Raw genomic sequence first — 144,179 nt, forward strand, 5'->3', positions numbered from 1 at the left:
CCTTGCCTGAAATCAGATCTCTGTGTTTACTCAGCCATGAGATGGAATCACATTACTCCTCTTGCTGATGACTCACAGGAAACACAGAATGATTTTTTAAGGCAAAAAATAAGAATAGCATTCTTTTTCTGAGAATTCCTAAAGATAGGGAGATAAAAGAAGGATGGAAAAGGTCTCCACAGTCTCCACTCAATAATCCTCATCAAGTGTCAAGCTCTAAAATTCTAAGGAGCACAATGCTAACATCTTCCTTTGGTCTATGCAAATAATTTTATTGGGAGGTTGTTTCCAATGGTAATTACAGGGTGTGTATGCATGATGATGTGTGTGTGTGTTTGTGTGTGTGTGAGAGAGAGTGAGTAACAGAGACAGAGATACAGAGAGACAGAATCAGAGAGACAGAGACAGATAGATTGGTTGCTTCACCCAGTCTCTTACAGTTAGCTCCAGTAACTATTTATTTTATTCCCAACCAGAATTCTAAAATTTGGGCATCTTGAAAATTTGGGACTATATAATCCCATGTTAACCTCCCAGGATACTTCTACCAAAATACTCCACACTTTAAATCTAAATTGATCTTATGATTGGCAATTTTCTTTATCTTACCCTTTTTGGGTAACAATTACTGTTATGCTGATTGTTCCTCTTCTGAGACTATAAATAATTAATGTTTTTATTAAATTTGGTTCTTTAACAATAGTACAATATTATTGTTTCCTGCTTGTATTGCCATACTGTGCCCACTGCCAGAGAAGCAAAAGGTCTCCACCAGTAAACCTAGGTCCTCTGTGGCCATGCCTTCACATCACAGTTCATTAACCATATTTCAAGGTCATTCCTATTAGAGATTATATAATCTCTTGTTATGTCTCTTTATACTTCAAAATGTGTTGTCGGTGTTTGTCTTTTTCTTCCTGACACACTTCATTTAACATGGAACCATCCAATCCCTACAGTACAGCAAACTGCAAGATTTCATTTTTTCTCATAGCTAAATAATAATGTGTAATAGATGTTACAGATATTACAGATCCATTGATCTGTTTGGGGCCCACTTGAGTTGTTTTTCAGATCTTAGCTATTGAAATAATGCTGCAATTAACATAGGTGTATTAATATTTTTGTGTTCTTTGGGTAGATGCCTAACAGTAGAATTACAAAGTTAAATAAACATTGTTTTCATCCACATTTTTATTTTTATGTTTTGTTTGTGTTTAGTTACTGGTTTTCATTTGAGGGACAGCAGATTGTGCTGAATACTTGCTTGCTCCTGGATCTGTGTTCACGGATTACTCTTATTGGAGCTGAGATGCCAGAGATCAAATCCAGTTTGGGTACATGTAAGCTTGAACAGAAGTGCCTTATCTCAGGCCCCTAATTGGTGTCTTTTAATATGATTCTTCTTTCACTTCCTGGAAGCAATTTGTCACACAAAAATTTCTTCTTAAAAATCAGTGCTTCTTCTGAAAATATCTCTCATATTCACTCTGTCTGCTCCTCTTGTGGAAAGTCTGGAGATATAGGGTTTTAGGAGCTAAGTCAAGATAGGCATGAGAATTGATAGGGGGTGGCTATGTCTGTGTGATCAGAATACTGAACAATTGGGGATCATTCCCATGAATCAATGAAAGGTGAAAATAGTAAGTCCTAGGAAGAAGATTGAGAATAAAAATTGGAAATGGTGGGAAATATTTTGTGGCATAGAACCTATGAGATGGAATAAACAACTTTGAGAGGCAAGGTCTACACAGAACTGTAGAAACAAACAGATGTGGGCAAAGGAATCGTTATAAACTGTCAATTTAGGGGCATAAAGTGAGCTGATAGGATTACAGAGTCTATAACAAGAATGGCCTTTTTCTTATCCCTGACACAGTACCCACAAGTTGCGGGATGTCTGGACTCCAGTCCATAAGGGCCATGAAATCATGTGGTCTGACCTGGTAGATAACAGGACAGACATGTTTGCCTCTTGTCAGCTGCATGCAGCCTGTCTGTCCATATTGTATGGCCAGTGAATAATGTTACAAATATTCAAATGATCCTTGGCAGTGTATTCCTCACTCCTGAGAGCCCTTTAACTATTTTAATTGTATTGTTTCAGTGTTGTCTTACCTTATCTTTAATATAATAAAGGAAACTCTCAGTGCTTAGATTCTTCACCTATTAAAGTTTTCAGACTTATCTCATAGAGACATATAAGGATTAAATATGTTACTATCTAGGGAGCACTTAGAATAAAGTCTAGCACATTATAAGTGCTGTATAAGCATTAGTTATTGTTATTGTGGTGTCACATTGGTATTATTTCCACAACAATTTTTTTAAACTATTCTACCTTTTCTCAGACTCTATCCTCTCCTTTCACACTTTAATTTTGTAATTTTGTAGTCATTTTTTTCATGAAACTCTCTTTGGACTTCAGTGACTCCAGAATTACCTAATCTGCAAACCTCATATCCCATCTTTGATGATCATTTCCAGTCAAGCCTCACTCATTCTACTTGTCTTCTAGTAAATATTTCAAATAATACCAAGCTGAATTCTTGATACGTAGTATTTGGTAAACTTTTTGTCTTTGTGTTCTTTTTGTCTTGTATTACTCATTATCACTTATCTTATGGTCATGCTATAACATATAGGTATATGTGAATGCATAACTAAAAATTAGTTTATGAATATGTTTTGTATCAGTTTAGAAACTATTCAGCTGTATATTATTGTAAACATTACTAGTTTATACCCTAAGGATAGTTGTCGTGTGCATTCTAGGTTTTATCAACAACTCAAAAAATGTCTTTCAGTCCTTTGGTTTCACCATTCTCAGTCTGCTATTTTATTCAAGTACTACAAGTGGTTCCAGCAGATAAATATGGCAAGTATGCATGTCATCCCTAACTTAGGATTAGGAAAAGAAGGACCTGGGAAAGAAGAAAAGACATATTATTATTGGCCTAAATAATTTGTTACTTGAGGAAGTTGCAAATTACAGCAAATCAAATTTAGAATTATATTGGGGAAAATCTAAATGACCATTTAGGTTTTGGTTGGCATCTGCCCATTTCTTGACACTTTTGCGCCATCTCTTTGAAGGAATAAATAATATGTTTATTCCCTGGAATGTACAGAAAAGTCTTGAAAACATAGCAGTTACTCAGTATTTGTCTGATTGTTGAATTCAAAATGGGTATCCAAAGAATTTTTTATGTCATCACCTTAGTTTTTTTGTTTTTGATGCCTTCCAGAGCCATAAAAAGCTACCTGTTTTGAAAGTAGACTAGTTCAATAAGTACACTGTGAGTTAAGAGACAAATACATTTAAAATGTTTTTTGTAAAAGATTTATATAGAAGCTCAGAAGCCAAACACAAATTTTGAGGAGTTTTTGTTACTATCTGCTTGATGTAAACATAATGTGCTTAGCTAAACTAAGAGTCTTTAATTATCTTTTCAAGAAGCCTTGCTGAGAGTATAAGATCCTAAAGCTTTTACCAACTAGAGCTGCCTTCTGACAACCCATTCTCTAAAACAGGAGTCAACTACAAACAATGGCTCCTTTCTTCACACTTGATAATATTTATCTGAACACAAAACAATCAACATCTCTCTCAAGTAAAATCTCTGCATCATGTGGTCTCAGTGACTTTCAGGTCACTCACCCAACTGGTTGCATTACTTTTGCCATTTGTCAGCATGTGGGGTTGTGTGTGTGGTGAGAGGGTATGGCTGGGGGATGATTGCGGGGGGGGGGGGAGTAGAGAACTGTTGGGTGTTTGGAGTCACACGTTACCACATGTGCATGATCGAGTGTAACATGTACCCAGCCACTTCATCCCTCTGCTCAAGTCAGAAAGGAACAGCTTCTTCTGATCACATGATTCTTGGATTTAAATTCATTCCTTCCTTGTTCAATGCCTCTGAATAGCACCTCAGTGTGGAACAGATAAATGTTTTATATGAAATTGTGTGAAAAGCTATAGCCTAGCAGTTCTGTAGCAATTAAAATAAAATTCTACATTCCAGGAAAATAAAGGTAGTTCTAGATAAAATCAGCAATGAGATTTTTTAGTCATTGTAGATAAACACACACATGCCATACAAGTTCATTCTACATTCATTTTTATATTCAAAATTATAAATATATGGACTAATGTTTTGGATCCAAAGTCTTAAATTTTATTCTAGTTTCACTGAAAGAACATAAATGTAATACACAAATTCGTATAGCTGAAATAACTGACTCAAATTTATATAGAAATATTTAGTTTTCAGGAAATAATAAACCTAAGAAGAAATTGCCTAACCCTGAAACAACCTAAAGGCATGAAGATCACATCACTTTGAATTGCAAATACTGCGCTGTTTGGGAATGGAGAAAAGGATACCCCAACCAGAAGTAGAAACCAAAGCATCATCCACGAAGGGACCCCTTCAGAAAAAGAGAAGCTACAGAATCTACAGGTCACAATAAGAATGTGAAAGCACCTTCCAGAATCCAAGGATTTTCCTGTGACAACACCTAGATTAATTTTCATGCATGCAAAGAACTCTGGACCAAGATAATTTGGATGAACTTTATCATCTTCTCCCAAAAGTCATTCATTATCTGTTTGTTCTACTTTGGAGAAACCCATGGTCTCTCCTGAACACACACCTCTCTCTTGAGCATCTATTTCTCTCTCTCTTTTTATTCCCTCACATTTCTCTAAGCAAATTTTTCTGCATAAAATATTTGTTTTCAAAAAAAAATAAAAGAAACACTCAAGGTGGCATCTTGAACTGTCCAAAATGTATGCTTTTACTTAAATAATCATAGCATAAATACTGATATCATAACCATGTTGCTATAACTCATGAAAAATACCAGAGATACATTGAAACAAAATAAAGAATATTAAGTAGGCTGTTAACTATTCATGTATGCTATACATAAGAGCTGCACTTACCTAATAAAATGGTTAGTTTTATACATTTTCAGTATGTTCTTTAGTTTTGTTTTCCACAAAGGAAAAAGATTAACCCAAACTGAAACAACCACTTTATATGCTATCTTCATAGTGTCTACAGGATCTTTTGATGTTGACAATTATTCGCACCTTTCAGGCTCAGGTGGGATGTGTGGAATGAGTTGGGAGGGACAACAATGGAAATGATTAAAATGGTTTTACAACAGCTAGTGCTTATGACTGCTTTTTTGTAGGCTTTGATTAATTTTCTTAGATTTGTGCAGCCCATGCTGATATTCTCCTCAGGAGTGTTGGAGAGCATTAGAATCATCATGTGGTTGTTTGAGAAAACATTCTAGGTAAATTACAATCTAGCTTCACTAGGCTATGACCTTAACCTTTCTATTTATTTCCTTTTCTATGTAAATTGGTGATCACATCAGTAACTAGCCCATATGATTATTAAATTGAAGGCACATTAAATGAAAGTACTATAAGTTATGTAGCTTGTGGTAAGCACTTACAGTGTTAACTGTAATTATTTCTGTGATAGTGGTGAAAAAGAATGGGCTGTAGGAATGGGACTTTTTAAAGTATATTACAAACATCATCCATTCACTCATTTCTTCCACTTAAAAGCAAGACCTTGATTGTTATACTGCGCTCTCACAACATTGGGATAGGCAAAATGACCTTGGGCACAACACAAGATCTTAAAAATTCCCAACTATCTAAACTTTATTTCTGATATTTCTGACCATTTTCTGCATTCTCCAGAGCAATGTTTCCCCCACAGCACCTGTGGTTCAGAGCCACTCACTAAGCATACCTTTACGGGTAAAACCTTCACCTTAACAGTCTCCCACCAAGTTTTCCCTGTAACATGCCACTTCCTAAAATGATTTTTTGTTGGTGACTGGCTTTATCTGTGTCCAGCTGTTCAATTTTCCACTGTCTTGGTGCATTGTATTAATATTTCAAATAATAAGCTTTCATTTTATTTATTTTAGTTTGTTTTTTAGGTCACACCCAGCAATGATCAGGTGATACTCCTGACTCTGCACTCATGGATCACTCCTGGTGGTGCTCAGGGGACCACATAGGATGCCGGAGATAGAACTCAGGTTGACTGAGATTGAGGTAAGCACTTTACTCACTGTACTGTTGCTCTGGCCTATAAGCTTTCATTTTAACAGAAGACAGGGAAACACACCATGCTGTGCACAAAGGACTTGTCATTCTGGAATTTCAGAGCTCAAAGTGAACCCACAGGCTAAAGATGTCAGGAAAAATAAGATGTTTGGCACTTTTCAAGACAATCTGTGTAGAAATTTCTATCATTATATAAGGATTACTTTTTTTTTTTTTTTGCTTTTTGGGTCACATCTGGTGATGCACAGGGGTTACTCCTGGCTCTGCACTCAGGAATTACTCCTGGCGGTGCTCAGGGCACCATATGGGATGCTGGGAATCGAACCCGGGTCAGTCGCATGCAAGGCAAATGCCCTACCCACTGTGCTATCACTCCAGTCCCTATAAGGATTACTTTTTTAAAAAATTATTTATTTTTTTAAATTGAATCACCGTGAGCTACAATTATAAAACTTTAATGTTTGAGTTTCAGTCATACAAAGATCAAACACCTGTTCCTCCACCAGTATACATTTCCACCACCAGTGTTCACAGTATCCCTTCCCAACCATCCCACTCTTCCCCCTAGCTCTATGGTATACAATTTCCCTCTTACTCTCTACTTATGAGTATTATTATTTATAATACAGATAGTGAGAAGCCATCATGTTTGGTCCTTTATCTACTTTTGGCACACATCTTCTACCCTGAGCAATCCCTCCAACTATCATTGACTTAGTGATCCTTGGCAAGAACAGTCAATTCTTACTATTGAATCTACAAGTATTTTATAGTTTAGTACACTGAGGCTTAATAAGTAGGAATAGGTGAAGTGTACAAGGTCTTAAAAGAATTAGCTTCAAACCAAATTTCACACTCTGTATAGGAGGAATAAACTTGAAAAGTGTGTCTGGAAGAGTTCTTAGAAATAAATAAATAAATGGGAGAATATTTGAACTTCCTAAGTTGCGAAATTTTTTCAAGATCAGTGCAGTTTATGACCAAGTAAACTCCGACATGTAGTAAAGGCATGTTGGAGACAATGCACCTGTTAAAGAGGCCAGCGATGTTGGATGAGCCCTGCATATATAGATAGAGTCACTTTAATGAGACACTCGAGGCATTGATCTTTTATAAAGGAGGCTTTGGGGAACCCCAGTAGGTCAATAAAAGATTTTGTTTCCATTAAAAAAAAATTTCAAAGTAGCTTATTATAATTGAGCTGGATCTAATTTCTCTCATAAAATGTCATTTCATTTGATTAACTAGAACACTGCAGTCAAAGATAACAGATGAAGTTACACTTATGTTACCTAATAGGAACAAACTCAGGTGGTGTTTCAGTATTTCAGATCATTCAGGACATTCAAAAGCTTTGGAATAGTGCAGGTAAACAACACACAGAAGCCTGTAGCCAGTACTCTCCAAACCCACAGACTGACCAACTTGGAGACCCCCAGAAAAGTGTCTATGCAATAATATCCACTACACAATTCCATGTTGGTGTTTCCATTATAGATGTGTCACAGGTTTCCCATTTGGTATTAATACTGTACCTGATAAAACTTTAAATTAACCCTCCCCTCTTTTTTTGTTTTTGGGTTTGGGGCCACACCCTTCGTGATGATCAGGGGTTATTCTTGGCTCTGCATTTAGGAAATCACTCCTGATAGGCTCAGGGGACCATACGGGATGCCAGGGATAGAACCGGGTCAGTGAAGTGCAAGGCAATCACCTTACCTGCTGTGCTATCATTCCAGCCCCTTTACATACCTCTTGATTGACTACACTGTCTCCTCTTAGATTATTCTACTATTGATGACTCACTGCCACTGTATCGCTGTCATCCCATTGGTCATTGATTTGCTCAAGTAATGTCTCCATTAGTCCTAGCCCTGAGATTTTAGCAAACTCTCTTTACTCATTCTTCCCAGGGGTGCCACATTGGAGGCTCTTTCAGGGTTAGAAATTAAAATTATGTGTTAAAATAAATAGAGCGTCTACAATGTCCCTTTGACAGGTTTTTTAAAAAGAGGGGGTGAGGGTGGCGCATATACTGCCCAAGACTGTGTGTTGATTGTGTCCACTTGGTCAAGCACATGTGGTCCCCGAGCACATGTGGTGCCCGACCTCCCCTTTTGAAATGTGTACTGGGGCTCTCTCTGACTTTGGAGAAGCCTCATGCTCTCTTGAGTACATAACTTTTTCTCCTTCTTCTCCCTCTTTCCCTTTCCTCAAATAGCCTCCAAACAAAATCTCTTCTTACTTCAATAAGTAAATAAATTAATAGAAGGAGGCTGGAAGTTACAAGGAGACTGAACTAGACCAGGAGAAAATCTTAACTCAAATATCAATGAATTTTTTTACTTTGTCGATGGTAATAAAGTGGAATTTACAGGACAAGACATTATAAATCACAAACAAAGAGAATCAAATGCATACTAGTTGGAACAAAAATTTAATGTCAGTAACTTAAAGTATCCTGACATGCCTCACTAGCAGGATAAAACTGACAGCTAGTTCTATGTGGGAACGCTGTATTACCCCAGGTATTTGTGTGAGTAACATTTGCCTGTCACATACCGCCTGAGCCATGTGGAGTGTTCATTAGCACAAACAGAAAGATCTCCAACCAACACCAGAAACTTTCTGTTTACTTTAAAGGAAGTGCAAAATATAAATGTTTACCAAATCTGGACTAGACTGCATAGTCTCCAAAGAGTTTGGTTGTGGTTTAATTATTTTCTTAAGTGTGTTTTGATAAGAACAGAGAAATCTGGGACAGAAAGTGATAAATTTACTTCATATTCTATATCCTACGAGTCAGGTCTCCTAAGAAGGGAGGAAATTGACAGGAATTTTCTTATCAAAGACGAGAATTCAGTAATCTCATAGATTATTAAGCATACAGTTCAGTTTGAAGGAATTTAAAAAAAGTTTTGAGGTAAGTGATTTCCAGAAATATTTTCCCCCCAAATTGTCTCATCTTAGAAAACAAACAAAACACACACAAAAACCTCCTTTTGGCAAAAGTAACATTTATGTAAAGATGAGGCACTAATGGAAACAACTGGGAAGCATTTGCTGGTGCCAGGTCTGATATCTGGAGCATTTGTTTCCCAGAGAGTGTGGGGAGATTAAGTGAGCTCTTTTATCCTGGGGATCCAAAATACAGATGCCTTATGATCCTGTTTCAGTAAAGAACTTAATCAGAAATAGAACCTAACAATGAAAATAGAGATTCTTTATAACAGAATATAGAAAGAAAACATCTTTTTACCATAAAAATTCCTTGTCTTTTTATGTAAATATTTTAAATATATTTTATATTAATGCATAACTTACATTATATAATTATATACACATATGTGTATATATATGTACATATATATATGACTGGCCATACTTAGCAAGATCAACCAGCTGAATCTATTTGACCTCCAAAGTTTTTATAAAAATACTTTATACCTTTTAAAATATTGATATGCATCTTTAATTATCTAATTACAAATTTTTAAAAATTCTATAAGAAAGGTTATGAAAATTGCAGGTAGGCATTGGGTTTTTAATTCTTGTCTTATTTAAAACACATTTTTTCTAAGATTAGTATCATGCCAACATGTCCAATGGTTGGTTTGGTTTCCAGCCAAAAAAACCTTTTTACTCATTATTTTTCTCTTTTACTTTTGATATCATTTTAGTTTAACTATACTGTTTTCTTATTTATAGTTGGAAAATATTAATGTTCTGAAGAAACAGAAAATGTAGAAAATTAATTTGTATCACTTGCCATCCCGTTGATCTTCGATTTGCTTGAGCGGGCGCCAGTAACGTCTCCATTAGTCCCTGTCACGTGCTAGTGTACCCCAATGGTATCTGTTCTCTCCAGGAATACGAAGAGCTTCAAACCATTCATTCAGGGTTTTGACAAAGAGTCTGACCATCTCGTAGGTGGGTGGCCATGGAGTCTTTTGACGTCCTGTGAATCCAGTCGGTAATAGCTCTAGTCCAGCAGTGGTCTCTAAGTCACATTACATGTCCGGCCCATCTGTTTTTTGACACCTGGGCAAATGAGACAGTGTCGGAGGTCAGAACTCCAGATTCCTTCTCTCACTTGAGCGAAACATGATACTCCAAGCATAGTTCTTTCAATTCCTCATTGGGATGCACAGATAGCATTCTCATCCTGTGTTCGTAGGGCCCAGGTCTCTGAGGCGTATGTTAGTGCAGGAAGAACGGTGGAGTTGAAAAGATGTGCCTGGAGCTGGAGGTTCTTTGTCCTCTTAACCACTTCTTCAACACTCTTGAAGACATTCCACGCTGCACTCTTCCTCCTGCACAGTTCTGGCACCAAGTCATTCCTCATGTTGAATTCTTGATCCAGGTATACAGAGCTGCTGCATTTGGAGATGTTCGTTCCATTTAGAGCAAATGAAACGTCAGGGACTAGTTCATTTTTCATGAAGATTGTCTTGGTGAAATTCAGTTGCAGTCCGACCTTTCCACATTTGCGGTAGAAGTTGGGCAGTATTTGTGCCACTTGACTAATGTTTGGTGTTATTAGAAGGATGTCATCAGCAAAGCAGAGGTGGTGTAGTTGCCGACCATCTTTCTTCACTCCCATTCTCCAGTTGTCACATGACGTTCTCGAGGGTGGCACTGAAGAGTTTCGGTGAAATGGTATCACCCTGCTGAACTCCTCTCTTTACATCGATGATCACTTCCTTGTAGAATGGTGAATCCAAAATACAGCTTGTAGAGGATCTTGATGTACTGAGTTTGAACGCCCTGTTTGGCTAGGACTTCAATGACCGCTTCAGTCTCAGCAGAATCAAAGGCCTTCTTTAATCGAATGTTAGACAGGGCGGAATCTTGAACTCTCGAGAAACTTCAATGAGCTTGGTCACTATGTGGATATGGCCAATGGTGCTGAATCCTTTTTGGAACCCAGCTTGTTCACATGGTTGTCTTTGTCCAGTGTTCTGTCTATTCTATTCAGGATGACTCGAGTGAACAACTTGTAGATGACGGACAACAGGCAGATTGGGCAATAGTTGCCGATGTCATGGATATCTCCCTTCTTGTACAATAGAACAGTACTGCTGGTTTTCCACTGGGACAGAACCTTGCATTCAGACAGGTAGTGTGTGAAGAGCCGAGTCAGTGTATTGATGAGTACAGTCAGCAGATTCTTCAGGTGTTAGGGTCTTACCTTGTCCGGACCGAGTGCTGTACGCGTCTTTACCTACAAAATGGTGTGTCGGGTTTTGGAACGGAGGACATTGGGAATGATATATCCATCGTGCAGAATTTGGTATGTGGGCAGGTAGATGTGGCTGTCGAAGAGATCCAAGTAGAAGTCATGAATAATCCTCTACATTGCCTTTCTGGAAGATGTGATAGATCCATCAGGATGTCAGAGGGCAGTCATTTTGGTCTTGTAGTTGGCAAAGACAGGCAAGCATTGTGAATACTTTTCCCAGCTTCTGCCACATCAGCCAACACTGCTGCTCCTTTATTTTTGAGGTCTTCCTTTATTCCTTCACTGCACAGCTTTGCAAGCCTGGATGTTAGTCTGTGATTGCCTTAGGCTCATGCCAAACCACGTTGGCAAATGAGCTCGACAGTTTCCAAAGACAGGCGGCTGTTTGTGGCTTTCCCACTCTCGGCATTCCTCGCGCAGTCATGGAAGTTTTGAACCAGTCCTTCACATTCCTTGTCAATATTGTCAATGCCAGCATTTTCCCATGTTGCTGCAATAGCACCAAAGAGCTCCCAGCTGGTGGATCATTCTGGGTGTTCTCTTCTTAAACTTAAACTTTGCAGACCTTTCTCCCTGCTCTGTGAAGTAGAACTTTGCATGGAGGAGACAGTGGTCCGATCCCATTTGAAATTTGGGGACAACAGTGACATCGGTCAGGCAAAACCTTCGATTGAATATGATGTGGTCAATTTTGTTGTGGAACTGTCCACCAGGAGACTCCCATGTCCAACGTTTAGATTCAGCCTTCTGGAACTGTGAGTCACCATGGATCATCTAGGTCAACATGATGAACTCAGACAGTCTCTCTCCCTGTTTGCTCCATTCTAGGTCATGGTTCCCAATGTGGAGTTTTTCAGGTGAACTGTTTGTTCCTATATTGGCATTAAAATCACCAACAATGATCTTGTAGAAAGTGTGGTCTTCTTTATAGAACTTCTCCAGCTCCACGTAGAACTTCTCAATTTCTTCTTCATTGTAGTTGGATGTTGGTGCATAGATGATGAAAATAGATACTGCCAGCAGTGAGCCACATCTATTCAAGTGTAATTTTCCAATTTGGGTTGTTAGGCATTTGAATGAATCAATGCTCATGGCCAAGTTCGTGTTGACAAGGACATAAACAGCGCCAATGCCTCTGTTGTTGCATGTTTCGAGGAACAGTTCTTCTCCAGTGTCAAAATTGGCGCGATGTGATTGATGCCTTCTCATTTCGGTCAGACAAATGATCTTGTACTTGATCTTCTGTGCTTGCACCATCAGTTCCTTGATGGATGCTTCCGATGCCAACGTACATGCATTGCATTGAGAATACAGACAGTCATTTTAATCCTTCGTCATTTTTGGCAGTCTAGTTCGTCCCTGAGATTTTATCAGCCTCTTCTTGCTCATTCTTCTTAACGCTGCTGTATTGGGGGCTCCTTTGGTGTCAGGCAAACGAGGCCCATTGTTGTTACTGTTTTTGGCATATTGAATACATGATGGGTAGCTTGCCAGGCTCTCCTCTGCGGGCGGGATACTCTTGGTAGCTTGCCGGGCTCTCTGAGAGGGATGGAGCCTTTTAGGGCGGGCTCCAATCACCCTTACAGGTGTTCCCATGGTTCGCACCATATTTGAAACCCATCAAATATGGTGTGGAAATTATGGAAAATGGCTATTAAGTATCTTATTCTGCTGCACGATCTAGAAAGTGTCCTGGAGTGTGGCAGTGGCTGGGTAATGGAGGTAGTGGAGGTTGGCCAGTGATGTATTTATCTGGCGCCGGTAGGGTTGTACCTATCCTGAATAAATTGTAACTCCTGTAACTCTACGCTAATCTGTTTAGCCAACTACTGTATTCAACATCCAGTGTATGTAAGGTGAAGTAGAAACACACTTCTAAGTAGAATCCAGTTGGCTAAAGAAATGAGTTTTTATGAATTTTTCTAAAAGTGATATGAAGGAAATCAGTCTTCAAATTTCGACATTAACAACTTTCCAGTAGTAATTTTAACAGAACAAGAGTAAACATTTCAGGTTATGTTAATCTAGAAAGGATTCTTTGTCCTGCTTCACTCTAATCTATCCAAATTAATTGGAGACATCTGGAAATTTTGATTACAAACACATCTTTGCCCTATTTGTTTGCGAAATCCTTTTTACAAATGATGGTAAAGGAACAAAGAGGTTTACTTGCTCAAGGGCAAAGAGAAGAGGAGTAAAATGAAGGACCAGAAACTGACTCATCAGTCTGAAGAAAGCTGACACCTAAACCAGCAGTGGGAGAAGGCAACAAGCATAACAAGCTGACTCACGCTGCAGAATCCTGCAGCACCTCAAGCAGCAGAGGTTTAAATTTTTACAGATGAGAATGTGGGGTGATTCTGAAAAACAGAAGAATTACTTGAAAGTCTGTGTGTGTGTAGTGATTAAACTCTCTTCCCACAGCAGACACATCAAGCAAACACTCCTCTCCCACCCCAGCTGAAGATTTAGAAAGGTCAGCCCTGACAAGATGTGGAGTTTGGGGACAACAGGCACAGCTGAGCTGTGGGTGATGCACTGTGCTAAGGTGGCAAATGGATTAAATGTATTTATTATTAGAAAATTATTTTCTCTAAAACTTGCAAATCATCCATTATCATATGAGTTCTACATTTTTTAACATTAACATGCCATTTGAGTATAACCTCTATTAATGCTCAACTACAAATATAACTTCAAGCGAGAGCTGCCTTGTTCTTGGTAATCCTTCCTAGGAAGAAAATGAATCCATGACCATGAACCGCCAACCAGAAAGAAAAATGTATTCCCCACATAACAGTTTTTCCAGTGTTACTCTCTAGTTATTGAATTGCTTGGGTTCAAGCAATTTTAACTGTTTTAGTCATTTACCTGCTAAGCAATTTTGGGCAAATTACTGAATTTCCTAAAAGATTTAGATTATCTAAACTAAAAGAATAATGCTTCCAAATATTTGATAGTTATCATGTACCTGGGAGTTATCTTGAAGTTCTACTTTAAAAACTCATTAAAATTAAATCATATTTCAAAACAGAATTTCATATTTTTAAATTTATTATTTTTTAATTAATGAATCACTATGAGGGTACAGTTACAGATTTACATATTTTTGTGCTTGTGTTTCAGTCATATAATGCTTGAGTACCCTTCACTCCACCAGTGGCCATTCTTCTCCACCGATGACCCCAGTATCCCTCCTACCGCCCCATCTCATCTCCCCCCACCCCACCCTACCTCTGTGACAGGGCATTCCCTTTGTTCTTTCTCTCCTTTTGGGTGTTGTGGTTTGCAATGGAGGTATTGGGTGGCCATCGTGTTCAATCTATAGTCTACTTTCAGCACTCCTCTCCCATCCCAAGAAGGTCATCCAACAACACTTTAGTTTGTGTTCCCTTCTCTATCTGAGTTGCCTTTTACCCCAGAATGTGAGGCTGGCTTCCAAGCCATGGAACAAACCTCCTGGTACTTATTTCTTCTATTCGTGGATGTTAGTCTCCCATTCTGTTGCAAAACAGAACCATCTTATAAGGGAGTGAATGTATCTCCTTCAAATTCATATGTCCAAAATATTAGTTTAAATGTAATGTTGTTGGGCGGCCAGCCTTTGGGCCATATTTAGAGTTTGACGATGGGACTTCTATTAGTGGGGACTGCTGTCCTTAGAAATGAGAGCTCAGGGACTCTAGCCCTTTCTCCTCTATATAGATATGAAAATAAGGTCCTCTGGAACCTAGGAGCAGGTCTTCACCAGAAACCTGGTATGCTAACACCTGATTGCAGACTTCCAACCTTGTGAAGAATGAATTTCTGTTATTGATAAACCTATCAGCCTAGAGTCATTTGTTATAGAAGTCTGAACAGACTTACATTACTAACACTTCTTTTGCTAAACCATAAATTTTTAAAATTCTTTTTCATGCCACATTGATTATCAAACTGAATTTTGAGTAATAGTATTTTGTATTTTGCTAACCAAGATAATTTTTTCCAAATTCTAACAAATGCATGTAAAAAGGATAATGAAAGTAGAAAGTCATTATTTTGTTTTTTTATATTTTATTTTATTTTTTAAATTAATTTATTCTTTTATTGAATCACCATGTGGAAAGTTACAAAGCTTTCAGGTTTAAGTCTCAGTTATACAATGCTCAAACACCCATCCCTTCACCAGTGCACATATTCCACCACCAAAAATCACAGTATACCTCTCCCCTCCCCCACCTCCCCAGTCCCCCATCCCACATGTGTAACTGGTAAATGAAAGTTATCATTTTGAAACTATCATCACAGCTATTGCTTTTAGCAATGTTCATCATTAAATGCCAAAACTAATGATAAATATTTGTTGTGAAATATCATTTGCATAGCCTCAAAGTATTCCCAGTATCTTCTCGTTAATTACAAAGGGTAAAGTGCATTATAGATATAAACCTGGCAGACACTGTCTAAAGCAATTCAGTAAACTAAATTTAACCACCAAGAATAGGACAAAGCTACATCATATACCCTGATTGGGAAACACTGGAAAAGGTACAACTGCACTGCTGAGTTACTCCCTCCAAATTTTTGTAAGCCAAATTAATCATCATAAGCATTAGATAAGTTCAATTTGTGGGAATTTCTACAGTGTAATTAGTCAATTCTCTTAAATTAAGATGATGGGAGGCAAAGAAAACTGACTAGCAGTCACAATTAAAAAGGGCTAAAGAAACATATAAATGTAATAATGTGTAGTAGACCTGGACTGAGAAACGGTGGTGGAGGTTCAGTGACTTTGTCACCAGAAGCATTGGCATTAACACTACTATAACTACTGTTGCTTGATAACAATATAATGTTTAAAAGATACCAATTGTATTAGATAATAATTATTAAGTTAATGTATAATGTCTCTGTTGGGGATATAAAATAAATTACCTTGGATTTTAGAATACTCTTACTAACGTGCTTAAAGGGAATGTCATAATTCACTCTCAAAGAATTAAGAAAATGCGGTTAAATAAACATGAACAGAGAACAATAAAACAAGGAGGAATGTTTAACAATTGATGAAACTGTGTAAAGGACATAGAAGTGTTCTTGCAACCTTTTCAAAAGTCTTAAATGACCTAATATTAAAACTTAGAAAACTAAACATATTATGTCTCTAAGATGTGCTCTTCTACACACTCTCTTCAGGTACATTAGATAATAAATGTGAACTCGGGATGCTATTTTAACTTCTCATCTACCTTTTTCAAGCTTATAAAAATGTTTCAAACCATACCCATTGCTAAGATCAAATGAAAGATAGAGAAAAAATTCCTTAAACCCATTTATTATGCATGTATTAAAACGGATTCAATTATTTTTTATTCTTATAAAATTTCTTGTAGGCAGTTTTTCAGTCGAATCTGCAATAACAATACAACCAGATATAAAACAGAAATTACTAACTGCCATGCAAGTATTAATTTAGTCGTACTAATTTGTTAAAAATCCTGACTTTTAAGTAACCATAGCATGCACACAATAAAGGTTATTTTCACAGATCCCCTAGAAGTGAGTTGTATACAGAAATAAGAGTTATATAACAAAGTACTTCCTTAAACAACACCTACTTAGCGCTCTCAATCACAAGTCCTTTTAGTCTCATTTCTTTCAACATAATACTACCTAGAGTCTAAATACCACAATTGACTCTCTAGGATTTATCCTAAGCAGCAAAAGCACAGTCCATATCCAAGGGACATTATGAGAGATAGTCATAAAGGAACTAGGTGAGAGTTTTTTTTTTTAAAGAGATCTCTGTGATTGAAGACCTGACTGATAAAGAAGCTATTTTATGAAAATTTTCAGCTTGGGTCTAGAGTGGGAGATTGTCAGTAGTTTCAGTTCAGAGTACAAAGTTTCTGGGTAAAGAGCTACCTCACTTGGGGCTTTGTACACTATTTATTGCCTGAGCCCTAAAAATTTCTGAGTGCAGAGCCAGGTGTAGCTCCCAAAACACAAACAAAAGGCATTTAAAAAAAAAAAAAACCAAAGAGACACCTTATCTGATTTGTTAAAAAGTGACTAACTTTCCTGTGTTTAGAATAATTTTTAAACCAATCAAATGAATAAAACCCATATCTCACTTGAGATGAAATGTTAAATAAAGAAAAATTAAAAGTTGGTTCTTATTCATCATATTAATAAAAGAAATGATAAAAAACCATATGATCATATCAATAGATGCAGACAAAGCATTTGACAAGATTCAGCATCCGTTTATGATGAAAACTCTCAGCAGAATAAGCATCGAAGGAACTTTCCTCAATATAGTCAAAGCCATCTACCAAAAGCCCATGGCAAGTATCATTCTCAATGCGGAAAAACTGAAAGCCTTCCCTCTAAGATTGGGTACAAAGCAAGGTTGCCTGCTTTCTCCACTCCTATTAAATATATTACTGGAAGTCCTGGCCATAGCAGTTAGACAAGAAAAAGATATCAAGGGCATACAGATAGGAAAGGAAGAGATCAAGTTATCACTATTTGCAAATGATATGATACTATACTTGGAAAACCCTAAAGACTCTACAGAAAAGCTCCTAGAAACAATAAGTCAATATAGTAAAGTGGCAGACTACAAAATCAACACCCAAAAGTCCATGGCTTTCTTATATACAGATAATGAAAGAGAAGAAAGAGACATTAAAAAAAAATCCCATTCACAATTGTACCTCAGAAAATCAAGTACCTTGGAATCAGCTTAACCAAAGAGGTGAAGGACCTATACAAGGAAAATTACAAAACACTACTTCAAGAAATAAAAGAGGACACTAGGAAGTGGAGACACATCCCCGGCTCATGGATAGGGAGAATTAACATTATTAAAATGGCAATACTGCCCAAAGCACTATACAAATTTAATGCAGTCCTTATCAGGATACCCATGACATTTTTCAAAGAAATAGACAAAACACTCCAGAAATTTATATGGAACAATAAACCCCCATGAATAGCGAAAGCAATGCTTGGAAAAAAGAAGATGGGTTGCGTCACCTTCCCCAACTTTAAACTCTATTACAAAGCAGTAGTAATTAAAACAGCATGGTATTGGGATAAAAACAGACCTGCAGACCAATGGAACAGAGTTGAATATCCTGTCACAGACCCCCAAATATATGGCCACTTAATCTTTGACAAAGGAGCAAGAAATGCAAAGTGGAACAAGGAAAGCCTCTTCAACAGTGGTGCTGGGAAAACTGGATAGCTACCTGCAAAAAAACGAACTTTGACCTCGTCTAATGCCAGGCACAAAAGTCAGATCAAAGTGGATTAAAGACCTCAATATCAGATATGAATCTATAAGGTTCACAGAAGAAAATGTAGGCAGAACTCTCCATGGCATTGAAGCTAAAAGCATCTTTAAGGATGAAACAACACTGACCATGCAAGTGGAACCAAACACAAACAAATGGGACTACATCAAACTATGAAGCTTCTGCACTTCAAAAGAAACAGTGATCAAAATACAGAAAGAGCTCACAGAATGGAAAATAATATTTTCCCAATACCCATATGATAAGGGACTAATATCCAGGATATACAAGATACTTGTAGAACTGTATAAGAAAAAAACCTCCAACCCCATCAAAAAATGGGGAGAAGAAATGGACAGAAGTTTCCTCAAAAAAGAAATACAAATGGCCAAAAGACACATGAAAAAATGCTCCACATCACTAGTCATAAGGGAGATGCAAATCAAAACAACAATGAGATATCATCTCACACCACAGAGACTGGCACACATTCAAAAGAACAAAAGCAACCAATGCTGGCGTGGATGTGGGGAAAAAGGGACGCTTCTTCACTGCTGGTAGGAATTCCAACTGGTCCAGCCTTTCTGGAAAACAATATGGACAGTCCTTCAAAAACTAGAAATTGAGCTTCCATATGACCCCGAAATACCACTTCTGGGAATATATCCTGAGGATGCAAAAGAGCACAGTAGAAATGACTTCTGTACCTATATATTCATTGCAGCACTGTTGACAATAGCCAAAATACGGAAACAACCTGAGTGCCCTAAAACAGATGACTGGCTAAAGAAACTTTGGTACATCTACACAATGGAATACTATGCAACTGTTAGGAGAGAGGAAGTCATGAAATTTTCTTATAAATGGATAAACATGGAGAGTATCATGTTAAGTGAAATGAGTCAGAAAGAGAGGGACAGACATAGAGGGACTGCACTCATTTGTGGAGTGTGGGGTAGCATCACATGAGGCTGACACCCAACAACGGTAGATACAATGGCCAGGGGGATTTCCCCATAGCTGGAAGACGGCTTCATGAGCGGAGGGGAGAAGACAGATGGAATAGAGAAGGGATCACTAAGAAAATGATGGCTGGAGGAACCAGTTGGGATGGGAGATGCATGCCAAAAGTAGATAATAGACCAAATATGATTACTTCTCAGTGTCTGTGTTGCAAGCTATAATGCCCAAAAGTAGAGAGAGAGTATGGGGAATATTGTCTGCCTTAGAGGCAGGGGGAGGGTGGAAAGGGGGTAGTATACCGGGGATATTGGTGGTGGGGAATGTGCACTGATGGAGGGATGGGTGTTTGATCATTGTGAGATTGTAACCCAAACATGAAAACTTGTAACTATCTCATGATGATTCAGTAAAATTTAAAAAAATTTAAAAAATGTTGGTTCTTGACTAGAAAAAGCTGTTATCCCAACCCTAGAATAAGTCCATTCTAGGACTTATATTATATTTTCTAGGTATATAATTTTATATATGAGGGAAAATAAACTTATGTATCAAGTGGCTAATTTGAGTTTGCTTATGTATTATTAAACAAATGGTACTAATTTTTTTAAATGAGGGACTGAATTTCACTTAACTCATTTTCTCTATGAGGTTCTGGGAAAATTATCTTCTCCATAAGGATGCAGTCCATCAGTATGTCTCTCAAGTCAAGCAGTCTTTAGTTGCAATTGATGAATTGATGAATGTTTTAGGATGAATGGAGATTCTTAGACTAACAAGTCCAAAGTTTTTTCTATCATGCACTGCACTGTAGCACTGTTGTCCAGTTGTTCATCGATTTGCTCAAGCAGGCACCAGTAAAGTCTTCACTGAGACCTGTTGTTACTGTGTTTCGCATATCAAATATGCCATGGGTAGCTTGCCAGGCTCTGCCATGCGGGCGGGATACTCTTGGTAGCTTGCCAGGATCTCCAAGAGGGATGGAGGAATGGAACCCAGGTCTGCTGTGTGCAGAGCAAATGCCCTACCCGCTATTATATTAAAGATAAATTTTGAAGATAAAACTTAAAGATAAAATTTAAAGATAAAAGAGATAAAACTAATTTGACATTATCTTATGATTCTAATTTGCTTTAAATGTCACAGTACTTGTATTTCTTTCCCAATATATCTTACATAGTTAGTCTTCCACCTTATTCTAACTACAGAGAATTCTTTTTATGAGTTTAATTCAATGCATTATTCCCTAATATATTATAAAACAAAGTGAATCAGCTAGAACAAGCTAAATTGTGGCATAGGAACAAACAATTCCTACATCTCTTGAATAGAGACAAAGGTTAACTTCTGATTGTCAGGGTACTGCTGTTTTCATTTTTCACTCTGACTATTGGGATCTCCTCTATCCAGAGAAGACAGAAAGGAACATGTCAGATTTCCCATTTGTTTTTAAGACTTTCATTTAGAAATGAGACCTATCATTTCCATTAACATATGATTGCTAAGGAAGTCATATGGTCATTTCTGACTTCAGGGCAGACAGGAAGTCCACTCTGATATACCCTGAGGCAATAATTAAAGAACTCTACTAATTGCTGAGTATTTGACTATGACTGCTTAATGATGGAAACCAAAGCAAGTATTTTCAGTCTTGTTGGTAGTCTAGTTTAGTTATCTTATCTTGAATCCTGGCTCACTAAGTGTGAAGGACTCCTGGAGATTTTCTAGAATTCAGTTATGAGGACCTACAAAATACCTCCTTCTTTCCCAAATGTTTCTGAGATCTGATTTTCTTTATTCACTTCAATCAAGACAACATAATGCAAGAAAGGGGAGACAGAATGAATAGACAAAAAACATCCTTGTAATATTTTAATTCAATCATTATTGTCAAATATTAAAGAGATTTTCAAAGAACTTATGTTTAAGAAACAGCTTCTTTCATGCAAATCCATATTTTATGTTAATATGTTGATTGTTACTTTTAAAGGAATTAATAAATATAATCAAAATTTTCTGTCTTCATTTGTAGATTATAAAATAACATCACATGAGGCTGACACCCAAGGACAGTAGATACAAGGGCCAGGGGGATTTCCCCATAGCTAGAAGACTGTTTCATGAGTGGAGGGGAGAAGACAGATGGAATAGAGAAGGGATCACTAAGAAAATGAGGGCTGGAGGAACTATTTGGTATGGGAGATGCATGCCGAAAGTAGATCATGGAACAAACATAATGACCTCTCAGTGTCTGTGTTGCAAGCTATAATTCCCAAAAGGAGAGAGAGAGTATAGGGAACATTGTCTGCCTTAGAGGCACGGGGAGGGTGGGAAAGCGGGGGTTTACCAGGGATATTGGTGGTGGGGAATGTGCACTGGTGGAGGGATGGGTGTTTGATCATTGTGAGATTGTAACTCAAACATGAAAGCTTGTAACTATCTCATGGTGATTCAATAAAATTAAAATTTAAAAAAAAATTTCTGTCTTACATTTTATATAGTGCATATTTCTTCAATTGAATCACAGCAAGATGCACAGTTACAAAGTAGTTCATGATTGGGTTTCAGTCATATAATATTCCAACATCCATCCCTTCACCAGTGTCCATTTCCTACCATCAACGTCCCCAGTTTCCTTCCTACCACCTGTCTCTATCGCTGATGCTCTCTCTCTCTTTCTCTTTATTTCAATCTCTCTCTGTATGTCTCTCTGTCTCTCTGTCTCTGTATCTGTCCCTTTGTCTTTCTCTTTTCTTTTGGGTATTATGGTACTTGCAGTACAGATACTGAAAAGTTATCATAAGAGTGATCATTTCTAACTGATCCCGTCTCTATCCTAACTTCCTTTTGCCCCACACATACTTGTGGCAAACTTCCAACCATTGACCAGTTTTCCAGGCCCCTATTTTTCTTGGTTTTGGTTATTAGTCTCATGCTATTTTTTATATATCCCACAAATGAGTGCAGTCATTCTAATCTTTCCTTATCCTTCTGACTCATTTCACTCAGCATGATATTCTTCATGTCTGTCCGTTTGCGAGCAAATTTCATGACTTCATTTTTCCTGACAGCTGCATAGTATTCCATTGCATGGTTGTGCCACTGTTTCTTTATCCATTCGTCTGTTCTTGGGCACTCAGGTTGTTTTCAGATTCTGGCTATTGTGAATAGTGCTTCAATAAACACTGAAGTGAAGATGACTTTTCAGTTGTGTGCTTTTGGGCCCCCAGGGTATATTTCCCTGAAGTGGTATATTTCTGGGTCAAATGGGAGCTCAATTTCTTGGTTTTTGTGGAATGTCCATATTGCTAGACACAATCTATAGAAACATTTTGAACTTTTGGGGACCTTAACCATTTACAAATTTGTTGAAGTAATTAAAAAGTTTTTTGGGGGCTGGAGAGATAGCACAGCGGGTAGGGCGTTTGCCTTGCACGCGGCCGACCCGGGTTCGAATCCCAGCATCCCATATGGTCCCCCTGAGCATCGCCAGGGGTAATTCCTGAGTGCATGAGCCAGGAATGACTCCTGTGCATTGCCGGGTGTGACCCAAAAAGCAAAAAAAAAAAAAAAAAAAAAAGTTTTTTGTTGTTTGGTGCTGGGGTCTCACACTTTTTGTGCCAGGTCTTGCACTCAGTGATAAGGGGCCATGGTAGGGATCAAACTCAGGACTTCTTTCATGGAGAAAATACAATCCATCACTGACCATATCTCTTAGCTCTATGCTCCATAATTTTTATAAGTTTAAAGGAATCCTCTGACAATAAGGTTTGGGAACCACCCTTCTTGGTAAATTGTAATTTATTCTTTCAAATAACTACTAAATAACTTTTCTCTACAGAGAAGGATTTATGAATCTAGTATTAAATAGATGTGTATTCGTGGCAACTTTGAAATATACAACACAGTTTATTAATTATCGTCAATAGGCTATACTTAAGCTTTAAGACTTATATATATTTTTTTCATCTGGACTTTATTGATCTAATAAAATTACATTAAGAATTGAAATGAATTATACATTACTGTGCTCATGTTTCCCCCATACAAAGTTCGAGAACCCATCCCTTCACCAGTGCCCATCCTCTACCACCAGTAAACCCAGCATCTCTCCCACCCTCCCCAGTCCCGTCTCCCCACCCACCCCACACTGCCACTATGGCAGGGTATTCCCTTTTGATCTCTCTGATTAGGTGTTGTGGTTTGCAATAAAGGTGTTGAGTGGCCATTGTGTTCAGTCTCTAGTCTACATTCGGCATGCATCACCCTTCCCCCGCATGACTTCCGACCACATTTTACTTGGTGTTCCCTTCTCTGAGTTGCTTAGAATGAGAGACCAGCCTCCAAGCCATAGAGTCAACCTCCTGGTACTTATTTCTACTATTCTTGGGTTTTAGTCTCCTGGTCTACTATTCTATATTCCACAGATGAAGACTTATATATTTTATAACTGGAAGTTAGTGCCTTTTGTCCTTCGCCATTTTACATAAACTAACTCATATCTACTCACTCTGGCAGCCACAGATTAACATTTCCACAAAATGTTCATGGATTCCCCTCCTCGGCATCTTTGTCAGGATTGCCTTTGCTGTTCAATAGTAGTCACTCTTGGGGCTGGAGCACAGCGGGCAGGGTGTTTGCCTTGCATGCGGCCGACCCAGGTTCGATTCCCAGCACCCATATGGTCCCCTGAGCAATGCCAGGAGTAATTCCTGAGTGCAGAGCCAGGAGTAACCCCTGTGCATCACCAGGTATGACCCAAAAAGCAAAAAAAAAAAAAGTAGTCACTCATTTCATTGTGGTTTTATTCATATTTTACTGACAAACAAGTCTCACAATGGAGATGTTACTGGTGCCCACTCGAGCAAATTGATGAACAATGGGACGACAGTCCTACAGTGCTACTGACAATTAGTGATGTTGTTCACAAACTCTACTTAAATGTTCAACTCATTTTTTAATTGAAGCGAGGTTTTTTGCTCTCAAGTTGTATACATTCTTTATTTCAATGTTAACCTCTATCAGATATATAGTGTGTAAATATTTACTTGCATTCATCGCATTCAATGAATTCAATGAATTCATTGCATTCATTCAAGTAAGTTGCCTTTTCACTTTCTTTCCTTTGCTTTGAAGAAGCTTTTTAGTTGACACTCCATTTATTTTTGCTTTTGTTTAAATTTTATTTTAAATATAAATCAACTCCATGCTTGATATCAAAGAATTATGACCTAATTTTTCTTCTACTGGTTTTATAGTTTCAGACCTTATTTTCAAGAATTTAATTCTTTTTTTTTTGAGTTTATTTTGATATATGGTATAAGGTAGGGGCTCAGTTTTATTATTTTTTATGTGACTATTAACTTTCCATATGTAATTTATTGAAAGAACTTCTTTCAATATTGAAAGAACCTACTGCTTTTTAAAATAAGTTATTTGATTATGCAGGTGCAGGCTTATTTCTGAGCTTTCTATTCTGTTTCACAGATATTTGTGCCTGCTTTTTATTCCATTATCATGCTCTCTTGATTATAATAGCCTTGTAACATAGCTGAAACCTGGAAGCAGGATACTTCCAGTTTTCTTCATTTTTTTCCTCAAGCTTGATTTGGCTAATCATGGTATTTTGTGGCTTTATATGCACAAATTTAAAGATTATTTACTCTAGTCTGGACTTTTATTTTGGGAGAAGTTTTTAATTATATATTCAATTTCTTGCAAATATTTGGTCTGTTTCAATATTCTGTTTCTTCATCATTCACTCTCAATAGGTTCCTATGAACTAATCCATTTCTAAAAATACATAATTTATGTAAGATATCAACACAGTTTCTATAACACATCAGTTGGTAGCAAAAAAAATATTATCTATTAGGATTTTGTTTTTATCCCTGCACCACTTTATGGCCTGCTGAGCACTGTATAGGGAGCTCTATGAGCATAGAGCCAGAGGTAAGCCCTACCCACCACTGGGTATAAATCCCAAACTAATATATATATATGTATATATATATATATAAACTGTTACTTTTAAATTTATTTTGCATTTTATGATGCTATATTTTAAATTATTTAACAGGCATTTATCGGACATTTATTGGACACCTATTATGTTTCAGACATTGTTATAGGAATTTGGGAAATATTTAAAGAACACAAAAATTCCTATTTTCATGTAAATTAAATTCTAATAGATATCTAAGACATAAGCTTCCATATTTTTCCCTTTTATTTCTCTATTGATTTTTGTCACACCCACAGTGGTTGGCAGAGCATGAGACTATGTGGTGCTAGGTTGAACCCAAGGACTCCTGCATTTAAAGCATGCAGCATTCCATTGAACAATCTTACTGGCCTCTCTCACCTTTCAATTTTTTTTGTGTGTGTGGGGAAACCACACTAGGGCAGTTTTCAGGGCTTATTCCTGGCTTTGTGCTCAGAGATCACTTTTGGCAGAGCTCAGGGGGACCATATGGGGTACTGGGTATTGAACCTGGGTTGACTATGAGCAAGGCAAGTACCCTACCTGCTGTGCTCTCCCGAGCTCCCACTGCCCAACTTTTATATTTTACTTAAAGAAAGAAAGCATTATAAATTTCCCTTACACTTGATTCTTGGCTATTTAACATGCTCCCAACACTTCACCCCTTCCTTAGTCTTTGGATTTATGTGCTACTACAAGACAAAAGCAAGAATGAATAAAAACACCAATACCACACAAAAGCAATGGGAATCTATTTCTGGAGTATCCAGGAAATAATAATCAACAGAAAAAAGACTGCTTGAACAAGGTTTCCACTTTGAATATGACCTTATGTCGCCCTCCTCTTTTCATTGGACAGGGTGACCTCACCTAGGGTATGACTTATTCTCTACTTAGAGACCAAGGCGAGAAGCAGAAGTGTGAAGGAATGAAGAGAATATAATGACTCAGCTGCTTCTGCCATCACATCCCTCCTGGATAATGATAGTTTTGCTTATACAAAAGTATTATAAGTTTCAGTTCATACTCAAGGCTTTTTTTCATGATTTTGTGAATATTGTTTAAGGAATACTGCCTATCTGTTTAACTGGCTAGCTTGTTTTTTTTAAAAAAAACTATGCACATGTATACTTATACAAAAATATGTATGTTATTTATTTACAAATAGAATTATTTATTTGTTTCCGAATGATGTCAGAATCAAATGCTTTAGACACTTTTTCGGTTTTCAGACAGAAAAGGTGTAAGCAATGGAATATAGAATCCTAAATATAATATTTACAAGGGATCTATTTGGAGAAATTGGCTGTTCTAAAATCGGTAGCGATGATTATATAATTCTTCTATTTACTAAATTACCTTAATATGAACAGTTAAAATGGTTGAATTATGTGGCATGAAAGTATATCTTAATAGAAAAACTTTAACATGATCTTAGAAGATTAATTCTAATCATGTCTTGGCCAGAAAAACTATAAGCCCAGTCAAAATCAAGCCAACTTTAAATGTTTCTTAGCTTGAGGTTTTTAAAAACTCGTACCCTTGATAGAAAAGATACTTCTTATAGAATTTGATTTAAAGTGTACATTCTATTTTTACTGGCCTCTGATACTTTCAAGGCAACACAGTTTCTCTGAGACTCTGTTGGAGGGTGAGAGAGCAAATTCTTTGGGAAAGACTGTTAGATCTGCAGTAAGAAGCCAGGCTTCCTGCCTGTAAAGCAACTGTCAGATTTTACCCAGTAAATCCCCCACTACCACTGATTTGTCAGAATTCAGGACTTCATACTAAAGCTATTTATCAAAGTAGCTTCATATCATTTTGACTTGGGACTTAATTAAAGAGAAAGCAAAGTGCTCACGTGACTAGAAATTTTATTTTGCATTTTTTGAAAGATAAACACACAAATGTAACTAAAACTCCCTAGTAAGTTAGGACACAAATTTTTTTTCTTATGATAGTACTAAATGTTTGTGGTCAACATTTTATGCCTATTTTATTTCATTTGAGATGTTAATATAATGTAAATCTTTTTTTAACCTAAAAACATCCAAGTTTCAGAAATTCAATTGTTCGTGAAAGGTGGCATTTCTATGCTTCACACATTTGAGAATCTTCCCAGGTTTAAGATAAAGATAACAGTTGTGGTAAAAACTGACTTAGACCGAAGCAGGGTGAGCTCATGTTGTTTTAAACTAAGAAGGTGCTCACAGATGGCTCAGAGAGAGATTTAGCAAGTTTGTGCTAATCACACTCATACATGGGAATACCTCTCCTGAAAACAGCCAGACTTCATTGTATCCCTCGTCACTCTCTTACTTTTTTTAATGATCACAATAAAGTATAAGTAAAATATTTCACTTTAAAATATCATTATACTTGGATTCATACTATTAAAGTAAAATATTTAAATTAAAAATATTTTCATGCTAGCTTTGTGCAAAAAATAGTTATTTCTTAAAGGTTTCACATTTAGACATCTTTAAAGGTTTGTGATATCCCTAGTAGGTTAATTTCCTATACATAATAAGTTATATAAAATAAAATTTTATTTTATAGAGAATGGAAATATAATAATATACTTAATATAAAAGACTAATCTTTTCCCTTATGAAACTGTTTTTACCACTTTTATATCTGACTTTTATGTTATTCACTAAATAATTTTAACATACTGTCTCCGGAACCCAGCCACAGCCATGCTCAAGGCCCCTCTCTCTTCACACGTTCAGACAAGCCTCACGCATGAAGCAACCGGCAGAGGAACCCAGGTGTTCGGAATACAGGGCTGAGATCTCCAAGCCTGCTCGGATCGGGACTGAGCCTCCTCTGCCCAGATTCCCCATTTTCCAGTAGTAGGCCATATCCAGAAACTGCCCCGCAGTGTAATCCCATCAACGGCCGACATCCAGAGACATAAACCAAGCTCCCGGAAGCATCTTATAGCCTAGTTCTCGCTCTTGGAGAACCTGGCAATCTATCGAGAGTTTTCTTCACCCCCCCACGCCCCCCCACCAGGCAAGTTCCCCGTGGCCTATTCATATGCCAAATACAGTAACAATGTTGCATCTCATTCTCCTGACTGGGTGATAGTGATAGTGATAGTATTATCCAATAAGCAGGTATCCTTGTATCAGTCACTAAGTACAAGGCAACACATGTGTATCATCTGAGAGTACAATGTAGAATAATATTCTATAAAACATATTATTTAGTTTTCATAGTATATGCATTCTATTTGGAGCCTAGAAAATACCAAATGCATGAAGAAAAGAATTGCAGAATTGCTAAGCTGCTATATAAAGAGTTAGAAGAGAATCAAATATAAAGTAATTGAAAGTGGTCTCCTTTAAACAGAACGACTAGGAAAACATCTACAGAGAAAACAGTGAAACAAGGAGTTAAGAAAAAATTGTTGAGAACTATTTTCAAAGGATCTATAAATCATTCCTACTACAGTCAATATATGCAAAATCATACCAGAAAACATCTATCTGAGCTGGCTGGTTCATAATATCAGTGGGAGTTCAGACAGCTGGTATAGTGGCTGTTCCAGGGAAGGACAAACATATTTAATAGCATTTTTCTTTACTTGTTTGTGACTTGTATTAATTACTTACTTAAACAAAATAATAATTTTTGTTGAAAATAAAATTTATATTATTTAAATATGCATACTCTGCCCCTCTCGGAGAGCCCGGCAAGCTACCAACCGAGAGTATCTCGTCCACCCAGGCAGAGCCTGGCAAGCTACCTGTGGCATATTCATATGCCAAAAACAGTAACAAGCCTCACAATGGAGATGTTACTGGTGCCCGCTCAAGCAAATCGATGAGCAATGGGATGACAGTGATACAGTGAAATATGTATACATACTAATTTAATGGGAAGCCAAATTTTATGTAAGTATTAAATTTAAAAGGTGATGCACAACAGTTTAAATGAGGTTTAAAAATTGTAGTTGTATAAAATTTGATTGGCTATTATTTTTTATGAAAATATATGGAAATATGAAAATATATGAAAAATATAGGGCTGGAGCAATAGCACAGTGGTAGGGCGTTTGCCTTTCACGAGACTGACCCATGTTCGATTCCTCTGCCCCTCTCAGAGAGCCTGGCAAACTACTGAGAGTATCTCGCCCGCACGGTAGAGCCTGACAAGCTACCCGTGCCATATTTGATATGCCAAAAACAGTAACAATGAGCCTCACAATGGAGATGTTACTGGTGCCCGCTTGAGAAAATTGATGAGCAATGGATGATAGTGATACAGTGATGGAAATTTATAGAAGACAGCAATTTAAAAATAAACTATTAATAAGTCTGCATAGCTAACGCTGTCACCAATTCACTTGGAACCTAAGTGAATTGGGTTCTCAAGACCTATTAATTAACTGAAAAAAAGTACAAACAAGTACAAACTTTATAAAACTCTAAATTTTATTCATCATTTTGTGTTTTGTTGTTTTTGCTTTTGGGGGGTCACACCTGGAGGTGCTCAGGGCTTTGTCCTGGCTCTGCACTCAGGGAGCATTCCTGGTAGAACTAGGGGGACCGTATGTGGTGCTGGAAGTTGAACCTGAGTCTGCTGTGTACAAGGCAAACACCTTATATGCTGGATCATTGTTCTGGTCCCAATGTTCATTATTTTTTTAAGCCTTGAGTACTACAATATAACATTTCCGCTTTCATGACTCTCTGAGAATCTACTTTTTGGCCTACTACCCACTTCTCTGTTTTTGCTGAAACAGTCCCAATTTTGTGCAGATAGCAAAACTTGAACTGCTTTTGGAAAAACTAAATTCTCTGTATTCCAAATAAGTTATATTGGCGCCGGCCACAGTAGGCGTCAGCTTCAACATTTGTATAAATAAGAGATTTAAGTGGAATGTATGCATAAAGGGGAGATTTGGGCTCTCATGTTTTAATATTTCTAATACTTCATATTTATATTTTTTATTTTAGCTAAATCTGATTCAACACAAATATTGCTAGATATTTATTGGTTTCCATTTTTCCCATTTTTCTAGTAATATATTCCCTTTTCACATGTTTAAGACAGTATTTTATGGATTTATGTCACATCTTCACATTATAACTCTCCTTCACCAACAGCAGAACTAGGGAACTTGATGAAATGTATTTCTTCAATGTTCTCATACTTGGATTATTATCATCACTGATATATATTTTCCAAGCACACCAGAATCCTCCCCAGGGTTACTGATCTCATTTATTCCTTCCTCCCAGGGGACCTCAAGCCTCATCTCATCCCTTCTCTCTAAAGGCCTGTTGTCTCCTGACTTAGAAACATCTTAGAAACATCCTTCTGTTTTTGCATCCTAAAAGCAAAACCTCTTGATTTCATAGCTGGCTCATTTCTCTCCCTTTTTTCCTGGAAAAGGAAAGACTCAGATCATTGTCTTCATTTCTGAACTGTTTTCAGTTAGTCTTAGTGAAAATGGTTGCACCCATTAAAGTCATCTATAACCCCTTGTTTCTCAAAGTCAGTTAACCCATGACCTCTTATTTGTTGCATTGGACTTTCCATCCAAATTGGAATTCTTCCTTCCCATGTTTACACCACATACAGATGTCTCAGATGACTACCACCAGACTTTTGTCACCTTCACCATTTTTCCCCTTCACACTCTTACTTTACAATAAAATAGAGCTCTTCAGGGCTCTGTCCTTGGTCCTGTTTTCAATGCTACATTTCTCTGGGAAAATAAACCAACTCCAAGTACCTTAATCGTGGCTTGTTTTTTCTTTTTTCTTTTTTAATGATTTCTACATTTCAAGATTTAACTCTAAGCTCTCTGGATAGAGTAAAACCTCAGATGTTTTATTGCTGGATGTCCCCTGGATATCTTCTCCATCTATGTATTTCCAAGTCTTGTAAAATTTATTAAGTATACTTCCTTCCCCTATTATGAATACTGGCAATGCTCCAGAGCAAAGAACTTATGACCTTAAGTGAAGATGATATATAACATCTTCCACCCATCAAATTGGATATGTGGCATGTGAGAGAAACAAGCCTTTTATTTCAAGCTTATGATATTTTAGTTATTTATAAAACTATACTATACAGCCAGATTGGGCTTCCTAGAGATCCAAAACTAAATTCTCTGATTTTGAATCGATTTTTTGGTCAATAGTCCCTGTGCACTATTAACACAGTGCACATTTTATTTTTATTAACAGGAAAATAAAAAAACTTCTCACCTGTTCTTCCTGTTTTTGTTTTCTGTGTTGTTGATCCATCACTTTCTACCCATTTAAACAGGCGAGAAACCTGGGCACATGTATAGAATCCACTTCTGAGTTTGACGCAAGTGAGGCAGAAGCAGTGGCGGCAGGTCTCTGTTCGTTTGTGATTCCCAGTTTCTTCAATATTTTCAAGAATGAAAATATTGAGTATTAAAGATGCTCAGACCCAGAGTTGGAAAATAGAAAAGTTTATTGGAAAGCAGAAGAGAAAATAAAAGGAGCTCTACAACTGTGAAAGAACTTAGTACAGGACCAAGTTAAAAGTAAGTTTTGTATAGACCCTTATAAAGGCCCTTTGCACCAATCAACAAGTATCACAGAGAACGAACAAACGAACGTGTGGGGAATCTATACAGTAGTCAGGCTGGCTTATCTTTCTGGTCACCTGCCTCCAATGTTGTTTATTGTCTTAGTTTCCCTGTGAACCTAAGCTCTGGGGCAGACTTTTGTGGTGAACAGTGGTTAACTCCCTGTTTATGAGAAAAGCCCAGGAATTTGCAGAAAGTCAAAAATACAGGATGGGCCAGCCAAATGTGGGACTGCTCACAGCAGCTGGGAAGGGTAAACTGAGGCTCCTCTTTCAAATTCACCCACATTTTGTGATTGAGGCAGTTTTGTATATTCTATTTCTCAAGTACTCAATAAACTCTCATTTATATCTTGCATGTACATTATATTATTTCTTGACTAAACTAGTATCTGCTTGTCTCAGATACCAATCTTCTCTAACTCTGTATCTTACATGACTGTCACAATGATATTTTGATAGCAAGTGTTGACCATTCTACACTCCTTTTAAAAATCTTTCCCCAGTTCTTACAAAATAAAACAAAAATGACCTTTATCATGGCATATAAGGCTTTTAAATAATCGAAGCCCTTTTTATCTCCTTAGCCAAATCCAGCAATCCTAACCCTAGGAGCACTATTCCCTTCCTTACACCCTAACGTTAAGCACTTGGATATAGTTTCCTGGCTGATTCTTCTAGCTATCCCTGAGCGCTTCTGCCCGCCCCCACCCCAACACACACACACACACACACACACACACACACACACATTTAGTTGTTAAGCTCAAAGAGTTGTAGTGCATACTTGACTTCCTGCCCCTCCAGGTTCAATTCTTTGGCACTACAAGGTCTCCCAGCAGTACTGGGGATGACACCCTAGCACTGAGCTGAAAGTAGTTCTGGAGCACTGCTAAATGTAGCCCCAAGACAAACAGACAAGGTTTTCCTGCTAGCTCCCAGTAGACTTATTAATGCCCCTCCCTGTTCCATTTACCTGTTTAAAACATGTTTTTGTTATTGAAAATGGCACTTTAAAAAGCTTTGTGGCGGGTAGGGCGTTTGCCTTGCACGCGGCCGACCCGGGTTCAAATCCCAGCATCCCATATGGTCCCCTGAGCACCGCCAGGAGTAATTCCTGAGTGCAGAGCCAGGAGTAACCCCTGTGTATCGCCAGGTGTGACCCAAAAAGCAAAAATAAATAAATAAATAAATAAAAATAAAAAGCTTTGTGATGGTCACTGACTGTAATATTCCAGAGGCTAGGAGTAATTAAGAATTATTTCTGGACAGCACAGTACTTGGCACTTTACAGACACCAAAAATACTTGTGAGAAATGCTTGTGTAAGGGTAAGCCCTTTTAGCTGATAATAAAGGCTAATTTTTTTTCAATAGCTTAAAATTTGTTGCAAGTTTACTATGCACCAGGCATTAAAGCAACCATCCTACAACATAACCCTTTATTTCTTGTTACTAGTGTTAGCCCAACAATATTTCTAGGGCATTGAGCCCTGACCACTGCCAGGTGTGGCTGCAGAACCAAAAAAAAGGAAAGCTAAAAGGGTAACTCGTATATTTAAAAAAAAAAAATCCCTCAATAATCCATGTTGTTAATCCATGTTTAATTTTCCCCAAACAAGGTCATTCTGTTCCACCAGCATCTCAGCTTTGAGAATACGGGATCTTTGCCAAAGACCAAACAAGTCGTGAGATTCATTCAGGGTAGTGTGCAGTGGCTGGGGGTCTTGTTTTGTTTGGCCAGCAATTAACAAAGCCACTTGGCTCGCCCAGAAATACACAAAACATGCAGGACCCCTTCGATTTCCTCACCTCCTCGCCTCTTCCTTGGGAAATCGGGCTGCTCCAGGCAAAAGCTGTCCCCCCGCCTCCCCACCCGGCAAGCCATGTGTCGCAGAAGCCTCAACACTTGCGGCACGAATTCCCTCCCCGGGCCATTTGGGGGCTGCACGCGCTCTCGCCGGCCCCGCGGCGCCTTCACGCGCAGCCGTTTTGTTTATGCGGCGGGGCCGGGAGTGGGGAGGGGCGCGGGCCGGTATAATAGGGGCGCCCGGGGCGGCGGGGCGGCGCGGCCAGGCGGGGCCCGAGTGAGTGAGCAGCCGGAGCGGCCGTGCCATGGACACCGCGCCGCGGCCGGAGCGCCGGGCGGCCGCGCGCTGTCGCCCCCTGCTGCCCGCCGCACGCTCGGGGTACGGCGCCTCCCTCCCAGCTCCCCGCGCTCCGCCCCTGCTTCCTGCGTCCCGGACGCGCCCCCGGGCCGCGCTCGTCTGACCGTCCCCTGCTTCTCCCCCTCCCCAGCAGGTCGGCGGGCTTCTGGAGGCCCTGGCTGGACAGCCCCGGGGACCCCCGAGGACGCGCTCAGCCCCTCGTCCCACCGGAAGTGAGTGCGGGGCGTCCCGCGAGTGGCACCTCTCGGGGACGCTGAGCTGGGGCCGGACCGAGAAGCCGACGAGCGCCCGGGAGATCGCGCCCGCCGTGGGTGCGGCGTGTGCACCCGGGAACGTGGGGGCGGACGCCGCGGACCCCCCCCCCCACCTTCTCCCCGGGAGGTTGCGGAGAAAGAACCCCCGGGACTGTTCCGAGCAGCGCGTGTGCAGTTTCTGCACGAACGTGAGTGCTAACCCCGACCACTCTCCTTTCCCGCAGATGCCCGGCGGCCCCGGGAGCAGCGGAGCCTCCGGAAAGCTTTCGCAGTACAGACACCCCGTCAGGTGAGTGAGAGTCACCCCTAGGCCCTCTGACCCCCACCCCACAGCCCAGTTCCGGAGCGAACGCTGCAGTTGTTCTCTTGGGAGGAGAGAAAAAAAAAATCCATGTTCAAGGTTATTTTATCCTCCCTATCCCAGAACGTGTGAACTCTCGTTCAAGAATGTACCATGATGAGGAACTGCAGATGTGTAGTAGAATGATGCTCACGAGGCAGTTTTAAAAATAGAAACTCTATTTAAAATGCTAAAGGGACCGAGTGAAATTGATTTCACTCGAGGCACTGTGGCTTATTCCCTTGTAACCCGTTAGGAAGAAGTCGTGCGGTGCGGCAAATGAAGCTTTGCAGATTAGAGAAAAATAATATTTAATGAGAAGCGGAAAGAGGACTTAGAGATCAGAAGAGATTTGATACAGTGTGTGAGGATCGCGTTTTCTGTTGTAAGCCACGGGAGGAAAGCCTTTCTTTAAGCTCCTTGTAACTTTTTATTCACGTGCAAGGTTAATTCTACAGTTTGTTTGCTTCGGAAGCCGTTAGGTGAAAAGCCAAATGATGTTTGTAAGGTATATGCATGTATGTTTAAATAGTATGTAGCTGTCATTAATTTTCTCTCACGTTTTGACTCATAAGGGACAGGGAAAACAATGAGGGCCCTGCGACAAGTATGTGATGAGGTTTACATTCCTCAGTTTATAAGTACTACAGAACTATGAGGCATCTAAATCTGCCAGGGGGACATCCAGAGTTTATCCTGGGTTTCCTGGGATGGGGTGATGAGTATTGAGATTAGTTAGGATGGATGGTAGCACAGAGAAGGGGAGAGAGAAATGGCACAAAAGAGATGCAGGATGTTTTAGGTAGAATTTTGTGCTCATCCAGTATTTGGCATTGACACCCATGGACTTTATTTTATACAGGATGTAGGGAGGGTAGAGGGAAGGTTAAAGAATTTTAACTAGCCAAGTGGTGTAAGCAGATGTGTGTTTCAGGAAAATCACTGAAGAGATATACAGGCTTGGTTTGAACGTGAAAGTAAAATTAGAAATTATTTTTGTGGTACAGGCAAGAATGTTAAGGAGGCCCGCCAAGACATTGAAAGTAGAGGCGGTTGCAAGTGGGGAATAAGTTTACTGACAATACACTAGGCTTATCATGTATTGAATATGAAGAGGACAAGACAGTGGCCCCAAGTTTGTGACTGAAAAAAGTGAATGCTATACTATGGAAAAGAAATGAGGACTTGAAACAGATCTGATGGCAATACAGCCATCTAGTTTTCTTTTTTCATTCTTAATGGGATTCGGAGGTGTCCAAACAGCTGCATAGGTCACGGGCTCAGCAGGAAGATCCCAGTAGAAAATACAGCTTTGGGTAAGTGAATAGTTGGGGAAATTATGGCAGTTGGTCAGAGAAAGAGAGAGAGAGGAGAGAGAGAATGTTGAAACACTTGACAAGAAACACTCAGAACAGGAAAGTGTGGAGTTCTGGGGGGGGGGGGGGCGGGAATGACCAATTAAAATTTTGGGTCAAATGAGACAATAATAATGACAATAAACAACAGTCTTTGAGTTTTGGCAGTTCCAATGGGACATAAAAAATGAGTTGTTTGTATATTAGCGATTTTTCTCTTTTTCTCTGGGCTACTGTAGTAGTTTTATTTCTACTACATTTTTGTTGTTATTGTTATTGTTTTGGGGTTTTGGGTCACACGTGGTGGTGCTCAGGGGTTACTCCTGGCTCTGCACTTGGGAATGAATTCAAAGCAGTGCTTGGGGGACTATATAGGATACCCAGAGGATTGAACCTGAATCGCCGCCGTGTAAGGCAAGCATTCTACTTGCTGTACTGCTGTTTCAGCACTATATTTCCCACTCTTAAATTTATTTTGTTTATTTTTATTTTCTAACCTGTAATACTGCGTGCTTCAGTTCTTTTCATTTAGCTATCAGCTTCTTGAGGCCAGAAAACATGATTTCTTCATCATTGAATTATCAAATATTCCTGGCACAACAGATCATTACAATATATATTAATTAACTGAAATATTGATGGCTACTTATCTAGCCTCAAATCACAAACATTTCTTTTTACTAATTTTGCTAGAAACATTTATAAACTACATTAAACATGAAAATTTGTAAGTGTAGTGATTCAAAATAAATTAAAACAAAATAAATTAAAAAAACAAGAAAAAGCACATATTTTAAATGTATAGTGTATTGAACATATAACCTTTGCTTTGTTAGAATTATTTATATACTCTAAATTATTATATATTTTTTACATTGGGTGCTATTTATAGAAAAGTGACTACATCATAGTCAGGGATTCAACCCTAAATCTCATTTTTTCTTTACTGTAGATAAAAAATGAAAGACTAGATACATATTTGTTAGAAAATTTTAATTTGGGGATAATTGTGCTATTGTACAGAATTATTGTAGAAAGTCAGTATCATTCTCATAATTTCAATGTGGTGTTCCTAAAGTTACATGGACTGGGAAAGGGGAGAGAGATGAAATTAAGTTGGAATTAAAGGTGGTCATTCTATACCTCAAATTGGGAGCACACAGACAAGCTATATGTTAAATTATCCTCATGAAGAATTTAGTGGGGTTTTTTAAAGAATTTTTTTTGCTTTATCCTTTAGTTTGAATAAAGAAATAAAACCAATTATTTATACTTTGTCAAGAATACTTCATGAAAGCTGATATATAATTTTCATTCTCTTGAAAGGCTATATTTATTCAAATGGATAAACCAATTGTTAAATATATCATGCTCTTGAAATTTGAACATTCCATGAGTATAAGGATTTTTGACCCAAGGAAGTAAAATAAATTGTGTTGTATGCTTCTTTCAGACTATTTTGGCCAAAATCAAAATGTTATGATTACTTATATCAAGAAGCAGAAACTCTACTGAAAAACTTTCCAATTCAAGCCACAATTTCTTTTTATGAAGATTCTGATAGTGAAGATGAAATTGAGGAGCTGATCTGTGAGAATGAATCTGATTAGTTACTGTTTATGACATTCAAAGCTTGTAAGACTTAAATTTAGTGTATAAATGTATCATAATACTTTAAATAACTTATTTGTACATAATTTATTAATAAAATAAAATATTTTATAATTGCTACAGTAGTTTGAACTTCTTTATCCATACACTATAACTCAATGATATAATTTATAGTCACCATTTACAAATATTTTGGCTATATTTTCACCACTTAGGGTTTATAAAATATAGTTTTGATCTTTTTGTTTTGGTCTCTAGTTTTGATCAAATTATAACTGTATCTTTAATTTATATATTTAGTTTTAGTGTATGAAAATACTTAATTTTAGTGCTTCTAACATTGGCATTTCTTACTCATTTCCTTTTTAGATAATAAAGTATATCTGATATTAAGCAGTTTCTGAATTGTTACATATTTGCCAGCAGATATATGTCAGTTGAAAAATACCTTAACTCCTTGAAAATAGAAATAATCTTTAGGGATATTAAATTTTAGGAACCGTGAATGAATGATGAGTCAAGTAATTTTCACTTAAACAGTTCTCTGCTGTGCTAAATGTAATAGAAAAAAAATAATGTGAATGCTCACTCTTGATGACTCTACACTGAGAGAATTCCAGATTAAAACACAGTGTCTTTTTTTAAAATTTTATTGAATCACTGTGAGATGATTACAAGCTTTCATGTTTGGGTTACAATCTCACAATGATCAAACACCCATCCCTCCACCAGTGCACATTCTGCACCACCAATATCCCCGGTATGTCCCCCCTTTCCCATTCTCCCCCTGCCTCCACGGCAGACAGTATTCCCCATACTCTCTCTCTACTTTTGGGCATTATGCTCGAAACAAAAACACTGAGAGGTCATCATGTTTGGTCCATTATCTACTTTCGGTATGCATCTCCCATCCCGACTGATTTCTCCAGCCATCATTTTCTTTTTTTTTTAAATTTATTTATTAGTGAGTCACAGTGAGGGTACAGTTACAGATTTATACATTTTTGTGCTCATGTTTCCCTCATACAAAGTTTGAGAACCCATCCCTTCACGAGTGCCCATTCTCCACCACCAATAAACCCAGCATCCCTCCCCCCTCCCCCAATCCTCCCCCCCACACTGTGGCAGGGTCTTCCCTTTTGTTCTCTCTCTCTAATTAGGTATTGGGATTTGCAATAAAGGTGTTGAGTGGCCATTGTATTCAGTCTCTAGTCTACATTCAGCACACTTCACCCTTCTCCTGCGTGGCCTCCAACCACATTTTACTTGGTGTTCCCTTCTCTATCTGAGCTGCCCTTTTCCCAGAATGTGAGGCCAGCTTCCAAGCCATGGAGTCAACCTCCTGGTACTTATTTCTACTATTCTTGGGTGTTAGTCTCCTACACTGTTATTCTATATTCCACAGATGAGTGCAATCTTTCTATGTCTGTCTCTCTCTTTCTGACTCATTTCACTTAGCATGATACTTTCCATGCTGATCCACTTATATGCAAACGTCATGACCTCATTTTTTCTAACAGCTGCATAGTATTCCATTGTATAGATGTACCAAAGTTTCTTCAATCAGTCATCTGTTCTAGGGCACTCGGGTTTTTTCCAGATTATGGCTATTGTAAATAATGCTGCGATGAACATATGAGTGCAGATGTCATTTCCAGCCATCATTTTCTTAGTGATCCCTTTTCTATTCCATCTGCCTTCCCCTCTCTGCTCATGAAACAGTCTTCCAGCTATGGGGCAATCCTCCTGGCCCTTGTATCTACTGTCCTTATGTGTCAGCCTCATGTGATGCTATTCTATACTCCACAAATGAGTGCAGTCCTATGTCTGTCCCTCCCTTAAAACACAGTGTTTAAATGGCATGATTTAAATTGTGTCCAAAAAAAGGGAACCATTAAAAAACAGTATTTGATAGTATTTTTCCATTTTTGTCTCAGTGGGAGTTACTAAGGCATTTGCCAATCTACCTACTTTAGCCAAATCTTAAATTTAAGACATTTACTGATTTCTCTGTGTTATTAATCTTCGTAAAACCAGACTGTTTGTTTTGTTCTTCCCTTCGGTTACTGGGGGGGAAATGGGAAAGTGAAAGTGCTGATATCCGTAATGAAACATAGAACTCTCAGATTGCTTTTTCAAAAGAAAAATCAGAGAGAGCTCAGGAGTTAAGACAGTTGCCTTGCGTGTGACTTACCCGGGTTTGATCCCAGCACATGATGGTTTCTTGAACACCTCCAGCAGTCACTCATGCATCAACAGTCACTTGTGCACTAAGCACATCCCACTGTAGCCCCACAACCAAAGTCACTGTCACTGTCACTGTCATCCCGTTGCTCATCGATTTGCTTGAGTGGGCACCAGTAACGTCACCATTGTGAGACTTGTTGCTGTTGTTTTTGGCATATTGAATACACCGCGGGGAGATTGCCAGGCTCTGCCATGTGGGCGAGATACTCTTGGTAGCTTGCTGGGCTCTCAGAGAGGGGCAGAAGAATTGAATCCGGGTTGGCTGCGTGCAAGGCAAAGGCTCTACCCACTGTGCTATAAATCTTTTTAATCCCTTTTTATTTTTTATTTGAGGGGCTGGAGAGATAATACTAAGGATAGGGCACTTGTTTGTGCATGCTGACCTGGATTGATCTTTGGCATTTCATATGGTCCCAGGTGTAATTCCTGAGTGCAGAGCCATGAATAAGCCCCAAACACAGCTAGGTGTGATCCTACCCTCAAAAAGGAAAATTAAAATCTCTATGCATGTATCACTCAGCTTCAAACTTACCTGTGTGTCCATACATATTATCATATAAAACAGCTTAATATGTCATTTCAACTGTAAATAGTTTTGTTTCTTAAAAGTAGAAGTGTTTTTTAGAAATGATTACCTAGGGGACAGGGGCAATAGCTACCATAGAGCACCTGATTGGCATGTATGAGACCTTGTACTTGATCAGTGACATCAAAAATTTTTTTTCTAGTTATGAAGTACTTTTTGTACTGGAGCTGTAGCACAGTGGGTAGGGCATTTGCCTCACATGCAGATGACCCAGATTCGATTCCTCTGTCCCATTCAGAGAGCCTGGCAAGCTACTTGGAGTATCCTGCCCGCACAGCAGATCCGGGCAAGCTACCTGTGGTGTATTCAATATGCCAAAGACAATAACAAGAAATCTCACAAATGGAGACGTTACTGGTGCCTGCTCGAGCAAATTGATGAACAATGGGAGGACAGTGCTACAGTGCATGAAGTACTTTTTACTTGAAAAGTTTGAACACACATTTCCTTCTAATTATGAATATACTATGGAATTTTAAAGTATAGAGCCAAATTTAAGCCACATTTGTAGTTGGGGAAAGTTAGTAATGGAAGGAGTGTGGGTGGGGGTGAAATTTAGATATTATTTGTTTAAATTCTGTACCACTGGATTCCACTCTTAGGATGTGTGTCTCCTTCAAGGAGCATACAAAAACCCTACCAGGTTACCCATGTGAATCTCAAGAATGAGGGATTGATGATTGGCACAGTATGAGCATTTTTCTCAAAAATATGCAATTATGAAAACTAACATTGATCTCTCAAAAAGTTAAAGAGCACCTGCCATTGAATTCGAACTTTTAATTAGAGTCAGTAATTAAAAGACATGTAATTTAATTCCTATTAAATAAAACTTAAACTCATTATATAGATGGAGGAAACGAGATATTTAAAGTAATGTACATAAGATTGCTGAGTTTCTTTTTTGTTTTGATTTTGCGCCACACCTGGTGGTGCTCAAGGCGCTCAAGACAGTGACTCTACACTCAGGAATTACTCCTGATGTGCTCCAGGATCACATGGGATGAAGGGAACCTGGGTCAGCCACGGGCAAGGCACATGTCTAACTCGCTGTACCATCGCTCTGGCCCTAGATTGCTGAGTTATTTAATGAAGAGTGTCTTCTATACCAACCTGACTCGTTTTTGGTTTCCTTCTAAGAAACATTTTCTCAAAGTCTAACTCTTAAACATAGCTGTTCAACACTACAATTGGGGGCGTTTTCATTTTGACTTTCAGGGAAATTAGAATGAGGAGAAAGGAAATGGGAAATTAGACGAGGAGAAAGAACTTAACTGTCACTGCAGGAGTAGAAGACAATTCCATAACGATTTTTTGGTTTGTTTTGCTTTGGTTTGATTTTGTGGCCACATCCAGCATTACTCAACGCTTACTCCTGGTTGTACATTCAGAAATCACTCTTGAAGTTGCTCGGGGGACAGTATGTGGTGTCAGGGATCAAACCCGGGTAGGTAAAGTGCAAGACAGCCGCCTTACCCGCTGTACTGTATCACTCATCCCACTAAGATTTCTTAGGATGAAGTTTTCTCTTTTTAGCCCACAGGAGTGACTGCATTTGGTACCTTAGTTCTGTAGAGGCTCTTTGCAGGATAGCCTCGTCCTCTTAAAGTAGTTTCGGAAAAATCAGCATGTCTTGGCAGCAGCTCCGCATTTCAATAGTAGCATCATAGTGTTTGATGGACAGATACTTGTAAGTTAACAGGATTCTGCAAAGCGTTTACTAGCAGTTTCGGTCAGCACCGAGGCGGAGGGACAGCTTCACCTTTTCCAGCTCACCCAAGAGCTGTCACTCCTGCAGTGCTGAAGCTAGGCGAGCAGGGAGCGCGGAAGCCGCGCGCTTTCTAGTCCCGCCCCGGCCGGCGCGCGGCTCCTCCCATTGGCTCCGCCCTCCGCGTCCTCGACGTCCCAACGTGCTGCGTCACGGCGCGCCTGACCCCGGCTGACCCCGGAAGTGGGCCGGGGGCTTGGCCTCTGCCCGGCCTGGGTGCCGGAGTGGCCGCTGCTGCCTGCGGTGGGTCCAGTCCGCCAGCGCTCGTGCTAGGCGGTGGACCCCGGCAGGGTCCGGGCCCAGGGTCCAGAATGCTGAACGTCCCTTCGCAGTCCTTCCCGGCCCCCAGTTCGCAGCAGCGAGCCCCCTCCGCGGGACGGAGCAAGGTAAGCGGGCCGGAGGCGGGGGGATCCCGGGACCCTGGCGAGCGTGTTCTCTCCTGCCCCTCTCGGACCAGCTGTCCGGAGCCTCCGCAGCCCTCGCGCTCCCCTGTCCTTGCCGGCGATCTCTCCCTGGTCGCGCATCTCCCAGCTCCGTGGACTGCCGCGTCTCCCTCCCGCCCACCTGCTGGTCCTGTATCTTCCCCATCCCTTATCCCGGGCTCTTTGCCTTTGCCCAGGACTCTCCCAGCGGAGTCGGACGTGCTGGGCCAGGCCAGTGCCCGATTCTAAGTCAGGATAGTGCCTTCCCGCCTTCTGTGCTTCACCCAGTGAAGAAGCACTTGGGGACCAGAAAGGCTTCTTCACTGATCTGTAGGAAAAGTTGGCCCCGCGGCCACCATGATCTTGGATGGAACCATCCCTCCAAGTGTGGCGGGCCTTGGGGAAGGATGGGAAATGGGACAAAAGGCTGCAAACTTCGGGTTAGGTTGAAGAACGCATTTCTAAGTAATAAGAAGTATTTTCATCCTCTGACACCTGCTGGCTTTTATCACTGGCTTTCCCCCTGTTTACCTGCCGATCTTGAAGCTAAGGTAACAAACACACTCTGGAAGTTTGTTAGACTGGTTACTATTAGCAACAGGTGGATGCAAATATATTTTTATACTCGCAACATATAATAAGGTTTCCTTATTTTCGTTGCAGCATATTTGTTAATTTCTTGTTCTGTAACCACAACTTCTGTTTTGTTTTCGAATATTTTGCCGACTTGGGCTAGTGTTTTCTTCATTCAGGGCTCTTAGGTCTTTTCATTTTAGACAGTTTCCTTTTAGACCAGTTCAGCAAGCTTCTTGTTTTTTCTTCACATAGACTTGGAGATTGAGTCTTGATCATAATTCTAGGTTCTGACATCTGTAGCTTTCTTTAGCTTTTCAGAAGTCTGTAAGCCCACATATCCTGATAATGTGGCTGAGGTTTATTCAGTGCTTAGTGGAAACACATAAGGTCTAATTGTTCTAGATGCTGTGCAGGTATTGATGAGATATTTATAGTGATTCTACAAAGGGGCTGCTTTGTTATCTCTGTTTCACAGAAAAAGAAACTGGTTAAGAAACATGGCCTTAGACGCTTGACGCCAGCTGTAAAATTTAATTTTTGCTTTATATGGTATCTAAATATGTTGTCTCCTCTTTGATAGTTGAATTGTTTCCCAAGCTAAATATGTAGCTGAATAGCATAAGCCTTTGGAGAGAATCTTTGAATTAGAATATGTATTGCCACTTCTTTTCTATTAAAATGATCAGTTGTGCCCTCAGCATCCACCTAAAGTAGAAAGTTTAAATGCAAAGATATGATGTTTCTTAGTATTCCTGATTAGGATGATAGTGACAATCTCCCTTGAAGTTCCATAGAGCTGTGATCTCTGTCTTCAATGACTTCAATTAGCCCAACATACAGTATAGACTAGTAAATAGGCTGTTATAAATGCCACTCGACATGAAAACAGTGTTACTGTAATGAGGAAGGTTCTAGAAATGTTACTGCTCCTTAGGGCTACCTTAGAAACAAGATAGTAGTGGAGCAGTTCCATTGGCATATTTCCTGAAGCATGTAAGATAGTTGGACTCATCTCCATTTGTCTTTATGTTCACAAGGAGTGAGCTTTAGTTTTATTTATTTATTTTTTGGGGGCCACACCCAACTGTGCTCAGGGCTTACTCCTAGCTCCACTCTCAGAGATCACCCCTGGCAGAAGCAGAAGACAATTTAGGGTACCAGAGATAATGCAAGACAAGTGCCTTACCCACTGTACTATTGCTCCAACACCTGGAAGTGATTTTTATAGGGAATAAAGCTATATAGCAAGGGTGGGTTGCAGAAGGATGGGCCTAAAAGTGATTAAGCTTTCAACCTAATTTTATCTTGGGCATTAGAGGAAGGACTAGATGAGGACAAATACTGCTCTGAGGAACTAGCTAATTTCTAATTTTTAATTCTGTTCTAAATTTCTTTAGGGCTGTTCTCATGTTATTATAATGTCCACAAAGGGGTTGAAGTCAAGGCCTCTGGAGAAAATAATACTGGTGAGGGGTAGAGGGCGTTGAGGGGAGAAGGTTGATCCTAGCAGAAGTTTTGTGGTCATTGGGTTGTATCTGGGAAGAGCAGGACTTGGAAAACAAGTCAGATCTCTGCTGTTATCTCGAGATCCAGAAAAAGAATTTCCGGAGTGCATATATATATACATATATTTATATATATATGCACTCCGGAAATTCTTCTATATATATATTAAATCATCATCAACCCATTGATCATTAGTTTTCTTGAGCAGTCTCAGTACTGTCTCCATTTGTCCTAGCCCTGAGATTTTAGAAGCCTCTTTTTACTCATCCTTCTCAATGGTGCTGCATGGAAGCTCGTTCAGGGTCAGGGAATGAGACCCATCATTGTTACTGGTTTTGGCATATGAATACAACATGGGGAGCTTGCCAGGCTCTCCCATGTATGTAGGAAACTCTTGGTAGCTTGCCAGGTTCTCCAAGAGGGAGAACTAGGATGTAAGATGTTGCTTCCGGGAGCTCTGTCTTATAGTCTCTGAATGTTGGCCATTGGTAGGATTACACGGCAACGGGGGCAGTTTCTGGGTGCAACTGCCTAGCTACTGGAAAATGGGGGATCTGGGCGGAAGAGGCCCAATCCCAATCTGAGCAGGCTTGGAGATCTCGGCCCTGGGTCCCACACACCTGGGTTCCTCTGCCGGTTCCTTCATGCATGAGGCTCATCCGAACATGTTGAGAGGGGCCTTGAGCATGGCTGTGGCTGGGTTCCGGAGGTCCTTGGCCTTGAGGGCTCTGCTCAGGGCTGGGGAAGGAAACTCAACCGACTCCCTCCGAGGGGACCCGGTAAAGATAGCCAGGCGCTGGGGCAAGAGATTCTGTGTCGCTCTCTTCCGGGAGCTTGGTCTTATAGTCTCTGGATGTTGGCCATTGATGGAATTACATGGTGCCGGGGCAGTTTCTGGGTGTGACCACCTAGCTACTGGAAAATGGGGGATCTGTGCGGAAGAGGCCCAGTCCTGATCCAAGCAGGCTTGGAGATCTCAGCCCTGGGTCCCACATATATAGTTTCCACTATATAGAGAAATATATGTATGTATAGGTTCCACTGTATATTAAATAGTGAACTTAAATATTGCAGGGGGAAATATGAGAAAAGAGAACCCCACAAAATCAGAAAAAACGAATACACATCCCAAGTAGGGATGTGGGTGATTCCAAAGTGAATGTTCCACAACTTGCCATTGTAATTGCAGTGTTGGGTTCAGAGTATTTTTCCAAATAGGCCCAGGGACTATGTAGATGAGACTTCCTTGCTGGGACTGGTCAAAGAGAAAGGATTTTAAGCCTTTTAAAGTTATCTGCTTTTAAGCCTTACCAAGCCTTTGATCCTGCTGTGTTGTCTCCTGACACTGTTCTGAGTGTCAGCTTGGGTCCTGAATCATTTTAAAGTGGCTGGTTTTAAATCTGAACTGGGTTATTTTACTCTTGAGCCTGAGACAGGGGCATGGCAAAAAAAATAAATAAATAAAAAAACCCAAGTCCCAAAATCCTTTTCAGAACACATCTTTATTTGATTCCTTGTGAACTCATTGCCAGGATCCCTCTGCCTGCTTGCCTCAGTTTCATGTCAGGCAGGAAATCAGTTCCAGCTTAGCAGAAATATTTCAGGGAGGGAACAAACTTCAAATATTGATCTAGTGTAGCAAATTATGACCATATCATGAAAGACCTGGTAAACCACTCTGGGGAATTTAGAAATATCATAGGTATATGGGTTTTTGTTTGGTGGAAGGGATGAAAGCTCTCTCTAAGGCCTCTTTTATAAAGATCCTAATCCCAGGGGTTTAATCACCTATTATAAACCCTATTTCTGTTACTGTCGCTTTGAGTATTAGGATTCCAGTTATGTATGAATCTGTGGGGGAACATTCAGCCAGTAACAATACATTTCCTTGAATGTGCTTGCTGTTAGATACTACTCCTGTAGATACTATGTTGCAAAGCTAGATACCATGTAGATACTAAGTTGCATTCCTATAGATAAAACTATGTTGCAAACTGGTTGTACCTGTTAGACGCCAAATCCTATAGAAAGATCTTGAAAATGCTCTATAAGGTTGTAGAAATTGGTGAAAATATTTGTAGTACTTTTCATCTAAAAGCCTTAAAATTGTATTTTGTAAATTAGGAAACAAAAAATGCACAAAAATCTTCCAGGCAAGGTAGGTATTTTTTTTTTTCTACAAAAGGCCAGGTAATATTTCAGATTTTGAGACCCACATAAGACTTCAGTCTCTTCACCACCACCACCATGTCTGTTAATTTCCACCAGCTGTTTATATTTTCCTTTTCAGGTATTTAATTTTGTTTTTTGAAAAAAGTACTTGATCCATATTTAGTGAGATGCTCAGACCTGACCCCGCTTAGGGGGGGTGGTCTCTGTAGTGCTGGGGGCCGTGTAATGCCACCTGCATGCAAAACATGTTCTCAGTCTCTTATATGGGAGTGGGCGGGAGGAGCATCAAATAAGCTGATAATCTAAGGTTCAGTTAATCAGTCATTTTAATCTCACTGCTTGAAATGCTCTGCAATCAAAACTGGATAATGGGATAGCTGGGGGTGGGAGATATTAACAGAAACCCCCAGCAAGACTGAAGAGACTCTCCTCTCTATTCTCTTTCCCATTTCCCTCTCCCCCTCTTTTTCTACTCCTTCTTCATCACCCTCTCTCCTCTCTCCCTTCACTCCTCTTTCTTCTCTCTCTCCTCTCTCCCACTCCTCTTGCGCCTATGTCCAGACAGACAGGGATCTCACACAAGTGTCCAACCTTGGCCAGAGACTAAGGAAAACAAAGACATCAAGATACATGCAGTCTTTGAGAGTCTGCTGGGCTACAGTCCCTGAGAGGCCCCGTGACGGGTTACAGAGGACAGGTTATACTATTCCCTCTCTGTCAGGCAGGTTTTGGATCAAGAGCACATACACTGGAATCAGGAATGGTGTAGGGACAAAACTAGGTTACACAACACTAGAGATTAAGTCATCTGGACCTGGCAGGGAGAGAGGCGGTATGAGAGATACACAGGAGGGACCCAGACCCATGTTCTTAAACTGTGCAATAACCTTTAACTTTTTAAGCATCTTGAGTTTTGTATTCAGATGCTTTCATACAAATACCACGAACTCACTAACTCAGGAATAAACCCACTTTTGCTTTGAGCTATCTCTCTTGGTCTCTCTTTTTATTTGTTTGTTTGTTTTTTGGTGGGGGGCCATACCCAGAGGTGCTTAGGGTATTACTCTGGCAGACTCAGGGGACCAAATGGGATGCTGTACCTGTGTCAGCTGCATGCAAGGCGAGTGTGCTACCTACTGCACTGTTTCTTTAGCCCTGCTTTCTACATTTTTGAGATGAAGTTTTGGCCCAAGTTTATAAGTGAGTAACATTTTAGAGGCAGAGCCAGGACTAAAATATGTTTTGACTTCAGATTCAGTACTCTTTTTGCTGTACTATGATGTGATTCGGATTCACATTATGTGACAGGTTTTTCAATCCTTGCCTCATAGACCAGGTATTTTATATAATGTTCAATTTATAAATATGCTACAGCAAAGGTGATTTTTACAACCTCGAAAGCTGTCAGGAGATTTGTATAAATGCTAATAAGAATAATGAAGAGCCTGAAGATAAGAAGCAGGGAGTGGGGGACAAGAAGGCAAGTAATTGGAAGAGGTCCCACTAAATTCCTCCCTTTTCCTCTATAGGTACCTCTGAAACAAGGCAGAAGTCTTATGGATTGGATTAGATTAACCAAAAGTGGAAAGGATCTAACAGGATTAAAGGGAAGGTTAATTGAAGTCAGTGAAGAAGAACTTAAAAAACACAACACAAAAGATGATTGTTGGATATGCATACGAGGTAGGTACTGTGTGTTATGTTCCAAATAATCTTATGACTGAGCTTTCCAGTTTTAATGCTATACAGTTTAATGGTTCCATTATATGGTAATATGATTCACAGTTAGATATATAATAAGATAAGCTTTATAATAGACAATAAATTGATTCTGAATTTGAACAGTATTTGTAGTTAATTTTCAACACATAGCTAAATTTCAACATATTCCTATAGTGCATTCCCTTTGAAAGAAAACAAGCTTTTATCAGGCAATTTAACACCTAATTTAATTTAATTTACAATTTAATTCTCCTAATAAGTGGTGTGCCATTCAGTAATGCCTTGTTTATACAGAATAATGTTTCTCCTTTGTCCTTTATAATTGGAACCAAGAGAAACAATATCTCAGCACCAGAGCAATAATAAACAATGGGTAGGGCACTTTCCTTGTATGCTGCTGACCTGGGTTTGATCCCTGGCATCCCAAATGGTTCCCTCAAGCACTTCCAGGATTATGACCCAAATAGAAAAAAAATGAACAAACAAAAACTCCAACAACAAAATATGAGAACTCTTCAGTTTTCACTTAACTTTTATTAATTTATTTTTCTCAAAAATGTTACATACCTGATTTTCAGTCTATAGCAATTATGAAACTCCAGTTTAGAAGTGGTATATGGAGAGGAGTGAGCAGAGAGTTAATGGGGTAGATAAAGGAGACCACATGGTAGCCATAATGGTCTTTGTGGCAGTTTCCTTGGGTCATTCATACATGGTTAAATATGTCTACTGCCCTCATTTGGAAGTGTCTTTTGTTGCTCTTCGAATAATCATAATTACCATTGGATGATTGTGGTTTGTTGAAAGCTACACTGTATTTACATCACTCTTACTACCTACACTGTTCTTAGTATCTGGCACATAGAAGACATTACTGTGTTGAATGAAAGCAACCCTTACCATTTTTGAAGTTTGGATACTTTAAGAAGCTGTATAGTTGTCACAATAGTTTTTTGTTATGATTCTTCAAAGACACCAGTAAGACACCCTTTTGCTTTGCTAGAGATGCAAAATACCCTAAACCGAGTGACTTAACAACAGGAATTTTTTGTTTCACAGTTCTGAAGGCTGTAAAGAATCTGATGTCTCTCCTACTTCCAATGGTTTGCTGCCAGTTTCAGGGAGCTGCTTGTTGAGAAAGCATTGTCACCATCTCTGCTGTCTTCACAGGGCATTCTTCCCCTATTTGTCTGTGTCCAGATTTTACTGGCTTTATAAGAACACCAGTTCTTATGTTCAAGTAGGGATTTACCCTAGTCCAAAATGGTATTATCTAATTATGTCTATAATGACCATATCCAAGTAAGCTCATGTTCTGATAGTTCTTCAGCATGTGAATTTTGGGAGTACACACGTCAACCTATAAACAGACAAAGTGAAATAATTTTAGATGGCAAAGGGAATGGAATCTTTTAGCACGTGGTGACATAACTTGTTTCAGACTGAACAATTCCTGAGCTTCATAGAGTTTCTCAGGGAACTACAACAATGAATAGTACCAACAGCTTGGATGAGGTTTCTGTGAAAACTCTTTTTTGCTATTTTATAGGAGTTTTAATATCCAACATTAATACACTCCATGCTGCTTTTTACCAGGTGCTCATGATTGGTCAGTAACTCAGATATAACCTACCAGTACCAGATACTCTCCCTACTCTGCCCAGTTGTCTTTGCTAGACCTGCTAGCGTGGAGGTCAACTTCCCAGCAGCATTTGTTTGGTCCTTGGTCCAGGCATTTCTAAGCTAAGTTTCTGTCCTAGGAAGTCTGGAAACTCTTGTGAATCCCTCATATGTTGGTGAAATTAGGTAATTGTGGCATTATTGGTAATATAGTCACACCTTATTCCTTTTTTTATTAACAAAGGCACCCATTTGCTGTGTTTGAAGGGTAGTACACACTGTTCACTTATTTCTTGTTATGTTTTAAATGCATCGCACTTCAAATATTTCAAGTTTTTTTTTTGAAAAATGGAAAATTTCTTTTGAAAATGCTCTACTGTATGCATAATAAAGCAAAAGTACAAGCATTTTAAAATTTTAAAAGTTTTTCAAGAAATACTCATTTACAATGTGTCTCAATCTTGTTCTGTTTGGATTTCTTGTATTCTTTAAACTTCCTGGTACAAGTCTCCCTCAGATTGGGGAAGTTCTCAGCTATCATCACCTCTTTCACCAACCTTTTTCCCCTATCTCTGTCACATTTGGAGCTTGTTCCTCTTCCTGTTGTCAGTTTTAATATTTCAGATTTTATTTAGTTTTCTTCAGTCTCCTTTCTATTACCTTCTCTTTGTTGATGATGATATTTTGTGGTTATCCTTAAGGTCACTGGTTTAATTTCTACTTCGTCTGCTGCTGAATTCTCCTACTTTTTTCTTTAGCTCCTTCAGTTTTGTCTCATTTAATTCTTTAATTTCTTTCCATCATTTTTTTTCTTCAAATTTATTGAAATTCTCTTCCAGGAATTTCCTCAGTTCAGTGATCAAGAGCATAGTTGTTCTGAATCCATCTTCTGGAAGCATTGGAAGTTCTGATGCCCTTTAGGTCTTTTCTGGGCTTCTGTTCCCATCTATTGATGAAGCCACCGTCCTCTGCTTTTTCATTATTCCTGATGCCTCATGGGACGCAGGGGTGGAACTTGTAGTCCCAGGTGTTTTGAGCAGCAATACAGTGCTTCCATTTGCAATATTAGGTAGCGCCTAGGACTCTTCATTTCTGATAGCCACAATGCTTTGTGAAGTTTTCTTAAATGTTTGCAGTGCTTTAAGTGTTAAATTAACAAACAAACAAAAAATCACCACAATCAGCTCTGAATTTAATAAACTTATAGGTGCTGAATTATTTAAGGATGAAGAGGTAAAAAACATTTTTTCAGAACAATAAAAATTGAGGGTTTAGTACCAGCAGACTTAGATTACAAGAAGTTCTAGAGGAAACCCATCAGGCTGAAGAATAATGATATCAGATGGACATTGATGTCTTTATGAAATGATAAATATATTATTGTTCCTTTTTTTTTTTTTTAAGTAACAGGTTTTATTTTAGAGGGTTTTAGGGAAGGAGGAAGGGATAAGTGGAAAAGAATAAAACAGCAGGAGTAACACACTCAAGAAAGAGCGAGGGCTCCTCCGAGGTTGGAGAGAGCTCTACACACATCCTACCACTGGACACAAAAGCACGAAAGTACACATCACGGGGGGGGGCAGGGGGAGATGCGGGCGACACATGTGCTCGGGCACGTGGGCACAAGCAGCACATGGCTCAGGCAGCATATGCACGCGCTTCCTTTGTTCATGGTGTCTTTTATAGGGTCTCTTCAACCTACCCCCACATGGGGCTTCTTCCCAGGTAAAAGTCCGTTGCTAAGGAGCTTACCAGGGAGGCTGGGTCTTCTTTAGGCCAGATGACATTTTAATCAGATTAAGGGAGAGGTCCATAGAATTGAGGAACTTCATGGGGAGGGGTCCAACCTCCTCAGGGTCTGCTGAAGGTCTTATCAGGTCTGTTTTCTGTACACACAAGGTGGGTCAGTCTCAGGATTCTCCTTCCCGGAGACTTTATTAATCAAAGTTTCATTGTCAAGGGCCTTTCCCTGTCTACCTGCCTACATCAGGAGGAAGGGATAAGTGGGAGAGAGAATAGTAAGAGTAACGCGCTCAAGAGAGAATGTAGGCTTCTCCAAGGGTGGAGGAAGTTCTACACACATCCTAGCACTGGACACGAAAGCATGAAAGTACACATCTCAAGGGGGGAGATGTAGGCGACACATGTGCTTGGGTACCACATGTGCTCGGCCTACGTGGGCACAAGCAGCACATGGGCTCAGGCAGCATATGCACTATTGTTCCTTCTTAATTTTAAAAATTGCAGGATTACTTAAAGCATATGTTTTATTATAAAATTACATATAGTAGAGGGGATAAAGAGTGGTCAGTAAAAGGGCCCCGAGTGACAGCGATTAGGGCATTTGCCTTGCACATGGCTGACCTGGCTTTGATCCCTGGCATCCCACATGGACCCTCATGCACCACCAGGAGTAATTCCTGAGTGCAGAACAAGGAGTAACCCTTGAACATCACTGGGTGTGGTCCCAAAAGGCAAATAAATAAATAAATAAATAAGAATAATACTAAATAGTAAGGGTAATACAGTTGTTCTATATTCATACGCGATAAGAAATACTACCAGACAAATGCAAAGATTACTAGAGAGAATACAGTTTGCAGTGTTTAGTGGGACAGATTATGACTGATCACAAATCTTTGAAATGCATGAAGCAAAAAGGTACGAAAGATAAAATGAAAATCCACAGTAGTTGTTTTATATTTTGGCACACTCTGTCCTCAATTGTTACAACTCAAATAAAATTGATACAATGAAATAACAAAATAGGGGCTGGAGATAGTACTAGAGGGACTGCATCTTACCTCCTATACTATTTCTTTGTCCTCTTAAGTGCTCTTTTTAATAAATACTGTTTTCGGTACAGAAATTATTTGTCTTGGGGCTAGAGAGACAGCACAGCAGATAGGGCATTTACCTTGCACACAGCCAACCTGATTTCAATTCCCAGCATCCCATATGGTCCCCCACACACCTCCAGGAGTAATTCCTGAGTGAAGAGCCAGAAGTAACCCTTGTGCATCACTGGATACAACCCAAAAAGCAAAACAAACAAACAAAAATTATTTGTTGTGGCTTGTAACTCTGCAGAATATCTTCATAGTGGTTGAGGTGGGAATCTCATGGACACCTTTTAGAATTCTACATACTGGAACCAGAGAGATAGTATAGGAGTTAAGATGTTCTTCTTGCACACAGCCACCGCTGATTCATTTCCAGCTACTAGGTATGGTCTTCCTAGCATCTCCAGGAATTGACTTTCCAGCAGAGAGTCAGGAGTAAGTCCTGAGTACTGTTGGATGTGGGCCCAAAACAAAAATAATAATAGTGAATAAAGTGTGCAATGTCTCTGTTGAACACAAGATGGCACAGTATTTGCAAAAATGGCCTTTTTTTTTCAATATAGTGATGCTACGATGCTATTATAAGTCCAATATTTTCCCCCTTATTTATTTTAAAGTTAGCAAAATTATATACAATCAACAAAAATTCATTTAATGCTTATCACTATGTGCCAAGTATTTGCTCTGGGTTTCAGTATTTATAGTTAGTTTACTGTTTATCATTGCTAGGTGTATTTAATGTGGGAATTTGGAGTTAAAGTTAATTTTAAATCTTATTGCAGAAATAATCACTTTTGCATATCACACTCATTCTCAGACTTTTTGGTTTTAAGATCTCTTTTCAAAATTTTTAAGGACCAGGCCAGAGCAATAATATAGTGAGTAGGGCGTTTGCCTTGCACACAGCTGACCCGGGTTTGGTCTTCGGCATCCCATATGATCCCCCAAGCACCACCAGGAGTAATTCCTGAGAGCAGAGCCAGAAGTAACCCCTGAGCATCACCGGGTGTGACCCATAAAGCGCGCAGGCACACACACACACACACACACACACACACATCATGTTTTTTAAGGACCTTGGATCTTAAAGAGCTTTTTTTTGTATACACTCCTCCCCTGGTTCTCTCCTTGGTACACTTAGTTCTGTAAAACCAGTTCTAGGTTCTGTTTCCCTTGAGCCTTTGGTATACCCACTATAGTAAGTGATTTTATTTGCATTCCTCGTTTTTGTTTATTTGAAAGTGGATGAGAAATGGTCTTTGGGTCAATAGTGATTGGTCTGTCAAAAAAAAGTAAGAGATAGCAGAGGATCGAGTTGAGGCATTTCAGAGATTTCTATGCTCATCCCAGATAACATCAGCTACCTGCTCAGTGTTTCTGTTTGTTGCTAAAGGAAGCAATGACATTTCAGCACATTAGAAAATTGTGTTTTAGATTCCATGTTCCTGTGAAACTCTAGAACTCTAGTGAAAGCCTGATTGCAGAGGAAGCTAGGAACTACTGTATTTACAGGATATTTTGAATGTCCTAAAAAAAAACTTTGTAAATTTTGGAACATTAAATAGGATATTGCCTTCTAAATTTGGTGATATGAGGTTTATGGCAAAAGGAAATGAGGAAACCCATCAGTATTATGTTGTTGTTGTTCTTACTAGACTTATTTGCGTGGATGCCGAAACTTACAATGTTTACTACCATTTGTGCCTGTCTTCAGGCAGTTTTATAAAGAAATCTGGAATTAACTGATAGGAAAACTATTTTTCTTAAGTCTAAAGTTCAATCTCTTCTTCCCTTCCAGTGTTATTGTATAGGATGAACACTTTAAGTAACTATAGAGATTTAAATTCCTGGTAGTAATCAGATAATGAATAGTCCTCTATATAAGGAAATTTGTTGTGCTCAGTGCACTCAAATCTTTAGAGCTAAATTACTGTACCATATGGTTTTGATTTTATTTTTTAGTTTTTAGTTTTGGAGCTACTGGGCTCCTGCTCTGTGCTCAGGGATCACTTCTGGCTGAATTTGGGGGAATCATATGTACTGCTTGGGATTGGCAGTGTGCAAGGCAATACCTAACCCTTTATACTATCTCTCCAGACTCTAGTTTTTTTTAAGTAAAGGATTATGTTTTGTTTTGGTGCCACATCCTGAGGTTCTCAGGGCTTACTCCTGACTTTGCACTCAGTAATTACTCCTGGCTGTGCTTGGGGACTATATGGGATGCTGGGGATTGAAACCAGGGTTGGCAACATGTAAGGCAAGTGCCCTTCCCGCTGTATTATCACTCTGGCCCCAAGGATTTTTAAAACTGATTAAAAATACACTTCCTTGTAAAGGCTAATCATCAAATTTTTTTTTTCTGTGTTGGTCCCTATTCCTATTTTTTAAGAAGTGCAGTTAGTTACATGAACAAGTGAAATAAATATTTTTAAAAGATAAAATGAGTATTGAGATATAAGCAGTAATCCTTTTCCCTAGGGTTGCTGCTGACAGCCATTAGCTTGCTTTCATGAAATAGGCCCCAGTGGCTCAGTCACCATTGTTCAGTCTTTACTGAGACAGCAGACATGAATGCTTCTCCCCTACCCTCATCCAGTTCTCTCTGAGAGCAGAGACAGGTCATAGAGTGGAAATATTACTATATTGTATTCATGAATATGTTCTACAAAAGTTACTACAAGTGTTCCATTCTTCCCTTCTGCTTAGAGGACATTCACTATGGGTCTTCTGTATTTCTGCACATCTTGTGAGCAGAGACAGTCTTTGTACTAGATAGTCTTTTTAGGGTTGTTTGCATAACCTGTAGCTCCAACAATAGACAAGATAGCATCTCCTTTTAGAAGAAAAAACTAATCTAAATGAGTATAATAAAAATAACATGTTCTCCCAGAAAGAAGGACAGGCATACTTTCTGCCCGTTATAAAAGATTCCGGTTTCCTAAGTTCTCTCCTGACACGTGGCTCATTGAGTATATAGGGGTCATCTTGTCTGCTTTATATATCTCTGTGAGAATGGGGTTTCCCGGAAGCATATGCAAATGCTGACATTCTGGGCACGATTTTTGTTTGTTTTTGTTTTGGGCTACACCCAACAGTTCTCTGGTCTTCCTACTAAAGGAAGTAAAGAGTAAAGAGTATAGTTCTGTACTCAGGGATCACTCTGGTAATGCTTGGAGGACCATGTGGTTTTCCAGAGATTGTTCCTGGGTCACTCACATACAAGACAAACTTCTTACTGGCATGTTATAGCTCTGGTTCTCTGGTCACCACTTTTAGTATGGTGTCCTACTGCCTTTTGCTTCTGAAGTAGGAGCTCAGGTTATCTGCCAGGACTCAAAAAACAGGCAGACCATGATTAGCTTGTAAGGGAGATGATATCTCAGATACTTTTTATTCTTGATAGTTTGAAAAAAATCATGATTTGCTCTATAAAATTATTCGTAAAGGTGTAATTAAATACTTGTTTCTAGTTTGCTTATTTTTAAAGTTCCTTTAGGATATTGTTTCTCCTTGCTTTGCCATAGGGTTTGTTTATAATGTCAGTCCATATATGGAGTATCACCCTGGTGGAGAAGATGAACTGATGAAAGCAGCAGGAGCAGATGGTACTGAACTTTTTGATCAGGTAAGAGGTTGAAAGTGAGTATAGCCATTACAAAGAAGAAGCTATGGTCCTTAGATGTAGCAGTGTGACATGTGTAAAAAATATATGTAATTGCATAAATTGCAGTTAGCATGAATTTTTGGAATTCTGGAAAATGCTTACAAATAACAGGTATTTCATTTGCCTTTGAATTTTATAAATTCAAAGGTGATTTTTTAAAATTTTTTTAAAATTTTATTGAATCGCTGTGAGATAGTTACAAGCTTTCATGTTTGGGTTACAATCTCACAATGATCAAACATCCATCCCTCCACCAGTGCACATTCCCCACCACCAATATCCCGGTATATTCCCACCCTTCTTACCCTCCCCCTGCCTCTGTAGCAGACAGTATTCCCCATACTCTCTCTCTACTTTTGGGCATTATAGCTTGCAACACAGACACTGAGAAGTCATCATGTTTGGCCCATTATCTACTTTCGGCATGCATCTCCCATCCCAACTGGTTCCTTCAGCCATCATTTTCTTAGTGATCCCTTCTCTATTCCATCTGCCTTCTCCCCTCCGCTCATGAAGCAGTCTTCCAGCTATGGGGCAGTCCCCCTGGCCCTAATTCAAAGGCGATTTAAGCTGAGTAGGACAGTGCTTTTAAGTGCTTGAAGCCACCTTTTATTTATTTATTTATTTTTGCTTTTTGAGTCACACCCGGAGATGCACAGGCGTTACTCCTGGCTCATGCACTCAGAAATTACTCCTGGAGGTGCTCAGGGGATCATATGGGATGCTGGGAATGGAACCCGGTTTGACCACATGCATGGCAAACGTCCTGCCTGCTGTGCTATCGCTCCAGCCCCGCTTGAAGCCACCTCTTGTGGCAGGTGTTTATTTCATTTTAGTTGATTATGGTAATAATTATGATTGGGTTATAGGAGGCAGGGGTGATTAGAGGAAAGAACAAATTATGTACCTTTTATGTGCTTTTTCTTTTCTCATTTGTGGGTTGTTATATATTTTTCCGCTCACTTATATTGAATCTGCATATTATGTAGGAAGTTAGTAGATGAGGTTACTAGATGAATAAATAATATAAATTTTCTAAGGTAGCAGCAGAGAGTCTATATTTATGTGTGGCTGTCTTAACTAATATGTAAAGTACTTATTTCCCTTTATATTTACTAAAAAGAATTAGTTTAAAAGTTACATCATATATATTGCCATCAACTGCTGAATTGTCAGTTTGAAAAAACTTCAGAAGAATAGACTGAATAGCCTTGCATTTGCCTCTCACATACTTTGTTTTGTACTTTTCTGGTAGTTAACTATGTTGCCATACTGAGTTTATATCTTTTGAGGCACCTGAATAAGATTAGGTTATATTCATAGTTATTATCTCATCAAAAAGAAACTTGGTACCTATTCCTCTAGTTTCTCATACATTTTAGGATTTATTTTTTGACCAAGTTGCCAGAAATAGAGTTTGTTTTATATTTAAGTGCATGCATATATGTACTTAGATGCATTTGCTAAGAATCGCTGCATCCCATTGATTGTTAATGTCTTACTGGATTATTGATGTTATGTTTGCCCATTGACCATAATGCTTGGGAGGTTATTGGGGAATTTCCTTTGTCATTTGATACTGGTTGATCCTAGAAGTGTACGCCAAATAAAGATTTGAGAGCATTTGCTTGGAAAGCTTACTGCTATACTTTTCTCTTTCCTTTTTTCTGTACCCTCTTTATGCAGAATATACTCTTGATACTTTATCTTTGATTGAAAATGTTTTGATATTCATTTACCACAGAAGTAAATACCTTGATGTCCTAGAAACTGGTGAAGCTTCTCATCTTTCAGTATTTGAAAATTTAATCATTTCTATGGTACTTGAGTTATACACACAATATTAAGTAATCTCTGCGTTATCAGATTTCCTTCTCTAATTTTGCCCCGAAGCTTGTGTTTCCAAATGTCTAATGGGCAGGGCCAGGGCTATGGAGGCCCAAGTAGTAGAGAGTGTGTTTATTACATGCTCCCACCTCATCTGTCCTGTTGTCCCCAACATTGCCTCTGTCTGAGGACACAGCTGGGTGTGGCCTTCACAACAACAACAGAATCCTCTGCTTAAGGAATACAACCTGTTGAAATGTCAGCTCATTGTATTCTCTATAATCACACTCATCTTCCTTTTTCTCCATTTCATGTTTCTGGTGACCTGGACATGAAGACAATAAGCATCTGCCTTCACTCACTATACCCCAACATTCAGTCACTGGAAAAATGCTGTGGTGCTGTCTTTAAACTTTATTTATTTGTAAACTTTATCCTTTGGTATCTAATCACAGCCTTAGATCAAACCAGAATGATCTTCTGTAGCCCAGCTTTTCTAATACTGCCCTGATATCTTTGGTACTAACTAAGGCAATATATCAGCTCGATTAGCTTTCCTAAAGATGCATTTTTAGCACCTTGTTCTATAACTGTTAGGGACTTAGTTTAACTGTGAAATATGATTAAAATAGTTCATCTGGCATTTGAAACCCTCCCAAATACTCTATCAAGGTAAATATTTTCTATATGTAATTTGCTCTGAGCAAACTGAAATACTTGCCATTTTCCCACCAGTTTTATGAACCAAAGTCTGGTTTTGTGATTGAGAAATTCCATAACTTTGCCTTTTTGTTTTTTTTTTTGGGGGGGGTCATACCTAGGGGTTACTCCTGGCTTTGCACTCAGGAATTACTTCTGGTGGTGCTTGGGGGACCATATGGGATGCCGGGGATCGAACCCGGGTCGGCCACGTGCAAGGCAAACGCCCTACCCGCTGTGCTATTGCTCCGGCCCCAACTTTGCCTTTTTGATTTCCTTCATTTCTTTATTAAAATTTTAACAAATCTCATACATAGTTCCTGAGATAGTGTGCTGTATACATTAGTGAATGATTTCAATTAGTAAATAAGTATCTGTTTATACTTATAAATATTTTTTACATATTTGCTGTACTACTATACATTTATTTACTCCAGAGCATATGACTATGACTCTGATAGAGTATATCGATTACCTTAGTGATTTTGTTGTGCTTTGTTGAGTAATATATTATCATATTCCTTTACTGATCTTTTATAGTTGGCATTTAGATTGTGTGTAATATTTTCTAAAATAAACAGCACTGTGATGAGGATTTGGTACACACATATTTGTGTGCAAATATTTTTTGAGGTAAAAATAGGTAAATTCCTATTTATCTGTTAATTCGGGTAAATTCCCAAATTACATAGTTAAAAAAGCAGCTATTTTAAGTTAATGCATATTGAAAAGTTGCCCTTCAGAAAAAAAATTTTTAATTTAATTTCCACTGGTAACTTTTTCAACAAATGCTGTCGGTTATTTTCTTAGAAGTGACGATCTCGTTTTTCATTTTCAAGAAAATGTCTGTCAGATATCCCTGTCTGAGTAACCTGTTTGTTTATGGGTCGCTAGGCCATTATTTTAAGTGGGTTTTAAAGAAAACTGTCCAGTTGAATTTGTAAATCAAACATTTACCAAAGTGTTTTTCCTCTGAACTCTCATTTTACTTTGAAAAAGTATTTTTTGAAAACTCACCATTTTTTTCAAACGAAGGTTAAAAATGATACAGTAAAAAGGCTGTAACAAGGCCTGAAATTTTTCTTACTTTTTTTTGAGGGGGTCCACACCCGCCGATGCACAGGAGTCAATCCTGGCTCTTCACTCAGAAATTACCCCTGGCGGTGCTCAGGGGACCATATGGGATGCTGGGAATTGAACAGGGGTCGACTGCGTGCAAGGCAAATGCCCTACCTGCTGTGCTATTGCTCCAGCCCCAAGGCCTGAGATTTTTGTTATTTATTTATGTTTAGTGAAGCACGGTGGTTATTTTATTGAATAAAACTTGCTTAGAAAGATGTGGGAGGTGAGAAAGAGGGGAAATAATGTTTTCAAGAGGGCACATAGGCTTTTCCAGAGTGGAAATAAGTGAGCAAAGAAACATCAAGACAAGCTAGCAAGACACATATGCAAGGGAGAACAGGGACTTTAGGGTTAAGCCAAGCGTTGAGATTATTTTTTTTATTTAATTAGTTATTTTCCCCTATATCACAAAGAGTATTCTTTAATGAAACCCCTACATCTTTGCGTCCTCCGATGATAAAGATATGATTTTAGTACATTTTGGTTAATGCTAAGATTCCCACAGTTTAATTGTTGACAGTGCAAATGTCAGCTCTGTGGAAAAAGACATAAAAGACACAGAAAGACATAATCCTAATATTACCAAAGTCTTAGGCCCCATGGATATCTGAAAGAGTGTCCTGAATCTCTGGAAAGCTCTAGATAGTACTCAGTATGTGGTTTACCAGAGATTTCCAAACTCATTGACCTACCTTCCCTGTTTTTCAGAAACAATTACCTAATCCCTTGAAACTCTACCTTCTCTAAGGGAACTAACAGAATGTGGCCTGACATGCTGGATCATTTTAGTATCCCCTGTCACTCCACCCATGTGCGTGCGTGCGAGCATGTGTGCCAGTGTATGTGTGTGTTTTCACTGACTTTGGAAACACTGATTGAGCAATCCCTGCCCATTTTGCCTTTCTGTCCATTCTTTTTGGCTAATTCAATCTGATGCTTATCTTTTCAAATGTACATATAGTTAGTTATGATGTTGTCATTTATTTTCTGTATCAGGTTCATCGATGGGTCAATTATGAGTCCATGCTGAAAGAATGTCTGGTTGGCAGAATGGCAGTCAAACCTGCAATTTGTAAAGGTGAGTGGTGCCGGTCTTAAGCTGGCATTGTGTGCCCGGATCTCTCCACCATTATCCCATAGTCTTGTCCTCCTGCACACCTCCCCCACACCCTTAGATTATACTTCTCTTGAATATATCTCAGACTTGTTTCCACTGGACATAATCTAATCCCTTGCTTTGTTTCTTTATACTCTTAAATGAGTGCAATTATCTAGTATTTGTCTTTTTCTTCTCAGTTCATTCACCATGATTTCCTGTAGTTTCATCCAACTTGCAGCAAGCCGCAAGAGTTATCTTTTCATATAGCTGAATAGTATTCCATTATGTGTGTGTGTGTAGCACTGCACTGTAGCACTGTGGTCCCGTTGTTCATCCATTTGCTCGAATGGTCACCAATAATGTCTCCATTGTGAGATTTGTTGTTACTGTTTTTGGCATATCAAATATGCCATGGATAGCTTGCCAGGCTCTGCTGTGCAGACAGGATACTCTTGGTCACTTGCTGGGGTCTCTTAGAGGGACAGAGGAATTGAACCTGGGTCCGCCGTGTGCAAGGCAAACTTCCTACCCACTGTGCTATCGCTCCAGTCCGCATGAAAGAACAGGCAGAGGAACCCAGGTATGCAGGACCAAGGGCTGAGATGTCCAAGCCTGCTTGGATCGGGACTGGCCCTCCTCCACCCAGATCCCCCTTTTTCCAGTAGCTTGGCAGCCACACCCACAAACTGCCCCCCGGCTCTGTGTAATCTCATCAGCGGCCAAAATCCAGAGACTGTAAAACAACACTCCCTCTTATAGCCTAGTTCTCCCTCTCAGAGAACCTGGCAAGATACCAAGAGCATCCTGCCCGCATGGCAGAGCCTGGCAAACTTTCCATGGCATATTTGATATGCCAGATACAGTAACAATGATGGGTCTCATTCCCCTTACCCTGAAAGAGCCTCCAATGAAGCACTGCTCGGAAGAACGAGTAAAAAGAGGCTGCTAAAATCTCAGGGTTAGGATGTATCGGAGACATTACTGGTGCCTGCTTGAGAAAATTGATGATCAACGGGATGACAGTGACACAGTGATAGTGATATATATATATATATATATATGTATGTGTGTGTGTGTGTGTGTGTGTGTGTATGTGTGTGTATACATATATATACACATCACATAAATTTCTTTTAGCAGGAACTAAAAAGTTTCATTTATTTTTTCCTCCTTTTTAAATTGAATCTCCATGAAATACACAGTTGCAAAATTGTTCATGACTGGGTTTCAACCACACAAACACCACACTTTCTTTATCCACTCATCTGTTGTTGGGAACTTGGGTTGTTTCTGGTTCTTATAAATATTATAAATAATGCTGCATTGAATAAAGGTATGCCTATGTCCTTTTTGATTAATATTTTGTATTCTTGATTTAGATAATGCCAGTAGTAAAATTAATTACAGGGTCAAATTATTCTTAATGTTTTGAAGGTTCTATATCATTTTCCTTGGTAAAAACAGTTCCTCCAGGAGTGAATTAGCATCCTTCATTTGTCACAACTCCACCAACTTTTAACCATTTCTGGGCTTTTTAGTATAGTGTCACTGATGTCATTCTGATTTGCATTTCCTTGATGATCAGTAGTAATGTTTTTTTCCTCAAACCTGTTGACTGTCTCTTTATATCAATTTAAAGCCCGGAATTTATTTGTGATAAAGGGCTAGGTGTATGAAGTGGAGCAAGGAGAACCCCTTCAACAAATGGGAAAAACCCAATCACAAAAATGAAATTAGACTTCATATCATATAGAAAGGTTGATTCAAAATGGATTAAAGACTTTGATATGACCTTTTTAAATAAGCTATATTGAGGAAAACATACACAGAATTCTCCAAGATTTTTTTTTATGAATTCAGAAAAGATTTTATGGAAAGGATAGAAGGAAGGGGAGATGAGCAGAGAAGAGTTCTTCAGAGCAGAATTCCCTGGCCAAGATGTTAACCTCAGGTGTGATCTTCACTGTGACCTACTGATTGAAGAAAATAGAAGTGGAAATCAACAGTGGCACTGCGTCAAACTTAAAAGCTCTTGCATGGCAAAATAAATGAGGCTCAGAATTAAAGACCACACTCATTAAATGAGGCTCCAAATTAAAGCCCCTACTCTATGAATATTGAGGGTGAATATTTATCCTCAATGTAATATTCACATATTATACATCAAAGGACTGATTATCCAGGATATATCAAGCACTCTCAATAGTAGCAAACAGCCCCATCCTAAAATTGGGAGAAAGGATGTAAAGATAGTTTCTCAAAGATACCATAAACATGGACTTTGACAATTTTAGACATTTGATAGTAGTAGTTTGTTGAGTCCTTGACGTGGAAGAAAGGAGCCCTAGTTATATCTTTGAATAACTCCTTGGACATACCAATTAGGAAAAATTAGTTTGTTCAACCATACTTCTATTTATGTAATATGCTGACTTTTGGAATTCAAGGTGTATTGCCAGAGGCCTTCGTCAGCAGTATGGAAGCAAGAGGTTCATCTAGATTAGCAAGACAGGATTCCAAAGTTTCTTGGCTTTGCTATCTCTAGGCTAGTTTCTATCTTGGGGCCTCAGTTTTTAATCTTGACAATGACTCAGCGGGCTAAGAATTAGAGAGTAAAAAGCTTCTTACACTGGATATGATACTTAAAAGGAATTACTATCTTTTACTCTTCAAAAAAAAGAGGGAGTGGGTAGACTTTGCCTTTCGCCCCAATCAGTTGTTCAGACCAGTTAAACAACTTTCCTAACACATGGTTTTTCACAGCCTAACTAGTCTAACACTGAATTTCCCCCAGGAGTGAGAGGGAAATTCCTCCTGCTTTCCTGTTAAATAATTTCCTGCTGCAGTAATGATCAACAATCCCATCTTAGTGGGGCCTGCGCTGTTCCTCTGCCCTACATATGCACTTCTGGTAGTACTGTGTACCAGTCTTTGAAATCATGTGTAGCAAACGCCAGTTAGATGTGCATAGACAAACAGGCCACGGGCCATTCCTAGAACATGTTTGGCACCAGACAGGGAAGTTTCCAGAATTGGATTTGTGTTTGTTGTGGATTCTGCTTGTGAAGGTGAGGTCCTTGGTGAGACTCCCTTTGTGGAGGCAACCATAACTCTTGTGGCAGGGCAGAACCCTGTCCCTCATCCTTCCACAGGCCCCTTCGCCTTTCTTTCGGGGGGAAGAAAACTCTAACCTCTTCTAAATTTCTGTTTCTTGAGTGTGAAGGAACCTGAGTGTCCACAGCAGTGTTGCTACAAAACCAGTAAGCAATGCGTGTGTACTGCAAAGGCAAACAAGTGTCAACTTTTTGGCTGATTGGATCTGCTTTCTAGTTTTTCAGGGAATGTTCAGATATGAACTCGCTGAAAGAACGTTTGGTTTTGCTCAGAATAAATTTAGGCTGTCTCTTATAATCAGAGTCATTTTGCTGGAAATTTTTTCAAACCAGTTTATTTTTGTAAACCAATCCCTTTTCCTCTTAATTGATTCCTAAGTTCATTGATTCGCTGCCAGTAAAAGATAGTATCTTAACTAAAATTTCTAAATTTCTAAATTTCCCTCATCCTGAATGTTATGTATCTTATTTACACAATCTGTACTAAAGGTCATACATTCTTTGGTGATACCATTCCGAGTAATCAGAAAGTATGCCAGGTTCCTTAGGCTTCTGTTTCATAGGAAACATGAAATTAGTCAAAGGACTTTGCTCATTTTCTTCCTTCCTCCCTGGAAATGAAAAACAGATAAATCCTCAAAATGCTTGACTAAATTCAAAAACACCATTTAATATGAGCATATTAGTTCACAGGGAAATCTCCTGGTACCAAAAAATCTGAAAAAAAAAAAAAAGTTAGGTGGACACAGCAGTCTGTAGTGACAGGCTAGCTTTGAGTTCTCTCTTTCTCTGGGTACTAGGACATGAGAGTTACACAACAATTTTATTGTTTTCGTATAGTAATACCAAAATAAAAAACACACCTGGCAGTGCTTTAGGGCATACTTGGTTCTGCACTCTGGCGGTGTGAGGGGTGTCATGTGAGGGCTGGCCATTGAACACGGGTCAGCTGCATGCAAAGGACGGCATGCATCTTCCCTGCTGTACTATCCCTGAAACTTTCACAGTAAATTTAATGGTTAGCTGATAAAAAGTTAGGTTTGGATCAGTAAAGGCAAATGTCTGAACTCTGAGAATGCTGCATGTGGCTTGAACTCTTTATGTTTTGGGGCTGAATCAATATGCATTTGGGGACTGTTCTTGGAAGTGTTAGGGACTTGCAGGCTGGGGATTGAGCCAGGGCCTCCTGCTTGCAGAGCGTGTGCTCTGGTTCCTTGAACCATCAAGAGTTTTAGCTCGGTGGCTTGAACTCCTGAAGCTCTGTATGATGAGTGATGGTAAGTGTCTTGTCTGCATTTACCTTGTTTCTGAGGGATGATAGGGGAGAGCAAAGAGAAATTTTCTCAGAATTTGTAACTGCAGTCCTGTCCATTGAAAGTTAGGAATTCAAGTAGACTATTTAAATGGTCACAGAAACTAAATCAGTAAATTAAATGGTGTCTCATGACTTGTTTTCAGGTATGTATACAAAATTTTAATGGTGGAACACATTTTAATTCTAAAACCCTCAGAATTCCCACAAGTGTAGATCAGAAAAGTTTTAATGCATAATAAAAAATAAGATAAAACCTAGAAACAATAACAAAATGTAACTCCCAGAAGTTCATTATTCACATATAGGATTAAGATGATATGGTTAATATGTTTGGAAAAACAAGAACACTTATGATGCTTATGTCACATTTTTATTTGTGATAGGATAAGTAGAAAAAGAAAGAAAAACTACAAAAAATAGCCACATAGAACCAAATAGCAGTTCTAGAAATCAAAAGGAGCTGGTGTGAGTCAGAGTTTAGGCATAGAAGTAGTATTCACTGAACTCAGAAATGGCACAGAAAAGAATTGAGAGAAAAATGATAGAGTAATACAATCTAACATGTAAATGTTTCCAGAATAAAGTAATAACGATAGCAAACCAGAGGCAATGTGTGAAGGGATAATGGCAGATTTTTTCAGAATCATTAAACCACAAATCCTTAAAGTCAGCAAGTTCAAAATGCAAACAAGATATACAAAAGAAATTCCCATATAGATAGTTTGTATTTAAACTGCAGAACAGGAAAGACAACAGAAAGAGAAGATATGAGAAACAGCCAGAGAGACACAGAGTTTGAAAGCAAAGCAAGTGCTCTCTGCTGCTGAGTTATGTCTCCAGCCCTACACTCGTATTTTGAGAGTGCTGAGAAAAATCTAAACAACTTTACATTCTATATGAAAATGAAGCAAAGATACTTAAGTCTAAGGGGGTAAAAACCCATCACAAAAACCAAAACCAAAAACAAAACAAACTGAAGAGAATATGCATGGGGAAAATTTCAAACTAAACCCTAATCACAATGAATTTAATTATTATTAAAACCTGGTTCAGAGGAATACGAACACAGTTCTAATCCAGAGTGAAAGATGAACTCTGAGTTACTGTGAGTCCACAATGGTGGTGCTCAGGGCTTACTCTTGACTCTGCACCTAGGGATCACTTTTTGTGGGGCTCATGGGACTATATGGGCTATCAGGACAAAAACCCAGGTTGACTGCATGCAAGGCAAGCACTCTGCCCTCTGTACTCTGTGCTTCAAAACTTTTTTTTTTTTAACATTTCTTTTTAGCCCTGATACTGATTCAATTAATCAATCACAATATCCTGTTAATCACCGATTTCTCGGGCGGGCTCAGTAACATCTCATTTTGTTCTTTCCCTGAGATCTTAGAAGTCTATCTCGACTTGGCCCTCCTAAAGATGTTGCACTGGGGGCTCTTCAGGGTCAGGGGAATGAGATCCAGCTTGTTACTGGATTTTGCATGTGAATACACCTTGGGAAGCTTGCAAGGCTGTCCCATGTGGGCAGGAAACCCTCAGAAGATTGCCAGTTTCTCCTAGAGGGAGAAGTAGGCTAAAGATATCACTTCTGGGAGCTTGCTTTTAAGTCTCTCTCTGGATGTTGGCCGTTGATGGGATTACACACACCTGGGTTCCTCTGCCGGTATCTTCATGCATGAGGCCTGTCTGAACGTGTAGAGAGGAGCCTCTAGCATGGCTGTAGCTAGGTTCCAGTGGTCTTCGGCTGCCGGGAGCTCTGCTCGGGGTGGGGAGGGAAGCTGGAGTCCATCCCCTCTGAGGGGCCTCGGGGAAGACAGCCAGGCATGTGGGCAAGAGCCTCTCTGCATCACTCTTCTGAGAGCTTGCTTTTAAGTCTCTCTCTGGATGTTGGCCGTTGATGGGATTACACACACCTGGGTTCCTCTGCCCGTACCTTCATTCATGAAGCCTCTCTACACGATACTGATTACTATGCAGAGTATTTTGCTGAAAGAAAACACCTTCCATAGACTTACTTGAGTTCAAATCTCATTTCTACTCATAAGCCCTTTAGCTTTTAGGTGTCAGTTAAGAGATTGGAACGTTGTTCAACCTCTGCAGAAAATGGGACTTAAGAATAAAACATCTTAATATTATTATGGGAAATTTTGCAGATTACCCAGTGCATAAGAAGTAACAGATGGTGCTAGTAGTATAGTGGTGGTACTACTCTGGATCCTTTGACTCTCTATTGCTACAGTGCTGAGGTTTCTTATATTTCTGCTCCTTTTTGTCTTTCTAGAATAATCAGATTTATACCAACCTGTTTTGGTGTCTGTGCCATGAAAAGATGGTTGTTTCTTGAAGTATCTTATATTTATCGTATCGACAGGGCATGTGATAATGGGGATATAAATTATCTATCACTAAAAACTCTATTTGGATTGTAAAGTTTTGCTGTATTTAGGTCAGCAGCAGTGGGAAGTGAAGGAATGAAGTCAGTGAATATACTGAACTTTATACTTTGGCCTTTTTTCGTTTCATAATCCCTGACTCGACCTTTTTTGGGGTGACCTGGAACAGAGACTTGGAATAGAGACTTGGAATAGAGAGGTCCAATATTGGTATTTTGTTGTCATTCTCACAGTAGGGTAGTTCCCAAAAGATAATTCATAGCTTTTCTGGTGTTTTCTAGCATGGCGTGTATGTCTGGAAAGAAAAGGAAAAACAATATAATACTAGTGAGTCCGGAGAATAGCTTTGTTTTTATAATCTTGTTTAAAACAGTACTATGGTTTGTTCTATACTCAAAAGGTATCAATAATGAGTAAAAGGAGAAAATTTGAAAAGGGAGGCTGTAGTTACTGATTATTTATGTGGGACACTTTATTGTGTAAAAAAAGATGAAGCAATTTTTACCCTTTACCCTTATTCTTACTGCTTGCAGTCATTATTGTAGCCCACTAGCTACACCTGGTTATTTCACACTAGAAATATTACTAAAATAAGATGCACAGCAAGTGTGAAATGGATACTGAATTCCAGGGCTTAGCATGAAGCAAAGAATAAAATATGTCAAGGTTTTTATGTTGATTACATGTGAAAATTATAATATTCTGAATGTTTTGTTAAATTTGTTAGAAATAAAATTTTTTTAGTGACAGATGAGTGAGGTAGAGACAATTTTAAATCTAATTGAAGTCAGGAAATTAAAAAATTGAATCCGTTAGTGGGGATGTAACTGGAGAACACATGGCTTTGCATAGATGAAGTTCCAAGTTCAGTTCCTGGCACCAGGTGCCACCTCTCCAACCAACTCCCCCCCAGAGTGGAAAGCTTTGGTGTACTTTAATTACCTTTAACTACTTTAATACTTTAATTACCTTTCAGTCTACTACTTGGATATTATATTAGCTTGTCATTTTTTAAGTTTTTGACTTCAATTAAAGAGAAAGTAAAATATTTTAGATTTTTAAGGTGTTTGTTTAATTTGTATAGCATAAATTAATAAATTCTGTTAATTTTGAGTAATTTCATATATGATGACCTGCATAAAACATACAGTTCAAGGGAAAAGTACCAAAGGAGTAAGGAAGGAAAAAAAAAACCCCAAAACATGTAATGATGTAATGATAGGTAAACACCTGAAAAAAGGTCAAGCAGTCTTTAGACATGAAACTTACATGGAACATCAGCTATTTGTTAGCTTTATGTGTCTCCTCAGATTTTAGAAGAAAGATGTTGAATAAAGAAAAAGTCTTGATTTTAAATTAATTCAACTTATTCTCTGACATTTTGTATTATCTGACTTTTTTTCTAACTCACTATGCAGACTCTCAAGAGGAAAAGAAAGTCATAAATGGTAAGTCATATAAATAAATTGCATACAGTACCATCAGAGTTATTTTGGATATTTAGATATTTTGTGTATGAAACGTGACTTAGAGAATTTGACAGAAAGTTCTTCTGATATAGACATTCTCTTCTGTGACAACTCTGACTTGTTTTCACCTGTCCTTACTTTGAATTTGCTGTGTCTGTAAATGATGAAGAATTATCTGAGAAGTGCAGTTTAGGTGGTTTTGATGATGAGGATATAACAGGGTATAATTATGCTAGGCCAGTCTCCTACATACCTATTCAGATCACTTTGTGTATGTGCAGGTGTTCACTAAAATATTAAGTAACACGTAAGATATAGAAGCAAGAATGAGCAGTCACTGCCCTACAGTATTTGCAAACAAACGTTGAGTCACTTCTTTATCTAGCCTTCTCTGGGATCAACAGTTCTGTCTCTCAAGTCTGACTTGAAATTATGACTTAGACTCCCTGCTCCTCCAGTAGAGTATGGCATGGTGGTTAGTGTTGACCTATATAATGCAGGCAAATGCTCTACTTTTCTTTTAATTGAATCATTGTGAATTATAGAATTACAAAGTTACTCAATATTAATTTTCATGTGCACAGCATTCCAACACCAGTCCCTTTACCTGTGTGCTCTCCACCAGTGTCCCCTTTTACGTTTGCCCTCAGCCTGCCTATATGGCAGGCACTTTTCCCCTCCCCCATTGCCCTTGTGTACCTTTCCATAGCTTATTCAGCCCCACCCCTATCCCAGTGGCAGGCTTTCTATTGAAGGCCACCAATTCTCCTGCTCTTCATTTCTTTTGCTTCAGGCCCTTGTTATTCCCCTAGGCAGTTTCTTTATATCCCACATACAGAATGAAAGATCATTCTGTGTCTGTCTCTGACCCTCTGATTAACTTCACTAAATACGATACTCTCCAAATCTATCCACAAAGCACCAAATTGTGTGATTTCATCTTTTAGAGCCAAGAAGTACTCTATTGTGTATTTGTACCATCATTTCTTTATCCAGTTATCTGTTCTTGGACATTAAGCTTGTTTCCAGATTGTGTCTATTATAAATAGTGCTACAATGAACATAAGGGTGCAGATGCCTTACTTGCATTGTGCTTTTGGGCCTTTGGGGTATATTCCAAGGAGTGAAATTGTTGGGTCATATCAAAGCTCAATTGCTAGTTTCTTGAGGAATGTCATATTGTCTTCCCAAAAGTCTGAGTCGGTTGATATTCCTACCAGCAGTAAATGTGGGTTCCTTATTCCCCGCATCCTCGACAACAATAATACTGGTTGTGAGGAAAAAAACAGAATCAGACATGAAAGAACCAAAGAATTTGGTAGATGAAATGAAAAAGTCACTGGAAGGCCTCAGTAGCATAATAACAGCAGCTAATGACAAAAATCAGTGAGCTCCAAGATGAGACACAAAATCTCTAGACAACAGCAGGAGATGTGGGAAAACAGCTCAAAATACATGAACAGCAATTGAGAGAACTTTGGGAGAAATTCAAGAGGAGCAGCATGAAAATCATCAATATCCCATAGAACCAGGGAAGCAACTCTGATGAAGAATAGTTACAAAAATTATTGCTGAAATTTCTCAGAACTGAGAAGTAACTGCACCCAGATTTAAGAGGCCCGAGGCGCACCAGTTAAATGAAAACCACTGATATAAAATACTGAGGACAGCAAGATCAAAGAAGGAAATTACATACTATCTCTCTAACCCTTTACCAGATAATTTAATAAGATAATCTTTTACTTTTTTAAAGTTCATATTAATTATTGAAGTCTTGTCTTATATTTTAATTATGTATATAGTTCAGTGGTAGAGTATTCTTTAGGTTTACTGCTAGTTAGTTCTTAACGTAGACCTTATGTCATATTTTGAAGACTGCTTTGTTAATTTGAGAATTAAGTGTGTCCTGCAGTTACATAGGAAGAAATAGATTCTGCCAAACTTCTGAGCTTAAGGCTCATGATCAGCTTCATCAACAAACAAACTGAAAAAATAAACCAAACAGCTGTGTGACCCTTTGTGCTTACATTAAACTTTTGTTTAAACAGTAAAGTTTACAACTTAAATAAGTTTTGAAAGCTTCATAAGTCTTTTAGTAGCAATACATTTTGTTTTTATTTTTGTTTTCTTTACTAAATCTTAAGAGATATAATGTACTGTTATATATATACAGGATCTTTGGAGTTCCATATCTTAGAGTTTTCTAAAACATTTTGAAAACTGTAGCTTTTGTAGATTTCTCAAAAAAAAAAACCAACAAAAAACCTCATTACTTTTGATTTATTACCTATTAATTGTGCTCATTTGACATAAGAACTGTAATGCCTATACAGTTAGTTGGGCAAAACAGTGAGATCAAGAGAAAATGTAGCTTACAAAAATGATGCCATTTTGTAAAGGTCACATATAAGCAATAAGCTAATTGCAATATCAAACATTGAAATAGTGGTTACCCTTGGAGGAAAAGTGGTTATTGGAAAAAGCATAAGGATGTATTAGCTACAAGTGTTTTACTTTATGAAAGTTCACTGAGTAGTAGTACATTTATGATTTATGTCCTTTAATTTTAATTCAGGAAGCTTACTAAGAAAGGAAAATGCCATTTAGATTAACTGTGGCTGTCTTATTTTTTTCTTTTCAAAGGCATGCTTCCCAGAAACCAAGTAACCGAAAAGTGTGCCAAAGAAGGCCCTAGTTCTCCAAGGTATGTTTTCTTGTTTTATTTTTAAAAAGCTAAATCAGTTCTACATCAAAATATACATTTTAAAAGATAAAACCACTCTTATTTATCACTTCCTTTATTAATCATGCTTTGGGGGTACAAGCACTGTAGTGTCTAATTTATCAGACACTCGAGAATGAGCTACACTATAAACATGGACTTAAGTTTGATCCATTTTTAACATCAAGGCTTTTCTTGAAAACAACTCAAAAATCCTTGTTGTGAATATAAGATAAATGTCCATGGTAGAAAACTTGGAAAAAATGGAGAAATACCAAGAAAGTGATCAAATCTGTTGTCATCTTAACAACTCATTGTATCTTTTTTTTTTTTTTTTTTTTTTTTTTGCTTTTTGGGTCACACCTGGTGATACACAGGGGTTTCTCCTGGCTCTGCACTCAGGAATTGCTCCTGGCAGTGGTATGCTGGGAATTGAACCCGGGTCAGCCGCATGCAAGGCAAATTACCCTGCCTGCTGTGCTATTGCTCCAGCCCTGCATTGTATCTTTTAATATAAAGATGATCTGAGTATTTTGTTAATGTACATGACTGTTAATGTAATTGTTTTTAAAATATATTTTTTAGCTATGACTGGTTCCAAACCGATTCTTTAGTCACCATTGCCATATATACCAAACAGAAGAAGGTAAATACATCTTTTAAATTTGGTGCTGGAGGGGAAGGAGGGGATATAAGTGCTCCATAAATATTTGTTATGTTAGGTACTTTGTTATGTCAATTTATGTGTTCACAGCAACTCTGTGAGGTAAATCCTTTCATAATCTCTGTTTTACTTGTATCAGAGAGATCAAGGAATATACTGAGAGTCACACAGTAAGTAACAGATCTAGGAGTTTCAACTCAGGCATGCGGGCACCAGGGTACATTTATACAACCATGCTCAAGTCTCTTACAATAGACTAACTGGGAAGAATTTATAAACTGTTTTGTAGTTTTTGTTTTTTTTTTCTCTAGCAAAGATTTTAAAACGTGAGAATTCCAGTGAACTTTTCCATAAAAGCTCATTTCCATGAATGGGATTTGAATGATAGAAGAGACTGCTATTGTGACTATGTTAGACCCTTAGTAGCATTCAGATGTCTTTTTGAAACTATAATTAAGGAGATAATTCATTTATGAAATTATTAAACCTCTACTTTAGGTGCATCATAGTTGTAGAATTTAGGGATCTTACAGTGGCTCAGAGAAACATCACTTTCATGGGACTTCAAGTCCAATGAGGATGTCAGATAAATAGGCAGAGAACTTAAAACTTTTGCACAGCTGGGGCTGGTGAGATGGCTTCGAGGAGGGAGCCAGGCCTCAAATGCTGAAGCGTCAGGGACCCTGGAACATGCTCCCCTGAGCATTGCTGCGAGTGACTCTCAAGTACTGCAGTTGTGATTTTCATGCAATACCCAGACACTTCCAGGCCTGTCACTGATAAAGATTTTCATATCTGAGAAACTGTAGATTTAGAACTAGTTCTGAAAGCTAGAAATTTCTGAAAATTTCTGCTGCAGTACCAGAACCATACCTGAAGCCAGTGAGATCCTCTGACTTATGCATTTCACCATGTTACAGGCCAACTAATATTTACCTGATGAAACCAGGAAGCCAAAGGCACTGCCTTACTCTTATTCTGCTCCCTCTCATTTTAAACTCATTGCCTGAATGGGAAGGACTGCAGGCAGGGTCAGTTCCTGCTTGTAATAACAATGAGATATGAGGATTAAGGGAAAGGTTAGTGCAAGGAATGTACTCAGTGTGGTGTAAATACATATCATAGGTATTAAAATCAAGGCTATGTAGAAATTGTAACACTGTAATATTTGTTAATGAATTTATTAATTTTTAAATAAACTTGTTGGGACTGAAACTTGCCCAGCGTCACACAATAATGGAAAAGTTAAAATGAACACACGTGTATTGGCTCCTTTCTGATTCTCCTCTCTCTCTCCCAAACCCCCCCACGTATATTCAAGCTATTCAACATATTTTTTGAGTATTTACTAGGACCTCAACTATATTTTAAAGATAGTATTTTATGCTTAGAGCTTAAAGGTGAGTGGGTAAGGTAGTTGTTTTGTGGTTTTGGCCCACAGCCCATGGTGCTCAGGGCTACTTCCTGGCTTTGTGCTCTAGGATCATTTCTTCTGGTGCTCAGGGCACATATACAGTGCCAAAAATCAAATCTGGATTAGCCAGATGTGAAGCAAGAACAATTAACCTTATATCTCCAGTCCGTTAAGGTAGATATTAAGTAAAATATGTAATTAAAAATGATAAATACTTTGGATTGTGAGAGAGGGGGGGGAGAGAGAGAACAGGACTAATGTTTATTTAGCTTCTTGGTTTAATAAAGAAATGCCATGTGAATGTCCGCTGATTACTTAAGGGTGTGGTTGTAGAAATTTGGAAAGAAATTACATTTTAATCTTTCTCTTTTTTTCTGTTTAAGGATGTCAATTTAGATTCAATAATAGTTGATCATAAGGATGATTCCTTTAGAGCAGAAACAATTATCAACGATTATTCATATCTTATACATATTAGTAAGTATTTTATTTGTTATTAGCTTCAAGAATAAGCATACGCTTTATAATTCTGTGCGATTATTTTTTAGTATCAAGAGTAGCTAATTCTTTACTAATATTTAAGTGTGGCCACTAATTTAGGGAATTAATATTTTTGTGGTTGTCTTTATCACTTTTGATTAGGTTTTCCTAATAATTTCTTTACGGTAATGAAAGTGCCAGCAAATGCAAATTTGACTTTATCTTTCCTAAGTTTGAACCACGAGATGCAATAAAATTGTTAATAGTGTGAGATATTTGATGACTTAGCTTCGTCAATCTCTTTTGCCTGAGCTCTTCAAACAAATCCTAGCAAGCTGTGCGCCCTCCCTGTTCCTGCTGAGCACCTGGCGCTCGGCTCGTTCCAGCGCCTGTCTGCCTCGTCAAGTCTTCGGGAAGTCAGAGCTGCCCCTGGGGAGTCTGGACAGTGGACTTGCTTTGTCACCCTTAGTTGCTTGTCCATGAGACATTCGTTCTTGTCTCTTGAGATATCAGGACATTATATAACTGAAATCCAATCTAACAACTTAGTAACTGATTTTTAAGAAGTTAAATTGTTACTGAGTTATTTATTAGTGAAATAGAACAATAGTTGTTTCTACAGACAAAAGCATAGAGTCAGAGTTTCAAGACCTTTAATCATTTACAACATAATGAATTGACTCTATAAAGTCAATCTTTTTTGGGAGGGGTTGGGTGGGAGTGAGTTGCATACATATATACTTTAAATTAGAACATCGCCAAGGATATGTCAGTCTTTTCTACCTTTATAAAGGTAGAAATTCTAGTTAAAAATTCTAGTTAAAAGTTAGAATTCTAGTTTAAAAAAAGGAAAAGGAAACAACAAAAATTCAAGATTCAGAAAAATCATCTTGGTAACTGTCTTTAAAGCATCACTCTAATGTGAAACTGTTTCATTTACTTCTAAATATTTGAGTGTTTGGTTAAAACTCTCCTAGACTGGAGCACAGACATTCTCCTGTTCTCAGCTGGCTCAAGATTCTGCTTACTGAGTTGCTATATTAATGAAGCAACCTTTAGTTCTGAATTTGACTAGAAGTGATAAATGGTTTCTGACATTCTCTCCCCCCTGACCCCCCTTATTAGCTCAATAAGTGTCGAACTTTAAGCCTCTCTCCTAGAAATATATCCAGTTCTATATTTTGTTCGTGTAAGATCTCTCAGCTTGTTATTGGAGAGTTTTGAGCCAAATACATAAATATCTAGAAAAGTAGACTTTTCTACAAGTTAAAATCTCTGTTGTAAGCTTTTGTCTTTCCTATTTCATATACTCTATGATTTATTTTGTTCACACTGGTAACTAACTACTATTTACACTTGATTTTTTAAAAAATCCACAGTCAGTATGAACTTCTTAGTTGCTAATATTGAAACAGTAAAACAAAAATAATGCAGATGGTAAGTTCCAAATAACTGTTTTAATCCTTTGAAATTTAGGCCAGATGTCTGTAAAAATATGTCCTGTATCCTCCCCTTGGAGTGAAAGTTCCATCAGGTCAGGGATTTTTCTCTTCTAATAACATCTAGCTAGTGTTATTGTATCCTTGACACCTACATAAAAGCACATGGCACAAAGATGCACAAAATTTTTTTTTTCAGTTGTTTCTTCTTACCTTGTTCCCTTCTTGACCTGTAGGATTGTAAGTCTAGAGCATATATGAACTAGTTTGGTTGCTGACTTATAAAAGATAAAGAGAAAATATGGAATAATATATTATCTGTAAGTTGACTCTTGATTGTGTAAAATCTCTTTTAGTCTCAGAATGTTTTACTTTTCCTGAAAGATCCAAAATAATGGAGAAAAAACATTTACCTTTTTTATGGTGTTCATAACTAAATGAATTAAAGCAGAATTTTCAACCATATGTTTTTCTTTCCCAGAACTAAGCCATGAGATTCAAGAGTTTTCTGGTAAGCTCCCCCCAAATAATCATATGTATGATTGTGGTGAAAGAATAATCATATGTGTGTGTATATATATATGTATATCATATATGTGATATATATGATTTCATATACATTATATGAGCTATATAATTTTATATGTGAGCTATATATATGTGAGAGATGTATATCCCTCCCCTACTCCTGACATACAGCTTGTAGGAAAATACTTACCCAAATGTTTAATGTTGGCAGGGCATGAAATTTTGAGTAGTGCTGTCTACAAATGCATAATGTGGATTTTGCATAGTTTTCCAGGAGCTTAGGATTTCATGAAGTAGTGGTTTCTGAGTTTTTTTTGGTGTTTGGTTCTTGGTTGCTTGGCTGGTTGGTTCGTGCCTCCCAGGCCCCTTAACAGTGATTGGCACAGCCAGGCTAGTGTTTCGAGCAGTGCCACTGGGGGGCTGTGCTGCTGGTGGTGAGCTGAAACACCCTGGCGGTGCTTAGAGCTCTAGGGCTTCACCCAGTAATGGTCATTGGACCAAAGCTAGGTCAGCCCACATGCAGCCCAGGTGCTCTAACCCCTGTCCTGTCTCTCTAGCCCCTGCTTTTTTTTTTTTTGTTTGTTTGTTTGCTTTTCACTTTTTTATTGAATCACTGTGAGATAGACCATGACAAAGCTGCTGTTAAATGTTGGTGATGGGAAATGTACACTGGTGAAGGAAGAGGTATTGAAACTTTATATAACTGAAACCCTATCTAACAACTTTGTAACTAATTTTTATTTATTTTTTATTTTTATTTATTTATTTATTTATTTATTTATTTATTGCTTTTTGGGTCACACCTGGCTATGCACAGGGGTTACTCTTGGCTCTGCACTCAGGAATTACTCCTGGCGGTGCTTGGGGGACCATATGGGATGCTGGGAATCGAACTCGGGTCGGCCGCATGCAAGGCAAACGCCCTACCCGCTGTGCTATCGCTCCAGCCCCTGTAACTAATTTTTTAAAAGTTGTTAAATTGTTGCTGAGTTATATATTAGTGAGATAGAATAATAATTGTTTCTACAGACAAAATAAAATGTTAGGTTTAAAAATACATAAATTTCATAAAAAATGTAAATCTATATTTTATGATCTGATATAATTTAAAACTATTGATCATTCACAGTTAAAAAGATTCACAACTAAGAGGCTTTTAATTATAAAAGATGTACCTGCACTCTACAGGATCCCATTCTCTTGAGGCTTTTTTGTTGTTGTTTATTAAGCTCAGTATTAATCAACCACATTGACTCCTAAAAACCCATTGATACCAACTAAGAAACATCAGGAATATAAATTGAATTTGCTTTTGTGAGTCCTCTTAATGTATGATTTGTGTATGACAGCCGTTACATTTTTAGTTGCCCTATGTGTATTAATTTGTGTGAAAATTAGCACACATTTGTTATTTTGATGAGTAAGTACTCACAATCTTATTTGTTAGTGATGGTTATCTTTTGTATCACATTAGTGTGTTTGAATTGTTTGAGAAAGATTAGCTTTAAAACTTCCTTTTGGGTTTGAAGCCACACTCAGCATAGTGTGCTCAGGGGATATGAGGCGCATTGAACCCAGGGCTGCTTGTAAAACGTCCGTTCCAGCCCTGTGAGTGCTCTCTCTGGCTTAGAAGACTGGCTTTGACATGAACTCCTATATTTGTTTTCAGTGAACACAAATGAAATTCATTTTCTTTTCAGTGCGGATTATTGAGATTGTGGGGAAGATAGAGATTGTCCTCCAGAAAAAAGAGAAAACTTCTTGGAAGTATCTTGGTCATCCCCTGGAAGCTCATAATTCATTTATTCCAAAGAAAGATAGAGGTTTGTACTGTTATTTTGAGGCATGTGTTCATGATCCTGTGTTAACTGGCACATTTATACCAGAATTCAGAAGACCACTGTGGGAGAGCCAAATAAGCCTTGTATCCCCCTCTAAGAAGTTCAAAAGGGTGTGTGTGTGTGTGTGTGTGTGTGTGTGTGTGTGTGTGTGTGTGTGTGTGTGTTGTTTCTCCTTTAAAAAATAGAAATAGATTTAATTTCGGACAATCTAAACAGCATGGCTAAGCCATTGACCTTGATACTTGGATGAAGCTCACTTGTGAGAAACTCTTGTGAGACTGTTTTTCTAGCCCTTCATGCTTTCAGGTTCTGGTCTTGTTTTGGTTTTTATGTTTACTGAAATAAGATCGATTATTTGGGGGAAGGGGTGTTTTTTGTTTTGTTTTGTTTGGGGGTGGCAGCAGGCCATACTTGGTGGTGCTCAGGGATTACCTCCTGTTTCTGCCCTTAATATCACCCCTGGTGGGTTCAGGAGTACAGGAGTGTTTTTTTTTTTTCAACTTTCTTTTTTCTTAATCTATTTATTATTTATTTATTTTTATTGAATCACCGTGAGATACAGTTACAAAGCTTTCATGTTTGAGTTTCAGTCATACAATGATCGAACACCCATCCCTCCACCAGTACGTATTTTCTACCACCAGTGTCCCCAGTATCCCCGCCCCCATCCCAGCCCTCCCCCTGCCTCTATGGCAGACAATTTCCTTTATACTCTCTGTATACAGATACTGAGAGGCTATCAAGTTTGGTTCTTTATCTACTTTCAGCACACGTCTCCCATCCCAAACAATCCCTCCAACCGTCACTGACTTAGTGACTCCTTCTCTATCCCAGCTGCCTTCTCCTCCAGCTCATGAGGCAGGCTTACAACTATGGAGCAGTATTCCTGGCCCTTATGTCTACTGTCCATGGGTGTCAGTCTCATATTATGTTATTTCATACTCTACAAATGAGTGCAGTCCCTCTATGTCTGTTTCTCTCTTTCTGAATCATTTCACTTAGCATGGTACTCTCCATGTCTATCCACTTATAAGCAAATTTTATAACTTCATTCTATCCTAACAGCTGCATAGTATTCCATTGTGTAGATGTGCCAAAATTTCCTTTTTTATTTATTTTTTGCTTTTTGGGTCATACCCAACAGTACACAGGGGTTACTCCTGGCTCTGCACTCAGAAATTACCCCTGGCGGTGTTGGGGGACCATATGGGATGCTGGGAATTGTACCCAGGTCAGCCGAATGCAAGACAAACGCCCTACCTGCTGTGCTATCGCTCCAGCCCCCAAAGTTTTTTTAACCAGTATACTGTTCTCGGGCATTTGGGTTGTTTCCGATTTTGGCTGTTATGAACAATGCTAAAATGAACACATGGGTGCAGATGTCATTTATACTGTGCTTTTTTGTACCCTCAGGATATATTCCCAGAAGTCGTATTGCAGGGTCATATGGAGGCATGCAGGAGATCTAACCCTTATCTGCCACATGCAAATCAAAAGCCCTATCTGCTGCATTAGCATTCTGTTCCCTAAAATAGTTTTTATTGAAAGAAATTTAGAGAAATGTTAATAGAAGAAGAAAGATAGGAGTTTAGGAGAGAACATGGGCTTCTCTAGAGGGAAAAGTTTGTTTTGTTTTGATTTTATAAAAGGTACAAAGTTTATGCCTTCTTTGCACTTATATATTTTTTGATATTAAAGGCATTTTATTCATTTTTCTGCCTACTTAATTTGTTTACTCCCAAGGTTATATTTCATTTTATTTTATTTTTTCATTCTCTTCACTTTTTAAAGTTCATTTTAAAAACCTGTGATATTTATGAAAAAAAGGAACATAATCTTGAGTTTCTATAAAGCAAACACTATTCTTCTCCTATAATGTGATAGTATTGCTCCATATCCCAAGTGTTTTAAAACTTTGCAATTTAATAAACCCCATCTTATCAGAAATGGATCGTTTTACCCTTCATGCTCCATGGCCAGCCAAGCTCTCTATACGCCTCTCATTAAGGGGATTTCGGACTTTCCTTTTTGGGACATACTAATTTTTCTTCACTTCATGGTCTGCTTTGCTTTTTTTGCAGCTATTCTTAATTTTTTTTTTTTAGTCATGTCCACATTTATCACATTTATTTCTTCTTTATAAGGTTAACTCCAACAAATGATTTTTTTTTTTCTTTTTGGGTCACACCCAGCAATGCTCAGGGGTTACACCTGGCTTTGCACTGAGGAATTACTCCTGGCAGTGCTTGGGGGACCATATGGGATGCTGGGGATCGAACCCGGGTCGGCCGTGTGCAAGGCAAACACCGTACCCACTGTGCTATCGCTCCGGCCCCATGAATTTATTTTAAAGTACTTTTTAATCAATTTTTTTTTTTATTGAATCACCATGTGGAAAGTTACAAAGTTCTCAGGCTTATGTCTCAGTTATACAATATTCAACACCCATCCCTTCACCAGTGCCCATATTCCACCACCAAAAACCCCAGTATACCTCCCGCCCCCGCCCCCCACCCTCAACTGCATAACTGATGAATTTCACTTCATTTTCTCTTTACCTTGATTACATTCCATATTTCAACACAAAACTCACTATTGTTGTTGTAGTTTCCCCCCAAGAAAGACAGCCCTACTGCCAAGGAAGCATTTGATAATTAGTTTTCCATTGCTGAGAATGAAGAGATATGTAGCCCCACTGCTCAAAGTACATAACTCTTTTTTTTCCCCCCTCATCCCCCTTCCCGCACCTCATAGTATGGTGGACGCCACGCAGAGTTTCTCCCCGAAAATGGGAAACAACTGGGAAAGAGGAATATTTCCTCTTCTCGGCCGGCGTGGGGCTGTTGCTTAGTTCACAGTCCAGAGAAATGGCTGCTACTTTGATTACCTTCAGTATTTTAACAAAAAACTCACTGTTATTATTTGGAGTTTCCCCGCAAAGTCAGACCTGCTAAAAAGGAACCGTTTCACATTGCTGACAATTAAGAGATGTTAGTTGTTGCTGCTGCGTCCACGCGGTTTTGGATTTCTGTATAAAGTCCAGGGAAAATTCTGCCAGAAATTGCATAGCCCATCTCACAGTTCCAGTGCATTGCTGTAAGAAGCTGTGCTGGATGCCAAAATGTGTTAGGTCTCTGGAATCAAAGTCTTTAGGTGCAGAGGGTCCATTTTGCTCTCCATCTGCTGAGAGCAAAATGGACCCTCTGCCTGTTACATTCACTTCCCATGATTCCCTAGGAGCCCCAAGTGTAAAAACCATATACCTCTGGGTTAGGAGTCTTAGAAGGTGGCTCCTGCCATGTGCATATTGCTGCCACCGTCATTTTCCGTGCAGAAAGACAGGGTGGAGAGGAAAGATCCATCCCCGGGCAGCATGGAGTTGTAGTCCAGCTCACAGTCCCAGTGCATTGCTGTAAGAAGCTACGCTGGATGCCAAAATGTGTTAGGTCTCTGGAATCAAAGTCTCTAGATGCAGAGGGTCCTATTCTTAATTTTTAAATGCTTGTAAATATCTTACCTTTTCTTTCTTAAAAAAAAGATCACTGAGATAATATGGTTTGCAATAATGTTAGGTTTACGCTAATGTTAATGTTTATACTTTTGGTATACAGTGGTTTTGTACTATAGCTATCACCAGAGCGCCCAGAACCGTGTATACCACTGTTCCTTGGTCCCTTTTCCCCCTTGTTTTTAGTTTTATTTTACTTCACTTTACTTTGAGATTTGTGTTGTATTAAGTTACTTATTTTTATTGTGTGACTTCTGTTCTCATGTTCGACTTCTAAGAATGTTTTTGATTTCTGTTCTTTTATCTAAGCATCCTGTTCTTACTAGTTTTGCCTATTGTTTTAAAAATTACTGATATTCTTTTTTTTTAAATTAAAACAGATTTTATTTGGAGGGTTTTTGAAAGTGGAGGGGGAAAGAATGAGAGAGAGGAGAGAATGGAGAGAGAGAAAGAGAAAAGGGGAGAGGGGGAGAGAGATGGAGAGAGGGGAGAGAGAGAGGAAGGGAGGGGGAGAGAAAGATACTGCATGGGGGGAGAGAGAGAGAGAGAGAATTCGGGCTTCTCCAAGGGTGGAGAGAGAGCCCCTACACACATCCCAGCATTAGATAGGAAAGCATGAAAGTACACATCTCAAGAGGGTAGATGCAGGCGACACATGTGCTCAGGTACCGCATGTACTTGGCCATGTGAGCAAAAGCAGCACAAGGGCTCAAGCAGCACATGCACCAGGTTCTTTAGGAGTTTTCTTTTCTCTGCATAACTGCATAATGTAGTCCCTGATTTCTTATTGTTTGTTTTGGTGTGTCTTTCTTATTAGATACTATCTTTGGATGTGTGCTAATCCCTGACTGCCTGCTAATATTTACATTTAATTGAAAAATCTGTGTCTCTACATGTGGTTATTAATATTTACTGTGGCCATGTTGCACTGTTTATCTGGGAAGGCTGTAGTGCCCTGCCTTTTTCGTAGTGCCCTGCCTTTTTCTGAGCACTAGGGGGAGGAAATCTCAAGTGGCAAGTAGGTTTATTCTTGACTTCCTATTCCTCTAGCTTAAAATAGAGCTTTCACTGGGTATTCTGAGTTCCAGCCGCCTGTTCTGTTAGCTTCCAAGTTTGTTATGTTTTCTTATTCCCATTATCTTTCCTTGCTCTCTTACACCTTAAAAAATAGCCAAGTATTAACATCTTTACTCTTGTTTTTTAAAAAGTTTAAAATGAATTAACTAGCTGCTCTGCTAATTTTCAGGATATCTTCTTAAAATATTGAAAGTTACAAAAATATATTTGTGAGTAATATTTTAACTTTCAGAGAAGCATCAAGTGTTATTTTTAGTATCCATTAATTCTGAAGGTTTATTTTAGGCTATGTGGTATTAAATCAATAAAAAAACATTGTATATTATTTTCACATATGGAAGAAAGAACATATAAGAGCATGAGATTCAAGAAATGCATTATATAAAGAAAAAAACCAAGAATGGCAAGGGCTGTTATAAACTGAATGTATTTAGAGGTATGGAATAGATACAAATGGATTTGACCCTGGATGCAGCCTTCAAAGTCAGTTAATATACATGACATTAAGATAGCTTTGAAAAAACATTTTTACATCCTATGAATAACTTTTCAGGCAGAGATTCACGTTGTCTGGGTACTTGTTACATCTGGCAATTTTCTGGTTGTAGAGAATGAAAAATGTAAGCTATGTGTAGGAAAGGTTAAATAAATTCATTTTACCAGAGCAAGAGGTCTAAAATGTGCACAGGTTACTTCATACAGGCAAAGAGAAAGAACATGGAAGAGTAATGGTGTGACCTTTTGGATTAGAAGAAAATAGATAAAAGACAGTGAAAATGAAAAGAGATGTTATTAAAGTTGAATCTCTTGCCCTGAAATTTTCTGACCAGTGATTGAAAAATATAGCAAACCAGATAGAAGCTAAATCCAAGAAGTAAATGAAACTAGAGCCACAGCTGACCTCCATTTAGAAGTTCTTAGAATGAATACAGCTCACGTATTCTTCCCTGTAATTTCCTGAGGCTTTCTCTGAACTCTTATCCCTGCCATAAATTTCTGCTTGAGACAAAATTCACCATAGTTAGCTTTAGCTCTCTTGTCTAAAATTGAAACCATGCACATATTTTTCTGTGAATTCGATTTTCACTTTGGAAAATATCTTATATTAGGGTAATTTCATTTATTTGATCAAATTCCATAGGTAATTTCTTCTTTGGTCATTCCTCTTTTTAAATCATGACAAAAGCTAGCTTGTTTTTCTCACTAGCAAAACTTACTTATGTCATGAACATGTATTACTGATTTTTATGATTTTAGCTTGTTGGCTTCCTCTTACTGAATTTTCTTAGCTAAAATAATTTATTTGAAAATTAGCATGTAAATTGAAGGATTTTAATGTAATGTTTTCTCATGTGAAATCTAGAAGTTGTCTAACTAAAAGATTCAAATATAGCAAAGAACTCTGAGAAGAGAAATACCTTCATTTTTACTTTTAGTTTTCATGTAGTAGGTGATGAATTACAGTGGACGTATGGCACTAGATTAACATACGCTGGAAACGTTTGTTTTTTTTTTCTCCTCAGAGATAAAGATTACGAACTGTGTGCATATGTCCACACGTTCCCCCAACCCACAGCAAGAACTTGTTTAGTAATGGTCACAAATTAGTAGATAACTAATTGGGCTGCTATTTCTTATGCATCCTAAAATTTTAGTATAATTCAGATTGTCCTTTATATTAGGACTTCCATTACCAGGTGAAGGTAATTTTAATGGTTTGTGAACAACTCAACACATGAATCAAGATACAAAATTATAAGATTTTTAGAGACTGTGTCTTAATTTAATGTGTCAGCAGCCATTTATAAGCCTTTATGCTAAATATCTGCATGAATGTGTAACTGCCTTGGTAATTTAGGTAGATCTTCATAAAGTAATTGACATTTAACAAATTTTTACCTAGAAAAATCATTTACCCTATCAGGGCTCTTAAGCTCTTAACTGCTGCTGATCTCTCTCTCTCTCTCTCTCTCTCTCTCTCTCTCTCTCTCTCTCTCTCTCTCTCTCTCTCTCTCTCTCTCTCTCTCTCTTGCTCGCTCGCTCGCTCTCTCTCTCTCACTCTCGCTCTCATGCTCTGTCGTACACACACAGAGTAGGTAGGGCAAAACTGTGATTAAGATATTATTTACTACATTAAAAGATAGCAGAAGGTAAAGAACTTTGAATTCAGATAATGCAGACACTTTAGTATAATATAAGGTTGGCTGCGTACTTAGGAAATTGAGAGGAACAGTGATTGCTATGGAATTGGTGTCACTTACTGACATTTTACTAAATGTTATGTTTCAAAGGTCCTCATTAAATCTAGTCTTTGAGAAAGAGCTCCCTTTCTCCCATTTACATACAAATGTTTAGCTTTAACAAAATCTTCAAAGTATAGTTGAGATAATAAAACAGCAATATAATTCAGGGGCTGAAGCAGTAGTACAGTGGGTGCTAGGGTGCTTGCCTTACATGGTTTCCCTGGCATCCCATACGGTTCCCTGAGCCCTGCCAGGAGCAGTCCCTGAGTGCAGAGCCAGGATTCAGTCTTGAGCAACACTGAGTCTGGCCTCAAACACCCACCTACTCACACCAAATATATATGTAATTCAGGAGTACTTTTAACAATACTAGCTCAAAATAAACTTATATTCTCAATTTAATAGTAGTTATTTTTAATCACAAAGGAAAGTAAATGATTTTTAAGCATTCAAACCATTCAATGTTTTTGCCCAATATATGGATAGACTGTAACCATATCATTCTTAGTCTTTAAATTCTTTATGTGTATTTTTATACATATATAAAGTAGTTTGGGTAGTTGTATAAGGGAAGTCTATCAAAATGTGTGAAAATACTGGGTAATTAAAAATAAATAAAAAACACAGGCAGTTGGGCCACAAGATGTCCCTTTAGAGTTCATACTCTTTCCTTCAGCGCTGCACTCTGGGTAGTTGGAATCCAGAATTCCCTGTCCAGATGGCCGCCTGGGAATTTCTGTCTGAGTCAGTGGATGAGCTTGAACATCTGGATCAGGTTTCAAGATAACACACATGAAGAAACCCAATGTGTGTTTCTGTTTTATAAAGGTATTTCTTCAAATTTAAAACTCAAATTATACGAGTTTTAAAAATATATTAGAAAATGAAAAAACACCAAGACTTTCAAAATACTGATAACTTTTTAAAATGTACAGGCCTTTCTTTCATTGAAACTTAAGCTCACTGATGAGCAAACCTAGAATTGTGTCAAGTATTGCTTTGTACTTTTAAATGTATGTATCAATAAAAGAAAAATTAACTTCTTCCTAGGTTTGTACTACAGAAACTGTCAGTTAATTTCCAAAGAGCTTGTTACTCATGATACAAAGCTTTTCTGCCTGTTGCTGCCACCAAGCTCTCATCTCCAGGTGCCAATTGGGCAACATGTTTACTTCAAGCTAACTATCTCAGGTAAGATTTTTATTTTTTATTTATTTTTATTTTTTTGCTTTTTGGGTTACACCCAGCGATGCTCAGGGGTTACTCCTGGCTTTGCACTCAGGAATTACTCCTGGCGGTGCTTGGGGCCCATATGGGATCGAACCCGGGTCGGCCGCATGCAAGGCAAACGCCCTACCTGCTGTGCTATCTCTCCGGCCCCCTTAGGTAAGATTTTTAAAAAAGTTTTGGGGAAATTAAGTTTTATTCTTTGATAAGCATTTTTTTCTTTGATAAGGCTCTCTGAGAGAGCCAGTACTTCTCCCTTTTGGAAGAGTATTTAGATTATGAATAAATATTTCTGGACAGCTAGATTTGGTGATAACCAGAAAAAAAGTTGTGGATAACAGAATTCTGTGGTTTGGAGCAATAGCCATTCTGTCTCTTGGTCAAGAGTAAAGACATCACCACTAGTCTGTAAGATGGTTGTCGGTGTTGTGATTTGCATCCAGCAAAGCCATGACAGTAGGTAGTCAGAGAGTGTGCAGATGTTGTGATGACAGCAACTAGAAATCCATACAGCATCTCATACTGGTCACTTGTGGTTGTGTAATTTACATAAATTCATATAATTCACAGTGAGTATGTGATTATAAGTTATTTCCTATGTGTGCCACCAGAAAAGCCCTGTAAGTTTGTGGCTTCTGAATTTTCACTTTCATCTTAAAATTACCTGTTTTTAAAAAAAAATTATGTTTATTATCTATCTACTTGGACTTTTAAGAGTGCCAAAATAATATATTTAGACTTCCAGCAGGAAGCCTAGCAGGCTACCGAGTAGGATTTGGTAGATATTGTGTATTACTATGTTACCATAGCATTTTTCTCTTCCTCCTCACTCATGCTCTATTATCATTTAATATCTGGTATCCTCAATAATTATCAATGTATTGTTTAAAAAAAGTAAGATGGACAGCTGGACTGATAGTACTTCAGGTAAAGCATCTGCCTAGCACATAGCTTATCTGGGTTTGCTCCCTGAGCACAGAGCCAGGAGTAAGCCCTAAGCACCACTTGGTATGCCCCAAGAGCCAAAAAAAAAAAAAAACAATAAAAACAAAAATAAATAGTTTAATTCTGTGTATGTCAAAGAGCCATGTATAAAACTTTGGTCTTTCAAATATGTGTTAATTCCTCTTTCTTTGGAATTTGACTACCTAAAATATTGCATGAATTCTACAACTACTTGCAAGAAGTAATTAGCATTGTTTTCAGATACGAATATACATATAAAAACATTAAAGCAATTCCAAATATATAAATTAAAAAATAGAACTTTTCATTTTCATGTACTAAAGTCTCATCATTGTTCAGCACTGTTAAAATATTGGTCTGTAGGGGTTGAGCACATTTATAGCCCTGAGTTCATAAGTACCACGCAGTGTCGTCCTCAAGAATTTTTTTTAATTTGGTCTACTTAAAATTATTATGTAAATACTTTTTTATATCTCTGTGGTATACCTTTGATGCCATTGCAGTTTACATATGCTAATGGAGTTGATGGTTGTTTAAGGTTTATCATTGTTTGCCACATATTAAAAACAGTTTACTTATCCATTATTGACTTGTTAAAATTATTTCAGCTGGCATCTGGGGGTGTGACTTAATGTTTTGTACCTATCATTCATACTCAATCCCTAGGTTTAATCCCTAGCACTGTCAAAAACAAGAACAAAATTGTTTCAGAACACGTGCTTAGACTATATGGACACATTCATGCATATGGGACTTAGAATTATATATGCTGTAGTTGTATATTTTTCAGATAATGTGCTCATTGCTTCACAAAATGTATGTTTCATTTTATTCAGAGATTTTTTTAGAATTAAATTTCTTTGTCATGATTTTTTTTTTTAGGTAAAGAGATAGTGAAGCCATATACACCTGTGTGTGGTTCCTTACTCCCAACTTACAAGGAACCAGTTCTTCACAATGATAAACACATTTATTTTTTGATCAAAATCTATCCTACTGGACTCCTCACACCAGAACTTGATCATCTTCAGATTGGTTAGTATTTGTGTGTGTGTGTGTGTGTATGTGTATGTTCTGTACTAGATTGGATCACATCTTTTATACTGTCCAAGTTAATCTCCGTGTAGGAGTTGAATATCTTAAACTCAGAGTATCTACAACCAAAGTCCTGTTCTCTTCATCTCACTCACTCTTATTCCTTCTTTATTAGTTGCAACATCACTGTTCTAGGCCCAGTCTGGGCACTTGAATCATTCTTGGGGTCTCCCACTTTTCTCTCCCAACCCCTCTGCCAACTACTAAGCTGTGGTTAGTCTGCCTTCCAGTCGCATTTAAATCTTTTTTCCGTCTCTTTATCACCATTGTAGATCAAGCTCTCATACCCCTTTCTCTCATCTTGACCTCTGGCTGGTGTCTTTCTCTACATTTTTATCTGTATTTTCCAGTTCTTTTTCCAAGCTGCCCTGAGAATAGATTTAATCTATTTAATCTATTACTGTTCAGCTTTGAAAGCCCTTAGAGGTCCCCATTATCCAGCTGGTTATATTTTCTGTATCAGTGACATCACAGTGACAGCAGAAGGTTGAAAGCCACTGCTCTGTATGACCTATAGAATGATCTCTCCAACTCCGTCTCCTGCTGTAGGAGTATTTGTACTACTCAGTTTTATAAGTCTTATTTTTCATAGACACATGAACTTTTTTTACCTAGGATTATGCTCAGCAATCTTTACTCCTCACATACCAGTTTTATTTTAAAGATACAAACTGAATAGCACTTCTTTTTTGAAGCCTATCTCTTTTCCTCTGAACTCCCTAATAATTAACACTTTGTTGAGATCTCTCAGATAAGAATAATGTGTCTTCTCTATAAAACTTTGAAAGAAAGGGTAAAGATTCTTATCATTGCACTCCACATGCAATGTTAATTATTGTATAGTGGGCTCTCAATAAATGTGCTTGAAAGAATTAGTAAATGGAATATAATGGAATTAAAGATTTATAGATCCTTTATCCTGTTCCTACTATTTTTTTCTGTCTTTAGCCTTTCATTCACTGCCTTTCCCAAGAATGAAAATGCTCCTCCCCTAAGACAGCATTTAGCAGTAACATCAAGTTAAAACTGATTATTAAAATTTGGAGGATAATTACACGCTAAGTTAAACTTCGATATCTTTACATAATAGATGTGATTGGGCATCTATGGCTATATTAAGCAGAAAACAATATAAATATGAACATCATTAATTTTGTAGTACCATGGTGAAGCGTATCTTGTGAAGGACTGATGTATTATTTTTGGTAGCAAGTAAAAACTATTAACTGTATTCATATACCATTTGTAGAAATTGAACCGAGTATGGTGGAGAATTAGCCTAAAATAGAGGCTCCCACATTTAAACCTGAATCTTCCACCCTCTTTTCAGACCAAAAAACAAAACAAAACAAAACAAAACAAAACCACAAATACTCTGGAACCCCCTGGAAAACTACCTTCTGTAAGTGAACACAAAAACTGCCCTCAAATTGCACCTGAGGTTACTGCTGATCATTGCAGCACCCTCTATGGGGCAGTTACCCCCACTTTGGGAAAAACTGGCCTAGATCATGGCAAAGGGAAGAGCTAAAGAATAAAATAAGTGTGTTTTCAGGTTTTTTCCCAAGCTCTAGACATGGCACAGATACTTTATCATTTAGAGGGTTGTATTCTGGTGTGTAGTGATAATTCACGAAGCCTTCTCATGGCCTCAGTGAAGTACATTATAAAATTATCTGTGTATTTGTTTGATCCTTTGTTCATCAAGTAACTTTCATATGAGGACTTTGATCTTTTTAAAATATCAAATAAATGAGATGCCCTAGATGGAGACTAGTCCAGGTAACACATTGCAGTTATCTTGACTCTTAAATCACTAGCTATTCTGACTTGTCATTTATTGTACTTTTGATTAGCATCAGGTATCTTGCCTGAATCCAATCAGTCCTATGACTTACAGAAGGTGAACTGTGAATAAAAGTTCCAAGTTAATAAGAGTATATGAGGCATCTTCATTAAACAATCATTGGACTTTTTTCTAGAGTATTCTGATCTGACGGTCATTTTCAAACCAGAAAGAATATTCTATTATTTTTTTAATACTGAATTCATCAATTTCTGCATGATTCGTAGTATCCTGCTATAGACAGGAAAGGAAAATGTATGAGTATCCAAGAATCAAAGTCAACTGGACAATTTAGAATTGGTTTTTAAAATATGAACAGCTTTTTTTTAAAAAGTTGTGCTTAAAATTTAATGAAATGCCTTGAGAAAGTTCTCTCCTTTGAGTAGAGTTAATACCAACTACATTACATAGAATGAATTTCTTGGGCATTTCGATTCTTCGTCATAATTACTCCAAATATGGTTTTTGATCTTGCTTTATTTTCAAGAGTTAAATTCAGAATGACTTTCCTTGTCTTCTCCTAGATCTCATGGGGATAAAGTTAACACATTGCTAATATAAGATTCAAGAACATGTTCTACTTTCACCTACCAATTTTATTATTATGGTTAAAAATATGTACATAGCAACTATATATTCATCAAGCAATCAACTATTGATAATTTGTGCTTCTTGGCAGAAGTATGTAAGTTAGATGACTTGAGGACATTTGGGGAAATAATCTTGGTAAATGAGTATTAAAAAAAAATCTCATTTTTAAATGATTATAATGTTAATAGTTAAGCATACTCAAGAATCTCATGGACACTCCTAAAACTATATAACTTAAAGATAGAGCTGTATCTAAAAGTTAAGCATTCACCCTACCACATATCCATGTTTGAGATCAGGTAGGTGTAGCCTTCTCAGTTTCCCTGATTTTTTTTTTCTGATTTAGTTTATATTTCATTGTTTAGGAGATTTTGTTTCTGTAAGCAGTCCCGAGGGCAGTTTTAAAATATCCCAGCTCCAAGAATTAGAAGATCTCTTTTTATTGGCAGCTGGAACAGGCTTCACACCCATGGTTAAAATACTGAATTATGCTTTGACTAATATACCCAGTCTCAGGTATGTAATTTTATCTTTAATTACTATCTTTTGTGAGACTGTTAGATTAGTATAAGGTATTCTAAATTAATTACTTAGTAAAACTTAAAAGACATGATCTCTTCCCTCATTCACCATTTATTACTCTGCCTCAAGTTCTAGCTGTTTCATTGACTGTATTATTTTAATTTTAATACTTTGGGTTACTTAATTGGCACTAAAAATAAAGTCATGCTATTTTATTTTTAGAGTTTGCATTCATACATATTTTAAATGTAATTGAAATAGTGTTTTTAAAATTTTTTTTTAAGGAAAGTGAAGCTGATGTTCTTCAATAAAACAGAGGATGATATAATTTGGAGAAACCAGTTGGAGAAATTAGCATATCAAGATAAAAGGTATTAATGTGATGCTCTGTGTTTAAATATTCATTTGTGTGTAGTCAATCAGTCTGGGCCTTACCTCCTATGTTAGGAGTTTTAATTGATCTGAAAACTTATTTAAAGAAGAAATAAACTAATTAGTTCTTAAACGGTAAATAATACACTTAACCTCTACCTGCAATAGATACTATTTAATAAGTTTGACATGACATCCATCATTCATATGTTAGTAAATTATATACTGGGCTTTATGTTATTTTTAATGATTTGGGTCTCATTGGAAATTGGTGTGATTCACTGTAGCAAATTTGGTAACTCCAGGTATTTTTGGGGATAGATCAAATTTTGTAAGCTAGTTTTCTAGAACCTTTAATAGGCTAAATTCTAATGGGGGTGGTGAAGGCAGTCCTTATGCTTAAAGATTTTCCTTTTTGTTTACATTAGCATTCATTAATAGTTATATCATCAGTGGGCCCCACAGTACATTTTAGGAAGTGCCAGTATAGGTAATGGAAAAAAGAATGAGCCAAGATAAACTTAGTGGTAGAATAATGGCAAAACATTGGGAAAGGATTTCTATGCTGTGCTCATCAACTGAAGTAGGAAAAGAAATGCCTGTCACGCAAGAGATTAAAGAGCAGTTAAAATTCTCATCAAAATAGAAAAGTGAGTTGGACAGGTTAAAATGTTTTCTAAATCATTTCTGTGATCACTCAGAGTTATTTCTATGATTCAAGGCTTCCTGAGTCACAGAAAATAATCTGAAATATGTTTATAGTAGCGTAATTTAGGTGTGGGCTGGAGCGATAGCGCAGCGAGTAGGGCGTTCGCCTTGCACGCAGCCTACCCGGGTTTGATTCCTCCGCCCCTGTCGGAGAGCCTGGTAAGCTACCAAGAGTATCTCACCCATACGGCAGTGCCTGGCAAGCTCTCCACGGCATATTTGATATGCCAAAAACAGTAACAACAAGTCTCACACTGGAGACTTTACTGGTGCCCACTCGAGCAAATCGATGAGCAATGGGATGACAGTGACAGTGACAGTATAGGTGTAATTAGAGAGCTCTAGGACTCAGCTGATGCAGCGACTGCAGGGCTCTAGGGTAGAGTTTGAGTAAACCTGTTCAGTAATAGGTGTTCCCATGGTTTCTTTTTTTTTTTTTTTTTTTGGCTTTTTTGGGTCACACCTGGCAATGCACAGGGGCCACTCCTGGCTCTGCACTCAGGAATTACCCCTGGTGGTGCTCAGGGGACCATATGGGATGCTGGGAATCGAACCCGGGTCGGCCGCGTGCAAGGCAAACGCCCTACCCTCTGTGCTATCTCTCCAGCCCCCCCATGGTTTCTTATAAATTTTCTTCCCTTCTTTTCTTCCTCCACCCTTTAATAATTTTCACAAATTAAGTCTATCAGGAGTCACATTTAATTAGCCCTAAAATATTTTCACATACTTAAAATGTAAGATTTATTATGTTTACATCATTGTATGGCAACTTAGAGAATAATTTAAAGAAATACAAATGCCTACGTTTTGGGGTATCTTGTTTTTGTTTTTACTAATTTTCAAAGTGGAAAGTTGTAAGCAGCATTTATGAAAAATCCTAAAGATCTAAGTTCTCACTTTTGTTTTATCTTTCAATCATTTTTGAAATGATTTTTGAATCATTGAATCATTTTTCAAAACTTACTTAACTTTGTATGTCTGTCTCTTTATCTCCAAAATAAAATGAAGCTATCTTTCCTCCTTGCCTCATAAGCAAGATTTGAGAAAATAGTTTAAATGCTTTGAGAACTGTGAAATTCTTTTTGAACTGTGTTATTGAGACTCTATATACATGTGTTCTGTTTCTCTATTAACTGTTTGAGCTCCTGTTTTCTTAGATATTTAATATAAAGAGAAATAGCGAGGCTTTTCTTTAGCATTTTAAAAGTTATTTCTGGAAGCTTTTGTGACTCATACAAGAAATGAACAGGCTTTGTACTTTAGTCAAACTTTAGTCTTAAAAGTTAACTTAGGGGCTGGAGCAATAGTACAGCGGGTAGGGCGTTTGCCTTGCACTCGACCAACCTGGGTTCGATTCCTAGCATCTCATATGGTCCCCCGAGCACCACCAGGAGCAATTCCTGAGTGCAAAGCCAGGAGTAACCCCTGTGCATTGCTGGGTGTGATCCAAAATACAAAAAATAAAAAAAGACACTGCAGTTAAGTCTATTAATAGGAATTAAATTTGACTTAAGAAAAAATATGTCAACAACTCCTGAACATAAAGTGTCTTTTAACAAAGTCAACTGTATGTTCCGTTTTGTCCTGTTTTGGCCAACATAATTGGGGTTGTTGGAATTACATGGGCTGAAAGAAGGACTGAGGATAAGGAAAGACCCCCCCCTTTTTTTTTTTCAATTCTGGATGACTGGTTGTATCAGTGCTCACCAGGTGAGTGGTTCTCTCCAGCTTGTCAGAGGAAGTGACATTGCCCCTTTGGCCTGACTGCCCTCTCCTCTTTCTGTTCTTGTCTCACCTCCTCGGCCCTCTGTGACCTGTCTCTGTCTCTGCTGCCCAAGGTCCTTCTTCCTCTGGAGACATAACTCTTTGCTTGAGGCTCTGACTTGTACAATTGATGCTTCCTAGAGATTCATGGCGAGATCCTCACTAGAAAACAAAAAACCATGATTATATAGCTGGTTTTGAAACATGTATCAGGAATTTTAACATACTCCGAGATTTTATGTAAACACAAGAGAAAGGCTTGTTGATTTTGTTCCTTCAAAACTGTTGTGGTGCATTGTGCATAAAAGGAAAGTAAAAAGTTCAGATTTAATATAAAATCATTTTAATTAGTCACATAGTATTTTAGCTTACATTTGGGGAATGTTACGTATCAATTTAATATTATTAAATCATTCTTTTCTACATCTTGACTCTCCTATGTCGATTTTAATTTTAGTAATAAAATTTCTGATGACAAAATGTGACCCTCATTATATCTCCTTGGTTAAATTGTAGTTGCCTTATAAATGTAAAATATTTTTCCTTAAATCGTTTTTGTTAAAACATGTAAATATCCTGTTCTATATTGGTTTGGTCTTTAGCCTTTGATCCAATCTTTTGTAGAACAAGAAGGGATATAAAGGATGAAAGTAAAGGCTGGTGTGTGATTTTCATTTTTGATATGCTATGTTTGTCTTCAAGGTTTAGATTATGTTGTTAGCAAATCAAATTCTTAGAAACATTTTTACTTATAATCGGAACTAATTGACTTTAAAACTTTGGTCAAATTACGGAATCTGGCCGAGCCTCAGTTTTTCCCTTCGTAGGACAGAGGCATATTTATCCCTCTGTCATCAAAACTGGGACCTGAATTTAGTGAGCCAGCATATGTACATGCCTCCCCCATGTTAAAGTTTGTGTATTGTTCATTTGTAAAATGTGCCGGCATCAGCTAAGCACCTGAATGCAGGGATACAGCCGTGAGCATGGTGTTGTATTGACTTAGTTTTTCATGTAGTTCAGGGAACAGATCTCTTCCTACGCCTATATTCTAAACTTAACAAAGTTGAAGAGAAAAAGGATAACACCACCCAGGGCATTGGATATTCCAAAAATTTTCTTTTAAAAATATCTTTATTATAAAATCTGAACAGAAAAAGTCTAGCTTACCTAAACTTTGTCCAGATATGCTACTTCTCTTGACTTGGAACTCTAATAAATAATTGATTTTAAGTCAGAGCCTTTGAAGTCTTGAGAACTCTCACACTTATTTGCATGTATGAAAAATGAGAGAACACAGAAGACAAGAACGTAGAGTAGCTGATGTAGCTGATTATTACATAAGTGAAAATCCAATTAAATTTCCTTCCTCTTCTCAGTGTTATGAGGTCTAGCAGACATAGTCTTCCATCCCAGACCGAGTCAAGAGTGCTGACTCTGAACTCTCTTCCTTTGCAGAGCTAGTATTAAGGGTAGGACTACATGGCAGGTGATTTTTTTTTTTTTAATAAAATCACTGTGTCACTGTGAGATACAGTTACAAAGCCTTCATGATTTATTTCAGTCATAGTCTTCCAGCACCCATCCCTACACCCATCCACATTTTCCACCACCAATATCCCGTGTCCCTCCCACCACTCCCACCCCACGGCCTTCCTCTATGGCAGACACTTTTCTTCTATCTCACTCTCTTTCTCTCCCTCCCTCTCTCTCTCTCTCTCTCTCTCTCTCTCTCTCTCTCTCTCTCTCTCTCTCTCTCTCTCTCCCCCCCCCCCTTTTTTCTCCCTCTCCCTCACTCTAAATTGTGCATTATTGTTTACAGATACTGAGAGCCCATCATAGTCTTTGGTCATTTCCTCACTTTCAACACACACCTCCAATCCTGAGTGATCCCTTCTAACCATTATTGTCCTAGTGGTCCCTTCTCTGTGGCAGGTTGACTTTTAGTAAATTTGTGTGTGTGTGTGTGTGTGTGTGTGTGTGTGTGTGTGTGTGTTTGGGGGGACATACACAACAGGGCTCAGGTCTTATGCCTGTCTCTGCACTCCAAGATAACTCCTTGGTAGGTTCAGGAGACCAGATTGGGTGCCGGAGATCAAACCTGAGTCAGCCACATACAAGACAAGCAAACTACTCACTGTGCTATCTCTCCAACCCCCTAGACAATAATGTTTTTAATGTATGAATTAACAGGTATGTCTCCTTCCCTTTCAAGGCAGTTTTTTTTTTGTTTGGGTTTTTGTTTGTTTGTTTGTTTAGGGACCACACCCAGTGGTGCTCAGGGCTTACTCCTGGCTCTGTGCTCAGGGATCACTCCAGGAAGAGGGGACCATATGGTATGCCAGCATCTCTCCAGCCTCTTCAAAGAAGTCATTTTCAAAGATAATAACCTTTTTAAAAATAAAGTTTATAGCATTAGGAGCTGGAGCAATAGCACAGCGGGTAGGGCATTTGCCTTGCACACAGCCAATACGGGTTCAATCCCCAGCATCCCACATGGTCCCCCGAGCACCACCAGGAGTCATTCCTGAGTGCAGAGCCAGGAGTAACCCCTGTGCATCGCCGGGTTTGACCAAAAAAAGCAAAAATAAATAAATAAATAAAGTTTATGACATTATTTCATGTTAATAGTAGAATTTGTTGATGGGCTGAATTTCCCCCTTTGTAAAATTATTACATACTTATATAGGGAGAAAAATAACCCATAATCCTGCCATCTAAAGACCTTTAAGTAACATTATAGTGTGTATTTTATGTTCGCCCACCCTCTATCCTGTTCAACCATTCTCTTCTTCTCTTTCTCACACATGTGCACATATGCATTTATATATTACATATCATTCTATTTTTTAAATAATGTCATGGTATACTTTGAATAATTACATCTTTTATTTAGTATATTGTGTATGCTTAAAGTATATAAAACTTTTTTTTTTAGCTTTTTGGGTATATAAAACTTTAAATCAGTAGTTCTCAACCTGAAGTGATTTTGTCCCTCTATTTCCCAACACTCCATAGAACATTTATATCTGGATACATGTTTGATAGTAAAAACTGAGTTCTTCTGGTGCCTAGTTGGTAGCAATCTGGAATTCTTCTAACATAACCCAGTGCACAGTACAGCCCCCCGCAACAGAGAATTATCCAACCCAGATGCCAGCAGTGACAGCTGGGAAAACTGTACTATGCTATATATTGTATCTTCTGTTTTTCTGACTGCATTGTATTCAGCCATTGATCATGCCTTCATTTAATCAACCCTGTATCATTTGATATGATACAAATTCACCAGGACAGGATGCATAGTACAAATTTATCAGGAGCATCATTTAAGTCAAAGTGTAGAAGGCTTGTGATACTCTTTGACAAATAGCCTCATGCAAAGTAAATCCCTAGTGTAGTATATGGTATGAAGCACACTTAATTTTGTTAGCTTTATTCATCCTTTGGAAATGAGGATGCTAATAGTTGGGGCTTAAGAAATACAATAGAAAAAGAAAGGGACACCAAGGAGTAGGGCATAAAGGACAGGGACTATGTACATAATTACCTTTGAGCCAGCAGATTTTTTTAATCCCACCTAATATTTGTGTGTTTATTATTTGCAAAATGTGCTTTATGTTGGAGAAAAATCACAGGAAAGATAAGACTATTTTAGTAGTCAAGAAGTTTCCAATGCCTTTCTGTTTTATTATTGACTCACAGTGCAATACAGTTACAAAGCTTTCATGATTAAATTTCAGTCATACAATGATTAAACACCCATCCCACACCTGTGCGCCTTTTCCACCACCAATGTCTCCAGGATTGCTCCCGCCACCCCCACCCCATCTCATCCCCTGCCTTTGTGGCAGGCATGTTCCTTCTTACTCTCTATTTTTGCAGGTACTGAGAGGTCATCATGTTTAGTCCTTAGTCTACTTTCAGCACACATCTCCCATCCTGAGCAATCCCTCCAACCGTCATTGACTTAGTGACCCCTTCTCCATCCCAACTGCCTTCTCTCCCAGCACATGAGGCAAGCTTCCAAACCGTGGAGCGATCCTCCTGGCCCTTGTCTCTACTGTCCCTGTGTGTTAGTCTAATATTAGTTCCAATGCTTTTTAAAGTCTTTCCCTTGAGATTAGTTACTAGCAGGTTATGGAAGTCTATCAAGAGGAAAGAGGTATTCTGTTTTTGTGAAGGGTGGGATATCAGAGCATCACAGTAGGAACAGATTTTAGAGCTGGGTTGGAAAAAAACAATTAAGTCTTTCTGTAAACTGGAAAAGAAATTTGGGGGTAGGTTTTCCTGAGTACAAAGCATGAGGATCATTATATCCAGAGTATTTTAGCAAAAGAATAGAATCCAGTTTTATCGAAGGATAGATCACACAGGAAAGAAAAAGACCAGCGTCAAATTATACCATTAAAGAACACAAGGGCTTAAGAGCAGAGTCCAGTTTTGTTGGAGTAGATGCAGTGTATCAGGGTAACAATGTCAAATAATTCTGTAGAAGTAAAACCGCAAGGGACTGAAGAGATAGCCCAATAGGAAAGGCACTTATTTTGCACATAGCTGACCTGGGTTCAGTCCCCAGCTCCCTACAAGGTGCTCTGAGATTGACCAGGAGTGATCCCTGAGTGCAGAGCCAGGGGCAAACTGTGAGCATAGCTGGGTGTGTGCCCCCACCCCAAAATAAACAGAAACAAAAAGTAAAAGCACTAAATTATATACAGTCAGATGCCTTATAGCAAGTGTTGCATCAGTTGTGGGTTGCATATCCTGCTGCACGCAGTATAGGTGTGTGGTAAGATGTCATAGCTAGCCTTGTGCAAGGAGATGCTATACTGTTTGTACAGTGGTGGAATTGCTTAACAGTGTATTTCTCAAAATACAGCCTGATTGTTAAAGGACATTTGACTTACCAGCATCAACATTAGGAGGAATCCTAGGGACAATTATTTCTTTTTTTTGGGGGGGTGATACTCAGGGGTTACTCCTAGCCCTGCGCTCAGGAATTACTGCTGGTGGTGCTTGTCAGACCATATGGGATGCTGGGGATTGAACCCGGATCGGCTGCATGCAAGGCAAACGCCCTACCCTCTGTTCTATGGCTCTGACCCCAGGGGTGCAGTTATTTCTAATCCTCCAGTTAGAAAAAGCTGAGCTAGGCTAAAGTCATGTGATGGCAGACCTTGAATGTAATCTATACATTAAATACATATTAGTTGTCACAGGAGCATGCAAAGGTGCAGCAGCACTTGCAGCTGACCTCCCTTTGTTGTTGACGGGCTCTGAGTCTAATGACAGCAGAGGGTTTCAGTTCTCTGGTTCCACATAGAGAATCAGTAATGTTTTAGCTCTGTTTCAGAGAGCCAAACCCAATGTTTCCAGAAGCATAAGTAAACGAAACATTGTGCTTAAACCCCATTCCACATGCAAGCCAGTTACTCAGAGTGAAACACCGCTCTCTATTCCTCCAAGATGTTCTCACATTACTTGTTTCTTGGAATGTATTCTTGAAATGTCGATATTCTCTCTAAGGAGTTCTGTGATTAATGAATTTGAGAAGCAATGTGTACTGTATCGCCTTCTTGAAGAGTTGAAGATTTGCTTTGATTTTTAGAATTTTCAAGACTTGGAGAAATGATAAGGAAATCTCTTTAACTTGTTTTAACCCAGTAATCCTAAACTCATTTGATTGGTCTTTTTTTTTTTCCCACGAACTACCATTAACATCTGGAGGAGCATTAGTATTTTATGACTCATTTTTGAGAAATGTTTCCATAATGTGTATACATAGTCTAATTTTAATCTCTAGCTGTTTGTTTTGTGAGTTATTTTCCCATGAAGAAATAACAATTTTTCTGCATTTTCTTGTATTTTATTATTGAAGAAACCAGAAAAAGCCAGCTCCTTAAATACTCTAAAATATTTCGTAGGTTATGCTGTGCCAGTGGAGCTTCATAAAACAAAAGGTTGTAGAATCCGTTTTTTTAAGGAGAATTGATATACAAAGATGTGTCAAAGGCTATTAGAACTATGTTTTACATAAGAAATATAAGTGCCTATTCTGGAATGGCAGCACTGAAAATGGGAAGATAAGGGCCCGGAACAATAGTATAGCACTTGCCTTGCAAGAAGCTGACCCAGATTTGAACCCCAGAACCCTCTGGGGTTCCCCAAACTTTTCAGGAGCAATCACTGATTGCAGAGCTAGGAGTAAGCCCTGAGTACCACTGGGTGTGCCCCCACCCCCACACACAAAAAAAAGTTGGGGGAAAGGTAAGAATTTATTAGAAGGAAGAAGGAGAAAGTTTACTTTGGAAGCTGATTGATAGGAGGAGAGGGAATAAGTTACTGGATGACTTTGTATTTGATTTAGATTGAATGAGTTTGTTTATATTCCAAGACTTAGTGAACTGGAGTGATAGCACAGTGGGTATGGCATTTGCCTTACACACAGCCGACCCGGGTTTGATTCCTGTGTCCCTCTAGGAGAGCCCAGCAAGCTACCAAGAGTATCCCACCCACACAGCAAAGCCTGGCAAGCTACCCTTGGCATATTCAATATGCCAAAAACAGTAACAGCAAGTCTCACAATGGAGATGTTACTGGTGCCCGCTTGAGCAAATCAATAAACAATGGGATGAGAGTGACATTGACAGAATCTTGACAGGTTACAAAGCGGTGGGAAGAAGTAGTCTAGTTAAAATGTGAAACTTGGTTTGATGTGCTTCTTTCTCACTTTAATTCTGTACCCTTTATTTTTCTTTTCTTCATGTTTCTGTACTATCTAATACCTCCTGTGTGTGGGCCACTAGACACATAGTATTCGCCAAAGCAGTTATGGATTTTATGGCCTAAATTGAGGAAGGCAGATGCCAACGGAACAGTTATCATTGTAACCAAGTGGGCCACGTGCTGTTCACTTCTTCGAACACTGTTGGTGTGGCTGTGTGTGGAGTAGGGGGGTTGGGAACTGAGCTTACGGTACAACAAGAGTAAAAACAAGTCACAGAGGCTCTTGGTTATGGGTTTCCAGAATTTACTTGTTGGAGAGGTTTGAGCCTGAGATTAAAATGGACATGTTACTGGCAACTACTCTTTACTGGGATTTCTACAAGCAAATAATTCATATAAACATGGAGTTCTCTGGGATCCTTGGGGCTTTGTTTCTAATGAGTTCAATAAAAAATGTCAAATTACTTTTCTTAGAGTACTTAGAAGAGCTAAAGTGGATTAAATAGATTACGAGTGTGTTAGTTAAATCTTTGCATTGATTCTATTCCAGTACTTTTCTAGATAATCTCAGTATTTTATATTAAATTGTTCTGGGGGGGAGATATTTTAGTGAATTCAAAACATGTTAATAATATAATAAGTTGTTTTAAAATGTTTCTTTTCTCTAGATTTGATACTGAATTTGTTCTCTCAGCACCTACTTCTGAATGGAATGGCAAACAGGGACATATTTCACCAGCTCTTCTTTCTGAATTTTTGGAAAGAAGTTCAGAGAAATCCAGAGTCCTTATCTGCATTTGTGGCCCACCACCATTTACAGAAAAAGGAGTAAGGTTAGTAGAAATGTGGTAGGAAGAACAATACCCAACAACAGGAAATGAAAGTCTTCTTTAACAGACTGTTAATTTCATCCATAGCACTTCTGAGTCAACAAATCTGTACTTGGATAATCTGTTAGGTTAAACTTTTTTTCATTCTGACCCTTTCTAAAACCTGAGAAATTTTTAACTCAAGGTATATAGGTATATAACTTGAAGTTTATAGGATATAAATCAGGCATACAAATCCAACATCTACTAATAATAAAGCCAAAAAAACCCAGAAACTATTTTAAAACCAAAAAAAAAAAAAAACCGATTTTAATGATTTTGGGGCTTCCCCACAAGTCCTTTGGCTGCTTCCTGATCATTGCTCAGGGATCATGGATTTGATGTGAATTTGATGAATTTGATGCCTGCATTGGCATGTGAAGTATACCTGCTGCCCTTCTCTCTCCATCTCTTAACCAAGCAAACAAAAAAGTCTGAGATCCTGTACAACATAGCAGGTTAAGAAGCAAGGTATAATTTCTTTGCCAAACAAATTAGCAAAATTTTAAATCTTGTGCAGATGAAGAGTTTTGATGGCCAGGATTTTAATAGATAAGATAGATATTATACATATATATACATATGTAGATATACATATATTTAGATATGGGCACAAAGGTAAAATATAACCATTTCTGGTCTCTGCTCGTGACTAGCCTTGTGGACATCTTTACAAGATTGTTGTCACAATTTTATTTGGGGCATTAGATTAGAGTTAAACTTCTTTCATCACAGTTGTATAATAATGGTAGATTAATAAGAAGTGTTTATGTCACCAGCTTCTTCTTGTTTTTTTCTTATTAATTTGGTCCATATCAGCTATGCTTACGGGCCACTCCTGGCTTTGTGCTCACAGATTGCTCTGGGTGGTTGGGAGGACCGTATGGTGCTATGGATGAAACTAATACCGATCACATGCAAGGCAAACACCTTAATGCTTACACTATATTTCTGATCAACTATTTTATTTTTAATTTTAATTATGAAAATAATTAAGGGACTTTTACAATCAAAAGTTATTTTAGTTATATTTAAGTGGTGTTTGGATTTGAATGCTTTGAGAAAAATGTTCTTCTGTTTACTGTCTCAAATTAAAATCTTGGTACTATTTAAGCTTTCACTTATTTTCAAACAAATGTATATTTAATATATAATGTCATTATTGCTGTGGTATTAATATTATAGAAGATTAATGATATGATTTGAAAAAAATCTTAGAAAAGAAAGGCTAAAAGCTGTAGTGTCTTAGAAGTTTAACACTTACAGATTGCAGCATAATAGCACTTTCAAAGATTGTAATCATTGTATAGATGTACCAAAGTTTCTTTAACCAGTCATCTGTTCTCGGGCACTCGGGTTTTTTCTAGGTTCTGGCTATTGTAAACAGTGCCGCAATGAACATATAATTGCAGATGTCATTTTGACTATACTTTTTTGTTTCTCCGGGATATATTCCCAGAAGTGGTAGACAATGGAATACAATGCAACTGTTAGAAAAGATGAAGTCATGAACTTTGCATATAAGTGGATCAACATGGAAAGTATCATGCTAAGTGAAATGAGTCAGAAAGAGAGGGACAGACATAGAAAGATTGCACTCATCTGTGGAATATAAAATAACAGAGTAGGAGATTAACACCCAAGAATAGTAGTATATAATACAAGGAGGTTGGCTCCATGGCTTGGAAGTTGGCCTCACATGCTGGGGGAAAGGCAGCCCGGATAGAGAAGGGGACACCTAGTAAAATGTGATCTCCGGTTGGAGATCCCGGAGATGCGTGCTGAAAGTAGACTAGAGACTGAACACAATGGCCACTCAATACCCCTGTCGCAAACCACAACACCCAAAAGGAGAGAGAGAACAAAATGGAATACCTTGCCACAGAGGGGGTGGGGTGTGGGGGGGACGGGATTGGAGGGTGGGAGGGATACTGGGTTCATTGGTGGTGGAGAATGGACACTGGTGGAGGGATGGGTTCTCGAACATTGTATGAACACAAGCATGAAGATGGGTAAATTTGTAACTGTACCCTCACGGTGACTCACTAATTTAAAAAATTAATTTAATTTAAAAAAAAAGATTGTAATCAAACTCCTGTCAGTACTGAACTGCATCAGAGAAAGAGGATTGCATATGTAAAAGAATAATAAGGAAACTGCCATGAGGTAATCCATATTATCTCAATTATTTTTCATTTTCTTAAAGAGGATAGAGGGGCTGGAAAGCCAGTACAGTGGGTAGGAGTTATGCCTTTGCCAGCCTGAGTTCAGTCCCTAGGGCCGTTCATGGTAGGGACACTTGGTCCTGTTTCCACTGGCTTGGGAAAATTCCCATAGACAGCCTCCTCAGAGAAGTGGATTCTTTTGTTGTTGCTATTGTTTTGTTTTGTTTTGGGAGCCAAAACCAGTGGTTCTGAGGGGTGTCTACTGGCTCTGCACTTAGAAATCACTCCTGTCAAGCTGGGAGACCACGTGAGGTGCCAAGGATTGAAACCTGCGTCAGCTGCAGCTAAGCAAGCGCCCTACCCAGTGTACTGTCTCTCTGGCTTCCAGAAGTAGATTGATTTTCTCTCCTGGATTTGGGGCTTCCCAATGGTTCCTTGCAAGGCTGTGCCCAGTACTTTACAACTGCAATCTTCATGTGTAATTGAATATGTAATTGTATTTAGTCTTCCTGTGTAATTCTGTTCAGTGTGTATTTCAACAGAAGATAGCAGAGTTAAGATCTTAAAAGTTTAATGTTTTCAAACTCGCCTGTTATCTTTATACTTGTATTTTCTCAATTTTACCTCCAAGATAGCTTTTCTATTCTCTGCTAGCCAACTTGCCCCAAATTGTTTAGGAATATTACTAGTCTTCCTATATGCGTCCCTTTGACATGCTGCCTACAGCATGTACCATATTATTATTAAAGTAGTGATAGAAATGCAACAAAATTATGACTGGGAGATTCTCACAAAAGTCTGACATTGCCAACAGATAAATTGAAGGACCAAGAGATGGGAGATACTTATTTTACTTGAAAATAAGTAAAAGCTTAAATAGGGACAAGATTTTTTTAATTTGAAACAGTAAACAGAAGAACGTTTTTCTCAAAGCTTTAAAATCCAAACACAAATAAAACTAAAATAACTTTTGCTTACAAAAGCACCTTACAGATTTTAAGGTGCTTAGGGCACTTAAAAGACTGATTTAAAAATTTTAAGGTAATTAAAAGACTAACTACTCCTGCACACTGGGAAAACTCATTGAATCTTGATTCAAGTGCTTTAAAATTATGGCATATATTAGACAGTTAAACACTGGCTCTATACTGGATGACATTAAGGAATTATTACATTTTTTACAAGTTATAATTGGGGAATGGTTAAGTACATAGCAATAAGAAAATAGAAAAATATTATGTATTATTATAAAAGTATATTATGTCTGTGGCATACTTTGATTTTTTTTTTTTTTAAGGAGCATTTTCCTTAAGAAATACATGCTTTGTTTTTCAGGTTGCTGCATGATCTTAACTTCTCTGAAGAGGAGATCCATAGTTTCACAGGATAATGAAGAGCTGCCACTGTACTTAACTGTTTATCTAAATTTGTGATTGTTGAGGGTTTTCTAAGCAACTTTTTTGTGTATCTTGGAAGGTTCACTAGAATCCAGGCTTCAGTTTCTTAAATGAAATCAAATGTTCCTACAGTATAGATAACTTGTTGGTTTATTTTGTACTGTAACTTATTTTACTACTGATACTTGACCTGGAAAGTCAATCATGGCAACAAATACATACAGGATTCTTTATTAGGAATCACAAAGTTCTTTGCCATTTAAACTTTATCACTGTTCTACAGTAAGCTCTTGTGTTTTATGATATGATAAATGATCATTTTGATCACATTTCTATGCTATAAAATGTCTTATTAGCAATACAGATTAAATTTTACATTGCACTGTCAACTCAGGAAATGATTGTTTATGTCCTTGTTACTAATATCAAAACATGGAATGTTGAATTTATGTGATCCAAACATTTTGTGTGTACACAGTGTTGATACAAAGTCAATAAAAATATACCTAAGCACTTTTTAATCATTGTGTTAAAAATGTATTTGAATGCAACAGTTGCTAAGGAAAATAATTGAGTTGCCTGTGTATGTAGTGGGGCCATACCTGGCGGTGCTCAGGGATCAGTCTTGGTGGTGCTGGGGGGACCATATGTGGTGCTGGGGATCAGGCAGGGCTGAGCTGTATGCACAGCAGGTGCCTTAACTCCTGTACTATCTCTGGGGACTTATCTAAGGGAAATGTAAAAGAGCAACAATAAAAGATATGGAAGAAAACTCATATATGAATGATTTTAGGTGTGTTGGACAGCTGAAGAGACTGTGGTCCCAACTAAAATCAGAGTCATCAAAACAGAATGAAAATGAAACCTCTTGCTTGAGAGCCTAAAATAAATAATTTGTTCTGTGGAGTACATTACATGTTAATTCCTTTGAGCCCACCTAACCAGCGAGAGAATGACGAACACTGAATTGCCCACTGGTGATTCAGCCTAGAGCCCACCTGAGTGCTGTGCGTGGACAGCTTACTCATTCTCTCTTCCTGCTGCTGTGTGCAACTTTCAGATCCTTGCCCGCACTGAAATTGAGCTAAGGGTGTCAAGAAAATCATCCTGAGCCTTCCAGGAGGAATCACCGTTGAGCACAGGATTTTTCATGGATTGTAGCTGTGTTTTCAGCAGCACAGAGTATAAGGGTTCTCACGTTTCCTGTAAATGATTTTTGCTCCATCTTTGTTGAATGATTGAAACTCCCATGAGGAACACAGTATTAATTGCCTCGAGTTACAAACACCCAGCTCACGAAGCTCCTATGTGCACATGATCGGTTAGAAAGTCTCATTTTCCTGAGACTCCCTCCTCTTTGACCACGTCTGCCCTCATCAACACTGGCCCAGGCAGGAAGCCCTCTCAAGCTCACCGTGCTCCCTATAGGAACATGCTCCCATCCCTGCCTGCCGTCACTTCCTTTTTGCTTCCAAGAGTGATTGAGACTTTTCTCGACAAAAGTTATCGGTAATATATTCACTAATTATACCTCAGCCAGCAGCTTCTTCATTTTTTTCTGTTTTTTTTTCTGTTTTTTCCCCTTTCCCTTTATTTTTGTCTAATATTATAAACAGACAAAATTTCTTTCTATTACTGTTTCTTCTTCATTCCATATATACATACGTTTATATGTATACGTGTACGTGTGTACGTGTGTGTGTGTGTGTGTGTGTGTGTGTGTGTGTGTGTGTTGGGCCACACTGGCTGTACTCAGGGCTTTCTCCTACTTCTGAGCTCAGGGAGAACTCAGAGCTAGGCTCATGAGGCTCAGAAGAACTCAGATCAGAACCTAAGCTCACCAGGAGAATTGTGAGATTGGAAGAACAATGGGAGACCAGGGAGGGAACCCTGGTCAGCTTCGTGCATGGCAAGTACCCTACTATCTCTCCCACGGGCCCCTCAATATAAAAGAAAATCTGTAAGCATTTTCTGAACTATTATGTTAATAAATCTGAAATTGTAGTCCCTAATGTGAATCAGTTCAGTTTTCAACATCCAGTTTCCTCTTGGACTTCCATAATGTCCTAAACTAGTCTTTTCCTTTGATTATTTCTCCCTAAGTCAGTTCATTCTTTTGAATCCTCTGAACTACTAGCCCCTTCTGGAGGCTTAAGGTATTTCCTTCTCTAATCTGAATCCTCTGTCCAGCCCTTACTTACTTCAGCTAGCTAAATGCAGTATTCCAATCATTGGTCTTCCTGGGGTAGTCTGGTTCTCACTGAAATACTTTCTCCTTTCCAGTGTGTTCTAGAAGGCCCTGTAAAGAAAAATTCCTTAAATGAGCCTAAGGGGATTTTCTTTAGGGCTTCCTTGAATATGATTTATGCAAAGGGACATAGAAAACTTTTTTTGTTTGTTTGTTTTTAAATAATGTAGGAGTACTGCTGTTTGTTCAGCCATTGATTAAGCTGATTGAACTGGGCATGAACTCTATATTACTTTTTTTTTTGAGAGAGTTACAAAGCTTTCATGTTTGAGATTCAGCCACCAATGATGAAACACGCATCCCTCCACCAGTGCACACCTTGCACCACGCACATCCCAGTCTTCATTCTGCCTCTATGGCAGACAATTTCCCCAATACTCTCTCTATAATTTGGGGCCTTATGTTTTGCTCGAAATTTCCCACCACCATTCAAGCCTACCTGCCAGGGGCAGACGCTAGATAATTTATTTTCCATTGCTCATTTTGTATATCATGAGAGCTTGCACGCTGCAATTGTAAATGTAAATTTCTAGAGTGTAAATGATCGGGTTCCAGAGACATCTCTATGGCACTAATCCATTTTGCAATTCAACTGGGAGTCTGGGTCAGGGCTGTTGATGCACTAAAATGGAGCCCAGAGGCAAATTATGGGTGTGACAGCCAGTGCTGGGTGGGCGGGGACCTGGAGAGGGACAGCTCAGGTCCTCTGCCGCCATATGCAGCCTAGAGGTTCAGTCCTGGAACTGCATGCCTGGGCCTTGCTTGTGGAGGCTCTTGGTCACCAGGATTCCATCTGGAGTAGGTGGGGAGACTGCACCTGCTCCATCTGGGGTGCCCCCGTAAAATTGACCCAGTATGGGGCCCGGAGTGCTCTCTGGTGCTGTGATGTTTTTGTTTTTTGTTCTGGGGGCCCACGCCCTGCTGTGATGCTCAGGGATTTCTCCTGAGCAAATGGGGGACCGCATTCAAGACAAGTGCTTTACCTATTCGACATCTTTCTGGCCCCTGTAACCTATTCTTGTGCAGAGAAATCAAAGATTTATAATTACTTATTGGCCATGAGAAAAGGAAGCTACACTGCCATTTTTATTTAAGGACTCTGCATGCCTGCCTTTTTTTATTCCCAATGTGGTTATGCATTAGTTTTCTATTGCTATCAAAACAAATTACTTCAGACTCAAAAACAACTCACCCATTCATTATCTTATCATTCCATGAGTTGGCATTATGGTGCTCAGCTGACCTGCTGAAGGCCTCAGATGGCTGAATTTAGTAGGACTGAGCTCTTCCCGGGAGGCTCTGGAGAGGAGTCAGTTGATGGGAGAGTTCAATTCCTTGTGACAGTAGATTGAGTTCCCCACTACCTTTCCAGTCTCTAGAAAAGCTTCTCATATTCCTCCTGTCAACTCTGGGCCCTCCAGAATTGGTAGATCCAGTCCCACTCATGCTTCTCCTCTCATTGATTTGCCCTTCCACATGCTCTGCTGCAGAAATCTCACTTCTTTTGAGGGCTCGCATGATTAGATTGAACCTATTTAGGTATAATTTGATATTATTTTATTTGGTGGGTTGTGTTAAAACACACACACAAAAAAGGAAGGGGGCGAGGAGCGCGCCTCACCGCACCGAGCCAGGCACAGGGCACAGGGCAATGGCACTGACTCTCCCGCCACCCGAGTTCGGTAGTCTCCAGCCACTTCCCCCACCTTGGGGAGCTTGATGGCGATGATGAGGCAGGCGAAGGAAGGAACAGAGGCAAGATGGTTGGTCTCAATCGAAGTTTATTCCGAACTCCTCTCTATACACTCCCGTCTCTCTCTCTCTCTCTCTCCTTCTTCCCCAACCCTCTCATACAACCACCTTAAATCCCCCCCGAAACCAGCGTAGGGGCTTACTTACACATAGGTGTGGTTACAATCAATAGGGGGTGAAGTTCTATCCTTTACGGGATGCTTTCACTAGGACAGAATCTCCTTCAGCAGGACATCCGCCCAAGAGCGGAATCCCCTAGGTGTGTTTCTCCTCTCTTTGTCCAACTAACATATAAGTATTCATATTATAAATCATTTTGTGTGGACATAGCAAGAGATGCATTAAGCTTATAAAATTGCTCTCCTGGGGTCACCTCAATCTCAGACTACAGTGCTCAGGCCAGATTAGTCTTTCCTAGCCCTAGCAGGGTCCTAGTCTCATCGTTGCTTTTGGATCATGACATGACATGTCCATGACCAAGCTCTTAACATATAGTTAAGCATTAGGCGCTTTGGCCAGGCCCATCTCGATGCCAGGGTAGCACTAACTCACCGCTTGCCCTGGGTCTGTCCCGTCCCTCTTGGTAGCTTGCTGGGCTCTCTGAGAGGAACGGAGGAATCGAACCTGGGTCAACCACGTGCAAGGCAAATGCCCTACCTGCTGTGCGATCTACAAGAATAGAAAAGAATTTTCCTTTTTATGATAGATAAAAAAAGAAAGCGACACCAATCCTAGTCTACTGGGTGTCTTCCAGTTTTGGTTTAGTTCTAAACTATCTTCGTCCAGGATTGCCAGTTCCTCATGCTTCCAAAGGGAATGCTAGAGTGATCTAATACGCAAAACCTTTCTTTGTTAAGGTTTCTACCTGCCACTCACTCCACACTCATGGAAAGAACGTGTTACCTTGTAGTGACCTGCCAAGTTTGGGGTTCTGATACTGAGCGGTGTCCCCCTGGGAGAGGCAAGCGGAAAGGATCCACCAAGCTGTAACTCTTAGAGGCGTCTCAGAGGGAAGCGTGCTATTGTCTCCTCTTCATGTCATGTTCCAGTCATTATGGATACGTTCTTTCTCTTGAATGAACAGCTAAGCTGGATCATCTGGTAACCCCACCTTTACCTCTTAGCCTTTGTCTAATGGCTAGTGGCTGTTCTAATTTTTGGCCATTTTTAACAGTTTGATGCTGGTGCTGCAATTGTGTTCATTAAACCACATTCAAGTGTGAGTCACCAGTGGTCTATGATGGCATCAATCTGTTCAATTGAATTGCTTTTCTTGTCATTGGGTTGTAAGCATTCTTACCTATTCTTTATACAAGCCATTTGTTGCTGTTGTTCTTTTACTTGGAGGTCTCCCCTGGCTCAGCACTTAGCAGTGACTCCCAGAGGAGCTCAGGGGACCATGCATTGTCTAAACTCAGGGGACAGGATGGACAGGATGTGCTTGAGTCCTTTGAGCTATCTTACTGGTCAAATATTTTACCAAATATGTTTTGTGACTATTTTCTTCTAATGTGACAGCAAATCATTTATGTGCTTTTCCTGTTTCAGGCAAAAATAAACTCAGAGACAGAAATTAACTGAGACTTGACCAAAATAGAAATCTGTAAGAAATGTACAGGCGGCAGCTATGAAGTATGTGAACACAATCAGAAGACATTTGGGATGTGGAGGGGTTGTCTTGAAAGACAGGCAGCTGATGACAAGCAGGTGGAGATGAAACGCCTTCAGCTCTGTTTCAATGGGAAATGTATTCATTCATGTCATAACTCAGAAGCTGAAGCCCTGAGGCAAATAAAAACTATACCACTTTGTGTAAATATGGTTCATTAGCAGGAACAAACCATTTACATGTTGCAGTACATTTTGTCCAATCCTTTGTAGCAACTGGGCATTTGGAATTAAATCAGAAAATGAGTTGGCAACTTTTTCTCTAGATTTCAAAGAGTTTATGTTCTGATTTCAGAGTTTCTAACAAGCTATCTCAGCCCATGCTTATTAGAACAGCAAGGAGAGTGTTTTCATCGTAGGGTTTCCTGTGGCCGCCTGTGTTAAGTTCATTACAATTCTGTTTCCTCTCATTTAGAAGATTCTGAGAAAAGCAATTGTTTCTGCTCAGAAATTGCTCTCTAAGCATGCCTAAGGGAAAGGCTGCTGAAATGTTTGCTAGAAAATATTCAGGTGTCTTTTGTGCTGAGTTTTTTTTTTCAGATCTAGTTAATATTTATGCAAAAGAGTGTTGCAAAGCAATTCTCTAAAGAGCCACGTTCTTGTGCTGTTTAGAAATTATAGCATGCCTCAAAATCTTTCCCTTAGTGTTTTGGGAAGTGGGGGTAGGGAGAGTGGCTTAGGCCATCCCAAGGGGTGCTCAGAGGTTTCTCCTAGCTCTGTGTTCAGAAGGTTGCTCCTGGCAGTACTCAGGGGACCAGGCAGTGCTGGGGGTTGAATCCAGACCTCCTGCTTGCAAAGCATTTGCTCAGGCCATTGCACTTTCTCTCCAGTCCCATTGCCCTTAGTATTCTAACTCTTGAATGAGATGAAAATTCTGCCCTGCACATTGTTAATGGGGAGCGCTCTCCTCACTCAGTAAGGAAGTGCCAGCGGAAGCAAAGACAGACTTCCTATACTCAGTGGGATTGTGAGAGAATAAGACTCTCAAGTAACAAGCAAAAATACCACCTGCTCACTAACTAATAAAGCCCCAGAGCTCGGGCCCATGCGCTGGAAAAAATATGAGTTCCCTAGAGCCCCACATACCTGCTGAGGCTGCAGAGAAAGGTCTTAAAATTGTATCCTGCCCCAGGATGTTCAATGAAACAAAAAGCAACATTCTTCTGGAGCATTGTTTTCACTCCTACATATTCTCCTTCGTATGGGCCCAGCAATCTTTTTTTGCTTATTTGTTTTGGGGTCACACAGAAATATTCAGGTATCATTTCTGCTCATGCTTGGGGGGCCATATGTGGTGTCAGGGATCAAACCAGGGTTCGCCATATGCAAGGCAAGTGCCTTAACCTCTATATTGCCTCTCCAGTCTAGTCATGAAGTCTTTGAAGCACAGTAGTGAATACTTATGTTGGCTTTTTAATTGGCAAAGCAATTTCCGACAACCCTTCAGAGTTTGCTTTAAATATTTAACACAAACTCCAAAAGCAAAATCAAAACCTCTGATTTGTAGAATTTGCTGTCTGCTGTGGGATAAGTCCATAGGTCCGATTTGGCTGGGGAGAAAAAGTCCCACTGGCTCAGCGAGAGCACTTCGTAGGTGCTTCGTACATGTCTTCATTGATTACTTTCAGACCAACTGGCTGAAGTCTGCATCACACACTCCGAAAAAGGCTACAAAGGCTAAGCAGCGATCAGCTAGGGGCTACCAGACTCAATTCCCTCAGGCTGATTAGCAGGCCCAGCAGACAATTGGCAGGAGCTTTTGCAAGCTTGCCAGTCAGGTCTTGGGATTGGGAGATCTCAAATTTCCTGAAAGAGACCTCTAAGACTTGTTTTCTACCCTATGAAATCAGAAAGGTGCACATTCATATCAGGTCAGGTGCACTCTTACTTTTTACTTATTTGTTTATTTTGCTTTTTTTTTTTTTCTTTTTGGGTCACACCTGGCGATGCACAGGGGTTACTCCTGGCTCTGCACTCAGGAATTTCCCCTGGCCGTGCTCAGGGGACCATATGGGATGCTGGGATTTGAACCCGGGTCGGCCGCATGCAAGGCAAATGCCCTACCCGCTGTGCTATGGCTCCAGCCCATGCTTTTTAGGCCATATCTCACAATGCTCACGGGTTACTCCTGGCTCTGCACTCAGGAATCAGTCCTGTTAGTGCTCCGGGGACCATATGGGATGCTTGGGTCAGCCGTGTGCAAGGCAAGTACTCTACCTCTACACTACTGCTCTAGCCTCAGCACTCTTATTTTTGTCTATACCTCTTAAAAATTACTGGGAAGGGAAAGAAAAAATAATGGTTGCTTGGAGCTGGTTAGATGAGTCCGTATTCACAAAACTCTGTCTCTGATTAGCCAGTGACTTCGGGCAATTGTTTGTTTGTTTTTTTTTTGTCTTGGTGCTATGATTTTCTCTTTCGAATAAAAAAGAAGAAGAAACTAAGTTTTTGAACAAAAGTTAAGATTTTTTTTTAATCGAGAAACAAGGAGTAATTGCTAATATACAATTTATAAATCATTCGTCTATACTAGTGAGTATTATGAATTCTTAAAACAGGTTTGAGGTACTTTTTTTTTTTTAATTTTATTGAATCACCAGGAGATAGTTACAAGCTTTCATGTTTGGGTTACAATGAGGCACTTTTTTTTTTCTTTTTGAATCACACCCAGCGATGCACAGGTGTTACTCTTGGCTCAACACTCAGGAATTACTCCTGGCGGTGCTTGGGGGACCATATGGGATGCTGGGAAGCGAACCCAGGTCGACCGCGTGCAAGGCAAACACCCTACCCACTGTGCTATCACTCCAGCCCCGACAATGAGGCCCTTTTTAAGTTTGTTTTTGGATCACACCCAGCAGTGCCCAGGGATACTCCTGGCTCTGTGCTCAAAGGTGCTCAGGAAATTGAGCCAGGGTCAGTCACATGGAAGGCAAGCACTTTATTCACTGTAGTTTGTTAGTATTTACCTCGTATAGTTTGATGTTATTATGTTAAGTACATATATATTAAATCATGCTGTCACTTCCTGTTGTATTGCCTGTTTATCATTGTAAAATGCCTATTTTTTACCTCTTCTATCTTTTTAAACTATAACTAGCAGCTTATTTTATCTTTTAAAAGTATATTAATTCCTTCCTCTTAAACTTTTCCATAGGTTTAATTTGCCAGTTTTTATCCTTTCACTTTAAATCTTTGCGTTTGTAGCTTAAGTGAGTCTTTTAGACTTGAGTTTAGCATTTTATCCATCTGAACACTCAATGCCTTTGGTGTGTTTACAGTATGGGCCATAATCGATGTATAAGTACCTGCTTCTTATAATGATGCTTTTAGTGTTTGGATTCTCATTATTTCGTTGTTCAGTTTTCTTTTTTTTCTTTTTTTTTTTTTTTTACAAAAGAGAGCTATTTGCAAACTTTCTTCTAGGAGAAGTGTAGTCTTGGCAAATACTTTTGACTTTCATATCTGCCTGTGAAAGCCCTATTATATCCCTGATATCTGTTAGGAATCTTGTCGAATATACTAATCTTAACAGATAGTTTTTCCCTATGAGTTTTTGGGTCTTTTCATTCACTCTTGGCCTAGAGTTTCTATTGAGAAGTCTGGTGAAAGCTTGATTAGAAGTAGCCTTACAGACGCCTTCAATATTTTTGTCTTCAATCTTAATTGTATCATAACTCTAAGTCTTGGTGCAGGTCACTGTGTATTTGATGGCCAATAAGTTCGTGGACTTGTGCATTCAAGGCCATCTCCCAGTTTCATCACTGTTTTCATAACAGTTTTCACTGTTATTTCTTTGAATAAACATTCTTTTATATTCTCTGTCTCCCCCTTCTGGATAACCAACTATCCTACTTTGCCTTTCTTAATGGACCTGAATTGTTCTTGTGATGTTACTTCATTTTCCACATCTTAATTCTTCCATTTTTTTTCTACCTGGATCATTTGTGAATTATTAACTCTGAGATCCCCAATTCATTCCTCTAGTTGCTCTATTCTGTTTCCAGAACTCTAGGATTTCTTATCTCATTGATTGAATTTTTCAATTCTGAATCTTTGTTATGTTTTCATTTAAAGTATTGACTCTGGTGTTAAAGTTTGTGTTAATTAAACCACTTTGAGTGAGAGTCACACACTGGTGTCAGTATGTTAATACTGCACTTCCTTGGATCCAGGGCATGGCTCAGTAGCAAAAGTATCTGCCTTACAAGCTTGAGGCCACAAACTTGATCCCCCGAGTCACCTACATGCAAGAAGTGTGTGCCTGGCAGCTCCAGTGTCTACCTGACCTCTTCCCCCGCCACCACCCCAGGACTACAGTGTTGTACAATGTCCACTGTGTGGTCCATTGTGTGCAAACACCACAGCTAAAGTGTGCAAACCCAACAAACATCAGAGCTGAGTGTGCAGGCATCATAACCACACATGTGACTCTGATTAAGAAAAGCACCGCAACAGGGCACGTGTCAGCACCAGTCATCTCAGTAATAGCAACATGGGAAGGGAAATGCTAAGAAAGCTTCAATTCCACCTTCTTTTTTCCTGAGCTGATTAATTTATCTTTCTGATTTTTGTTGGGTATTTGTTTTGTTTTTATTGTTGTTGTTTTGGGGCCATAGCAGCAGTGTTCCTGGCTCACTCCTGGCTCTGTACTCGGGAATCACTCATGGTGGCCTCTGGGCACCATAGGGAATATTGGCGATTGAACTCCAGTTGGTCACTTGGACAATAAATGCCCTACCCACTGTATTATTGCTCCAGTGCCTTTAAATTATTATTTTTTTTGCATTTTCCTGAATTACTTTTGACCTGGATTTCTGAGGTTTCATCTACAGCTCTGACTTTTTTTTTTTAAATAGGTAGACTTTAAGGTTTAAGTTTTTTTTAATTAATTTTTATTTTCAGTCTTGCCCCCACACCTGGCTGTCTTCCCCGGGGCCCCTTGGAGGGGGTGGGCTTCAGTTTCCCGGCCCAACCCAAGCAGAGCTCCCACGGCCGAAGACCTCTGGAGCCTAGCCACAGCCATGCTCAAGGCCCCTCTCTTCACGTTCAGACGAGCCTCACGCATGAAGGAACCAGCAGAGGAACCCAGGTGTGTGGAACCTGGGGCTGAGACCTCCAAGCCTGCTCAGATCAGGACTGGGCCTCTTTTGCCCAGATTCCTCATTTTCCAGTAGCTAGGCAGTCACACCCAGGGACTGCACCTGGCGCTGTGTAATCCCACCAATGGCCCACATCCAGAGACTGTAAAACCAAGCTCCTGGAAGCAACATCTTATAGCCTAGTTCTCCCTCTGGGAGAACCTGGCAAGCTACCGAGAGGTTCCTGCCCACATGGGAGAGCCTCACAAACTCCTCATGGCATATTCATATGCCAAAGACAGTAACAATGATAGGTCTCATTCCCCTGATCCTGAAAGAACCTCCAATGTGTCACCATTGGAAACGATGAGTAAAGAGAGGCTTCTAAAATCTCAGGACCAGGATGAATGGAGACGTTACTGAGACCACTCAAGAAATTCGACAATCAACAGGATGATGATGATGATGATGATGATTTTTTTTTGATGAGTCACTGTGTGGTACAGTTACAGACTTATAAACTTTTGTGCTTACATCCCCCCCATTTTTTTAAAATAAAAATAACAGTCTTTTTTGTGTTGGTGGCTGGTTTATCATTTTGGGGCCACACTCAGCTGTGCTCAGGCTCTGAACTCAGGATCACTTCCAGCAGGGCTTTGGGGGACCATGTGCATTGTCAGTTCAGCTGTGAGAAAAGCAAGTACCTTGCCAGCTGTTTTCTCTCTCTATCTCATACCAAAGCAATTAAAGACCTTCTCTCTAATGGGAAGATATAAGCTCCTATGCTGCAGAAATAGCTCAATGGACTGAGCACCACTGTATCACTGTAGCACTGTCATCCCGTTGCTCATCGATTTGCTCAAGTGGGCACCAGTATTGTCTCCATTGTGAGACTTGTTACTGTTTTTGTGAGACTTGTTACTGTTTTTTTTTCTCATATTGCATATGCCACTGGTAGCTTGCCAGGCTCTGTCATATGGGCAAGATACTCTCAGTAGCTTGCCAGGCTCTCCGAGAGGGGCGGAGGAATCAAACCCAGATCAGCCGTGTGCAAAGTAAATACCCTATAAAAGGCCCAGGTTCGATCCCTGAAACCATATGATTTCGGTACTGCCAAGAGTGACCCCAGAGCTTGAACTAGCCCCTGAGTAGCACCTTGTGTGGCCAAAGTCCACATACACACAAGAAAGAAAGAGGGAGAGGGGGAGAGAGAAAGAGAGAGAGAGAGAGAGAGAGAGAGAGAGAGAGAAAATATAGAAATATAGAATTAGCTCCTCATCTTAGGAAAGTTTTCACCTTGTGATGGCATATTCCCCTGCTGTCTCAGTTTTCCACATGCTATATGAATTTTGTCTGCTCATTTTGCTCCCCTCTCCGCAAGTCCCTGCTGTTTCCATCACCTATTCTAGACACAAGCTCAACATTTCTCTCCACCCACTGCTGTCCACTGAAGTGTGAATCCTCTGTGTTCCCTCTGGCACAATCTGTGTTAAGGATGGTGAAGGGTGTGATGGTCTCACCCCCCCTTGTGGGACTCTCTACATGTCATCTTTTGGATTAATTTTTAGTTGTTTTCTTGGGAACAAGGAAAGAATACTGTTCATCTGCCATGTTACTATTGCCTTTAAAGTTTTTATTCTTGTAGATGTGGAATTCAACTAGCTACCATTTTATTTTATTTAGGAGTTTTTGTAAATGTTTATAAAAGAGACTGGCATGTTATACTCATTCACTTGTTATCAAAATGTGGTTTTAATATCACACTAATATCAGCAAACTACAACACCCAAAAAGAGAGAGAACACAAGGGAATGCCCTGCCGCAGAGGCAGGGTGGAGTGGTGGGGGACGGGGTGGGGGTGGTGAGAGGGATACTGAGATCATTGGTGGAGGAGAATGGACACTGGTGGAGGGATGGGTAAAGGATCACTATATGAGTGAAATGCAAACACAAAAGTTTGTAAGTTTGTAACTGTACATCACAGTGATTTTCTAATAAAATATTAAAAATATATGTCAATCATATTCTATATCTCACAGCAGTTTTTCATCATCATTGTTATTTTAAGGTATGATTCCTGTAAGAGAGATATCTGTTCCTTCAACAGTTGGTAGATCTCCTTTGTAAAACAAACTTTTTCACCTTTCCCCTCATATCATAGGCTGCTTTTATATTCTGTGCCTTTCCTATCGCCTAGTCTTTTTAGGCCACTCCCATAGGCTGGAAAGATTTAAGACAACAGAAGTCATTATTCACAGTTCTGGAGATTGAATGTCTGAAGCACCAGCAAGGTTGTATTCTGTAATCTCTCTCTTCTGGTATAAAACCAGTGTCTTTTCACTGTGTTCTCACATGGTAGAAGTAGCTAGAGATCTCTCTGCGACTCTCCATGGATAATGAACTGACCCCATTCCTGAGCACTGCATCCTATGGCTAAGAAACTCCCAAAGAAAGTCCAGCTACCTTTTGGGTTTAGAATTTTATTATATTAAGTTTACAGGAACAAAAACATTTGGATCACTGCAGGGGCTCTGTAATATCCCCCCCCCTTACAGTAAGTTTAGCTAGTACATTTCTCTACAAAATGGTTTATCCATTTATTTTTTTCTAATTTACTGAAAAATTGGTTTAGAATATATCATCAGTCTTTAGCATTGTTTCTATATTTGTAGTTAAGGGCTTTTGTGTATTTACAATTTACTGTTCTAGCTCATCGATCCTTTCAAATTTTTAACTCCATTTCTTTTTTTCCTGCCAGACATTTGGGATTTCAATTTTATTACCTTTGCTCTTCTATGTATCAACTGTGGCAGATTTACTATAACTCCTGTTCTTCCTGGAACTAGGGGGCACAGCCTGAGAGGAGAAAGAAGAAAATGTACTATTCTTGAAATGATATTAAGCCAAGAAAAATATGGCCTGGTATTTCCTCTGAGAAATCTAGATTCAAGTTGTTCTTTAAAAGGAAAGTTTTGAAACCTTGAACTACTTGAAAAGTCCAAGCAGGCATATTCTAGGGGAACATTTTGAGAGAATGTTAATGCTTTTTTTATTACATAACAAATTTCTCTGCCATCTTAGAAGCAAAAGGAAACTCCTTTAGATTCTGTGATTTATAGCAGAACCCATAAATGCTCCATTACAGAATGACCATCAAGGGAGAAGGAAATTTGAAAGTAATGACTATTATTTATTTTCAAGTCCTTATAGCTAGCATTTTGCCTGGCTGATGAGCTCCTACACACATATAACAAAGACCTACACAAAGGGCAGGATTTTCCCTGCCTCCAGCTTCTGCGAACCCATACGTGCAATGGAAGTGCAAACCCAGAAGAGTTTGCTCTTGCGCCTCTTTATTATTGTCCACAAATTTGATGCTTGGAATTGCTGATATCATCTGATTCTACTTTGTTCTAGTACTCCCATTTCTCAGCATAATAAAGTTTTAAATCAAGATGCTTCTAGCTTGACAAAATGTATGAATATGCAAAGCAATACTTGTGGTACAAGACAATGAATAAAGCATCAGATTATAAAGCATGCTGAGAGAAAAAAACAGAATCACTCAAACTTAAGAAATATCAGGACTCTCTGGGAATATATCCTGAGGATGCAAAAATGCACCATAGAAATAACATCTGTACCTATATGTTCATTGCAGCACTGTTCACAATAGCCAAAATCTGGAAACAACCCAAGTGTCCTAGAACAGATGACTGGTTAAAAAAACTTTGGTACATCTATGCAATGGAATACTATACAGCTGTTAGCAGAGATGAAGTCATGAAATTTGCTTATAAATAGATAGACATGGACAGTATCATGCTAAATGAAATGAGTCAGAAAGAGAGGGACAGACATAGAAGGACTGCACTCATTTGTGGAGTATAGAGTAACATCACATGAGGCTGACATCCAAGGACAGAAGATACAAGGGCCCGGAGTATTGCCCCATAGCTAGAAGCCTGATTCATGAGCAGAGGGGAGAAGGCAGATAGAATACAGAAGGGATCACTAAGAAAATGATGGCTGGAGGAATCAGTCGGGATAGGAGATATGTGCCGAAAAAAGATAATGGACCAAATATGATGACCTCTCAGTGTCTGTGCTGCAAGCCATAATGCCCAAAAGTAGAGAGAGAGAGTATGAGGAATATTGTCTTCCATAAATACAGGGGGAAGGTCAGAAGGGGGGGTATACTGGGATGTTTGTGGTGGGGAATGGGTGTTTGATCATTGTGTGATTGAATCCAAACATGAAAGCTTGTAACCATCTCACAGTGATTCAATAAAATAAAAAAAAAGAAGAGAAATAACAGGACTCCTGGTAGAGGAGCAGAAGCTTAGACTATAATGATGACTAAATTTATTTTATAATGGGTGTGACTGGTACAAAGAGTTAAGGCCAGAGGTATGAAGTAGTGGGGTTGTATAAACGCACTGAGGCCAGGTCAGGAGGAAGCAGTGCTACCTGCCAAAACACCTGGTGATGAGACAAGAAGGAGAGGAGGAGTGTGGGATGAGTGACAAGGCATATCTTTGTTAGTTGGATCAGTGATGCCTTCAAGCTCCGAGACTTACATGTAGGACGCCAGAGACCCCCAGCTCAGCCAGAATCACTGTAATCAAAGCCATCTGCCCCCTATCCTGCCTGACTGCTACCCACTATCTGTGCTCACGAAAGACAGGTCTGGAGATATGATTTCTCTCTTTCTCTACACCATGCAATGTGTTAAACTTTTCTCTTTCTTAAAGGAGTATTAGCTGAGCAAGACTGGAGTTGTTGCAGATTGGGGGTGTGGTGTAGGCTAACCTAGTCATGAAAAAGCCAAATCTCAGGAATGAAAGACTGATGGTAGTTATAAGACTGACCAGCAGGCTGGCCTCAGCAGCATCAAGTATGGGCACTAAACATTCTACCGAGGAAATGGTCTAGTTCAAGGCTGATTTCAGAGCTCTTGCCATAAGAAATTTAAGAGCATTGCATTAGGACTTACTCATTTTCATCTGTGTGTAGCACTGTTGTCCCTTTGTTCATGGATTTGCTCAAGTGGACACCAGTAACATCTCCGTTGTGAGACTTGTTGTAACTGTTTTTGGCATATCGAATACGCCACGGGTAGCTTGCCAGGCTCTGCTGTGTGGGTGAGATACTCTAGGTAGCTTGCTGGGCTCTTCCAGAGGGATGGAGGAATCGAACCCGGGGTGGCCGTGTGCAAAGCAAATGCCCTACCTGCTGTGCTATTGCTCCAGTACACAGGTGCAGTGGCACAATCAGTTAGCGTGTGGTACTTGTACAGCTGACCACAGGGCAGAAAAATATTCAACCAGTGACTCATTAGGTCACACAATCTGATACAACTTTTCTTTGGGCTGGGATTCCTTTTCTGTAAAAGGATAGCAGTGGATTAGAGAAGGGATTAGCCTTTTGCTAGTAGACAGCTCCTAACAACTGGATCAGGAAAAAGCTGCTCTGACAAGAACAGGGGTAGGTAGTTAACAGTATCTCCAACACCCTATTTACCATTTTACAGACCCTTTCAATAGTTTTGTTTTTAAATTTTCCTTTCTTTGTTCTGTTTTAAGGACATACATCGCTGAGCCCAGGGATAACTGGCAGTACTCAAGGAACTATATGTAGTGTAGGGGGTCAAACCTGGGTAGGCCAAATGCAAGGCAAGTGATTACTCACTGTACTATCTCTCCAGCTGGAGTGATAGCACAGCAGGTAGGGGGTTTGCCTTGCATGCGGCCGACCTGGGTTCTATTCCTCTGTCCCTCTTGGACAGCCCCAGCAAGCTACCGAGAGTATCCTGCCCACACAGCAGAACCTGGCAAGCTACCCGAGGCATATTCGATATGCCAAAAACAGTAACAACAAGTCTCACAATGGAGACATTACTGGTGCTTGCTCAAGCAAATCGATGAGCAATGGGACTGCTACAGTGCAGTGCTACTATCTCTCTCCAGCCCTGTTTTATTCTCTTGAGTCATCACAAGAAATCCCATCATCCTGATGATAGACCCTCAGAAATGAGTGAACAAATCTAGCATGTCTCTTCCTAAAATCTTCCAACACATCCTACTCTCTCAGGCTTTTAACTCACTGTAATTGGGATTAGAGAAATAATATGGAGGGGTTAAGACATTTGCCTTACCTGTGGCCAACCTGCATTTGATCTTCAGCACTGAATATGGTCCCCTGAACACTGCTAAGGGGTCATTCCTAGACAAAGAACTGGTAGTGGCCCGTTTGGACCACTATTTCATCTATTTTCATCTATTCATCTATTTCAATGAATATCTTAAGCTGACTTTCATTGGAGGACTGGTAAACACCTTCATTCAGTGTGCTTATGGGATAGAGAAGCAATAGTGAACACCCCATGGCTGACTCCTTCACAGAGATAACTGAGGTACTTTGCATATGTGGTAAAGCGCTTTGACCAGTTACATTTTCATTTATTCCTCACTAAAGCCTATGAGCTGCCTTGTATTAATGAATACATATCACTTGACAGATGGGGATGGATGCTAGAGGAAATTATGGGACCAATCAGGTTCCTTGGCCTGTGAGCGCAACTTTCAGATCCAGAAGCAGATCTTTTGTTTTCTTAAGGTCAGGTGGTTTACAATAGCATTGATGCTTATCCTTTTGTCATGCAAAGTTACTACACCATCAACCACCTTCACCTTTGTCCCCTGGGTCCTTTCTGGCCTCCCTCATCTTCTTATTTTCCCCTCACGCCTACTCCTACATGGTAACCTCAGTTCTGTTGTTAGAACCTAAGGGTTTGTTTTCATTGAAACTTTATTAGTTTGCTTGGTTTCTTTATATGCCACACATGAGCTAGATCATCAGGCAATTGTCCTTTATTCTCTTTGACCTATTTTGCTTAACATGACCACATATGCTTTCATTCAAGTTATAGCGAAAAGCAAGGTTTCATCTTTTCTTATAGCTGAGCCATATTCCATTGTGTGTATACATATATAAATAAAGTATACACACATAGATTACATATGGGATATACATATATATCCATCTTCTTTGGATCATTGTTGAGCATTTGAAGATCTAGATCCTTGAATTCTCAGTTTCTGTTCCTTTCCTATTTCACACTGTGACTTCGATTTTACCAATTACCCTTTCTTACTTCAGCTGTGAGAGGAAGGAGGTGGGGCAGGAAGTAGAGTCTTTAAGTTCAGTTCATATCAGTGTGTGTGTGTGTGTGTGTGTGTGTGTGTGTGTGTGTGTTAGGGTTAGAGAATGTGAGAGCAAGGTGAAATAGAAGCTTGAATCAGGGCAGAATCATTGATTGGATATCAAGCAAAACTGATTGATTTTTGCAGCACTTACATCCCTTAGCCAATGCCAAAGAGTCAGGGCAACTTGTCAAAATAGGTGGGGAAGACGGAGTCACAGACAGCAGAGTACAGGAGAATGCGAGGGACAAAGAATAACAGCAGGGCTTTGCTTCTTCACCTCAAAATAATATTTTTTAAAAATGGTTTTCTAGGCTACTTAGAGAACTTGAAGAAATGGTTTTACTTCCCTTTCAAGCCCTGAGTGACTTGAATCTTCGAGTGCCTCTTCTGGGTAGCATGGAGAGAAAGAAAGTTCTTGTGGTGAGTAAGGGAGATAGGGGCTGGAGAGATGTTTGCCTTCCACACAGCCAACCTGGGCTCAATCCCCAGTGCCAACAGGAGTGATCCCTGAGCATAGTATAATTGGGTGTGTCCCCCTCCAAAGGAAGAAGGGAAATAATAAATTGAAAGATCTTTGTCTAAAGCAGAAAATAAACTTTTAATAATCCTTTCTTTAAAGAAAATAGTAAAAGGACCTATATTAGAAACATTAAAAAAAAAGAGTTTGAATGGATTTGGTAATTGAGTTAGTTATCATCAGGTAGTAGAATTTTGCTGGGCAAACTATTTTAAAGTCTTCCCAGGGATTAGTATTCAATAAATAGTACTCCACTTGACAGTAAGTAAATGACTTCCAGTCTCTTTAGACATACACACACACACACACACACACACACACACACACACACACCCCTTTATTGGTTTATAAATTGACTTGATCTCCTTGTTTTATCTCTATAGCTTTTTTGTTTAGTTTTAAGTTAGGAAATAAGATAATCCCTGACTTCTTATTTCTCAGTATGATGGAGAATGTGACCAAGTGGTCTCATTTATTACAATATGTCTTTATATTTTGTAGCTTAAAGATTTTTTTGTTTTTTATTTGTCTCTGAGCAATAACTGGCTGTGCTTAGGTCTTATTCCTGGCTCTGCACTCAAACATCACTCTTGGTGGGGCTCGAGGGACCATGTGGTTTGATTGGCAGGGGTCAAATCAGAGCCAGCTGCTGTGTAAGACAAGTACCTTAAACACTGTACTATCTCTCTAGTCCCTAGGTATAAGAATTTCTTTAGGGTAATTTCTATACCTTCAATACATTTTGGAATGACTCCATTATTTCCTCCCAATGCACTACTTTCTGGAATTCAATTATTTTCCAGTCCTGTCCTTCTTTAATTATAATTTCTTATCTCAAATTGGCTCTGTGATTTGGAAAAGAATTAATTGATATTCAGTGGACTTTGGCACTTACAGTTGTCTTAGTAAATAAAATTAAAACACTCATGTTTGCTACTCAGATCTACTTTTATGGCCTCTAATTAGTGTGGATGTACTTACCAAATTGACTAGTTTGACTCATTTCTATTGCTTGGCAGGGGGGCAGGGAGGGTGGTTGGGAGATGTTTACCTGGCAGTTTTTAGGGGCTACTCCTTGCTCTGTGCTCAGGGATCACTCCTGCAGGTGCTCAGGGGACCATGTGTGGTTCTAATGATTTGACTGGGGTAGACCCCATGCAGGCAAGTGCCTATCTCTTGTACTATTTTTCTGGTCCCAACTGTGGTGGATCTTATACAATAAAGAATGTTTAGGTAATATAGTATGTCTAGTAAGCTATCGCTCTATATGGCCAATTTAGAGTTGCCACATTAGAGACCAACAACTCAAAGTTTAGAGGAGAAATAATGGAATATTTAAAATATGGATTTGATATGCTCATTAAATGACCAAAAAAAGTTCTGTTCCAACTTTATATACCAAAAATGAAAGTTTTATGAAGAATTTTAAGGGATAATTTATGTGACTATGAAGCACAAATGACAGGGATACAAAGCCTTCAGCAATTTCACATTTAGACATTGTCCAACACTTGTTTAATGTAAAAGAAGGAAAGAAATTCATGGTAGTACCACTTTCTAATTGTTATAGCAAATCTGTGAATTAAGATTTAGCTATGACAGTTAATGTTACCTCTGCAGAATTGCGCTTTTGTCTTACAAATGGATTCTTCTACATATATGGCTGATCTTGCTCTTTTGTTTCTGTCTTTCTGGTGTGAATGCATGGGTTCAATGGCACTAACCAAGAAGAGATTCATTAATATGAACACTCAGCAAGAAACCACAGTTGACACAGAGATATTCAAAGTATGAAATACAATTGGGCACAGAGAAGATGAATTTGCAGGTGTATTGAGCCAGCCAAAGAGGAAAACACCCTTTCTTTTTAGTTGTAAAAAGCTTTAAGCCCTCACCCAGGTATATTCCATTTCCCTGCAGAAATGGCAGGAAGAGTCCAGGATCACCAAGTTTCCACCTCATTAAGTATCTCATGCTCTTAATTTGTGCTTCTTCCTACCTAGATTAGTTTCTGCCACAGAAACATTGCTTTCCTGAGTTAAAAATATGCATTTTCTTGTTCAGCCAGAAGGGTAGGAACTAGCTAGCTGACTCCAATTACACATAAGTTAAGACCTGCAGGTGTTGAGGAAAAGAGGAAGCAGCTAATCAATCAGAACTGTGTGTTGAACTTTTACTCCTGGTGAAACTGAAGGTTTGGTTCCACTGCTGTTTGAAGGTAAATCAAATGAACAACACAGTGACAGGTCAAAAAAGCTTATTGGTATATCACTCTAGGAGGGAAATGGGAACTGTGACAATGATGAAAAGATGCTGACACTGGCGGAGGTTGTGGTGTTAGAATGTCTAATGCATGAAGCCCTGTGTTATCAATATTATATATTATGTTGACTAAAGTAATTTTTGAAAAAATGGAAAAAAAGAAAACTTACTGATAACACAGGCTGGCAGGTTGGCAGATGATGAACTTGTGTCCTCACAACAACCGTCTTGTCGCACTGTCCCAAGACAAAGATTTTATAGAAAAAGAGAAGCATGAAGTACATTTTTAGGAAGGTGGGTAGTAGACTCTGGGATAGTCAATAAATTCATTCAGGAGCTAATCTCCTGAGGAGGTACACTTTAAATGTGACTACAAATAAAGATTTCTCTCCTCTAATCCTTTAGGACAAGATATCAAACAGGGGAATTCTCAACATTTCCAACCGTCCCTCAGCAGATAGGTTGTCTGGTTTTTACCATTGAATTCAATCTGAATTTCTTTCTATAGCTTCACTTGGTAGCCCTCAACTCAAACTCTGAAAATATAATGTGTTTTGTTCCTTTCTTCTGTGCAGCAGTGACCAATTTGTTGACTTATTTTTTTTTTTTTTTTGCTTTTTGGGTCACACCCAGCGATGCTCAAGAGTTACTCCTTGCTCTGCACTCAGGAATTACTTCTGTCGGTGCTTAGGGGACCATATGGGATGCCAGGGATTGAACCCAGGTCGGCCGCATGCAAGGCAAACGCCCTACCTGCTGTACTTTTGCTCTGGCCCCAATTTGTTGACATTTTATTGAAAATGCACAAGTAGTAGATAAAATCCTGCACTTCAACACCACACACAAGACATGCAAATATCAAATTTGCCTGCATGTTTTGGATGACTCAGTTAAATATGGAGTGCAGTCAATGGGAAGAACTTATGGCAGAGCCCTTAGCTAATTGCCCTGTGTTGAACTTCTGGGGAAAACAGCACAGATAGAAATAAAAGGCCTCATCAGCTCCAGAGTCATGCTCTGGCTCTGTTCCCCCTGCTTGGATGTTTGGAGGCAAGTTTATATATATTAACTTGTTTATGTTTGCTCTACTGGACAGTGGGGATACAACAGACTCATCTTCATTGACTTCTTCAAAAGTTTTATTAGTGAATCTTTGTTAAAAGAACTGAAATGGATGGGTGGGCTGGGGCAATAGCACAGCGGGGAGGACGTTTGCCTTGCACGCAGCCAACCCAGGTTCGATTCCCAGCATCCCATATGGTCCCCTGAGCACCGCCAGGAGTAATTCCTGAGTGCAGAGCCAGGAGTAACCCCTGTGCATCACCAGGTGTGACCCAAAAAGCAAAAAAAAAAAAATAGAATTGAAATGGTGCCCAATCACAGTAAGCACTACCAGTATTTATTTTACATTTTAAAATAAGTGGCTGTGGCATGGTTGGCCTTTAGAAGCTGCCACACTCATAATGTGGAAAAGTCGGGTCTCCAAGCTTCTCTCCCACTGTCAGACCCTGTGGCAACTCCAGACCCCTATCCTCCCCTTCACGGACACCTTGTCCTGCCTGACTGCATATTGAGAAAGACTGTCCTAAACTGTCCAAAATGAGGACAAATAAAATTATTGCCTCTTAGACACTGCCCTCAAGAGATTTCCCTCCATCTCTAAATGCCAGCATGATCTGATAAGGCTGAAAAGACCATTCTCTCAAAACTGAAAGTACTCAGGAAAAAAGAAAAAGAGGAGAAAATAAATCCAGTCTGATAGCCATTTCTGGGTTTTGTTATGGATGTTTTGTGTGCGGATGAAAAGAGTCAACCTACCTAAAAACCTAAAAGGATCGATAAATCTTTCCTGTCTGGGCTATGCTCAGACACTTAGACACATTATTTTTGTTATTTTTGTCTTCCTCTGTAAATAAAATGAGGGTCATAAAAAACAAACTCATGATAATGTTTTGAGGTGAGCTACCATAGAAAAACACTAAGGAGTGTGTGCATAATGGTAAGACTCAATGAATGTGAGCTTGATTTTGATAGGTGTTCAAATGTATTTTTTAATTTTTAATCTTTTTGGCTTTTTAGATCACACCCGGTGATGCACAGGGGTTGCTCCTGGCTTTGCACTCAGGATAACTCCTGGCGGTTCTCAGGGGATCATATGGGATGCTGCTAGGAATCAAACCTAGGTCAGCCACATGCAAGGCAAATGCCCTACCCGCCATACTATTGCTTCAGCCCGATGCACAGGGGCCAGTCCTGGCTCCGCACTCAGGAATCACCCCTGGCCATGCTCAGGGGACCATGTGGGATGCTGGGATTTGAACCCGGGTCGGCCGAGTGCAAGGCAAACGCCCTACCTGCTGTGCTATCTCTCCAAACCCTCAAATGTATTTTTAAGTGATCATATCCTATCAGATTTTCCCAAACTTTCCCCATCACCACATTCAGTTGCGGCATTGTTATATGTATAATAAGAAAAATGGGTCTTGTCTCAGACCTATTCTCCCTAATTCCAAGAGAAAGGGTGTGGGAGTTCACTTAAAAAAAAGTGTCAAGGTTCCCGACCTGTTTGAGAATCAAATAATTCCATAATCCTTAGTTCTGTGATTCTCAAACTTGGGGATTTGGTGAAAATGCAAACTCTAGCACACGCTGCCCCTCTACTGGGGATTTTCAGTGAATTATGGGGATAGAGTCTAAAATCTTTCATCTTATATTATTATTTAAAATTTTTAATTTTACTCCATGATTTACAGTACTGTCAACTATAAGGCTTTATGTTTACATTTCAACATTTCAACACCACATTCCCCCAACCAGAATATCTGCTACCTTCTACCTTTATCTCAGGCTCCTGCTTCAAGCCTACTAGTCTGCCCCTCCACTGACCAATCATGATTAACTGTTTTTTGGATAAGCTCACAGACTTTGTTGCTTTTAACATTTGTCATTCCCTTGCTAGGCTCCTTTACATCCCACATATATGGAAGATCATTCTGTATCTGTTCTTCTTTGGCTGACTTCGCTTAACATGATACCCTTTAGCTTAAATCCCTGTAGTAGAAAATTGCATGATTTTATCTTTTCTTAAAGCCAAGTATTATTCCATGTTTATACTGTTTATACATGCCATAGTTTCCTTATCCAGTTATCTGTTCTTGGAGACTTGGGTTGTTCCTAGAGTTTGCTATTGTAAATAGTGCTACAATTGACACAGTAGCACAAGTGTCTATCCTGAACAGAAGTTCTGGGTCCTCAGGTAGATACTGCTAAGAAATGGAATTGCTGAATCATATGGAAGCTCAATTCTTGGTTTTTTGAGAAGCGTCCATATTGTTTTCCAAAAGAATTGAACATTCCCACCAGTGAATAAGCATTCTTTTTTCTTCGCATCCATCAACATTGATTATTTTTATTCTCTTTGGTAAGTGCCAGTCTCACAGCAGTGAGATGCTATCTCATTGTTTGATTTGCATTTCCCCGATGATTAGTGATGTCGAGTACTTTTTTCATACAGCTATGTATACGTTTTCCTTGAGTAAGTTTCGTTTATCTGTCCTCCCATTTATGGATGATGTTCACTGTTTTTTTTTTAAGTTTTATGGGTGTTTTTATACCTTGGATATTAAACCCCTTGTCAGATGATCATGGATAGAGATTTAATTCTAGCTTATGGGATCTCTTTATCCTGTTAATCATTTCTTTTGTGCCAAAATGTCTTAATTTAATGCACTCATATTTGTTTAATAATGATATTGAGTTGTTGAAGATGCCTTGAATAAGCTATCTCAAGGAATTCTTCATAAAATTTTCTCAGCATGTATTTTTTAAAATTATTTTTAAATGAATCACCACAAGGAACTGTTACAGATTTACAAACTTTCGTGCTTACATTTCAGTCATACAATGATCGAGTACCAATCCCTCTACCAGTGCCCATTCTCCACTACCAATGACCCCAGTATCTCTTTCACAACCCTCACCCCACCCCCCACCCCACCCTGCCTCTGTGTCAGGGCATTTCCTACTGCTCTCTCTCTCTCCTTTTGGGTGTTGTGGTGTTCTCAGCCTGTGTTTTAGGAATTACTGCCCAATGTCCTCCATTTCAACTAAATGAGAATTTAAACTAAAAAGAGAATTATACGGCTATTTCAAATCTGAGGAAAACTATTCTATAGTTTTGCTTCTGCTACCTAATCACAAAATATATTAATTAGAACAAATTATTTTGTCTTTGTCTCTCTGTTATGACTTATTTTTCTCATACCTGTGTACAATTGTCCCTTTCCTTGGCTTGGGGTTAAAAAATGGCTGAGTCCATCAAGTATTTGATACTTCTATTGAGGATTTGTGTGGTCGTGCTCTCATTGCCTGATCTGATCTAGGACCTAGAAGGCCTTTAGTTATACTTCTAATGTGTTTCTGACAAGGAACAGAGTCTGGGGAAGCATGACCCACAGTGAGAGTGGCCCTGCCCTGTGACAGCACTCAATCATGGGGAGGTTTTGTGGAATTGCAAAGCTGTCCACTACTCTCCAACCCTGCCTGCAATTTCTGGAATCCTTTTGCTAGCAGTTAGGACAGAATATGGCAATGTGACTATTATATGTTAGGAACTCCTTGCTTGGCACCCTTAAGAAGTCAAAGAAAAAAAACACATAGTCATGGGTGTAGCCAGAAGTGGGTAGGGAGGGGCAGGGGCCACACCTTTTCTCTGGGAATTAGGGAGAATAGGTCTGAGACAGGACTCATTCTTATTATACATATAACAATGCACCAACTGAATATGGTGATGGGGAAAGTCTGGGAAAATCTGATAAGATATGATCACTGAAAAACTGAAGAGCTGGAGGAGAAACCGGGCTTCAGAGAGAATAGAGGAAGTTTTTCCCCTGCTCATTCTGGGACCTTAGCCAGGAAGTCATCTCACTAGGACCTGCGCAGTCATCTGCACAGAGTTAAACATCCTTAGGAAACAATGTTTAAGGTCTAAGTAGAGCCAGACTGCCAGCAAGCTGAGGCTGTGACAACCTGCTACATGGCTGACATTTCCAAGCCTGCACTAGTGTGCAGGGTCAGCAGACTGGGGCCTGACTCATTCCCTCCATCTCTGGTAAAAGTGGATACACTCAGTGCTTAAAAGCCAATCCAGACACTCGGTCTTATTTTTCAGATGTTCCAGTTTAAAAGTCTACCATTCTTGAAACTCAGCTAAAAAATAATCCAGGGAACTTTCCTTCTGTAGCTCTCCCCTTTATATGTCACAACATAAAAGGTGATTTTCTTTTTAAACTCTGGGAAGCAGCATTATGTAGAAAATTTAGCTAATGAACAAAAATTGGGAAAGGGCTGGAGTTTATTCCTCTCTGTGTTCTTTAAAGCTGTGAGGTATTCTGGTATGTCTTGAATTTCTGAATTTCTTACCCTACTGTCCACTGCTAGACAGTGGGTAAATCATGTGCATTCAGCTATACTAAGAACAGAGGCTACAAAGGTATCTTTCCAGGCCTGCAGAAATAGCACAGCAGAGAGAGTGTTTGACTGGCATGTGGTGACCTGAGTTAGATCCCCAGCACCACATAGATTCCCTGAGCTTCAGTAGGAGTAATCCCTGAGCACAGTCAAGAATAAACCCTGAGCACAGCTGGGTATGGCCCCCAAAGAAAAACCAGAGCAAAAAAAAAAAATCTTTCCAAAGCTCCTTGGGGCTTATATGTATTGAAGAATAGTGGAGAAATGGCTTCGATGTATATCAAATTCTCAGGATGCAGGTTCTCTTGAAAAAGCTATGGGTAGTGTACTAATGGAAGAGGTTTTTATAATTGAGTATATAGGTAAACCAATAAATAGAAAATCCCATTCATACCCTTTCTTTTCCCTTATGCCTGCTTTATGTAGCATAGAGGCAAAGAAGAGATTAATTTGTTTTGTATCATGAGCAGGGAGGTATTCAGAAAATGAAACTATACATCAATTTAAAGCAGATACAGTCAGAACCGATTTTCACTGTATCACTGCCATCCTGTTGGTCATTGATTTGCTCGAGCGGGCGCCAGTAATGTCATTTGTCCCTGTTGTGTGTTAGTGTAGCTCAATGGCATCTGCTTGCTCCAGGAACATGAAGATCATGCTGTTGTTACTGTTTTTAGCATATCAAATACATCACGGGTTGCTTGCCAGGCTCTGTCGTGTGGAAAATAATAATAATAATAATAATAATTTAAAAAATAAAATAGATGCATAAATGGTAATTTAAACAAAAGATATCCAAATTTATTTCTTTGAGGGTTGAAAATAGAAATAACTTGGGAGAAAAATGACAGGCAAGTAAACAAAAGTCAACACATGGTTGGAATTTCCAAATAAGATATAAATGTTTGAAAATTGAAGGACTAGAAGAAGCAAAAGGCAAAACAAAAGTGCTCCCAGCAAAAGAAAAATTGTGAATGCTGTCTTTTCCAGCAGCATCTACCATATAGTTTCACAGATTGAAATAGGAAGATAGAAAAAATGGTGGAGATAGAATAAGTACAATAATTAATAATATGTCAAATACCACTTAAAGTTATGAAATGAACAGTTCTTGTCTCATAACCCCCAAATCAGATAGAACACTTTCTAATACATTTTATAAGGACAACACTCTCTGATACCAAAGACAAATGAAGACATAAACAAGGAAATTATGGTCCAATATTTCTTACAACCACAAGTGAAAATACTTATCAACAAAATACCATAAAATTAAAACCAACAATTAATCTAAAGGATCAAATATCATGACCAAATCAAGTGGTGTTTATCCCAACCACATAAGGATTGCTAAACATTTGCAAATAAACCAATGCAGTATACTATGTTCATAAGGGGGAAAACAGTATCATGTGGCAATATTAATATATGCAAAGAAAACATCCGATAGGATTCAGTTACATTTATGATAAAAAATCGATAAAATGGCTTATTTTATCAGATATAATTTTTTTTAATTTTATTTTGCTTTTTGGGTCACACCCGGCAATGCACAGGGGTTAGTCCTGGCTCTGCACTCAGGAATTACTCCTGATGGTTCTCAGAGGACCATATGGGATGCTGGGAATTGACAACCGCATGCAAGACAAATGTCCTACCTGCTGTGCTATTGCTCCAGCCCCATAATTTTTAAATCTCTTAGAGTAACAACTTTCTCAATTTAAAATTCTGTTTATACAGATTATGTGTTTCTTTTTTTCCTAATCCCCTATCACGCTTCTCTGATTGTTAGAAATATTTTTCACTGTAAATAACTAAGCCCAGCTAGAAAAGTTTAAAGCTCAAAATATCTAATGTCCCACAAGGAAAGTCCAGAGGAAGATGGTTTCAAAGTTTTTTTTGGCATCTCAGTGACACCATTAAAGGGCAAATATATTTAATCTATTTAACATCTCCTTAGAGTACCCACCTATTCTCTTGCCTGTCATTGACTGCATGTAACATGGCTGGTATGATTTTGGTATTGCTTCACTTCAGTGCTAGAAAACCTCCCAAAAGATGGCTTACATCCCAATCCCTGGGACCTGTGTACCCTAAGCATTACTTAGACTAGAAAGAATTGTAAGATAATAAATTGTGTTGTTTTTAAACACTCAATTGCCGGTTGTTTCATTAGCAATAAGAAAATCAATACAGTTGGGAAAGGTTAGTTTACTTAGAAAAATTCCTTCACTTTCTTCATTGTTTTTGGAGTTACACCCAGCAGTGCTCAGGCATACTCAGCTCTGTGCTCAGGGGTCACTCCGGGAAGACTTGGGGGACCATATGGAATGCCAAGGGTCAAACTCAGGTCTGCCATATGCAAGGCAAGTGCCTTACTACCTCTCTGGCCCCTCCTGCACCTTCTGATCAGAGTCAGTATATTGATAAGCACAGCAGTAGGGCATTTGCCTTGCACTCGGCCGACGCGGGTTCGATTCCTCCGCTCCTCTCGGAGAGCCCAGCAAGCTACCAAGAGTATCCCACCCGCATGGGGGAGCCTGGCAAGCTACCGTAGCATAAAACAGTAACAAAAACAGTAACAACAAGTCTCACAATGGAGACGTTACTGGTGCCTCCTCAAGCAAATCAATGAACAATGGGATCACAGTGCTACAGTGCATTATTAATTGAGGTAGGCAGGAAGATAGGAAAGGGCCCATGGCAATGGAAATCCTAGGAAATAATAAAACCAATAGCCCCAAGGCTGCAAAAAAGCCTAATAAGACTTCACCTGGTGCCAACAGATCCAGAGAAGGCTGGAACCCTGCTAGAGAGAAGCTCCAGCAGGAGCCAAGGCCAAGGAAAGGAATTTCAAAGAGGACCATCACCATTGCTAACTACTCCCTTAGCAACTACCCTAGCAATGGACCCTAAGCTAGGTAGAAGCCTCACGTGAGACAGCTTGGGAAAAACACCTATGAAAGCTACTTTGAACAAAGGAAGAACACAGCATGCATATGCTGCCCAAGCCCATGTGTTGCTTGTGCCCATGTGACTGAGCACATGTGGTGCCCAAGCACATGTATTGCCCACGTCTCTTCTTTTGAGATGTTTACTGGGGCTCTCCCTGTCTTTGGAGAAATCTGTGTTCCTTCTTGAGTGTGTTACATTCTCTCTTTTCCTCCCTTCTCCCCTTCCTCAAAAACCTCCAAAATGGGCACTGGTGGAGGGATGTGTTTGCGAACATTGTATGAGGGAAAAACAAGCTCGAATATGTGTGAATCTGTATCTGTACCCTCATGGTGATTCACTAATTAAAGAATAAAATAAATTTTTAAAATTAAGATATGCAGAAAGATAGTAGCAAAATTTTTTTTAAAAATCTGTTTTTATTTCACTATTCATCTCCTCTGAAATTTTTTTCAGTGAGTCAGGACAAAGACCTGGAAGGCCTGGGAAAGGCCTGGGTAGAGGCCTAGAACTAACTTTCCTTACCTGCAAAGCCTGGCTCCAGCCTAAATCCCAGGCTCCCGGAGAAATTGGGTCGTGGGGATTACTCACATGCTGAGAAGACCAAATGGTGTGACTTGATGGCCACCTAGTGGGACTGGCAGGGCTCTGGCCCATGCCATGCAGGTGTTCATCCGCAGCCTTCCCAGCAGGGCCTGAAGTGGTAGAGGTAGATCAGAATAAAGTGACCGTCTTTCTCCTCCCCACCTCACATAAGCCACTCATGGGAGCCCACAGACTTCATAATGACCAAGCTAGAGAGGTACCTCAATGGGTGAGTGCCGGGGAGAGGTTAGCACCTGAAGGGCAGTTAGGAAGTTTCTATGAGGACTTGGAATGTAGATAAATGGGACACTTGGGGTGTGGCTGGGGTCTGTTGGTCCCTGCTGTGGACATCTGTAAAGAACTATAACATGGCCCATAACATAGCCCTATCGGATGTGTGCAGAGAGAAGGGATGTTTGTTGGAAAGGGTAGAATTAAGTTGTTTTGTTTTGTTTTTTTATAAATTTTATTGAATCACCATGTGGAGGGTTACATAGTTCTCTCAGAATTATGTCAGTTATACAATACTCAAACACCCTTCCCTTCACCAGTGCCCATATTCCATCACCAACCACCCCATTATACCTCCCGCCCCCTCCCGCCTCGTCCCGCGCCACCGAGTTCATGCCTGTTTAGTAATCACCACGCTGCCTGACAAAGGGAAAAAAAAACGAAAAAGATGGTTATTTCCTGTCATCAGCCGGCGTGGGGCTCTGGCTTAGTTGATAGTCTGGAAGAATGTCTGCCAGCAGTTTCTGGAACCAAAAGTAATACGCTGGTATCGGCCCCAGCTCAAGGTTCCACCAGCGTCCCGCTGTTCCAAGTACATAATAATTTATTCCCTTGTATCCCATTCCCACGCCACCAGGTCCGTGTCAGCTTAATGGACATCATACTATGGTTAATGCCACGCCGCGTTTCTTCCCAAGAAAGAAGGATATTTCTTCTCAGCCGGCGTGGGGATATGGCTTAGTTCAGTCTATAGAGATGGCTACCACTTTGATTGCCTTCAATATTTCAGCAAAAGACTTACTATTCTTGTTAGGATTTCCCACCAAAGTCCGACCAGTTAAGAAGGAACCATTTCATATTGGTTATGCTTAAATGACATTAGGTCGCGTGGCCATGGCAGCGGCCTCGCAGCTTTGAATTTCTGTATAAAGTACAGCCAGAAATTACACGTCACTACAAACTTTAACCCTATTATGGTCCCCCCAAAGTCCAACCCATTACAAAGGAACCATTTCATATTGCTGATGATTAGATGACATTGGGCTGCCGCGGCCGCGCGGTTTTGGGTTTCTATATAAAGTCCAGGGAAAATTCTGCCTAAAATTCTATCGCTACAATCTTTTACCCTTCAACAAAAAACTCAGTACTATTGTTTGGAGTTTCCCCCCACGGTAAGCCCTGCCAAAAAGGAACATTTACACGTTGCTGACAATCAAGAGATATTAGGTCGCACGGCTGCTATCAATGGATTTCTATATGAAGTCCAGGGAAAATTCTTTTGGTAATTGCATCACTCACTGGCGGTTCAGTTGCCTCCGGGGTCGATCTCGCGTGGCGGCACAAAGGAGCGTCCCCACATGGCTCTGTGCTTAAATATCATTGGCACAGGGCGGATCCGGAAGTCCCGCCCCATCGGCTTTCCCGGGCTTCCTGCATGGTCTAAAAACCGGCTGTTGCCTCGCTGCGTTCAAAAAGAAAGAGTTGAGAGAGAAAAGACCATACCCCGCTGGCCGTGCCTGGGCCAGTAGCTCCAAGCACACAGTTTGGAGGCATTTTAGGGGCGCCGCTCGTGTCCAAAGTGGTTCAGTTGCCTCCGGGGTCGATCTCGAGTGGCGGCACAAAGGAGAATTAAGTTTTTAAGGGTAGAACAGGTGAGGCTAAAATGGTAGAGTACATGTCAAGTATGTGCAAGGCCTTGAGTTCAGTCTTCTCATCACATGCTCCCCCTCTCACCCCACCATACCCCGAACCACTAGGAATGATCCTTTTGGGGAAATTTTTGGTTGAAGGGTCAGGTGATAGGGTGGTGTGGGAAGACAAAGCAGCACGTGAAGAAGAGAACATATCTGATAATTCTATAATGTCAACATTTAGAACTTCATTTCCTTGATGTGGTTAGTAATTTGCCCAACTGCTGGTATTATTTTGTGAAAGGGGAAGGCATTGTGATGGAGACAGAAAACCGATTTTCCACCACCTGCTGCTTTAACTCTGTTACCATAGCAACCAATTTCATCTGCAGGAAGGAGGATTTTACTATAGTGACACTCCAATTGGACTGTTGTGGTTTCAAAGGGAAGTATTTACAACACTATCAGTGTAGCTTTTGCATTGAGATTGTGAAATTAGCGCTCATTAAACTAAATTTCAGTTTCTGAAGAGTTTATGCTTTATTGACTCTAACATCACGTTATTCACCAGTTACGTAGAGCAAACCCTGCAAGATATACTGCCCTATTGTTTGGGAAGAGTTTCTTTCTATTTTTTTTTTCAGCAATATCAGTGATGAAATTAGTTGATCCCCTTTGGAGTTGAAATCAAAGTGAAAGAATAAACTAGCTCTGTGAGTTAGAGAACCCATAAAATAATGACATAAACAGCTCTAATTTTCACTCCTTGTTGTTGGAGCTCAGAGAGCACTTCCCGCTTAGTAAAAAAGCCTTTCTGCTCAAGTGTCCGTGGAAAGGGAGTGGAGAGGTACAATAGCTAAAGTAAAATTGGTTACTTAAAATTTCACCCTCAGGAGGGGAAGCCAGTCTTAAAACAATGGAAGTGGCTAGAGGCAGCAGATAACACTTAAAAGGAGCAACAAATCAGGTAAATTCCTCTTGAACCCTATACAAGAACCTGATATAGGGTGCAGGTGTCAACCGTTTTTTGAGCCCTCACCCATGCCCAGGAGGAGAGCAGGAAGAGCTGTAGTAGTTTTCACCCACCTACACAGTCTGAAGAATCAAGGAAATTAGCAAACAGCAGCAAGGTGGGTCAGATTAGAGTCTTAGCGACAGACCAGTGGATTCTCACTGAGCACAGGACATTGAGGGACCCGACAACATCATGGGCCACTAGACCCTTGCACATCATAGGATATTGAGGGACAGACCAGTGGATGGATGACCTATGGGCAATGAGGGACAAGATCATGGAGGGGCAAATAAAAAGAATTCTGTACACAGGACATTGAGGACCTAGATGAGCAAGGAACCAATGTGAGGTCTGAACACAGGACATCAGAGAACTCAAAATCATCTTTATAACACATTAAATAAATCACTGTAACTTCGTAAAGACTTGCAGCTTTGTGTGCTAATTAATTCCAGAGACAGTATTCAAGGACCCACAATGAGGAGCTAAGCCAGCTTTGAGGGAACATCTCAAGCATTGGTGAAAAACTGGGAGTTTGCTAAAGTTAGTGAATGGTTTTATAGAATGGAACACAGTTTTTCACCTTCTCTCCTTGGTTGGCCATTCTTTACATTTGTTGAAGCCTTCCAGAATTTTCCCGTGCCCCACCCCTCTTCTACATCCTTCTAGCTTGCCTTTCCCTGGGTCTTTTCCCTCGCCACTCCTCTCTCTCACTGAAGCTGGTCTGTAGGGCCTGAAGCAAACACCACGAGCCAGACCCCTTGACAGTATCTCTCAAGGAAATCAGAGACCATTGCATCTTCTCTGTGTTCCACAAAGAAAACTCATCATGTCCTAGAACTTAGGTAATAGGAATTATTCATAAATAAATTTTTTTCAATGAGTTTGTGTGTGTGTGGTTTAATAATATGAGTTCTTTTAGGTCTATGAATGTGTTTGGCTTGAAATCAGAGCCCTTAAGTAGAGCACCCTCCAGAAAGAGAGGGACAGACATAGGACTGCACTCATTTGTAGGGTATAGAATAACATCACATGAGGCTGACACCCAGGGACAGTAGATACAAGGGCTAGAGGGATTGCCCCATAGCTGAAAGACTGCCTCATGAGTGGATGGGAGAGGGCAGATGGAATAGAGAAGGGATCACTAAGAAAATAAGGGCTGGAGGAACCAGTTGGGATGGGAGATGCATGCCCAAAGTAGATAATGGACCAAACATGATGACCTCTCAGTGTCTGTGTTGCAAGCCATAATGCCCAAAAGTAGAGAGCATAGGGAATATTGTCTGCTTTAGAGGCAGGGGGAGGGTGGGAAAGGGGAGTATACCCGGGATATTGATGGTGGGGAATGTGCACTGGTGGGGGGATAGGTGTTTGATCATTGTGAGATTGTAATTCAAATATGAAAGCTTGTAACTATCTCGCGGTGATTCAATAAAATTTTTTTAAAAGCCCCTCAACGACAAAATCTGGATATGCTATTGTCACAAGTATGACATAGGATTGGTGTTGAAATATTATAGGACTAAAACTCAATTATCAATAACTTTGTAAATCACAGTTCTTTAATTAGGAAAAAAAAAAGGATGATGAGAGAGAGTGACCATGAAGCAGGCAGGTAGGTTGGGGAAGCCCGACCCTCCCCTTCCCCCATGATGGCAATGAAATTTATGGGAAGGAAAGTTCTAAGACTGACACACCTTGTGGATGGATCATCGTCATCATGATCATCGTCGTCATCATCATCATCATCATCATCATCATCATCATCATCATCATCATCATCATCATCATCCCGTTGATTGTCGAATTTCTCGAGCAGTCTCAGTAACGTCTCCATTCGTCCTAGCCCTGAGATTTTAAAAGTTTCTATTTACTCGTCCTTTCCAATGGTGCCACATTAGAGGCTCTCTCAGGGTCAAAGGAATGAAACCCATCTTTGTTACTGGTTTTGGCATATGAATACGCCATGGGGAGTTTCCATGTGGGCAGGAAATTCTCGGTAGCTTGCCAGGTTCTCCCAGAGGGAGAACTAGGCTAAAAGATGTCTGCACACTTCTGGGAGCTTGGTTTTATAGTCTCTGGATGTTGGCCGTTGGTGGGGAATCTGGGCAAAAGAGGCCCAATCTTGATCCGAGCAGGCTTGGATGTCTCAGCCTTAGGGTCCCACACACCTGGGTTCCTCTGCCAGTTCCTTCATGTGTAAGGCTTGTCCGAACATGTGGAGAGGGGCCTTGAGCATGGCTGTGGCTGGGCTCTGGAGGTCTTTGGCTGCAGGAGCTCTGCTTGGGGCAGAGAGGGAAACTGAAACCCAGGCCCTCTGAGGGGCCCTGGAGAAGACAGCCAGGTACGGGGCAAGAGATGGATACAGAAAGCAAAACCTGATAAGTCCTTCTCCAGCAACAAACCCTGAGGAGATTGGACCCCACCCTACACAAAGGGCATGAAGGAAATTACTGGAGAACCCTCAGTTCCTTCCTCTAATCTGATTAACCCTTAGCTAGCCCAGACCAGAGAAGACTGGACCCACCTCTAAGAGAAAATCCAGTAGGAACAAAGATCAAGAAAAGGAGTTTCAAAGAAGACCACTCCCAACTCTACCCACTTAGCAACAACCCAAGCAATGGACTCTTATCTAGGTAGAAGCCCCACATTGGGGCAGCTTGGGAAAAAATTTATAAAAGCCACCTTGTACAAAGGAAGGGTGCACACATGCTGCCTGAGTCCATGTGCTACTTGCGCCAATGTGGCCGAGCACATGTGGCGCCCGAGCACATGTGTCACTCGCATCTCCCCTCTTGAGATGTATATTTTCATGTTTTCATGTCTAATGCTGGGATGTGTATAGGGGCTCTCTCCGCCCTTGGAGAAGCCCAGTTCTCTTTTGAGCAGGTTACTCTCCACTCTCTCCCACTTTCTCTTCTTCCTCCTCTTCAAAACCTCCAGATAAAATCTGTTTCACTTCACTGCTCGTCTACTCCTGAAATTCTTTTCTGCAAGGCAAGACAAGAACCCAGTAACCGTGAGTCCCAGGTGGCAGCCGAGGATAGGGAGAAAGTGACCATCTTTCTCCTCCCCACTTCACATAAGCCACCCGTGGGGCCCACTGACATCAAAAGTGCTGGTGTTACAGACTCAGTTTCCTTCTCTTCTCCCAGTGTAATTCTCTTTAACCTTAGCTTGCAAGATGAAGTTCTAATTCTAAGTATTTGATTTCAGTTTTGAAATGTTGGCATCAGTTTCTTCCTCCTTCCATCCCATAATAGTAGTTTCTATTTTGAAAGTTGCTCATTTAAATTAAATTGATCATATTTGATGAAACACTTTGTGCATGAAGAGGGAGAGAATGAGGGTTTCTGCATATTTCCACTCCATTCTGAAATCAGTAGTATTCCACACTGAAATACAATTCATCAAAAAAAAAATCCATAGGATCACTTTGTCAGCACTCATATTGAGCCCTTTTAATATTCTCCCTTAAATTTGACTTTATCCAGAGTAAAGTTCTCTTATTATTGCTTTACAGATGTGTTGAGACACTATTATATGTTTTAGACAGTATGGACTACTTGGTTATAAAAAGACAAAATCATGCAATTTGCCAATATGTGGATGGAAATGGAGAGTATCATGCTGCATTAAATCAGACAGGAGAGGAACAGTTACAAAATGATCTCTCTCATATGTGGGACTTAAAGGAAGGGAAAAACAAATGAACAAAGGCAACTGAAACTGAGAACTGGTCTAAAGAAATTAGCTTACCAAGCAGGGGTGGAGGGTGGAGGTGGTGATGTGAGTGATAGAAGGAGTGGAACCCTAAGAGGTTGGTGGAAGGAAGTGGACACTCTAATAAAAGGTGTGAGATATGAATATTATATGCATTAGACTCCATTGTAAATCATGGTGCGTCGAATAAAATTAAATGTTTTTTAAATTTTATTTATTATATATATTTTTTACACCTGTCCTCTCCTTTATCGCTTTTTTTTTCTTTCTGGGTCACTCCTGTCAATGCACAGGGGTTACTCCTAGCTCATGCACTCAGGAATTGCATCTGGCGATGCTCAGGGGACCATATGGGATGCTGGGAATCGAATCTGGGCTGGCCATGTGCAACGCAAACACCCTACCCTCTGATTGCTCCAGCCCCTAATTCTTTTTTTTTAATTTAATTTTTTTATTATTGTTATTTTTATTTAGTGAGTCACAGTGAGGTTACGGTTACAGATTCATACATTTTGTGATTGTTTTTACCTCATGCAGTGTTTGGGAGCCCATCCCTCCACCAATGTCCATTATCCACCACCAATGAACCCAGTTTCCCTCCCACCCCCCAGTCCCATCCCCCCAACCCCACCCTGCCTCTGTGGCAGGGCATTCCAATTTGTTCTCTCTCTCTCCTTTTGGGTATTGTGGTCTGCAATAGGGGTATTGAGTGGCCATCATGTTCGGTCACTAGTCCACTTTCAGCACTCATTTCCCTTACCACGAGGGATCTCCACTCACATTTTATTTGGTGTTTTCTTCTCCATTTGGTATGACTTTCCCCCAGCGTGTGAGGCCAAGTTCCAAGCTATGGATTCATCCTCCTGGTATTATATACTACTATTCTTGGGTATTAGTCTCTTACTCTGTTATTTTATATTCCACAGATGAGTGCAATCTTTCTATGTCTGTCCCTCTCTTTCTGGCTCATTTCACTTAGCATGATACTTTCCATGTTGATCCACTTATATTCCAGCCCCCAATTCTTAATTTTAAAGAAAACATTTTCCATTCTTCATTAATGATTATGATATTAGTCATGGGTTTGCAATATATGGTTTTTATTATGCTGAGATATGTTCCTTCTGACCCCATTTTATTGATTTTTTTATCATAAATGTAACTAAATCCTATCAGATACTTTCTTTGCATAAATTAATATTGTCACATGATTCTATTTTCCCTTTTATGAATATAGCGTCCTGCATTGGTTTGTTTGCATATGTTTAGCAATCCATGTGTGGTTGGGATAAACACCACTTGATTTGGTCATGATATTTGATCCTTTAGATGAATTGCATTCGATATGCCAAAGAGTACCAACAATGGCCCTCAATGGCCTGACACTGAAAGAGCCCCCAATACAGCAGTGTTAAGAAGGATGAGCAATGAGATGCTGATAAAATCTCAGGGATGAACTAGAATGCCAAAACTAAGAAGGACTAAAATTACTGTCTGTACTTTCAATGCATGTATGCTGGCATCGAAAGCATCCATCGAGGACCTGAAGGTGCAAGCGCAGAAGATCAAGTATGACATCATTGGTCTGACTGAAACAAGAAGGCATTGATCACATCACGCCATTTTTGACA

At 39.2% G+C, this 144,179-nt stretch overlaps 2 protein-coding genes across 5 annotated transcripts; both read left to right on the forward strand.

The window, feature by feature from the left end:
- Positions 1-34,176: 34,176 nt before the first annotated feature.
- On the forward strand, positions 34,177-37,990 carry RIPPLY2 (ripply transcriptional repressor 2). 2 transcript variants are annotated; one of them, XM_055136417.1, is made up of 4 exons: positions 34,177-34,337; positions 34,447-34,528; positions 34,795-34,859; positions 37,719-37,990. In XM_055136417.1, exons 1-4 carry the CDS (start codon positions 34,264-34,266, stop codon positions 37,873-37,875), a joined length of 378 nt encoding a protein of 125 aa, XP_054992392.1. In that variant the 5' UTR covers positions 34,177-34,263; the 3' UTR covers positions 37,876-37,990. The 2 variants fall into 2 exon arrangements, with proteins under 2 accessions (XP_054992392.1, XP_054992393.1); XM_055136418.1 differs by having other exon boundaries at positions 34,450-34,528.
- LOC101538361 (cytochrome b5 reductase 4) lies at positions 34,354-107,654 on the forward strand. Of its 3 annotated transcripts, XM_055136415.1 has the most exons (17): positions 34,354-34,528; positions 34,795-34,859; positions 48,683-48,836; positions 56,863-56,963; positions 61,647-61,728; positions 69,992-70,021; positions 72,686-72,746; positions 73,350-73,410; positions 75,226-75,319; positions 77,243-77,272; positions 78,990-79,112; positions 87,009-87,149; positions 89,034-89,186; positions 92,049-92,199; positions 92,490-92,576; positions 102,444-102,608; positions 106,145-107,654. In XM_055136415.1, exons 3-17 carry the CDS (start codon positions 48,710-48,712, stop codon positions 106,197-106,199), a joined length of 1,461 nt encoding a protein of 486 aa, XP_054992390.1. In that variant the 5' UTR covers positions 34,354-34,528; positions 34,795-34,859; positions 48,683-48,709; the 3' UTR covers positions 106,200-107,654. The 3 variants fall into 3 exon arrangements, with proteins under 3 accessions (XP_054992390.1, XP_054992391.1, XP_054992389.1); XM_055136416.1 differs by lacking the exon at positions 34,354-34,528 and having other exon boundaries at positions 34,722-34,859; XM_055136414.1 differs by lacking the exons at positions 34,354-34,528; positions 34,795-34,859 and adding an exon at positions 42,661-42,863.
- The last annotated feature ends 36,525 nt before the right edge of the window (positions 107,655-144,179 follow it).

This window comes from Sorex araneus, chromosome 4, assembly GCF_027595985.1.
Source record: "Sorex araneus isolate mSorAra2 chromosome 4, mSorAra2.pri, whole genome shotgun sequence".
Taxonomy (NCBI): domain Eukaryota; kingdom Metazoa; phylum Chordata; class Mammalia; order Eulipotyphla; family Soricidae; genus Sorex; species Sorex araneus.

Coding starts and splice junctions, on each gene's coding strand:
- RIPPLY2 (XM_055136417.1), top strand. CDS start 34,264: ATGGACACCGCGCCGCGGCCGGAGCGCCGGGCGGCCGCGCGCTGTCGC. Junction 34,338..34,446: donor CTGCCCGCCGCACGCTCGGG/GTACGGCGCCTC, acceptor CCCCCTCCCCAG/CAGGTCGGCGGGCTTCTGGA. Junction 34,860..37,718: donor CAGTACAGACACCCCGTCAG/GTGAGTGAGAGT, acceptor TGCTTCTTTCAG/ACTATTTTGGCCAAAATCAA.
- LOC101538361 (XM_055136414.1), top strand. CDS start 42,789: ATGCTGAACGTCCCTTCGCAGTCCTTCCCGGCCCCCAGTTCGCAGCAG. Junction 79,113..87,008: donor TATTCCAAAGAAAGATAGAG/GTTTGTACTGTT, acceptor ACTTCTTCCTAG/GTTTGTACTACAGAAACTGT. Junction 92,577..102,443: donor TTAGCATATCAAGATAAAAG/GTATTAATGTGA, acceptor TCTTTTCTCTAG/ATTTGATACTGAATTTGTTC.